The following is a 117,807-nucleotide window of genomic DNA, read 5'->3' as shown; positions in this document are numbered from 1 at the left end:
CTCTGAGGCAGTAAAAGAGTATTGGAAAAAAACAGTTTGCCATTTGGGGGCTTCCTAGCGCTGATATTTGTTCTGACATTTGTTTGGAACTGTCAGCTAAGAGTCCTTTGCTGCTGCTGCTGCTGCTAAGCCACTTCAGTCGTGTCTGACTCTGTGTAACCCCATAGAGTCTGGCAGCCCATCAGTCTCCCCCTTCCCTGGGATTCTCCAGGCAAGAATACTGGAGTGGGTTGGTGAAACGTTAAAATATCCTGAGGCAATATAGGATTAAAGTAATCTATAAGAGTAGGGGGTCTGAAAACTTTTTCTGTAAAGGGCCAGAGAGTAAATATTTTCAATTTACCAGGCCATAGAGTTTGTCTGTATTTAGCTCCGTTGCTGTTGAGGAAAAGCAGCCATGGACAAGACGCAAGTGATGTCATAGGTTACGTAGTAAATTATGTTATAAGACATAAACAGCGTGGTCAGATTCGGCTCAATGCTTGTAGTTTACCAACCCCGACACTTCGCCAGTGGACCACGTTTTGTCAGAGCTCTCCACCATGACCCGTCAATCTTGGGTGGCCCTACACACCATGGCTCATAGTTTCACTGAGTTAGACAAGGCTGTGGTCCATGTGATCGGATTGGTTAGTTTTCTGTGATTGTGGTTTTCAGCCTGTCTGATCTCTGATGGAGAAGGATAAGAGGCTTATGGAAGCTTCCTGATGGGAGAGACTGACTGAGGGGGAAACTGGGTCTTGTTCTGATGGGCGGGGCCATGCTCAGTAAATCTTTAATCCAATTTTCTGTTAATGAGTGGGGCTGTGTTCTCTCCCTGTTATTTACCTGGGGCCAAACTACGGTGGAGGGCTTCCCTAGTGGCTCAGAGGTAAAGCATCTGCCTGCAATGTGGGAGACCAGGGTACAATCCCTGGGTCGGGAAGATCCCCTGCAGAAGGAAATGGCAACCCACTTCAGCACTCTCGCCTGGAAAATTCCATGGACTGAGGAGCCTGGTAGCCTACAGTCCATGCGGTTACAAAGAGTCAGACATGACTGAATGACTTCACTTCAACTTCAAACTATGGTGGAGGTAATGAAGATAATGGCGACCTCCTTCAAAAGATCCCATGCATGTACTGCTATACCCAGTGCCCCCAGCCTGCAGCAGGCCACCACCGATCCACACCTCTGCCAGAGACTCCTGGACCCTCATGGGCGAGTCTGGGTCAGTCTCTTGTGGGGTCACTGCTCCTTTCTCCTGGGTCCTGGTATGCACAAGGTTCTGTTTGTGCCCTCCAAGAGTCTGTTTCCCCAGTCCTGTGTAAGTTCTGGTGGCTCTATGGTGGGGTTAATGGCTACCTCCTCCAAGAGGGCTTATGCCATACCCAAGTCTGCTACACCCAGAGCCCGTGCCCCTGCGGCAGGCCACTGCTGACCCGTACCTCCACAGGAGACACTCAAACACAGTTCTGTCCCAGTCTCTGTGGGTTTCTGGGTCCTGGTCCACAGAAGGTTTGTTTGAGCCCTCTGAGTGTCTCTGGTGGGAATGGGGTTTGATTCTAAATGCCAATTCACCCCTCCTACCATCTTGCTGGGGCTTCTCTGCCCTTGGATGTGGGGTATCTCCTCACAGCTGCTCCAGCACCATGCAGCCACCACTCCAGTGCCTACCGTCTTAGGAGAAAGCAATCTAGAACTTTCCCAATGCAGAGGGTCTAGGTTCAATCCCTGGTCAGGAAACTAGATCCCACTAAAGATCCTGCATGCCACAACCATTACGGAGTCCCAGTGACAAATGGAGTAGTGACCACATCTGTTTCACAGGGAGTCTAGTAGGTTCACAGAAGCATCTGTGGTTATTTCTCCAGCTCACAGTCAGGACGCCTGGTGGCTCACAGGGCACAGCCTGCAGCCATCCAGGACAAAATGTGGTTCACTGGAGAAGGAAATGGCAAACCACTTCAGTATTCTTGCTTTGAGAACCCCATGAACAGTATGAAAAGGCAAAAAGATAGTACACTGAAAAATGAACTCCCCAGGTGAGTGAAGTCAAGTCACTCAGTTGTGTCCAACTCTTTGTGACCCCATGGACTATAACCTACCAGGCTCCTCTGTCCATGGGATTTCCCAGGCAAGAATACTGGAGTGGGTAATATGCTACTGGAGATCAGTGGAGAAATAACAACAAAAAGAATGAAAAGACAGAGCCAAAGCAAAATCAACACCCAGTTGTGGATGTGACTGGTGATAGAAGCAAGGTCCGATGCTGTAAAGAGCAATATTGAATAGGAACCTGGAATGGTAAGTCCATGAATCAAGGCAAATTGGAAGTGGTCAAACAGGAGATGGCAAGAGTGAGCGTCAACATTTTAGGAATCAGCCAACTAAAGTGGACTGGAATAGGTGAATTTAACTCAGATGACCATTATATCTACTACTACTGTGGGCAAGAATCCTTTAGGAGAAATGGAGTAGCCATCATAGTCAACAAAAGAGTCCAAAATGCAGTACTTGGATGCAATCTCAAAAACGACAGAATGATCTCTGCTCATTTCCAAGGCAAACCATTCAATATCACAGTAATTGATAGACTGTGCCCTGACCAGTAATGCTGAAGAAGCTGAAGTTGAAGGGTTCTATGAAGACCTACAAGACCTTCTAGAACTAACACCCCAAAAAGATGTCCTTTTCATTATAGGGGACTGCAATGCAAAAGTAAGAAGTCAAGAAACACCTGGAGTAACAGGCAAATTTGGCCTTAGAGTACATAGTGAAGCAGGGCAAAGGCTAACAGAGTTTTCCCAAGAGAACGCACTGGTCATAGCAAACACTCTCTTCCAACAACAAAAGAAAAGACTCTAGACATGGACATCACCAGATGGTCAACACCAAAATCAGACTGATTATATTCTTTGCAGCCAAAGATGGAGAAGCTCTATACAGTCAGCAAAAACAAGACCGGGAGCTGACTGTGGCTCAGATCATGAACTCCGTATTGCCAAATTCAGACTTAAATTGAAGAAAGTAGGAAAAACCACTAGACTATTCAGGTATGACCGGAATCAAATTCCTTACGATTATGCAGTGAAAGTGACAAACAGATTCAAAGGATTAGATTTGATAGAGTGCCTGATGAACTATGGGTGGAGGTTCGTGACATTGTACAGGAGACAGGGATCAAGATCATCCCCAAGAAAAAGAAATACAAAAAAGCAAAATGGTTGTCTGAGGAAGCCTTATAAATAGCTGTGAAGAGAAGTGAAAGGCAAAGGAGAAAAGGAAAGATATACCCATTTGAACACAGAGTTCCAAAGAATAGCAAGGAGAGATAAGAAAGCCTTCCTCAGTGATCAGTACAAAGAAATAGTGGAAAACAATAGAATGGGAAAGACTAGAGATATCTTCAAAAAATTAGAGATACCAAGGGAACATTTCATGCAAAGATGGGCTCAATAAAGGACAGAAATGGTATGGACCTAACAGAAGCAGAAGATACTCAGAAGAGGAGGCAAAAAAAACACAAACTATATAAAAAATATCTTCACGACCCAGATAATCACAATGGTGTGATCACTCACCCAGAGCCAGACATCCTGAAATGCAGTCAAGTGGGCCTTAGAAAGCATCACTATGAACAAAGCTAGTGGAGGTGATGGAACTCCAGTTGACCTATTTCAAATCCTAAAAGATGATGCTGTGAAAGTGTTGCACTCAATATGACAGCAAATTTGGAAAACTCAGCAGTGGCCACAGGACTGGAAAAGGTCAGTTTTCATTCCAGTCCCAAAGAAAGGCAATGCCAAAGAATGCTCAAACTACCACACAACTACACTCATCTCACATGCTGGTAATGTTCAAAATTCTCCAAGCCAGGCTTCAACAGTATGTGAACTGTGAAATTCCAGATGTTCAAGCTGGATTTAGAAAAGGCAGAGGAACCAGAGATCAAACTGCCAACATCTGTCAGGTCATCAAAAAAGTAAGAGAGTTCCAGGAAAACATCTACTTCTGCTTTATTGACTATGCCAAAGCCTTTTGCTGTGTGGATCACAACAAACTGTGGAAAATTCTGAGAGAGATGGGAATACCAGACCACCTGACCTGCCTCCTGAGAAATCTGTATGCAAGTCAGGAAGCAACAGTTAGAACTAGACATGGAACAACAGACTGATTCCAAATAGGGCAAGGAGTACGTCAAGGCTGTATATTGTCACCCTGCTTAATTAACTTCTATGCAGAGTACATCATGAGAAACACTGGGCTGGAAGAAGCACAAGCTGGAATCAAGATTGCTGGGAGAAATATCAATAACAGATACGCAGATGACACCACCCTTATGGCAGAAAGCGAAGAAGAAACTAGAGCACCTCTTGAAAGTGAAAGAGGAGAGTGAAAAAGTTGGCTCAAAACTCAACATTCAGAAAACTAAGATCATGGCATCCGGTCCCATCACTTCATGGAAAATAGATGGGGAAACAGTGACAGACTTTATTTTGGGGGGCTCCAATGGCACCCCACTCAAGTACTCTTGCCTGTGGAAAATCCCAGGGATGGGGGAGCCGGGTAGGCTGCAGTCCATGGGGTCGCTAAGAGTCGGACATGACTGAGCGACTTCACTTTCACTTTCATGCATTGGAGAAGGAAATGTCAACCCACTACAGTATTCTTGCCTGGAGAATCCCAGGGACGGGGGAGCCTGGTGGGCTGCCGTCTCTGGGGTCGCACAGAGTCGGACACGACTGAAGTGACTTAGCAGCAGCAGCAAAATCACTGCAGATGGTGAGTGCAGCCATGAAGTCAGATGCTTGCTCCTTGGAAGAAAAGTTATGATCAACATATTAAAAAGCAGAGATATTACTTTGCCAACAAAGGTCCATCTAGTCAAAGCTAGGGTTTTTCCAGTAGTTATGTATGGATGGGAGAGTTGGACTATAAAGAAAGCTGAGCACTGAAAAATTGATGCTTTTGAACTGTGGGGTTGGAGAAGACTCTTGAGAGTCCCTAGGACTGCAAGGAGATCCAACCAGTGTATAATAAAGGAAATCAGTCCTAAACATTCATTGTACAGTCCTGAATATTCATTGTACATTCAAAGTACTGAAACTCCAGTACTTTGGCTACCTGGTGTGAAGAACTGACTCATTTGAAAAGACCCTGATGCTGGGAAGGATTGAAGGCAGGAAGAAAAGGGGATGACAGAGGATGAGATGGTTGAATGGCACCACTGACACAATGGACATGAGTTTGAGTAAACTCCAGGAGTTGGTGATGGACAGGGAAGCCTGGCGTGTTACAGTCCATGGGGTCTTAGAGTCAGACCCAAGTAAGAGATTGAACTGAACTGAATCCCCACACAAGAGAAATAGATCTAAGTGCACTGTGACCTTTTCAAATGTGCTCCATCTAAATGCCTTAATAGTTAATACCCAGCTTCATGTCTTTTTAGAAATTTTTCTTCTTTTTTATAAACCCTGTGTCAAGGGCTGAGTTTCAATAGACTGCAACAAGGGAGCTGCTTGTTATGTACAGAAATACCAAAGCTTCATTTCTAATTCAAGTCTCAGCTACTCATTTGTGACAAACAACCGATAGCCAAGACGATTATTAATATTACTGATTTTTCATCAAAAGGACTGGCTAAATAATGAGACATCAAAAAATAAGTGAATGGAAAGTCCCTGTTAAATCTAACTAGATGGTTCGTCTTGGGTAAGTCACAGCACTACACTAGACCCCAGATTTTCTAAGATTAGGGCATTCGATCCCATTTCTTTTAAAAAGCTCTCACTGCTTTTCACTTCTTTACTGAAAGTAATTCACGCTAGCATTTAGAAAACAGGGTTAAGCAGAAAGACAATAAAAATACCCACAACCCCACCACAAAGAGATAAGATTGTTAATATCTTGGCACATGTCCTTTCTGTTGTCTTTCAATTTAGTGACTCCATTTAGTTTTCTATCCATCCTTTAAATAATAGAAGTGGGAGCATACTAAACAGCTTTGTGATTTCAAATTTTCACTTGATGTAATGTGAACATTTTTCCTTGTTATGAAAATTTTCTACAGTATCATATTAGCTGAATATTGTTATGTGGATGTACCATAAATCGTTTAACTAAACCTGCCTTTCATTAGTTTTCCAGTATTTTCTCTAAACTTCATTGCAGTGGACATCTTTGTGGGGAAACTTTTACACACATCTATGAAATATTTCCATATTTCAACTTAAAAACTTTTCTGTACATTCAGCAGTTATTCCATGTTTGACCAACAGAGGGCATTTAGAGCTTTCCATCTCAGGGAAAGGTCATAAAGCCATTTCCACTGGACATAACAAAATAGTGGTTTTATTGTGAAAAATGACTTAATTTTGGATGTCCAGTAATAATCAGCAAACTCCAAAGGGAGAATCAAAGTCATTTATTTTTTTAAAAAACCCTCAAATAGTGTGCTTTATTAGGACTTAAACCCAAAACGAATACAAATTATCTCTTTTGCCCAATTCAGAACAAAAGGAGAGCTCAGCTTTATGCAAAGACCTACATTCTCCACAGAAGACTGTAGGATAATGACAAACAAGCAGGGAAGGGAGCTCAATGCCCCAAATACAGATCCTGCCAGAGAAAAGCCCAGACAGCCCCAGGATCTGGAGGTCCCTAGGAAGACAAATTTGGGGGCAACACTGGAGTCCTGCCTAGACTATCACTTATCCATCACCTACCAGCCAGGTTGTGGTAGGCAATACTATAGGTTTTGTTAGCTAGAGCCTGAAATAATTGTTTTATGTCCATTCTTCTTAATTTTCACCAAGATCATAAATTTACAAGGCAGCACTTCTTGGCACAACAATTATACCCAGCAAATGACTAAGTACAAGGGGGGTATTTAAATAGTTGTCACTCAGTGCTAATGACAAGTTTCTATTCTAGTAAAAAGATGATTACTGAGAGGCAGAGTGCTGGGTAAGGGTGTAGGCTCTAGAGCCAGATTGCCTGTACTTGCATCCTGATTCCATCACTTACTAGCTGGTCTGGAAAGCTAGTACTGCCTCCTGACCCAGTGTCTGTAAAAATGCAGGTAGAAATAATACCTACCTCTGGTGTGATTTTGAGAATTAAACGAGTTTAGACATGTGCACTCAGGCACAGGGCTCGGACCATGAGAAGTTCTTGATAAATGTTTCTAGAGTGATTACTAAGATTTTTTTCCTCTCATTTTGGAATACTATGACTCTTCACAGATGCTGCTCTCACCAAGCTCCTCCTCAGATGCTAAGGACCCCGGCCTCTCCCTGGCTCCACAGGTTCACCTGATGGCTGCAGCCACGGCTTTGTGGGCCGCAGGCAGCTCTCTGACCTTCACAGGTGACACATCTCCCCTGGTCCCTCACCCGGTTACCTCTTTTTAAATTTTACTCCACGTGTCTTTCATTTGTTCAACAGGAGTTCCATTTGATTCCATCGAATCATAACATTTCACAAATAATAGTCATCTTCATAGGGGTGCTCTAAGATGTTCCATGGAACAGAAAATGTGCTCAGATGGGAAAATCAGGCTCTGAGAAGGAAGGAATGTCAATGGGGATGCAGACACCATAGCGTCTGCTTCTCTGGGCCACTTGTGCAGCGGTTCTTCTTTCCTGAGCCAGCTGTTCTGTGCAGTTGTTCCTTTTCCTATTCCAACACAATCCCAATCCTGAAGGTGGAGTCTCCAGAGGTGGGCAGGCATAGGGAATAAAAATCTTTATGTTCACCTGCTGCTGCTGCTGCTAAGTCACTTCAGTCGTGTCCGACTGTGTGTGACCCCATAGACAGCAGCCCACCAGGCTGCCCCGTCCCTGGGATTCTCCAGGCGAGAACACTGGAGTGGGTTGCCATTTCCTTCTCCAATGCATGAAAGTGAAAAGTGAAAGTGAAGTCACTCAGTCATGTCCGACTCTTCGTGACCCCATGGACTGCAGCCCACCAGGCTCCTCCGTCCATGGGATTTTCCAGGCAAGAGTGCTAGAGTGGGGTGCCATCACCTTCTCCATATGTTCACCTAGGGGTGAGTATTGGAGTCAGGCTGGGCTATAGTTTACAAATGTCCTTGCCTCCCATTCTAATAGGCTCTGGAAGGGTGTGTGACCTCCTCCCTACAATGCTGGTAACATAAGACTAATACAGGAAATAAGGAAAAAACGAAAACACGAATTATGTTATGCTAAAGCTGATTTTATTGCTTTCTGGAGGCTGGAGCAGTAACTGGAGCAGTAACAAGCAATGGGACTTAAGACAGCTGAGCCCATAACAGAGCTGGGATTTCCCAGGGAGATGGGAGAGGGACTGGGTTTCTGGGCATCTGGAAGAAGCAGAAAATAGTGTAAGGACCCTGGGAGGAAGTGTGCTGTTCACAAGGGGTGCCAAGGCCACACTGTGGAGGCAGAATAGTTCAGATGTCATGTGTGAGGCATTAGAGAATCAAAGGGTTTTGAACGAAAGAGTGACTTAAGACATAGTGCTGAACAAAGGACTGATCTGGCAGCAGGATTCATTTTCAGTTGAAGGGGACAGGGCTAGGGGAGTGGAGCGGAAAGAAGGATTGTAGGGTCAGGCTTGAAACCATGTCCGTGGCACTAGCTGAGGGGCCTCGTGTAAGTGGCTTGACCAGGCTGGCCTCTGTTTCTTCATCTGAAATGGATACGTTAGAGGCTTCTGGGAAGATTAATCATTTACCAAATATTCTACTAGGTTCTTACAATGTGCCAGACATTTTGCTAGGTGTCAGGAATACAAAAATGAACACAGAAAGACACATCTCTGCCTTCTAGGATCTTACTATCTAATGTAAGAGACAGAGAATTTAAGAAGTTAAGAAACATTAAAAACTGCAAAGTGTGATAAGATATTGTGAATGAGGTTGGCAGAAAGGGCATCAGGGGAAGTCTCTCTGAAATTAGACTTTATGGAGACCAGACAATTGAGAAGGAAACAAAAGAACAGGATTCTGAGACAAAAGGATGGTAGTGGGTCTCTCTGAAATAAATTACAGCAAAAACTCCACTCAGAATATCTGAAATACAGGAACTGAAGAAACTTTGGTTTATTAGATCATCTGATACGTCTTATTGCTTCTCTAAAATCACAGCAATGAAAACATGTAAACTAGCAGAGTGCTTCACATTTAAAGCTTTTATTTTGAAAAATAAAATACAAAAGTCATCAAATTGTAAATGTATGTGGTAATTCCTCAACTTCTCAGAAACAATACAATGAGTTATTTAAATAATTAAGATATGTAACATTATCCACATCAAACATTTCAACAGGCACAAGTGTTCTACAAAACATTAGAACATGTACAGACAACCTAGTCCAAGATGAAACTGCCCAATTTTGCTTACAGGATCCCATTTTTAAACCCTCCCCTTGAAAACAAAGTTTGGAATCTGGTAAGAAAAGATGAGGGCCAGAGCAGTTTTAACAGAAAGCACACATCCCCGCTGGGTTCCTTCTCCACAGGGCTGTGTGTGTAATTAGGATCGAGAGCGCTGTACATGGGAGGCAGGTCACTCAGGAGGGTCCCAACGTGTGCTGATATCCCACTCTCTCAGGGGAAGGAGACTGGCAAATAAGCAGGAGATGTAGGCATGGTACATACACTCCACTGATCTCAGCAGGGGACAGCCAGTCCTGGAGATTTCTCTGTGGCCAAAAAGGCAGCAGTCTTCCCTAGGGCAGACAAACAGAATGCATCAGAGGTGCGTACTCTAACCTCACTTTGTTCTTCTCTGCACGACACCACTTCCTTTCCAGCTGTGAGCCCAGCACAGCAGGGGAGACAAGCAGGGGGATGGACCATTGAGAACAGCTGCTTCAGAAGGACTACTGGAGAGGCACACTCTCCCTCAGTCTGGGATGCTTTTAGATGCCTGCCAGGAGCTTTGATATGCAAAACAAAAGGATGGAAGCCAAAGCAAGGACTGCTCCTGCCCATTTCCAAATGACTGCAACCGTCGTCTGCAATTGAAGCAACTCTGAGGGCATTTGACAGGGATGTCAAATGTCCAGGGGTTGAATGCTGACTGTTTAATATCAAAAGGTGGATACTGAGGTTCTTTAAAGCAAACTTTAGGAAATACAGTGACTGCTGTTCATACACCAAAGGGATCCCAAAGACAAGACAAAAGACTATGATTTGTCTTGAGATACTTTGGTGTCTACCTAGCTTCTCCTGAGTTCTTCTCTCATCGCATGGGGGCCACTACAGGCCTCGACAAGCAAACAAGGATGTATTGCTGCTGTAGTGGCAACTCAAAGCTGGAGTCATCTGTCCTGTAAAACAGCTTGTCAATAATGCATCCCTGTATGAATGTTTCCAGGAAGGAATTCATCGAATACTTTTTTTTTTTTGGCTGTACTGGGTCTTAGTTGTCGCACGTGGGATCTTTAGTTATAGCATTTGAACTTTTGAACTCAGTGGTGGCATGTGGGATCTAGTTCCCTGACCAGGGACTGAACCTGGGCCCCCTGCATCGGGAGCATGGAGTCTTAGCCACTGGACCACCAGAGAAGACTCTCATCTATACTTTTGAAAATATTTTGAATAAACAAAATTACAAGGCCTGATAACTGCTGTTATACCTGTATGCCCACTGAGTTTAAGTCTATACATTTTGCTCCTTAGCAAAAGACAATCATAAATCCTAAGACCTATGAATAGTATTAATTCACTGTCATTGGTAATTTTGACATGGTATAGCAGTGTTCACTTTTTTCTATCTGTAATCTATTAATACACAGCACATCATAAAAGTTTTATTCAGACTGAATTTTCAATCTCAGTTTTCTCATCAGCAGAACAGAAAAAATACCACCTACTTGCCAGATTTGAATGAAATCATTCATATATATGTGTGTGTGTATATATATGAATAATTCATAGATCTTAAAGATATCATTTATCATATATTATTCATATACTATATATATGTGATGCTTGGTATTTCATGCCTGGTATGGAGTACACAGTCAATACATGGCTATTATATAAAGTAAAAATAGAATAGCAAACAAAACTATGATAAAAATCAGATTTTAATGAAAGCTTTTCAAGTTCCAAATGGTTGTAATGGTCCCCAACCTTTTTGGCACCAGGGACCTCAACAAGCAAACAAGGGACCGGTTTCATGGAAGATAATTTATCAATGGACCAGGGGTAGGGGGACGTTCGAGATGATTCAAGCACATTACATTTATTGTGCACTTCATTTCTATTATTATTGCATCAGCTCCATCTCAGAGCATCAGGCATTAGATCCCAGAGGCTGGGGACCCCTGGTCTACAACATAACCACATTATTCAGACCAAAATGGAATCTTAAAATCTGGGAGAGTGGTGTGAGGTCTGAACAGCCACGTCAGGAGGTCTAAGTTCAGAATCAGCTTTGCCACTGGAATCCAAGACATGTACCTGATGATCACTCAGACAGAAAGGGGGCCAAGAAGGCCTGCCCCACACTGTAGCCCTCAACTACAAGACAGCATGGCTTATAAACATATAACACCTTAATGCATTAACATCAGCAAGGACAGACTTGAAAAACCAACCAAGCAAAAGTATTAGCGCAAAAATGTTGGCACATGCCGCACAAAGAGGAAGCAGCATGGGTGGCGAAAGAATCCCTGGCTGGACGTCAGAAGATGGCGCTCATTACTACTGGGTTCTTCCAACCTGTGATGTGACCGTGACCGATAAACTGGTCTCTCCAGGATCAGTTTCCTTATCAGCAAACAGGTGGTTGAGGGTGTTTCTTTCAGCTAAAATATTTTACCATTTAACACCCCTCCTCATACTGAAAATAACAACTGAGTGCTTACCGTGTGTCAGGCTTCTGGCAGACATTATTATGGCTCATTCTACCAATCTCTTATTTACACTGTCCTCACTTTACAGATGAAGAAACTAAGACACAGAGAAGTTAAGTAGTCTGCTCAATGCCAAACACAGTCAAGATTCCAATCCAGGTGAACTGACTCCAGAGCTGTGCTCCCCACCCCACCGCGCTGCCTCCTACAAGAGTGAAACCCAAAGGTCCAGGCCAGCAGTGTCCCCAACCTCACCTCATGTATGTAAGAGGTTCCTGGCTCTGCTACTCCACTTGCTCAGACTGTGGAAGGAAGCAAAAGATGTTTTAAAGTCGGTCAGCATGAGAAGTGACTGCTCTTATTGAAATATCAGATGTAGCCTGCAGGCTCTGATTAGACTTCCTATTGAATTCTGTCTGCTACTGCTGACAGTAAAGAAGACTGGCTTTTGTCTCTGGTTCTTAGTAGGGAGACTAAATCCTAGGAATTTTCTAGGTAACATGAATGTCTTTGTTATTTATGAGCCCCTTAGATTATACCTGAGTATCTGCTAAGAAATAAGATGACTCAGTATGAGGGCTGATCACAAGGAAGACCAACCTGTGATTTGAGGGCTGGGGCCCTGACCCAGCCCAGCTTCTGGGTAGGGGACTTTGGGGATTGAGTTCAATTCTACCACAGTGAGTCAGTCAATCACGCCTATGTAATTAGACTTCAATAAAAACTCTGGATGCTGAAGTTCAGTGGAGCACCCTGGTTGGTGAACACATGGATGTGCTGTGAGGGAGACGTACCCGCCCACCTCGGAGAAGGGCACAGAAGCTCTGAGTTTGAGACTCTCCCAGACCTTGTCTTATGTGTTTCTTCATTGGGTTGGTCTTGACTTGTTTCCTTTATAAACTATAATCTTGCTTTTTGTTGTTGTTGTTTTCCCACACTGCAAGGCTTGTGTAATCTTAGTTCCCAGATCAGGGATCGAACCCAGGTCCCTGGCAGTGGAATCGTTGAGTCCTAACCACTGGACTGCCAGGGAATTCCCAGAACTGTAATCTTAAGTACAGTGCTTTCTTGAGTTCTGTGAGAATTCTAACGAAAGATCAGATGTGAGATTCTGTGGGCTTCAGTTTTCTCTTTATTAGGAGTTAAATCAAAGCCTTTTATAGGCTCTTTTTCTAAGTACCTATGTGATGCATTAAATGAAACTAACCTGAACAGAGGGCTTGAAGTGCCTATATTAAGCCTTTTACTCTATTTTTTGTTATCTTTTCTTTATTACAGAAATTCTCTATATTGATGAATCTTCTGTTTCAAAATTTTCTCCTACTTAAGGTGTACTTTTTTATATGATGCTTTCTAATAAGTAAACATTCTCAATTTTAATGTAATCCAACTTATCCATTTTAAAATTAATGATTAGTATTTTTTATAATGTTTAAGAAATCTTTGCCTCTTAAGGTCATAAAGATATTCTCTATTGCCTCCTAAACACTTTATTATTTTGCCTTTCACATTGAGTTCTATAATAAACCTGGAAAGGATTTTTATGTATGCTGTGAATCAGGGCTGTCCCATTAATTTCAGTCTTAAAGTCCCTTTCTTGACTCCTTCAGATTTATTATGCAAAACAGCCTGTGGATTGGACATTTCTTTAAGACTGCCTCTTGGATTATTCTCCTGCTCCAGCTGCCATAGCCTGTAAGTGACCACTTGTTCATGAATTCATCCAGGTTTCTGGTGCATCTTGCCCAGCCAAGGCTCAGGGCCCCTGTGCCCCCTTGTTTGCAAAAGTTGATCGGAGTCTTGAAGACACATTCCAATTTCTCACACATAAAAGTGATTCAGTAGACAGTTGCTGAATAAATGAATGGATGGATGGATTAAAATTAAATATATGTTAATGAGCATATACCATGAAAGTAGTTTAAAATACTCAAGTAATATGTATCAATTATTAATGGTTGTTTTAAGACAAGGATCTGAGAAGACAGAGTTTTTGACTTTGGTTGAGATACAGCTACTCTTAGAGAAAAGCCTGTTTACTCTAGTCTTGCTTCAGGCAACACAACTTCATACAGTCTGTGAGGTTCCCCTCAACAATCCAGATCTGGAACACTTTTAGCGACTGAATTCAGTGCTGGGTCCTCATTTCCTATTAACAAGCTAATTGCTGTTAGCAGCAACCTGGAAGCGACATGCATTATCACCATGCTGGACAGGGACATCTTCTCTTGGCTCAGGCAATAGTCACTGACTTCTTCCTACGACTACACAGGAACGGCAGGAGATATGCTCTTGCAGGACACTCTGGGCTACTCTACATCTGTTGGCCATTGCATCACCTATTCCTCTTCAACTCAAGGAACAATATTGGAATTCAAGTAAGTGATAGTGGAACATGACAAGGAGACCTCTGGATCTGCTCTAATTTTTAAAAAAAGTAAAAGTTATAAGCTTTAAACTCACATCACCCACTCCCAGCTTGGTGAACTTGGTAGCTGAGGGCCAATGGCTGTGTGTAAAATGTACTCATAAGTCTTCTAGGCTCCAAATGAGGAAAACCAAAAGGCAATGATGTACACATAATATGAACAAAGGGTGGCTGTACATTATTATTTCAAGTAAGGTATCAGAAGCCTGGAGAAGATTCACCAAGGCAGGTTCCTTATTTGTGCGATACTGTGAGGCTTGTGAGTGACCTCAAGCAATCAGATTTTAGTTATCAATAAAGTATTTCCCTAGCTTTGGAAGACACTGAGCACTCTGAAATTGAGACTATGTTAAATGATAAAATCAACAATTACCAGAAGCCAGTCTTTCTACCCCCAGCATATATCATTATCTCATTGAGAGGATGACTTCAATGCAAGAACCCATTTATTATTACACCAAGAGGAGGAAGCAGATACAGTACCTGAGGTTTTTCTTTAAGAAATTCAGGTAGCTGAAATTCTCCTTTATAGACCTAGAAAAAAAATAAAAGCCAAGTATAAATTTAAGGAAATAGGCACTGTCATCATCGCTTTGGGAAGCTTGCATTGCCTGATGGTGGGTGGGTTCACTGCTTCACTCTTGGTGAGTTTTGGAATAGGAAGGAAGTCTGTCAGTTCAAGAGCAGCCAGAGTTGAGGACTGAGTGAAATTTCTATTCACTCTGACCCCACCTGCTCTACTCTTGCCTAGGTGGTCCCAAATGTGGGCTGCCTGGGAGAAGGCTTAGAGTCTCTAAAGAAGAAAGAAAAGCATCCTAATATTCCAAGTTCCAATTATTTTATTAATAGCTGAGAAAGTAAGCCCTTGGCCATCTCTCTCCAGCATCCAGCAAAGAAGTCACACTATTTAGGAACAGGCTCCTCCTGATTTCCTTCTGAAATCTCCAGCTTTACTTTTCTTAACGTACCCAATATTCCCATAGTAATTTGAATATTAGGTGGTTCTTAAAATGATATATACTTTTAACCTCATGAAATCTTATAATTAAAAACTTGCACTTTTCAATATGTAAAGTTATGTTTCTAAAAGCAGCCACAATTAGGGAATAGTTTTTAAAAAGATGTGTAGGATCTTTACATAGGAAACCATAAAATATTATTGAGAGAAATCAAAGACCAGATAGACACACCACTTTCAGGGTTTGTAACATTCAATATAATAAAGCTGTCCATTCTCCTCACAGGATTTCCAATAAAAACTCTAGCATGCTTTTTGGGGGAAGAAAAAGGGGTAATTTCAAGCTGATTATAAAAGTTGTGTGGAAATGCATAGGGCCAAAAATTATCAAGGTAATCTTAAAAAAAACAAGGTGGAAGGACTTATTCCAAAATATATTAAGACATTATTGAAAGTGAAGTTGCTCAGTCGTGTCCAACTCTTTGCAACCTCATGGACTGTAGCCTACCAGGTTCCACCATCCATGGAATTTTCCAGGCAAGAATACTGGAGTGGGTTGCCATTTCCTTCTCCAGATCTTCCCAACCAAGGGATTGAACCCGGGTCTCCTGCATTGTAGGCAGACACTTCACCGTCTGAGCCACCAGGGAAGTTAAGACATTATTATTCAGCTATAATTAAGTTACATTAAACATACAAAAGAAGTGGGGAAAGTAGAAAAAGTAGAAGCAGTAAAAGTTTTTCTTTTCGTGGGCTCCAAAATCACTGCGGATGGTGACTGCAGCCATGAAATTAGAAGACATTTGCTTCTTGGAAGGAAAGCTCTGACAAACCAGACAGCATATTAAAAAGCAAAGACACAGTCAAAGCTATGGTTTTTCTAGTAGTAGTTATGTAGGGATGTGAGAGTTGTACCATAAAAAGGGTGAGTGCTAAAGAATTGATGTTTTTGAATTGTGGTACTAGAGAAGACTCTAGAGAGTCCCTTGGACTGCAAGGAGATCAAACCAGTCAATCATAAAGGAAATCAACTCTGAATCAGTGGAAAGACTAATGCTGGAACTGAAGCTCCAATACACTGGCCACCTGATGCAAAGAGTTGACTCACTGGAAAAGACCCTGATGCTGGGAAAGACTGAAGGCCAAAGAAGAGGGAGGCAGAGGATGAGATGGTTAGATAGCATCGCCAACTCAACAGACATGAACTTGAGCAAACTCCAGGTGATAGTGGAGGACAGGGAAGCCTGGTGTGCTGCAGTTCAGGGGGTTGAAAAGAGTTAGACACAACTTAGCAACTGAACAACAACAAAACATACAAAAAACACATACATACAAAAAACATAGCTATAATCAAGACAGTAAGGTTTTGGCACAAAGACTGACACATATATTAATGAAACAGAATGAAGAGTCCAGAAACAGACCCTCATTTACAGATAATTGGTTTATCACAAAGGTGGCCCTGCAGAGCAGTACAGTTAGAATGAATAAATAAATGTGTTTATGTATATAACGATATGCCATCCTGAAGTTTTATTTATTTATTTTTTCATCCTGAAGTTTTAGAAATGAACTAATGCTATACCAACAACCTAGATGAATCCAAATACATAATGATGAGACTCCAAAAAATAATATAACATATGTTTCCATTAAAATTTTGTTTATATTTATTTATTTGGCTGCACTGAGTCTTAGTTGTGTCATGCGGGATCTTTCAGTTGTGGGGCACGGATTCTCTAGATGTGGCATGCAGGCTTAGTTGCTCCAAGGCATGTGGGATCTTAGTTCCCCAACCAGGGATCAAACTCATGTCCCCTACATTGCAAGGCAGATTCTCAACCACTGAACCACCAGGCAAGTTTCTCCCTTAAAAATTTTTTAAGTTCAAAAATAGGCAAGGGAACTCTGATGTTAGAAACCAGGATAGTGTTTACTGTGGGGAAGAGTGGAGTGGTAGGGCTTGGGAAGAAGGATGAGAGAAGCTTGTAGGGTGCTGGTGAATCTTCTGTCTTGATATGGGTAGTGATTATAAACATGTGTGCATTTTGTGACTATTTACTGAGCTGTGGTTTGTATACTTTTCTATATGTATACTATACTTCAGAAAAAAAAAACAACTGAACAAATTAAGCCAATAGCTTAAGAATTTACTAGGCTTGCTCTTTCACACACACACAATTTATTTAAGTACAAAGATGTCTCTTTCAACACTGTCAACAACAGCAAAAAATTGGGAACTATTCATGTTAATCAAGTGAGGAAGGTTTCCATCAGCAACAGCTTTGATAAATGTTGAGAAACTACAGAAAGAAACTATGGATTGTTACTGAGAAGAGTCAGTGGGTAGCCGCCCCCTCGCCCCCCAAGCACAGAACAATCTTTTAAATGGTGAATACTAAAGCTTACTAACTTAAAGGGTTTCACTTGGGTATAAGCTGGCTTTCACTTCTAAAAGTAGCACTATTCCTTCTGAGACTCAGAGAATGAATGTACTTTTTTCCTGTCTCTTCCTCTGCAATTTCTAAAACCTAGTCTATTCTTTAGGGTCTCTGCTACAGTCCTAGGAAGCCTAAATTAAAGCACCGAGGAGACTTGCTATTTCTTTAGCAACGCATCACACTGGAAACTGAGGTGGGGGTGCAGGATAACAACGGTGCAGCTGTTGGGAAGGTCAAAAGCTGCCCCCACTCCTCCAAACAGCCCCAGGCCGCTGCAGAGCTAGCCTAGCTGCTCTCCAAAGAATCCACAGGTAAGAATCCTATTTGCTTTACCCCAGCCTCAGAGTCCAGAGATTGCTCCAGTTCTGTTCATTTCTCCCTAGTTTTACTGAGATACAACTGACATCTAACACTGTATTACTGCTCCAGCTTTCTGACATAGGAAGTGTCTGTATCACGCTAACTACCACGGTGCTTCTGTCTGCTATCTCTGGGGCAAGCAGACACTATATCAAAACAGAGGGTCAAGCTATCAGAATAGGCTTTTTGTTTTAGCTTTTTACCAGACTCTCAAGTCTTTCCTTCTCCCTCTATTCAGGGACCTGAGTCCGAAGCCCCCTTCTCCAAGCCCTGGGCATAAGCTGCTCAGACCTAGGGTCCTGTACCCTGGCTCCTTTATGAACCAAAACCAGTATCCTTGCCCCAGGACCCCTTCCACTGTTAGCGGGTTTGGTCCCTAACAAACTTCTTATATTCCTCACACCCTTTCAGGAACCGAGTCTTCTCTCTCTCAGCTTCTTCTGCTAGAATTCAAGTGGAAGGTGCAACACAAGCCCACCGCGTCAAACGGCTAGTCAGTGCAGCAGGAGGCTCAGAAGCCCCCAGCTCAGCACTCTCCCTTTATACTATGCTCTGCAGCTATTAGTATTAGAAAATTATTATCGTTAAATTCTTTCTTTTCTTTTTGGTTCGTTGTAAAAACCAGCAAGACATTACAGAAAATATGAGTGGGAACATTAAATATTATAAGTGTCTTCCAGGAATCAATAGTTTCAGAGAGGTAAGGCTTATATGAAGTGGGACAAAAATACACCAAAACCCTAAATATGTGATATCACAAATTTAATAAAAAAAAAAAAACAAAAAGGGGTCAGAAAGTTCCTAACTTCTGTCAGTACCATAGCTCCTAACTTTTGAAGCATTTTTTTCCCTAAAGGATAATGAGAAGAGACAGTTTTCCACTTATTTGTTGACTGAGCCTTTTGTTGTTGTTGTTTTTTTATATCTGTATCTGAACTTTCTATTGACCAAGCAGTTTCTATTTAGTGCAAGAAACCAAGTACAGAATCACTTATAAAAACAGCGAAGTTAGAAATGGAATTTCCTCTGGCTAAAGGAATAGTGTTTCTGGACATCCTACCCTCTGGTACTAATGAACTGAGGATTTTACTAGACAGAAATGAGCTAGGTACTCAGAATCTAAACGTTCCTAGAGAACCCTCCCACCTCAAGCTCTGCAAAACAAGGAAACAAAAGTAGGCTTCTGATTTAGAGGGTGCACTGGAAATAAAAATAATAACAGCAGCTAAATTTTATTTTCTCTGCATCAGGTTGGTGCTGAGCATGCGTTTCATGTTTCCCCTTATCAAATCCCACAGTCCTCTGAGGGAGGTATTATTCTCTTTTTACAGATGAAGTAACTGAGGCACAGAGACATAAATTTGTCCAGTGTAGTAAAATGGAAAGTTACTAAGTACCATGATTGAACTTCCGTTTTAAAAGGGTCACCCTAATTGCTCTGTTTGGTCTGCAGAGGATCAAGGACAGGGTGTGGAGCAACAGCAGTAATCTGGACAGGACAGGGAGGTGGTGGAGGTGGTGCACAGCAGTACCCTTGTGGATTTCTCCCCCCTAATTATATCTAGATTTCCTAATAGACTAGATGTGGAATGTGAAAGAGCAGAGGGACGTCAAGGATGACTCCAAAGTGTTTGGCTTAAGCAATTACCAACTGGAAATATGAAGTTGCCATCAACTCAGTTGGGAAAGGTTCTGGGATATAACAGATTTTGAGGGGTTCAATTTGGAAATGTTAAGCTTGAGCCATCTACTGGACAATACATGAAAATGTCAAGTAGTCAGAAATACAAATCTAGGATTCACGGAAGAGGTCTGTGCTGGGATACAGAAATTTGAGAAACATCAACTTATAGATGGTATTTAAAACTTGACACCTGATGAGATGACCTAGGTGCTCAGGGTAGAGACAGGGAGCAGATGACTTAAGACTGAGTCATGGGGGTATTCCAACATTAAGAGGTTGGGAAGAAGAGGGAGAACCAGCAAAGACTGAGAAGAGGCCACCAATGACAGAGAAGGAAAATTTTTAAAAGTGGTATCTAGAAGTCAGGTGACTCTGACTAACGTCAGATTCAAGTTTGTGGAGTGAGGTATAATCAACTCTATTACAAGCAAAGCCTTCAGTTGTGGATTACCTAGAATACAAAGCTAGAGAAGGGAAGAGAATTTATCTAAGCTGCCTGTGAACCTTCAAAAACCCAAGAAAGAAGAGGTTCTGAATACTGACTGAAGCAAGCAATGCATCTTCTTGTTATTTGTCCTCAGGCCACTTTCCATTTTCTTACAAGATTAATTAGAAGCTGACCAGCCATGCCCAATACCACTTCACCTGCTACCACAGCCTCACCTATAGTAACAGTTTACAATTAAGACGTAAACAAAAGTCTCCATGGAGCTAAAATGGATGTTATTAACATACCTGCAGACTGAAGATTGAGTCTTCTATTTAATCGAGTCTTTTAGGTCCCTTTTCCTTTATACACATTTTTAACCATCACAAGTTATTTGGTTTCAACCTATAGCAATCAGATACAGCGAACAGGAAGGTAATGGGCAAGTACTGATAACTGAGAAGTGACAAATGAAACAAAGGAAGACAAAGAAATTGTAAAAGGCAGACAGGAAGCCTTGAGTTCTTTAAGAAAGGGACCCACAGTTCTATATCCTATATAAAGAGAGGATGGGCATTTTCTAACACATATAGTAATTTCCTTTGGATGAAATAAAAATTCAAATTATGATCAATAATTTACTTAAGAAGGTAAAGAAATACATCATCAAAATGCAGAGGAATTCTACATCAAAATATTAAGGTTTGGTCCTAAACGAGACACATCTACCCAGAAACCTGACTTTCTAAAATGATGGGTTCCCCAAGGATTTCAGACAGTCAAGCGTCTACAATTTACAGGAAAAGGTGGCAGACATGTTATGAGGCCTAATTCTGAATCTGGCTTGATCTTATGGAGAATATGAAACTATTTCTAAATTATTTTCATGCTAAAAGTGTTTGTGGCCACATTCCCTGATGATCCCTGTGTCTGGTATTTAAGACCTGTGTAATTCCTTTCCTTTAAGTGTGAGTTGGATCTAGTGACTAGATTCTAACAACTAGAATATGGCAAAAGTGATGGAATGTTATTTCTGAGATTAGGTCACAAAAGTCTGTTTCTTCTGGCTTGGGTACCCAAGATGAACAATGACTTAATTCAAAACATTCTTTCAAAATAAAAAAATTTTAAACAACGTCCAGAAACACACACTAATGACCATACTACATGCACTGCAGATTTTAAAGTGCTGCTTTTGCTCACTGTTTTCTTCAAAGTGTGTGCATGTATGTACACACATGTGTATACATACACACATTCCAAGGGTTAAAAGATCAGTCTTATAACCTCTGGTTATGAATTCAAATTTCTCTGTAAGCTCAAATCTAATTTATTCCTCCTTTCTGCCTTCTTCCTTCTTTCCATCCTCTTTCCAAGAGCACTCAAGTGCACAGAACTGGATTACTTCTTAGTTTACGACAAACTTTCATCATTGGTCCAGGCATGGCCTGATATTTGTTTTGTTATGCAATTCACTATTTTTAATAATATAAAAAGCATTTCCCCTCGAGAAATAACAATAGTTTCACATGCAGAGAAAACACAACTCCGGCCAGATATGATAATACAGAAAGGAATCTAGATTTTGAAATTTACATCTTTAATCCCGCTGGGCTCTTCTGGCCCACTAGAGACTTATTATCGCTAAAATATAAACATGAAACAGCTGATAGCATGCATGTTTACATGTTCTCATTTGTCTTAAAAGTATTCTGGCAGCTTTGCAAACCTTAGACTGGGTTTCTGCAGCATTCAACAGTCGTGTGTTACAAACAATGGACAAGTGTTATTAATACATTCCCTATATCAAGAAGAAATATATTAATCAGTTCATAAGCATCATCTACCCTCCAAAAATGTTTTTAAGAAAAGGTGTATTGACTTTTGGGTGAAGCTGTACAAGATGGATTGGAATGTAAATTGAATTGGGAATGTGTAATAAATGTGACATAGGAACCTCTACAAGAAAGCAACATAAATACAGCAAACTTAGCATCAGGGTGTTGATTTCCAGGGGAGAAAAGTTTAATATGCAGGATGATTAAGAAACTGTATCAGTTTACTACAGGATACTTACCAGGCAAGAATACATCTCTATTCAAAGGTAAACATGTTGAACATAATTTTCAGTAACACTGAAGGACAGTTAATACACACAGGTACAGTCAATAATAATTTCATCAATTTCCTTTCACTGGGGTGCTTTTTCCTTCTTTTCTCAAACTAGGAACTTTTAACTTATCCTTTAAACATGACAATCCAGTAGAGCCAGTTCTGTGTTCACATAGCATCCCAAATGCCTTAAATTTATGGCAGTTATCATGTTGAACTACAGTTAGTTACACATCTATTTTCAGCATACTTCTTAAGGACAGGGACAGATCCTTAATTATCTGTATATCCTGGATGCAGGGATGAATGGACAGTTGGACAAAAAATAAATAAATGAAGAGATTCCTTCATAATGGTCTCCACTTTTACAGATGATGGACCAAGAATAGTTTCTGAGGCCAATTTACAGTACAGATTAAGCAGAGAAGCAGAAGAAGCAACTTCACTGGGCCCTCCCTGCTTGGAACCTACTGAACCTTGAGGGTTACATATGACATTATGTTATAGAATACTGTTAACTCATTCTATTCAATTCTACTTTTGGAAATAAATGAATTCAAGAATCAACCATTAAAAAGAATGAAATAATGCCACCTGCAGCAACATGGATGGACTGAGAGATTGTCATACTGAGCGAAATAAGTCAGACAGAGAAAGAGAAATATACATGATATACCATGTATAAGCAGAACAGAAAAAGAAATGCTACAAATGAACTTGCTTACAAAACAGAAACAGACTCACAGACTTACAGAATGAGTTTATGTTTATGGGTGGAGGGATAGTTAGGAAGTGTGGGATTGAGATATACACATTGCTGTATTTAAAATTAACCTTCTGTAATATTGCACAGGGAACTCTGTTCATTATTAGGTAACAACCTAAACCACTGGACCACCAGGAAGTCCCAGGAATTTCTATTCTTAAAAAGACAGCCTTAACGGAGAGAAAAGGCAAAGTGGGAGAACATATGTGAGATACATAAAAACATCACACATCAAAATACGCAGAGAATCTCTAAAAATCATTAAGGAAAAAGCAAATGATTTCATAGAAAATTGGGTAAGAGACTTGAAAAAAGCATTTCATAACATAGTTCAGTGGCAAATAGCATGAAAAAGGGTTTGCTCTCTTTAGTTATTAAGGAATACTCATTTTAACCATAATAAAACATCACTATGCTCCTATTAGACTAAAATTTTAAAAGATTGACTCTAATATTGATGATGTAGAACAACTGAAATTCTCATACACCTGCTAGTAAGAAAATCTAGTCACTTAGCATTATCTCCTAAATTTGCACATTCAAATGCCCTCTGACCCATATGTTCATTCATTCTGTGATGGAAAAGATTAACTTAGCAGGGCTATTTTGCTCAAATGTTGCACTCCAAAGAAAGGCCTATTTTCAGGACTACTCTTGGCTGGCTCCAGGGATCTGAGCCTAGAGTGTTCTGTCTATAGGAATGTTTTTGCATGTCTGAGGCCTTGGGCTGGCCTGTCCCAGTTTGAGCAGCTAGTTTATGTTAGTAATTTATTTATGGTGAACATCTGTTTTTTCTCTGGGGGGGTCTACATGCCTACATGACCAATCCCCCAGTAAAAATCCTGGATTCAAAAGCTCTGGTGAGCTCCCTGGCTGGGAACAATTCACATGTGTTGTCACACATGTTGCTGGGTGAATGAAGCAAATCCTATGTGACTCCACTGTGAGGGACATTTGAAAGATAGCACCTGGTTTCCTCCAGAGTTTTTACCCCATGTGCCTTTTCCCTTCGTAGGTTTTACTTTCCATCTTTTTGCTATAATCAGCTACACTTGGAAGCATAAGAATTTTAAGACTACTGTCTTGGAAAATCCTAATGTAACTCTCAGGCATATTCTTAACAAAAGTGCATACTCATTTTCATCAAAAGACATGTACAAGGATATTGTATATCAACATTAAAACATCCCTACAACTATAAACAACTCAAATGTCCAAACAGTTGTGCAACTATTGTATCACATTAAAAAACAAAAATGAATTACTGTGAAATGCAACAACACAAAACTCACGAATGTTAAAGGACAGAAACCAGACACAAAAGAATACTGTCAGTACCCTCCAGCTAAAGACTACCAGCAATATAGCTGTAGTTGAACATGTTGAATTCATTACTCCTTTAAGCAAGGGAACACACACACCATGGAAATGTGGGATATCTCAGGAAAAGAGCATCAGAAAGGACTCTCATGATTTTGGTTAGGTGATTTGGGGAAGAGTCCAAGGAAATAGGGTTTTGCTCTGGACTGGGGGCTGCCAGCAGGCAGGGATTACTCTCTAAATAGGTAACTTAATAAATCTTATCTAAAAGAAAGGAACACTAGAAGTGAGAATAAAGGTATTTTTGGTTAAGAAGCAAGAGGTGGGTATTTGGTATTTCATTGTTACTACAAAGTGGTCTTATCTTTTCTCAGTTCATCGTGGTTAAAGAGGACTTCTGCCTTGTGTTGGTGCTCTGTGAGATCATTGATATCCAGGAGAAGACCATCATATTTTAGTGTTGAGCACAAAAGGTCAGTTTCTAATCAACCATAGGCTAGAGGTTGTCTCAGATCAGTTTTTTGATATCTAAGACTGCTTTTTTCCTTTCTTCAAAATAAACTGTATGATTTCACTTCTATGAAATTTAAGAGCCAGCAAAATTAAATCCATGATGGCAGAATTTAGGATAGAAGTTATCCGTGGAAAGAAGGAAAGAAGAGGAAGAAATAATTCGGAGGGGCAGGCACAGGGCTTCTGAGTACTCCTACTGTCTCCCTGGAAAGCAGCAGCATCTCTGGGTTGAAAAGTGGTGGAAAAATAGAAAGGAACTGGCAGTAGTCTGCACAGTCTTCATTCGGTGATAAAGCATGGTCAACAGGTTTCCACTACAAGATGAGGTCTCTGTATGCTCGCTTGTCTGTCAAGTCACTATTTAGGAGAACGAGTCACTCAGTGGTAAAGAATCCACCTGAGATGCAGGAGACGCAACACGAGCCGCATTTTCAATCCCTGGGTCAAGATCCCCTGCAGAAGGAAATGGCCACCTACTTCAGTATTCTTGTCTGGGAAATCCCACAAACAGAGGAGCCTGGCAGACTACAGACCACAGGGTCGCAAAGAGTTGGATATGACTTAGTGATAAAACAGCAACAGTCACTTGTTGAAATGTAAAATGTATTAAGTGAAAAATACATGAAGAATTCACATGAAGCCCACTGATACTTATTTAAGACTTCAAGTCCCAAAAATGAACATTTGAAAAAAGCAAAGTTGAATGTCTATCAGTGTCACCACATTGATTCAACAACAACAGGAAATAATACAGGCACACCTTGGAGATACTGTGAGTTTGGTTCTAGACAACCACAATGAAGCAAATATTACAACAAAGCTAGTCACACAGATTTTTTTGGTGTCCCAGTGCCTATAAAAGTTATGTTGACACTATCCAGTGAATCATAATTATTTTGCTGGTCTTGCCTCAATGCTAATGACTGCTGACCATCAGGGTGGTGGTGGCTGAAGGTCAGGGTGGCTCTGGCAATTTTTAAGAATAAGACAACAATGATGTCTGCTGCACCGACTCTTCCTTTCATGAACAATTTGTCTGTAGCATACAATACTGTTTGATGGCACTTTACCCACAGAGTAGAACTTCTTTCAAAACTGGAATCAATCCTCTCAAACTCTACTGCTGCTTTATCTACTAAATTTATAATATTCTAAATCCTTTGTTTTCATATCAACAATCTTCATAGCATCTTCACCAGTAGTAGAGTCCATCTCAAGAAACCACTTTTCTTGCTCATCCAGAAGAAGCACCTCCTCATGAATTAAAGTTTTATCATGAGGTTACAGCAATTCAGTCGCATCCTCAGGTTCTATTTCTAATTCTAGTTCTCTTGCTGTTTCCACCACATCTTCTTACTTCTTCTACTGAAGTCTTGAACCCTTTCAAGTCATCTATGACAGTTGGAATCAGCTTCTACTAAACTCCTGTTAATGTTGATATTTTGATCTCTTCCCATGAATCATGAATGTTCTTAACAGCATCTAGAATGATGAATCCTTTCTAGGAGGTTTTTAATTTCCTTTGCTCAGATCCATCAGAGGAATTGCTTTCTATCTAAGATACAGTATTATGAAGGTATTTCTTAAATAAGACTCAAAAGTCAAAATTATTCCTTGACCCATGTGCTTCAGAATGAATGCTGTGTTAGCAGGCATGAAAAAAAACAATCTCACTGTCCATTCCTATCAGATCTCTTGGGTGACCAAGTACATTGTCAATGAGAAGTAATACTTGGAAAGGATTATTTTGGGCTTCCCTTGTAGCTCAGCTGGTAAAGAATCCACCTGCAATGTGGGAGACCTGGGCTGTTTGCTTTCTTAATATTTGTGTGTTCACTGGAGGAGCACTTTTAATTTCCTTCAAGAGCCTTCCCTTTGCATTCACAACCTGGCTAACTGAAGGTGCCAAGAAGTCTGGCTTTTGCTGTGTCTCAGCTTTCTACATGCTCTCTTCACTAAGCTTAATCATCTCCAACTCTGATCTAAGGTAAGAGGTATAAAACTTTTCCTTTCACTTAACACTTAGAGGCCATTGTAGGGTTATAAATTGGCCTAATTTCAATATTGCTATGTCTCAAGAAACAGTGAAGCCCAAGGAGAGGGAGAGAGATGGGGGAATCACCAATCAGTAGAGGAATCAGAACACGCAAAACATTTGTCAGTTAAGTTCATTGTCTTAAATGGGCATGGCTTGAGGTGCCCAGAACAATCACAACAGTAACATCAAATATCATTGATCACTGATCACAAGAAATAAAACAATGCATACACAACAGTGCATTACTATTTCTTCCTGGAGGTTCTGCAGGTACAATGCCCAGTATGAATGAAACTACGTAATGTCATACAGGCTCTGAAAAACACTATCAACAACCCTGATTTAATTTCTAATTGATACTTAAAGGACACCACATTCAACACATGCAGAATACACATTCTTATCACGTGCACATTGTACATTCCCTGAGATAGAACAGATGCACGACTATAAAACAATTATCAACACAAATTTTGATATGTTGTATCTTCTTTGTCATTCAGTTTAAAATATTTTCTAATATCTCTAGTGATTTTTTCCTTTGGCTCATTAATTATTCAGAAGTGTGTTAATTTCCAGATTGTCTGGGCTATGACTTCAAATGTTGCCTACAAGAACTTCACATTAGGACACAGTATTTTTGGTCAAAGAAATATTCTTCTTTCTATGTCTAAGGTTTATTTTTGCTTTTAATAATGATCATTTTACTGAACACCTACTAACTCTCAAGTGCTCAAGATACAAAATTTATATATGGTCCATGCCTCTGAAAAATCCTTAGTATAAAAGAAGTAGCAAATAATATAAACGATACTATAACTGCAAGAGCAAAGGCAGGCACGAAGAATAGTAGAAGAATCTGTGGCACATAAGAGGCGTCATGTGAGCTGAGACGCAAGTTAATCAAGGCAAGAAGAGCAAGTGCCAAGTTACAGGGTTATAAGAATGTGCCAAGAGAATGAAAGGCAGGTAGTGTGGTGTGACTAGAAGGATAAAAAGAGATGAGGTTGAAAAGGAAGACTGAATGCAGCAGACAAAGAATCTTAATGCTGTTCTAAGGAGTTCCGTTATGGCTATGAAACAGAAGATCTCATTGAAACGATAAGAAAACATCGGATAAACTTTTCTTTAGAGCCATCAAAGAGCAGTGGATGCAAAGAAGCAATGAAGTCTAAATGACTTCCTGAGAAGGATGAGTTCTTCAAAGGTGAGCAAAGAGCCTCTTTCTATCTTGAATCAATTGCCTAATCTGCGTACAGACAGGCAGAAAAGCAAGCCTACCAGAGGTGAAAGATTTTGCTGATAAGACAAAAAGAAGCTGAACTTTCAGTGGCAGTGTAAACTGGTATGATGAATTCAAATCTAGAAGAGGCTCAGATGTAAAAATAAATCTCTTGGTGTAATAACTATAACCCAAGGGACTTCTGCTGAGTAGGCAGCAGAGGAAGCAGAGCTAGAAAGGAGAGAGATCTAAACTTGTGTGGTCCTTAGATTCCAGGGCCCTGCTGCAGCTGCAATCCAGAGGTGAAACAAATTAATTTAAGCTTCAACCCACTCCCTGCCAGCTGCTATTTTTAAAAAGCCAAAGAAATCAGCCTTTCATCCTCAGAACACAGGAAACTGCGGGTTGGGCTAAAGATCCAATCTCCATAATTTCATTTAAATCTAGAAGTAAACTGACTAAAATTGCTGCTCAGCCCCAGCTCAGTCTAACTCACTGAAATTTGAATGATCAGCCAAATACCCCAGCTGCCTGAGAGAGGAAAAAATATGCCCTATCTGGGAAAAATAAAGGAAAAATATTATCTAGGTTACTTCTTTTATACAAAAGGTCCAGTATGAAACAAACCATAAAACATGCAAAGAAGTAAATAAGCATAATTTATAATTAAGAAAAAGAGCCAAAAGAAAGACCCATGTATAAGGACTTTAAAATAATTATTAAAATGTTAAAAGAATTCAGAGGAGAAGATGAACATAATGAGTGAAGAGATGGGAGGATTCCAGCAAAGAAACAGAAATTCTAGTTCTGAGAAATATATTATCTGAAATGAAGTCGTTGGATGGGATTAATAGCAGGTTGGACACAGAAGAAGGAAGGATCAATGAATTCAAACGTAAGTTAATTAAAAGCAAATCAAACCTGAAGCGAGAGATGGCAAAAAGAGGATCAGTGAATCTGGCACTTTTTAGTCAAACTGGCAAAAACTGAAGAGAAAAATCTTATAGCAGTCAAAAACAAAAAACAGGGCTTCCCTGGTGGCTCAGCAGTAAAGAATCTGCCAGCCAATGCAAGATATGCGGATTCAATCCCTGGGTTGGAAACATCCCCTGTAGAAGCAAATGGTGACCCACTCCAGTATTCTTGCCTGGGAAATCTACAGACAGAGGAGCCTGGCAGGCTACAGTCTATACCGTCAAAAAGAATTGGACACAACTTAGCAACTAAACAACAGCAAATTCTATCAAGTGAACTATGTGTCAAAGAAGCACAGAACTGCTGAACTTTAGCACTCAAAAACAAAGAACAAACAAAAGAGCTATTACATTCATAAGAATTTTAGTTGACTTCCCATAAAAACAATGACAACCAATAAAATAACATATTCTGAGTGCTGAAAGTAAAACAAGCAAACAAAACTAAAAAACCTGTCAGTCTAGAACTTTACACCAAGCAAAATATTCTCATATAATGAAGAAGAAATAATGACATTTTCAACATGGTTGCATAAAAACAATGAAATGGCTACGCTTACATGAGACAAAGGAGATTTCCAGAGAGAAACATCAGAGATGATGAGACACACTCCATAGTAAGAGCTAATTACTTACAAATATATAAAAAGGTATGCTCCTAATGATACAGATTCAAAGCACAGGAAGCAAAATAGATAGAAATAAAAGAACAAATTCACATCTTTATCCAAAAACTGATAAAATTAGACCCCCCCCCAGCAATAAGAATTAGAAGATCTTCTAAGCAATAAGAATTAGAAGATCTGAGCAACACCAAAACAACAGGACCTAATCAATATTTATAGAATTCTGCAACAATTGCAGAATATACATCCTCTCAAGTGACATGTGAGAACATATGCTGGCCACAAAGCAATTTTCAATATATTTCAAAGGACTGAAACCACACTAGCGTATTCTCTAATTGTAATGGAATTAACTTAGAAACCAACAATAAAAAGCGCATCAGAAAATTTCCAAAGATTAGGTTGAAAAGCACCATTCTAAGAAGTCTGGGCTTTATCCTATAGTACTAGTGGAGCTACTCAAGGTTTACACAAGGGAATAGTGTGTTCAGATACATTCAGATTTGAACTTTTAAAAAAGTAATTGTCACTGAATATTTTTTTAAATGTAGAAGAATGAATACACTCACATACACAAAGGAGAATAAAGCATAATTCATGTGAAAAATGAGGAGAAACTGAAATAAGTAAGGTAGCTAAATAAGAGCTGAGTCAAGATACTTTCAAATATATAATCAAGGGGGCCTGGTGATTAATTAATTACATGTCATCTGCAAAGCTAGGTAATCCTAACTAACTTTGATCACTAGACAAACAAATGCTATGCATGGAGACAGGAAAAACATACAGAAGTTTTTGAAAACACAGGTGTGCATTACAGGCTCTCCTGTTAATGCAAGAACATTGATTCCAACAGCTGTAGCTTCTCTTTTTTTCAGTGTGTCCTTTTTTTAAAAAAAAAATTATTTTAATTAGAGGATAATTACTTTACAATATTGTGATGGTATTTGCCATACATCAATATGAACTGGCCGTAGGTATACACGTGTCCCTTCCATCCTGAAGCCCCCACCCTCTTCCCTCCCTACCCTATCCCTCCACGATGTCACGGAGCACCAGCTTTGGGTGCCCTTCCTGTCTGGTTCAGGAATATAAACCAACTCTCTCTCCCACCTAACTTAATATTCAAGTTCCTTCTTGTTTGCTCTGTCGGTTCTGTACACTGATATGTGCTTTTCTATTTGACTCTTTGTTCTTCCTTAGTACTATCTAATCTGGTTTTCAACTGGATATTCCATTCACACTTGGATTTGCTTTTCAGCTCACTGTTCAGGTTTAGTAACCAAGTCTGTTACCGCTCTGTTTGGGGCTTGACCCATGTGTCCTGAGGACTCTGCTTCCTGGCTCACAGACAGTGCAAATATAGATAAACACAGCCTAATCTCGCCCCTATTCTAGATTCTTGCTCAGTTTAGAGAACAATCTGTCGAGCTTCTATCAGGGAACAGGTATGGACAATAAATTCATTTTGGACATTGAGTTTGAAGTACTTGCGAACAACCAGGTGGAGCGATACAGAAAGCAGCTGAAAAAAATGAGTTTGGGGCTCAAGAAAGAGACCCTAGGAGATACAGATTTATGATAATCAGCAAATAGATTGTAATCAAAGTCACACGAGTGAATGAGCTTTTCAAGGAGACTATAAAACAGAAGTTCTTAATCTGATGGGCTTTAGAGACATCTATGAATCCATTAAAATTATAGAATAAAATTTTCTCTATATATATGTTATCTTATTTCTCAGACAGGGACCCATAGTTTTATCAGATCTCAAAAGTCTATAAATCTAAAAAGATTAAAAACCCAAGGGGAGGGAGATTGCTAGAATGTAACATGGGGAGGGAGATTGCTAGAATGTAACATGGGGAGGGAGATTGCTGGAATGTAACCTAGAGGGCGCTATTTACTGAAATGTGCTACAATTTGGGGATTAGAGACCTCAGTGATGGGAAAGGACATGGAATATTAGTTAGCATTTCATTTCCAGTTTACCATCTGAGTCAGAATAGCCATGAAGCACATGATTTTCTATTTAAAATTGAGCAACATGTCTCCAAAATACACTGACTCAGACACCAATACTTCTAGACTATCCAAAGTTGTATGAAAAACACAATTTTTAGGCCTAGAACTTTGGATTCTATATTCCCAGTCAAAATGTGAATTTTTCCCCTACTCCCAACCCATAAATAAAGGGCACAATCTCCCCAGCCATCTTCTTTCTCTGGAGTCAATCTCATGTCACAGCTGACAAGCGAAGATCAATTTTTAAGCATTACTTTATGAAACTTCACAATCATCAATGCTGGATATATTAGCATCTGAGCTTTTACAGAAAAAAGCCTTGAAAATATGTAGCTTTGAAAAACCACAAAACAAGGATGTCGGCTCTATGTTTTATTACAAAAAGCTCAAAAATGCAACTATGTTTCACACTTTATCTTTTTTCTCCCAAAATTACTTGTTACTTTAGAGATAGACAGGGTTAGGGAGGGAGGCTTTTTCCAGCCTATACTTCGAAACTCTTCAAAAGCCACAAATGTGTATGAAACAAACTCTCTAGTCACAAGGATTCAAACCACAGCATTCTTCCCTACTTAACCACTCAAGCAAGCCAAGAACAGTCTAACCAGCCAACTCACATGCAGGAAAACTATAATGTCTACTGCTTAGGAAACCTCTAAATATAATTTATACATGTACCTTGGTTTATAAAAACCATTTTAGTATGTACACAAGCAAAAGCTACGAATTACCAATCACCAAGAAATTAAAAACGACTATGATAATGGATGCTGGACTGTGTACTGTCTTTAGCAGAACATAACTGACAAAACTTTAACACACATAAAACTTTTTTTAAACTTAGGAAATAGTTTCATAAAAGAATATATAGATGCAGGTAATAACTGGAAATGTTCGATTATATTAATCAATGAAACCTATTGAAATTAGCAAAAATCTAAAAGAAAATCACCTGTATTATGCTGCTAGTTCAAAAGACTAAAAAATCTTTATCAACATATATCATGCACCTCAAAATTTTAGATACTCTGACATAGTTTAATTCCACTCTCATTATTCTAACCTTTAAAAAAAGAACCCACTAAAATGCAGTATGTGCAAAGATGTTCACTGCAGCACTGCTTGCCAAAGAGTAAACTGTAAACAACAAAAGAAAAACAGTGAAATGAATATACAACACATACTAGGGAAACCTCATTCATTCATTCACTTTTCATTCATTCATTCACTTTTCATTCATTCATTCACTTACTGCTGTGTTTCAATTTAAAGTGGTTCATATAATGATTTATTTATACAACCATGAAAATTATGTTAAAAAACATGTGCACAATGAGAAAATGCTCATGAATATTAAGCGGAAAGGGTGGGATACAAGATTTTGTGTGTGCAAAAGTAAGATTAAAAGTTATGTAATCTTACCTTTGTTTAACATGTACAGAAGAAAGGGAAATTCATCAAAACACTAACAATGGTATTTGTCTGGGTGGTAACATTATAGGTGAATTTTTTCCTATCTTTTTAATTTTATAAATTTTATAAACTGAGCTTATAATTTTATAATAATGCTTACATATAGGAAAACTATTAAAAGGATAAAGATAATTTTAAAACCAAAAAGAATCTGCCTCCTTATATGATGGTTTATAAGAAAACAGCTCATTCCAAATAGCCACTAATGACTTGAAAAGAGAAAAGTAATATCTAAGAGTAAAAAATCCACATGGAAATCCATTATGTGAAAAAGTAAATACAGAAAAATGTTAATTGTAGCTAGTGGATATAATTGTTTCAGTTTTTTGTATGTTTGAAATTTTTCATAATAAAATGTTAGGGGGAAAATAGTCAACCACTCACTATCCACTAGCCTCATGAAATATATGTTAGTCAGTTAAAAGTATCAAAAGGAGGACAGAATAAAGAGGTGATATAAGACTATGGGGAGGGGAGAACACTACATAAAAAGAGAATACCAGAAAAAGGCAAGAAATTTTGATCTTGAAAATCAAATAGCCTATCAGTGACTTATGCTAACATGGTTGTCTTATTTAAACTGAAATTTCAAAAAAGACTAAATCTAGAGATTGAAAGTAGAATTGTGGTTGCCAGGGGCTGGAGGAAGCGGGAATGTGTAATGAGTTTGTAGTTTCAAATTGAAAAGATGAAAGAAGTCTTTGAGATGGATGGTGCTGACAGCAGTACAACAATGCAAATGTACTGAACTGTATACTTATAAGTTGTTAAAACAGTAAATTCTGTGATTTGAATTTTACCACAATAAAAAAAGAATACATTAAGATCTGATTTGAAACAGATTATAGAGGTAAGGTATATATTCAGATTTTTTGAGTTTTGAGCTTTTCTCCAATAAGATTATAGAGATATGAACATAACTTATTAAAAGATATAGTTGTAGTCACACTTTACTAGCAACTTTCTCTCGATCAGAGGGTAGTTTATTGTACCTATTTATAATAATTCTTCTCATATGTCAATGCTTAGTTTTCAAATACCAAGAAAGCATGCCTCATCTAACCAAAGTAAAGCAGCCATTAAATTCAGAGAAAAAAGAAACTAGAAGTGAGGTCACTAACAATTCTGGTGTTTAGACTAGTTTATGATAATCAGCTAATAGAATAAATCTCTCCAACAGTAAGCACTATTCTTAGAAAATGGGAAAAAAGAGATTGAAGAATTGTCCCCACAGTCCCTGGAAAGAGCCATAGTTATCCTTAAAATGCAGTGGAAGATTTCTGACGATGAAGCATTTTACAAATAGGATTTTTCTAATTTAAAACAATTTTCTGATCATAAAAAAAGCAAGAAATAAAATGAAAAACTTTCCCAGACCCAGATTCCATACCCAGTTTTCTCAATTCACTTTGAAGTTCCCACTTACCCTTCTGGTGTTTTCAAGGATTTTGGGATCAGGTTTTCCATAGTTAGGTGGATTGGCATACGGGTCATATCCAAGTTTGGCAAGCATGGGTGCAATCACTGCCATGTCTTGTAAAACATCCGGAGGTATCTTCCCAACCCATTTTGATAGAGCACCCACATTGACTGGCTTGATGACTTGGTCTGTAGATCTCTCCACTCTGAAAACAGTATAATGTGAATAAATATGTATTTAGAATACCAAAAACTGTACTGGAAATTATTTTTGATGACTTTAAAAATTACAAGTCTCTGGATTATAAAGCTATTGAAAAAGAGCACATTTTTCAGGCTTAACATTATTTACTAGACTTTTTAAAAATATTCTCAATTTGGCAGCAATTATTGGCAGTCTCAGATTTCTAGAAATAGGAAAAAGGGTCAGCTGAAAACATCTGCACAAAATGTATTACTGACACTTTGATTACAACACTCAGAAAAAAATAACAAGATGCTCAGAAAAACAGCTTATCAACTTACTTGAAATACATCAAAAAAACAGGTAAATAAGATGGCTTGATGAAAGATGAGCAAAGGGACAGAAAGATGTACACATCATGTGAAAAAGTAAATACAGCAAAATGTTAATTGTAGCTAGTGGATATAATTCTTCCAGTTTTTTGTAGGTTTGAAATTTTTCAAAATAAAATGTTAGGGGGGAAATAGTCAACCATTATCCACTAACAATGCAAAAGATTCCTATGTCTTATTTTTCTGTTGATTTCCTAAAGAACTCTATTTTTTAAGGAAGAAAAGTGTTCTTATGACTTTTGCTATTACAAAATAAATGCGTTCTAACTCGACCTAGATATAAACTTTAAGCCTATAGTGATACTATGTTTGAGCAAAAACTCATAATATCAGTGCAAAATATAATATAAAAAGACATCTGTATTTAAATTGGATCTGAACTACCAGATTTTGGCCTAATGACTATCAAACAAAAGTGACAAAAAAATGCCTAAAAGAATTTTATATTAATATCATAATACATAAAAAGTCATTCGAACACAGTATTCTAATTAAAGGTTAAAAAAAACCTTTTCCTTTTTCAATCTCTCACTGAAGATAAACATTATCTAATAAAGAATCCCTCAAAGCGGCTACACTCCTTCAAAATTACACAAGAGAAAATAAAATGACTCTTCCCTGGGATTCTGTGAGGCCACTAGACCCGTTTCCTCCCTGTCTTGATGGCCACCATTCTTCTATCTCAAGAATTTCTCCAGGGCTTCACTGCTCTCTTCACTCTATGCATTTCCCTGTATGGCTTCATCTCTATGATATTTTCTTGATATATTTTTACCTGAGTGAAGAACATCCTAGTATGTCTAGGACAGGTCCAATTTATATCAATTGCTCCCAGCTTAATGATGAACAGCACATCACACTCACACCCGTAAATGTCCAAGTGTGTATGATACATTATATGGTCACCCTACCCATATACCCTGCACACACCCAAAAACTAAGGTGGTCCAAAACTGAACCCCTCATCTTCTGTTCAAAATCTACTCCTCTTCATGTATATCTTATCTTGATAAATGGCACCACCACCTGTCTACAAGGCAAACCCAGAGATCTCAGACGGGACAGGGAGAAAGCAAGATCACTCCCAAATTATTCAAGTGCTGGAGGCTCTATCTTTGAGTAGGAAAAGCTCTCCTGCTAGTCTTACTGCCACTAACCTTAGTTCATGTCACCATCATTTCTCACCCAGATTACTACAAAAGCCTCCTAATTTCCCTGCATTTAAGTAGCTGGCTTCCTTTTCCAACTATCTTATCCTTGCACCAGACTATAAGGCGGGGCAATGTTTTATTAAAAAGGGCTTCCTGGGTGGCTCAGTGGTAAAGAATCCGCCTGCCAGAGAAGAGAAGCAGGAGACGTAGGTTGGATCCCTGGGTAGGGAAGGTCCCCTGAAGAAGGAATTAGCAACCCACTCCAACCCACTCTGGATAATCCCATGGACAGAGAAGCCTGGTGGGCTACAGTCCACTGGGTCACAGAGCTGGACACAACTGAGCGACAATGAACACATATGCATGCAATGGTGTAAATACTCCCACTATTGCTAATTTCAAGCTACCAACATAATGTCATCAACCACAGAGCTGAGAAGAAACGCACAAACAAGGTTTCTCTATGCTGGGAAAGAATTGAAGGCAGGAGAAGGGGACAACAGAGGACGAGATGGTTGGATAGCATCACTGACTCAATGGACATGAGTTTGAGCAAGCTCCAGGACAGAGAAGCCTGGCGTGCTGCAGTCCATGGGGGTCGCAAAGAGGCAGACATGACTCAGCAACTGAACAACAAACAGCTGAGGCAATCCAGTTCCAAGAGACCACTGGGTATATAGGGCCACAGTCTCTTATGCAAAATTCTGAAATCCCAAAAGTTTCCAAAACTAAACATTTTCCTGTAACTCATATGGTAGCAAGATATAACCTGAACTGATAAGAATCTATTTATAGTCTTTATTTTTCTTGGTGTAAACAATCAGTCTTTGATGCAGAAACATGTACTTGATTACAGAGTGTTGACTCAGAATGCACAGAGGATGTTATGTGTTACGTACATCATACGATATGACCTTTCTAGAATCCAAAAATTTCTGAATTCTAAAACACATCTGTGTTAACCAATGAAGTCGTACATAGATAGGGTCTTGTATGTTGTGACTGGGAAGTTGGTTTTATCTTGAAAATGATGGGGAATGATAGAAGGGTTTTTATTACCGAACTGACAAGACAAGATTTTATTACAGAACTGACACGACCAGATCATCCTTATCTGCATTCAATATTGATAACGATGGGAAGAGTAGATTGAAGGAAGAGGTAACTGCAGTCAGAAAACCCAGTGAAGACGTTCAACCATATACTGAAAGAACTGAGAAATAATTAAAGCTTCAACTACTATAAATGACATAGAGATGGATAGAAAAAAATCTGCACCGATTTTTTAAACTGATAAGACAGTGGCTAATTAGATATGGGGAAGAGAGAAAGGAGTCCAGATGAATTCATATTTGACTTGAAGGACTGAATGTACAATGTTACCACTCATTAATAGAATGATCAATAGACAACATAGAGGGAAAGCTTAAGTATTATTGCTTAGTTTCATTTCAGATGCAGGGAACAAAGGAGAAGAGATAAATTTTTTTACTTGTCAGGTTTCCAAAAGTCTAAAGGAAAACTAGAGCTGACTAAGAGACTGAAATGTAGTATGTAGTATGTAAACAGCTATTATTATTTTTGCATCCAGATTGTAGCACTGATTCAGAAGAAAAGTGAAAGTCATTATTTATTATGACTGCATAAATGATTTACAGATAAAGTTTAACCATCTCCTGTCTGACAGACAGAATTCTAAAATGAAAAGGCTTTTTGTTATGTAACCACTGAGTCACAGGCTCCATTAGTAACGAATGCAGTTGCTATGGACTTCTTAAGGGGAAGAACTTGGGAAGGCCTCCTGCACAGTGATAAGGTGTTTCTCTTTAAAGGAGCAGTAATGGCATTTTATGTTGTTGAGCATAAAATCCAAATCAAATATTTTTTGAGCCCAGTACGTGTCAAGTGTTAGATATTAAGGATGCAAATATGACATGACTAGGTCATGGCCCTTCTCTCAAGAAGCTCAGAGTCCCTTAAGAGAGATAAACATATACATGATTAATATGCAGCATGATAAGTGTGATGTCAGAGGTTAGAAATCATATTATGGGAATGTAGATAACAGAACTAGGCCATTCTTCTCCTGGAGTGGGACACGGGTCAGCATAAATTACCAATAGCTAGGGCAAATGTCAGCAATCTATGGGTCACAGCCCAAATCCAATCCTACTGCCTATTTTTATCTGTCCTTCAAGCTAAGAAGGGCTTTATATTTTAAATGCTTTTTTAAAAAATCAAAAGAATATTTTATAACATGTGAAAATCATATGGAATTCAAATTTCTAAAGTTTTACTAGAATATAGCCACACTCATTTGTTTACATACTGTCCACGGCTGCTTCTGTGCCACAACGGCAGAGTTGAGTAGTTGAGGTAAAGACCCTGTGGTTGGACTTCCCTGCGGCGGTCTAGTGGTTCAGAATCTGCCTGCCAATACAGGGGACATGGGTTTGATCCCTGGTCCAATATGATTCTACATGCTGCGAGACAACTGCTGCTACTAATAGTTGTGCCGTGCACCACAAGTACAGAGTCAGTGCTCTAGAGCCCAGGAGTCACAATCACTGCACCTGCGCTATGCAACAAGAGAAGCACCGAAAGGAAAAGCTCGCACACCACAACTACAGAGTAGCTTGTCTCATCTCAACTAGAGAAAGCCTGTGTGTGGTAATGAGGACCCAGCACAGCCAAACATTTTTAAAAAAAGAAAAAAAAGACCAACAATTCCCCAGACTTAAAATATTTATTATCTAGCCCTTCGCAGAAAAAATTCATCAACCCCAATCTAAAACTGTATCTTAAGGGCGTGGAGGGTCTGTGGTGGGTAGTGATCTTAGGTGATAGCCTTTCTCAAGAAGGACCATATCAACTTTCACACACTTGAGAGCCTGGTACATTAGAGAGCGACACATAAGGAGAGCTCAGGGTGTATTTGGAGCAGCTTTTGGGTGGAGAGGGAGAGAGAGGAGGAAAGAAACATACTGCTTACTTTCTACTTATCAGATTCAAGGAAGACATTTGTTGTGTGATGAGTAGGATAGGGGAAAATAAAATAGAAAATAAATTGAAAAACAAGAGAAAGTGTGATCCCAATCCTCCAGGAGGTCACTGCTGGTTGGGGAGCCACACAAACTTTCCACTCTTAAACTCAGAGAATTGCTTTGTAGTTCCAAATCATCCCTTTTGGCTCATTTTTTTTCTTCCCATGGTTTTTAGGTATTTAGTCTGCCTTTTTTTCTAAGAGGCACCAAGATGTAATGGTAAGAATGCGGACCTGGAAGTTGGGCCTGTGTGCTCTAGCTTTGTGATCTATGAAAACTCTGATTCTCAGAGACTGGAGATAATGGCCACTAGCAGGTAGAGACGCAGTTTGTAACACACTGCTCAGCAGCACAGACTGGCGAACTATGACCCAAATCTGGCCTGCTTCTTGTTTTACGAACAAAAGTGTTATTGGGACAAAGCCACATCCACTTGCTTCTATACTATCTATGGCTGCTTTTGTGCTGACATCAAAGCTGAACAGTTACGGGAGAAATTATATGGCCTATAAAGTAAAAAATGTCTGGTCCTTTACAGAAGTTTGTCATTCTCTGTTCAAAAGGATACAGTTAGGACTTCCTTGGTGGTCCAGTGATTAAGAATCTGCCTGCCAGCGTCGGGGACTGGGGTTCAATCCCAGGTTTGGGAAAATTCCAACTAAGCCCGTTGTCTAGACTCTGTGCTCTGTAACAAGAGAAACCACAGCAAGGAGAAGCCCACACACCGCAACCAGAGAGTAGCCCCTGCTTGCTGCAACTAGAGAAAGCCTGCGTACAGCAATGACAGACCCAGAGCAGCCAAGCACAAATAAATAAAAACATAAATAAATATTTGTAAAAAGAAAACAGTTATTTGAGAGCTATAAAATTCCTCCAGAGAATCGAATTTTCTTCTCCAGACAACAATCTGCAGGCAGGATGGAGTTCACCCAATCTCCTTTACTCCTTCAGTTCTTCAAGAAGTTAACTAACACTTAGGCCTGAAGAGTACCTGAGTATAAATTAGTCCTCACTCCCATACCCTCTAGTCTCACAGGGACCATAAAACAGAGCCTGATAGATATATATTTCAACACCCACATCCCAGGCACAGCACTGCAAGGGTAAGGCAAGATATCTATGAATCATATATATTTCAACACCCACATCCCAGGCACAGCACTGCAAGGGCAAGGCAAGATATCTATGAATCATATATATTTCAACACCCATATCCCAGGCACAGCACTGCAAAGCAAGGCAAGATATCTGTGAATCTGCAGGTAAGGAGCTTGACGCAGGAGTCTTAACCATCCAGGCTCCCTTACTCTGCAGCATTCACAGCAGAAGGCACTCTTCCTCGGGGAATGGAGACAGTGCCAAAGTCTTGAACGACTGAGGTGAACATTATTCTCCAAGACACTCATTTTAAAAGCATGGAGCTTCCACGCATCTTAGTTAAACACTACAGCTAGGCGGGCTGCCAAACCACAGGTCTGAATGATATGATATGTAGCAACTACTAGAGGAAACCAAATCCTCTGGACTAAAGCATCAGGGCTGGAATGGACATGCAAAACAGAATGGGTAAAACATAATCCACACAGCTAGACTTATTAGAGTAAAAAGATGAAACACCATTAAAAGTCATGTTTTCAAAGTCTATTTCACTCTTAGAAATTGTTCAGGTTATGTCTCGTGAAAGTGGATTTTTAAATGTGTACACAACAGAAATTCAATTTTGTAAAAATGTGTTAAAATTAATATATGTGTGTTTTACATATATGCATAGAAGCACAGTAAAATGCTCAAAATGAGATATGATTAAGTGTGACTTTTATTAATACATTCTCATCTGACTTCTCAGCATCTTCCCATTTTCTATGATAAACCATCTTTCTTTTTTAAGCCCATGTAATAGTGGGATGCACAGGATCACGAAGATTCACTTCAAAGTCTAATAATTATCTCAAGTTCAACACAGTCCAAACTGAACTCCTACTCTTACCTCCCAAATCTACTATGCCCACAGCCCTCCCCATCTCAGTTAAAAGCAGCTTTATTCTTCTGGCTGTGCAGGATAAAACAAAGTAAAGTGGAATTGTCTTTTGACTACTCTCTTTCTCTCATACTCCACATCCACTTCACCAGAAAAGCTTGTCAACTATCCTTCAAAATGTATCAAATATGATCACTTCTCATTAATGTCACTGCTACTCCCAATTCAAGCCAACACTGTCTCTTGCCTGGATTTCTATCATATTCTTCTAATAGTCTCCCTGCTTCTTCCTTTATGTCTCTGTGGTCTATTCTCATTACACAAGCAGACAGAGCCTTTAAAAATACAAGGCAGATCTTGTCACTCCTCTACTCAAAATCCTGCAAACTTCACCCGTTCCCCCTGCCCAATGTCAAGTATTTCGAATCCATATCCCGAAAATGAGAGGGAATCTGAGAAACCACAGAGTATTGTTTCATCTTGCCAAATATTCCCTAAACACGAAGAAACCAGATAGCAAAACCAAAACCCCATAACCAACATTTAAAACAAAAGTAGATGACAAAGTAGCCCCACAAACGCCCAAATTCAAGTATGGAAACAGCCAGCACAGCCATAATACTTGCACAGAAGGAATGTTTCTGTGGGAGGAAAGAGAGGGACGCAACATGGCATATGAAAGACAGCTGTACTCTGAAAACCAGAACAGACCAGTCTGAAAACACTAAAGTGGAAGGGGTTTCACCCAAACCAAAAGATGAGAGCAAGAGGCTCTCATAAGTTGAGAAAGGGATCAGTAGGATGGGAAAAATGAATTCTTAAAACCAACCAGCCAAAGCTCCTATCCAAGATGGGGCACCACACTGTAGGGAAACTTCTGGAGAAGAATTAGAATAGGGACGGAGACAAAGGAGTGAGCAAGTTCAGATACGTTTGACAGAGGGGTACAGAGCCAGGAATCTCAGTAAATCAACCCATCATATTATTTAATACTTTACCAAAAAATGAGAAGAGGGTGATCTGTGCAATTGATAAAGATATCCTGAACCATTACTCCTTCTAAAAGTTTAAGAAAAGTATTTTTATGTACAAATGAACAATAAGAAAATACAAGACCAAATCTCAAGGTTTTTTTTTATTGTAAGGAAAAAAGGAAATAACATCCCTATGGATAAGGAAAAGCAGTCAGAAAGACAAAGCCACAAAATATTAAAACTGTAACTTACTATTTTATTTTTTAAAAAAGATTTACTTGGTTGTGCCAGGTCTTAGATGCAGCATGTGGGATCTAGTTCCCTGACCAGGGATTGAATCCTGGTCCCCGTGCAATGGGAGTATGGTGTCTTAGCCATTGGACCACCACGGAAGTCTGTAACTTACTAAGTTCTTTCTTAGTGTAAACATGACATTTTTTGCATTTTTAAAAACTTTTTATTTTGTATTGGAGTATAGCTGATTAACAATGTTCTAACAGTTTCAGGTGGACAGCAAAGGGACTCAGCCATTTATATATGTGTGTGTGTATGTGTGCGTGTGTGTGTATACACACCTCATAACATTATTTTTAAACAGCTAAAAGACATTTAAAAAATGATATAAGATAGGAAAGAACAACATAAATCATAAGTATACAAACTAAGAAATGAAGTGATAGAACTCAGGAAAATCAGAAATGAAAAAAGATTATTTCATAACTGAAGACTAATCTTGAAGGAAAAATAAATATAATAGATACTCTTAAAAGATATTACAAGTGAAACAGAATAATGCTTTCAAAAGACTTAAATGTTTTCCAATTTTAAATTAATTTTAAAAACTGGAAATAGAAGAAATACTAAAAAATAAAAAATTAATGAAGAGACAAAATTCAAGACAAAGTGATCAAATTATGAAGGTCAAATAAAGAACAAAATGGAACTCAGCATATGAATAATAGGAAGTAGAAAATGAAAGTTAAGAAATACTAAAAACCAAAATTCAAAGAAGACACTCTTAAAAAAAAATTTAACTACATGATTGACAATGTACATGGTCTATCTGAGAATATCTGTTTTTTAATGATGAGTATCAAGACATGTTCCAGTAAAATTAAAGTTACAAATAAAGAATAAGAATCAAAATTAGATTATCAGATTTTTCAACATCAACACTTGTTACCAGAAGAAAACGGAGCAATCTATTTAACATTCACATAGAAGAAAATTGAGCCAAGAATTTTATATCCAGCAAAACTGACTTTCAGGTATAAAGGGCACAGAGAAGCTGTTATCAAAATTAAGGACTCAGGGAATGTTGTTTCCATGGACAGATTCTTCTTCTGAAGAATCTACTAGAGCATAAGTTGGCAAACCAAACTTTCCCTGTAAAAGACTAGACAGCAAATGTTTTAGACTTTCAAGCCACATTCTCTGTTGTACATCCTCCTTTAAAAAAAAATTACCTTTTAAAACTTAGTAAATATTATTACTGGGGATTCCCAAGTGGTACAGTAGTAAAGAATTCACCTACAAGGGTTCAATCCCTGAGTTGGGAAGATCCTTGGAAGTAGGAAATGGCAATGGGTTTCAGTATTCTTGCCTGGAAAATTCCATGGACAGAAGGAGTTTGTCAGGCTAGAGTCCATAGGGCCACAAAGAATTAGACATGACTGAGTGACTGAACATGAACACAAAATACCATTATTGCTAACAGGTCATTCAAAAACAGGTAGCAAGCCAGTTTGCCAATCTCTGTACTATAAAATGAGTTTCAGATTAAAATAACTAGAGGTATGACAGAGGATTCAAATATCCTGACCAGGCAGAAGTTCTGAAACACCATTTTCTGTCAAAGGAAACTAGGACATATTGAAAAAATGATTCCAGGTCTGAGCTGAGCCTGTAATATCTCATCATGCCAGAGAGCAAGAAGTTATTAGACATTATTATGGTATGGCAAAAGTACACAGACACCAATTTGAAGAAGTTTCTAGTGGCCAGAGATGGGACAATTTGAACTTCAATAAAAATAATAATTGCAATAGATTGAAATCATTAAATTGGTCTCTCGAGAAGATACACCAAGGAACCAAACTCATTACCTTAAAAACTAGCAAATGAAGAATAAGAATTAGGGACTTCCTGGTGGTCCAGTGTTTAAGACTCCATGCTCCAAGTGCAGGGGGCACTGGTTTGATGCCTGATGGGGGAACTAAGTTCCTACATGTCACACAGTGTGACCAAAAAGATAAAAATAAAAAATAGGATGCAAAGAATGTACATTAAACAATCTGTTTTGGGAAAAAAAAAGAGTAAGAATCAAGTATTTACCATGCTTTTTTCCTATGTGAACTGTAACCCTGGAAAACCAAATAAAAGATACAAGAAGGTATCTTGTTATAAAATTTTTCCAATTAATAAATAGAAATCTGAATTGGAATAGAAAAATTTTGCAAGATACAAAAAATTGATGAATCCAGGCACTGAAGACCAATGGTTGCTAAAATTACAAAAAGAAAGAAAACTATACATAATGACGGCCTTGCCAAATCAGATTTCTACAGATCTTGAGCCTTTGGATTCAGCTGCCAATCTGCACAAAGTACAGAATCAGAAGAATATGTTGGGGCTTTCCTGGTAGCTCAGCACTAAAGAATGTGCCGGCCAATGCTGAAGACACAGGTTCTATTCCTGGCCCAGGAAGATCCCACACGCCGTGGAGCAACTAGCCTGTGCACCACAACTATTGAGCCCTCGCGTAGAGCCTGTGCTCTGCAACGAGAAGCCAGCACAGTGAGCAGCCCACGCACTGCAATGAGAGCAAAGCCTGAGCATCAGCGAAGACCCAGCACAGCCAAAAATAAATAAATAAAATGATAAACCACAGTACCATAAAAAAAAATTAGAATATATTGAACAATCAGCAGTTTGACTGAAAAAATGTTGCAATCATCAAAATTCAGATTATTAACTTTACAGGCTAAATGACTCAAGCTCTTCAAAAAATAAAATGTATGGTAAAGAATGTTTTTGGCATGCCACACCACTTGCAGGCTCTTAGTTCCCTGACCAGGGACTGAACCCGGGCCACCGCAGTGAAAGCACAGAGTCCTAACCACTGAACAACCAGAGAACTCCCTGAACCTTTAGATTAAAAGAAACTTAAAAGACACATTAAATTATTTTTAATGAGTGAGACTATAATATATAGAGATGCATATTTGGGTGATAAAACTATAAAGGAACATAAGAAGGTGATTTCTATAAAAGTGCCAGAGTAGTGGATAGTCTGGTGGGGAAAGAGAATATTTGAGTTAGGATACATGGAAAGGCTTCTGGACTAACATAGTCCAATTTCATGATACTGGTGATAGTTATAAGGGTGTCTGCCTTATTAAAATTATTAAACTAACTTTAAAACATATTTATCATTTATTTGGCTGCATGAGGTCTTAGTTGTGGCACGTGGGAACTAGTTCCCTGACCAGGGATATAATCCCAGCTCCCTGCATTGGCAGCATGGAGTCCTAGCTACAGGACCACCAGGAAAGTCTCTCTTAAACTAACTTTTAAATAGTTCTTATGATGGTCTGCAAGGCCCTACAAAAAATAAGCTGACTTTTACATACTCCCGTATCTATCCTGTTTCAGCCCCATTGACCTTTTTGCAATTGCTTGCCTAGGCCACGCATCTCCTCACTGGCATCTTTACAGAGGCTGTTTCCTCTGCCTGGAACACTCCCCAGATATCCACTTAGCTAAGTACCTCACCTTCTTCAAGACTTTCCTCAGATCTCACCTTCTCAATGAGGCATACCCTGACCACTCTATTTAACTACTAATACAACCTGCCCCTCAAAATCTCCTAGGCCACAGTCCCCTTCATTCTTCTGATCTTTCTTTTTTCTGTGTTTGTAACTTCCTATTATACTACTTTTTAAAAAAATTAGTATAGATTTTTGGTGCCTCCTCTCATGAAGGCAGGAATTTCTGTGTTTCGTTCACTTGCTCTTGCTTTCCCACAGGGCTCTGCTCAAATTGTCACCTTACTGATGAAGACTTCCTTCTATTCCTACACCCCAGGTCTTGGCAACTACTTATTTTCTGCTTTCTCTCTTTAGCATTTGTTGTGCTCTGTTTAGTCGCTCAGTCATGTTCGACTCTTTGTGACCCCATGGACTGCAGCCTGCCAGATTCATCTGTGCATGGGGATTCTCCAGGCCAGAATACTGGAGGGAGTTGCCATGCCCTCCTCTAGAGGATCTTCTCCACTCAGGGATCAAATCCAGGTTTCCCACATGGCAGGCGGATTCTTTCCCATCTGAGCCACCAGGGAAGCCCCTCGTACTTATTATTACCTGACAAAAGAGACATTCAACTTGTCTATTTATTTATGGTTAACTCCCAAATGCTAATGTGAGTTCCATGAAAAAGAGGATTTGTTATTTTGTTTTGTTAACTGCTATAACCCCAGCATGTAGAACTTTGGTAGCACTAGTGGTAAAGAACCCGCCTGCCAACACAGGAGACATAAGAGACATGGGTTTGATCCCTGGCTCAGGAAGATCCTCTGGAGAAGGGATAGCAACCCACTCCAGTATTCTTACCTGGAGAATCCCATAGACAGAGAAGCCTGGTGGGCTTCAGTCCATAAGGTAGTACAGTTGGACACGACTGAAGCAGCTTAGCATGCAAATACAATGCCAGCATGTAAAACATTACCTGGTACACGATAGGTGCTCAGTAAAAACATTTAGGTGAAATTTAAGTAGATTTTTCTATTCTTTAAGTTGTTTTTAATGAATGACAACTGAATTTTGCCAAGAGCTTTTTCAGCATTGAATGCTATGATCATATGGTTTTCTCTTTATTGATGTAGTGATTTAATAGATTTTCTGATAGGAACCATTCCTTCATTTTTGAAATGAAAACTATTTGATGATAGTTGCTTATCAGTCTTGATACACTGCTGAATTTTGTTTACTAATATTTATGATTTTGGCATCAATGTGTATAAGATAATTGGTGTCAGGTTTTCTTCTCTGTAACTTCTGTTGGGTTCTGTCATTAAATCATGGTTTCATAAAATGAACTGGGGAGTTTTCCAATTTTTTCTCTATGACCTAAATTAATTTAAACAGGCTTGGGTTCATCTGTTTTCTAAAAGTTAGAAATAATTCAGATCTTGATAATTCACAATGTTTTTATGGTATCTCTTAGTCACATTTTCAATCTCTTTGAAGCTAATCAACCTATTTAAGTTCTCCATCTATCCTGAAAAATCAGCTATTGTCTCTAGGCTTTCAACTTATTACAAAAGTCCATCCATGTAGCATTCTCACACAATTCTTTTCTATCTGTGATTATATCCCCTTTCTCATCCTTTATGTGATATATATTTGCTCTCTTAGGCTTTTATCAATACTGCAAAGGGTTTACCCTTTGATCATCTCAAATACCGACTTTGGTTTTTATTCTTTCTACTATTTTTCCCTCTTTTATTAATTTCAGCTCCTAGCTACATTGACTTTAGGATCCAATACCACTATTCCTTTGTGAAAGATATGCCACTATCCTAAATTCCCATATGATTTGGGTCTATTTCTTATTTATCATTTATCAGGACAGATCAATCTTGATTCATACACAATATTTTACTACTGAAGTACTGAGCAAAGTCTCATTAGAAGGGGTAATGAGGCTTTGATAGCAGCATTAAACCAGAGGCCCCATAACGTATGTTTAGTTGAGGCTAAGCAAGAAACGTAGGTATCTAATGTAAGCTCACGGCAACATGATAATGTGTGTATGCCTTCCTGGGCTATCCTCCACCCAGAGAATACATGTTCCATAAGGACAGGAATTTTTGTCTCTTTTGTTACTATACATAAACTGCCTATGATAGTCCTAGGCACACAATAAGAGGTCAATAAGTATTTACTGAATAAATCCATTTCTGATTCTTCAGATAAAAGCAGCATTTTTAGGTTTAGATGAACAGTTAGCACAAGGTCAAGAAATAAAAAAATCTCTCCCCTCCCCTGATTACCCTTCCTCTCCACTGTTCCTGGTCACATCTCAGGCCTTATTCTTCAGTTCCTTGACATTCTGGGATGAAAGCAGCTCTGTTGTGGTTTTGTCTCAGGTTGTTTTCTCTGTGTAGCAACATCGTGGTGTTTGGCCAGACTTGCATTCTTCAAAACGAACACATTTCATTTCTTTTCTATGGCTCACAAGTAGTTGTAAAAACACTGGCACTTCATTTCTTGAAAGTTCCCTCACTTGTTCATTCTGCTTTGTTCCTCCAGCATGAAATAACAGACCCAAGTTGGTTAAAGGTTGCTAGTAACTGCCCTTAGTCTATTCTGGACTTCAGGAATAAAATATTTAATTACTGCAAGCAAGCATGCTCAGTTGCTAAGTCGTTGCTGATTCTTTATGATCCCGTGGACTCTAGCCTGCCAGGCTCCTCTGTCCAAGGAATTTCCCAGGCAAGATTATTGGGATGGGTTGCCATTTCCTTCTCTAGGAGATCTTCCTGAACCAGAGATGGAACCCATGTCTTCTGCATTGTTAGGTGGATTCTTTACCATTGAGCCACCTGGGAATCCCTTATTTAATTATTACCTAAAAGCAAATAGGGTAATCAGCAGATTCATCATTAGAATTAGGTATATGTTTTATCTCCTAAAGGTAAGTTGTTTTAATATGTTATATTTTAATTTCAGGCTTTTAGCAGTTAGAAGTAATGAAACTGTAGTTGGAATTTTCTTACACAGTGATTGAATTGTATAGTATTATTTATCTCTATTTAAATAACACTGAAGGACAAGAAGGATATATATATTTCTTCAAAGTCTTAAATTATTATCTTTCACAAGTACAAGCAGGACTTCAAGAACAATAACTTTTATAAGGTGTTTAACTTAAATTTTTATGAATATGTCCAAGTAACCACCATCCAGAATAAGATAAAGAACACTTCCAGACTCCAAACTGGTCTTTGTGTTACATCACAGTACTAGCCCTATGATGGGCTTCCCTGGTGGCTCAGAGGTTAAAGCATATGCCTGCAATGCGGGAGACCTGGGTTCGATCCCTGGGTTAGGAAGAGCCCCTGGAGAAGGAAATGGCAACCCACTCCAGTATTCTTGCCTGGAAAATCCCATGGACAGAGGAGCCTGGTGGGCTATACTCTGCAGGGTAGCAAAGAGTCGGACACGACTGAGCAACTTTACAAGCTTCACAAGCCCTATGATAACCATTGTTTTAACTACTACATAGATCAGTTTTATCTACTTTTGAACTTCATATAAATGAAAACACATTATAAATTCATTTGTGTCTGGATTTTTATGAGATTCAACCATGGATTTATGGATTTATGAGATTCAACCATGTTGTATCAGCAATTTGTTCTTTGCTGAATAGTATCTTATCACATGAATATATTACATTATCTAGTCCCCTGATGATGGACATTTGGATTTATTTTCAACTTTGGGCTATCAGTATAAATAGTGCTGCTATGTATATTTTGTAAAGTCTTTTGGTGTGATTTTCTTAAGTTTATAACTTCTACTGTTGTATATGTATCCTGGAGAAATATGATGGGTCATAAGAGAGGCACACATTTTGCTAAACAGCTGTAACAAATAGTTTTCCCAAGTGCATTTACTATTTTACATTAACAATAAGAATTCCAGTTGCTTCACATCCTTGCCAACACTGTATTGCCTACTCATTTAATATTAACTATTCTGGTGGAAATGTAAGGGTATCTCACTATGGTTTTAATTTGTAACTCTTGTTGATTAATATTAACCCTACTAATTCATTCATTCACTATATCTGTTTATTTACTTAAGTAGATTTAGAACAGATCTCACCTCATTAATCTATTCAGAAATTATGTACTGAATGAAAGAAGGGAGCAGTGTGGCTTTATCTTTGCCGTCTTAAAGTAAGTGATTGTCTGAAGATCTCCTTTTTCTAGGGACCAGTTTGGCCATTGCTAAGTCAACCCAGGTAGTGACTTTACCCACGTTCTTTATTATTTTCTAAATACAGATTTGAATCTAGTGTTCCTTCATTTCAGCTTGAAAGACTCCCACTAGCACTTGTTGTAGGCAGTTCTACAGATGACAAATTTATCACTTTTTGTTCTGGGGGATCATCTCATTTCTCCTTCATTTTTGAAGGATAGTTTTGACAGGCATATTGGGTTGGCCCAAGTTCAGTCAGGTTTTTCTGTAACATCAACTTTGAGTCAACCCAATGAAAGGTTTAATTGATTTTTTTTTCCTTTCAGCACTGTGTATATGCCATCCCACTGCCTTTTAGGAATCCATGATTTCTAATGAAAACACAGTTGTTCTTCTTTTTGGGGATCTTTGCATGCAATGAGCCCTTTTCTCACTTTAAAGATTCTCTTTATCTTTCAAAGTTTGACTATGATGTGTCTAGGAATGAATCTCTTTGGTTTTATCCTAGAGTTCACTGAATTTCTTAGATGTTTAGATACATATGTTTCATGAAAATTGGGGTTTTCATTCATTATTTCTTCAAATATTCTTTCTGACAAGGATAATAAATTCTATTAAAAAAAAGAGGGAGAAAGGAAGAAAAAAGAGGAAGGAAGGAAAGGAAGGAAGGAAGAAGAAAAGAGAGAGAGAAGGAGGGAAGGGAGAGGCAGAGAAAGACTATACTTGAGCAGAAAACCAAAGATAAGGAAAAACTCTTGAAAAATGCCAGAGGATTAATTATCCTACCTATAGAAGAGCAAAGATAAGAATCACATGTGACCTCATCAGAAACCATGCAAGCAAGTAGAGAGTGGAGTAAAACATTTTAAGTGCTGAGAGAAAAAAGTCATCAGCCTATAATTGTGTATCTTGTGAAATTATTCCTCAAAAGTGAAGAGGTAAAAGACTTTCACAAACAAATATTGAGGGAATTTGTTGCCAGTAGACCTGCCCTGCAAGAGATGTCAAAAGAAGCTCTTTAGAGAGAAAGATATTGATATGGTTAGAAACCTGATCCATATAAAGGAGGGAAGAGCATTAGAGAAGAGGTAAGAAAAGGTAAAGAAAATTTTTTACTTTTTTTCTTGTTCTTAATTGATCTACCAGATAAGAATTTGCTCAAAATAATAATAGCAACTATGTATTTGATTATATATGCTAACGTATTAGTTCCTGGAGAAGGAAATGGCAACCTGCTCCAGTATTCTTACCTGGAGAATCCCAGGGACAGAGAAGCCTCATGGGCTATAGTCCATGGGATAGCAAAGAGTCAGACATGACTTTGCCACTAAACAGCATATATAAGTGATATTAATGATAGCAATTATACAAGGGACAGAGAGAGGAATCAGGAATACTTTGCTATTAGGTACCTCAACTACCCATGAAGTGGTATAGTGTTATCTGAAGGTGGATTTGCATTAGTTGTAAATGTATATTGCAGACTCTAGGGCAACCACTGAAAAGTATAACTGATATGCTAAGAAAGGAGACAAAATCAAATTATATAAAATGGTCAATTGAAACCACAAATGGCAGAAAAAGAGTGGAAAACAAAAATACAAATAATAAAGAACAAGGGCAGCGAATAGAAAACAGTATCACTACAGTAGACATTAATCCAACTATGATAAAAATCACTTTGAACATCAATGGTCTAAACTCACCAATTAAAAGAAAGTGACTGTGACAGTAGATCAAAAAACAAGCCCCAATTGTTTGTTGTCTACAAGAAACCCAATTTAAATACAAAGACACATATATATTAAAAGTAAACAGATGGAGAAAGATACATCATGTTAAACAATAATCAAAAGAAAGCTAGAGTAGCCATATTCATGACAGAAGCCTCAACTCTGAGAAATATAATAATTCTTAATGAGTAGGTGCCTACAAAAAAAACATGAGACAAGAAAGGATAAAAATATAAGGAGGAAGATGCCCAGAGAGATGTTATGGGGAGGGAGATGGGAGGGAGGTTCATGTTTGGGAACGCATGTAAGAATTAAAGATTTTAAAATTTAAAAATAAAATAAAATAAATAAAATTTAAAAGAAAAAAATATATATAAGGAGGAAGATGAATTCACCATTATTGTTAGAGACTTTAACATGTCTCTATCTGAAATGGACAGATTCTATAGGAAGAAAAATAGCAAGGACAGAGTAGAGTAAAACATTTCAAATGCTGAGAAAAAAAAAATGATCAACCAACTGGATATAATTGACATTTATAAAATACTTCACTCAACAACAGAATACACACATCTTAAGCACAAATGAAACATACAACAAGATCACATTTGGGCTATAAAAAACAAACAGAAGTTACACAAGGTATTCTCACAGACTAAAATGGATTCAAATCAGAAATCAGTAACAAAAAGACAGCTGGAAAATCTCAAAATTCTTGGGAGACTAAACTATACACTGCTCAATAATACACAGATCAAAAAAGAAATCTCAAGAAAAAACATTTTTAATATTTAAAACTAAAGGAAAATGAAAATACAATTTATCAAAATCTGTGGAACCCAGTGAAAACAGTGCTTAGAAGGAAAATTTTACATCACAGAGAATGCATATGTAAGAAAAACAGCAGCAGTCCTCACACAGCCTGGTGGAGTGGACTGCCAGGACTCCAAGATGGCATCAATCATACTACTGAAGGAGAAGAAGCTCCTGAAAGTCTAACTAGGGGAGCTGCCAAGCTGGATACTGATGTAGGATTTCACCCATAAAGGCACTGCTGGAGTGTTTCAAAGAGGCTGTGTGCTTAGTTGGTCAGTTGTGTCCAACTCTTTGTGACCCCATGGACTGTAGCCCACCAGCTCCTCTGTCCATGGGGATTCTACAGGCAAGAATACTAGAATGGGTTGCCAGGCCCTCCTCCTGGGGATCTTCCCAACCCAGGGATAGAACTCAGGTCTTCCGCATTGCAGGCAGATTCTTTACCATCTGAGCCACCAGGGAAACTACTGGTATTAAAACAAGTACATCAGTGTGAATAGAGGGAGCATCACTGGGCTTTCTATGCTGTTTCAAATCCTGAAAGATGATGCTGTGAAAGTGCTGCACTCAAAATGCCAGCAAATTTGGAAAACTCAGCAGTGGCCACAGGACTGGAAAAGGTCAGTTTTCATTCCAATCCCAAACAAAGGCAATGCCAAAGAATGCTCAAACTACTGCACAATTGCACTCATCTCACATGCTAGAAAAGTAATGCTCAAAATTCTCCAAGCCAGGCTTCAGCAATATGTGAACCGTGAACTTTCTGATGTTCAAGCTGGGTTTAGAAAAGGCAGAAGAACCAGAGGTCAAATTGCCAACATCCACTGGATCATCGAAAAAGCAAGAGAGTTCCAGAAAAACATCTATTTCTGCTTTATTGACTATGCCAAAGCCTTTGACTGTGTGGATCACAATAAACTGGAAAATTCTTCAAGAGATGGGAATACCAGACCACCTGACCTGCCTCTTGAGAAATCTGTATGCAGGTCAGGAAGCAACAGTTAGAACTGGACGTGGAACAACAGACTAGTTCCAAATAGGAAAAGGAGTACGTCAAGGCTGTATATTGTCACCCTGCTTATTTAACTTATATGCAGAGTACATCATGAGAAACGCTGGACTGGAAGAAACACAAGCTGGAATCAAGATTGCCGGGAGAAATATCAATAACCTCAGATATGCAGATGACACCACCCTTATGGCAGAAAGTGAAGAGGAACTAAAGAGCCTCTTGATGAAAGTGAAAGAGGACAGTGAAAATGTTGGCCTAAAGCTCAACATTCAGAAAACGAAGATCATGGCATCCGGTCCCATCACTTCATGGGAAATAGATGGGAAGCAGTGGAAACAGTGTCAGACTTTTTTAGGGGGGCTCCAAAATCACTGCAGATGGTGACTGCAGCCATGAAATTAAAAGACACTTACTCCTTGGAAGAAAAGTTATGACCAACCTAGATGGCATATTCAAAAGCAGAGACATTACTTTGCCGACTAAGGTCCGTCTAGTCAAGGCTATGGTTTTTCCTGTGGTCATGTATGGATGTGAGAGTTGGACTGTGAAGAAGGCTGAGTGCTGAAGAATTGATGCTTTTGAACTGTGGTGTTGGAGAAGACTCTTGAGGGTCCCTTGGACTGCAAGGAGATCCAACCAGTCCATTCTGAAGGAGATCAGACCTGGGATTTCTTTGGAGGGAATGATGCTAAAGCTGAAACTCCAGTACTTTGGCCACCTCATGCGAAGTGTTGACTCATTGTAAAAGACTCTGATGCTGGGAGGGATTGGGGGCAGGAGAAGGGGATGACACAGGATGAGATGGCTGGATGGCATCACGGACTCGATGGACATGAGTCTGAGTGAACTCCGGGAGATGGTGACGGACAAGGAGGCCTGGCATGCTGCTATTCATGGGGTCGCAAAGAGTCGAACACGACTGAGTGATTGAACTGAACTGAACTGAACTGAGCTGAACTTTTCAACTAATGCAGTTCCTACAAGGACTCAAACATGAGCAGCTATGCAACTACCACTGAAGAGGGGCACTCTGCATTCCTGACCATAACCTTAGCCCAGCACCCTGAATCCTTTCATACAGTAATGGAGAATTAACACCCAACAAAAGGTGACTGGTTAGGGACTTCCCTGGTGGACCAGAGGTTAAGACTTCAGCCTTGCACTTCAGGGAAGGTAGGTTTCATCCCTGGTTAGGAAATGAGGAGCCTGCATCCCAAGTGGTGCAGCCAAAAAGAAAAAAAAACTTAATTATATTAAAAAAATATTGGTTAAAAAATAGGCAGCAGAGAGAACAAGATGGTGGAGGAGTAGGTGGGCGTGGAGTACATCTCTCTCCACCAATACCTCAGGAACACACCTTCAGACACAGAAGTGCATGCAGTACACCAGCTGAAAGCGGACAGGAGTACCTGACCAGTGGAAAAGAATATATAGAACCAGGAAAAACTCGGTAGGATGAAGGAACTAGGGGAAAAAACAGGACTGTTAGTAAGACTGGACCTGCCCTAGGCGGGTGGGGGAACTGAAGCAGGGGTCTGATCCCCACAGAAGGGCAACTGTCTGAGTCAGAGGAGAAACATTCAGGGCTGAGAGTGAAACAGCTGATCTGTGGCAGCCTAAATGGAGTGAGAATCAGACAGTCCTTGCCGCAGCCATATACACCCTGGGCAGAAACACTGATCTCCTAGAAGGGGCAGCGGCTGGGAGCTGGAGTTTAGGGATTGTGGCGCAATCCCGGGGGAGGGCTGCTGTTGACTGCAGAGGGAAGAGATGTCAGGGAAGAGATCGTGGTGGGAAATTCTGGTAGAGGAAAGCCAGGCAGCCACGGAAGCAAGGCGATACTGCTGAGTGGCGTAGGGGGTGAAGCCATCACTACAGCCTCTCTCTCACCACACACCAGCATTGGTAGCTGAACAATAGAGAGGCTGGCCCATCAAATGTCTGACGCACTGAACTACAGAGTAGGACCCCAGTCAGGCGGTGCCCTCTATGTCCCTGATGCCCTGAACAACAGAGAAGGACCCCAGGCAAGGGAGCCCTCTAAGTGCCTGAATGGGTAGAGCTACGGACAAAGACTGGCCAAAGAGGCCTTCTGATCGCCAGCTACATAGTGGCTCAAAAAAGACTCTGATAGGACCATAACTCCTGCAACGGAGACAGTCCATATCCCTGTATACCTGGTGCGGCCAGGGTTCCCGCCAAGCCAAATAGTTGCACCACCTTCACACTCAACTCTCACTGAGGCAGAACTGTCACGGGCAAAATAGTCACATTTATGCACGCAGGGTCACTTCGGTCATGTCCGACTCTGCGACCCTGTAGACTGTGGCCTGCCAGGCTTCTCTGTCAGAGAGGGGGTTCTCCAGGCAAGAATCCTGGAGCGTATTGGCCAAAACTGGTAGCCATACCCTTCTAGAGCACTGTATTTCCTACTACCCTAGCCGCCAACTCCCCCTGAGTACTGGTGCCGCCCGAACCCATGACCCAAGCAGCTGCACCACCTCCATACCTGGCCCCCAAAGGGGCAAACCCAAGCCCTCCAGGGCAGCCTCAAGAGCTAAACCTCAGTGGATGACCCAAATGTAGAGGTGGAAATAAAACCACAATTGAAACCCAGGGGCATTGTGGCTAAGGAAAAAGATCCAAATCCCAAACATTCCCACCAGCTGTACAAGCTGCAGATTAAATCCACACGATCAACTAAGCAGACTCTGTGTCTATGGAATATATAAAAGGCCATTGAGAGTGCCCACAAAGGAAAACGCACTAGCTCTGAGAGCTGTGGACACTGGAGACAAGAACACACAGGAGTAGAACAGATTAGAATCTGAGCAGCCCCCACAGCAGGTCCAGAGATCAGCAGTATTGGAGGGCATCCTAGGGAGGTAAGGTGGACTGTGATTCCCAGCTCGGGAAAGGACTCTGACAGCAGTGACTCAAGAAAAACATTTATTATTATTTTTTGACTTGTTCTGTAGATTCTTTTGGATTTTTTTTTCCTTCGGTTTCCTTTTTTCCCCCTCTGTTGTAGTTATCGATTATATTGGCACTAAGAACCCCTATTAAGCTTTTGAGCTTTTTTCCTCCTCAGTCATATTTTTAATTGTTGTCATAAACCTTTGCCTCTATGTTGGGCTTTTGCAGTTCTGTGGAGTTTTCCTTTTTTCTTTTTTTAAATTTTTTAAACCTATTACTATTTTTTTCTACATTTATTCCTTTGTTTGCTTTTCCCATTGTTCTTTTCCTCTTGCAGTTAATCTTTAACACATATAGAATCTTCTTTATCTACCTCTATTTAACTCTGCATATCTATTCTTTTCTTTCTCTCCTTCCCTCTCAACACATTTGTTAGTTTTATTCTCATTGCTTTATTCCCCAATTGTTACCTAGTTTTGTTTTCCAGTTTGTGCTTTAATTAGTTTTGTTCTGGTAGATATAATTTTTGGTTCCCTTTGATCAGCTGGTCAATCTATTGTACTTTATTTTTGCTGAGCTGTTTTGATTTTGCCTATGGGTGTATATGCATATGTGTATATTCTGTCACATTTTCTATTGTTGTTATAAACCTCTGCCTCTACATCGGGCTCTTGCAGTTCTGTGGAGTTTTCCTTTTTTTTCCCCTCCTTTTTCCTTTCTTCTTCCATTTTTTTCTCTTTTCTCTTTTTTATAATTTTAATTTCTAATTTTTTAAACCTATTACATTTTTTCAACATTTATTCCATTGTTTGCCTTTCCTACTGTTCTTTTCCCCTTGCAGCTAATCTTTAATGTATACAAATCTTCTTTATCTATTTCTATTTAACTCTGCATATCTACTCTTTCTTTCTTTCCTTTCCTCTCAACATACTTGTTAGTTTTGTTTTCATTGCTTTATTCCCCACTTGGCACCTTGCTTTAGTTTTGTCTTCCAGTTTGTGCTTAAGTTAGTTTTGTTCTTAACTGGTAAATATAATTTTTTATTTCCTTTGTTCACGGATCAATCTACTGTATTTTTGTTGGACTGTTTTCACTATGCTCATGGGTGTATATGACATTACTTTAATTATTATTTGCCTGATTTTGTAACTGCCATTAGTCTGGGGTTCATCTTTGGTTTCTCATTTTTGGATATTTGTTTTAATCTCAGTGCCATAACAAACCACTTGCGGAATCTTCGTTCCTGACCAGAGATCAAGCCCTGAGCCTTTGGAGTGGGAGCACTGACTCCAAGACTCTAGACTACCAGAGAACTAATCCTAGGGAGTATCAATTAGTGAAAATTCACACAAAGGAAACCACTTGAATACAAGACCTGGCATCACCCAACCACCAGTAGCACCCTGTGCAGGATGCCTCATCTAAACAACAAACAAAACAAAAATACAAACCCAGTCATCAGCAGACAGGATTACCACCTCACTCAGCCTTTTCAAGGGAAAAACAAACAAACAAAAATTCAGCACAAATCTCACCTACAGGAAGCTCACACAAACTACTGGACCAACCCTAGGAGGACAGAAATTAAAAGGAAGAAAGAATTCAACCTTCTTCAAGGAAAGAATTCAACTTTCCTTGAAGCCTTGGAAAAGGAGACCTCAAATACAATAACTTAAAAAAAAAAATGAAAAGGACAGAAATATTGCACAAATGAAGGAACAAACTAGAAACACAGAAGTTCAAATCAATGAAGAGGAAACAGGAAAATTATCTGAAAAAGAATTCAGAATAATGATAGTAAAGATGATTAAAAACCTTGAAAAAAAATGGAGAAAATGCAAGAGTCAATTAACAAACACCTAGAAGAATTAAAGAATAAACATACAGAGAAAAACAACACAACTACTGAAATTAAAAATACTCTAGAAGGAATCAATAGCAGAATATCTGAGGCAGAAGAACAAATCAGTAAGCTGGAAGATAAAATGGTGGATATAACTTCTGAAGAGCAGAATAAAGCAAAGAATGAAAAGAGCTGAGGACAGTCTCAGAGACCTCTGGGACCATATCAAACACACCAACATTTGAATTATAGGGGTCCCAGAAGAAGAAGAGGAAAAGAAAGGGTATTAGAAATTTTTTGAAGAGATTCTAGTTGAAAATTTCCCCAACATGGAAAAGGAAATAGTCAATCAAGTCCAAGAGGCACAAAGAGTCCCATACAGGATAAACCCAAGGAGAAACACACCAAGACACATACTAATCAAACTAACAAAGACTAAACACAAAGAAAGAATATTAAAAGCAGCAAGGGAGAAGCAACAAGTAACATACAAGGGAAACCCCATATGCTTAACAGTTGATCTTTCAGCAGAAACTGTGCAGGCCAGAAGGGAATGGCAGGATATATTTAAAGTACTGAAAGGGAAAAATATACAACCAAGATTACTGTACCCAGCAAGGATCTCATTCAAAATTGATGGAGAAATAAAAAGCTTTTCAGACAAACAAAAGTTAAGAGAATTCAGTACCACCAAACCAGCTTTACGACAAATGTTAAACAGACTTATACAGTCAAGAAATACAACAGAAGAAAAAAGATCTACAAAATCAACCCCAAACAATTAGAAAATGGAAACAGGAACATATATGTCAATAATTACTTTTTTTAAGTTAATATGATGTTATTTTTTTTAATTTTTATTTTTACTTTATTTTACTTTATAATACTGTATTGGTTTTGCCATACATTGACATTGATCCAGAGAGATGATATGGGGTGGGAGGTGGGAGGGGGGTTCATGATTGGGAACTCATGTACACCTGTGGTGGATTCATGTCAATAATTACTTTAAATGTAAATAGATTAAATGCTCCAATAAAAAGACACAGACTGGCTGAATGGATACAAAAACAAGACCCACATATATGCTGGCTACAAGAAACCCACTTCAGACCTCAAGACACATATAGACTGAAGTGAGTGGATGGAAAAATATATTCCATGCAAATGCGAAGCAAAAGAAAGCTAGAGTAGCAATCCTCCTATCAGACAAAATAGACCTTAAAATAAAGAAGATCACAAGAGATAAGGAAGGCCACCACATAATGATCAAAGGATCAATCCAAGAGGAACGCATAACAATTGTAAATATCTATGCACCCAACATAGAAGCACCTCAATACATAAGACAAACACTAACAGACATAAAAGGAGGAACTGACAGCAACACAATAATAGTAGGAGACTTTAACACCCCACTGACACCAATGGACAGATCATCAAAACAGAAAATTAATAAGGAAACACAAGTCTTAAATGATACATTAGATGGGATGGATCTCATTGATATCTTCAGGACATTCCATCCAAATGCACAAGACTATACCTTCTTAAGTGCACATGGAACATTCTCCAGGATAGATCACATCATGGGTCACAAATCATACCCCAGTACACTTAAGAAAATTGAAATCATATCAAGCATCTTCTCTGACCACAATGCTATGAGACTAGATATCAATTACAAGAAAAAATCTGTAAGAAACACAAACACATGGATATTAAACAACATGTGTCTAAATAACCAACAGGTTACTGAACAAGTAAAAAAAATTTCTAGAAACAAATGACAATGAAAATGCGACAACTCAAAACCTATGGGATGCAGCAAAAGCAGTCCTAAGAAGGAAGTTTATAGCAATTCAATCCTACCTCAAGAAACAAGAAAAACACAGAATAGACAGCCTAACATTACACCCAAAACAACTAGAAAAAGAACAAAAAACCCCAAAGTTAGTAGAAGGAAAGAAATCATAAAGATCCAAGCAGAAATAAATGAAAAAGAAATGAAAGAAACAGTAGTAAAGATTAATAAAACTAAAAGCTGGTTCTTTGAGAAGATAATAAAAATTGACAAACCCTTAGCCAGACTCATCAAGAAAAAAAGAAAGAAGAACCAAATCAACAAAATAAGAAATGAAAAAGGAGAGGTTAAACAGACAATGAAGAAATACAAAGGATTATAAGAGACTATTATGAACAACTCTATGGCAATAAAATGGATAACCTGGAAGAAATGGACAGATTCTTAGAAAAGTTCCATTTTTCAAGACTGAACCAGGAAGAAATAGAAATTATAAACAACCCAATTACAAGTACTGAAATTGAAGCTGTGATCAAAAATCTCACAGAAAACAGAAGCCCAGGACCAGATGGCTTCACAGGAGAATTCTATCAAACATTTAGAGAAGAGCTTAGGCCTATCCTTCAAAAAACTGCAGAGGAAGGAACACTTCCAAATTCATTCTATGAGGCAACCATCACCCTGATACCAAAACCAGACAAAGACAACACACAAAAAAGAAAATGTAGGCCAATATCACTGATGAACATAGATGCAAAAATCCTCACAAAATTTTAGCAAACAGAATTCAGCAACACATCAAAAAGCTCATACACCATGATCAAGTTGGGTTTATTCCAGGGATGCAAGGATTCTTCAATATATGGAAATCAATCAATGTGATACACCATATTAACAAATTGAAAGATAAAAAACCTATGATCATCTCAACAGATGCAGAAAAAAGCCTTTGACAAAATTCAGCACCCATTTATGATTAAAACTCTTCAAAAAATGGGCACAGAAGGAACCTACCTCAACATAGTAAAGGCCATATATGATAAGCCTACAGCAAACATTATTCTCAACAGCAAAAAACTGAAAGCATTCCCGTTAAGATCAGGAACAAGACAAGGGTGTCCACTTTCACCACTATTATTCAGCATAGTTCTGGAAGTCCAAGCTACAGCAATCAGAGAAGAACAAGAAATAAAATTAATCCAGGTTGGAAAAGAAAAGATAAAGCTCTCACTGTTTGCAGATGATATGATACTGTACATAGAAAACCCTAAAGATAGTATAAGAAAGTTACTAGAGCTAATCAGTGAATTCAGCAAAGTTGCAGGATACAAAATCAATACACAGAAATCACCTGCATTTCTATATACTAACAATGAAAAATCAGAAAGAGAAATTAAGGAATCAATCCCATTCACCATTGCAACAAAAAGAATTAAATATCTAAGAATAAATTTACCTAAGCAGACAAAAGAACTGTACACAGAAAATTATAAGACACTAATGAAAGAAATCAAAGATGACATAAACAGATGGAGAGATATTTCATGTTCCTGGGTAGGAAGAATCAACATTGTGAAAATGACTATACTACCAAATGCAATCTACAGATTTAATTCGATCCCTATCAAATTACCAATGGCATTTTTCACAGAACATTTTTTGTTCAAAAATTTCACAATTCATAAGGAAACACAAAAGACCCCTAATAGCCAAAGCAGTTTTGAGAAAGAAGAATGGAGCTGGGGCAATCAACCTTCCTGCCTTCAGATTATACTACAAAGCTACAGTCATCAAGACAGTATGGTACTGGCACAAAAACAGAAATACAGACCAATGGAACAAGATAGAAAGCCCAGAAATAAACCCATGCACCTATGGGTACCTTTTTGACAAAGGAGGCAAGAATATACAATGGGAGTAAAGACTGCCTCTTCAATAAATGGTGCTGGGAAAACTGGATAGCTACATGTAGAAGAATCTAATTAGAACACTTCCTAACACCACAAAAGATAAACTCAAAATGGATTAAAGACCTAAATGTAAGACCAGAAACTATAAAACATCTTAAGAGGAAAACATAGGCAGAACACTTGGTGACATAAAACAAGATCATCTATGACCCATCTCCTAGAGAAATGGACATAAAAACAAAAGTAAACAAGTGGGACCTGATGAAAGTTAAAAGCTTTTGCACAGCAAAGGAAACTATAAGCAAGGTGAAAAGACAACCCTGAGAATGGGAGAAAATAATAGAAAATGAAACAACTGACAAAGGATTAATTTCCAAAATGTATAAGCAGCTCATACAACTCAATACCAGAAAAACAAACAACCCAATCAAAAAGTGGGAAACTAAACAGACATTTCTCCAAAGAAGACACACAGATGGCTAACAAACACATGAAAAGATGCTCAACATCGCTCATTACTAGAAAAATGCAAATCAAAACGACAATGCGATATCACCTCACACTGGTCAGAATGGCCATCATCAAAAAGTCTACAAACAATAATTACTGGAGAGGGTTTGGAGAAAAGGGGAACACTCTTGCACTATTGGTGGGAATGTAAATTGATACAGCCACTATGGAAGACAGTATGGAGATTCCTTAAAAAACTAGGAATAAAACCACCATATGACCCAGCAATCCCACTCCTAGGCATATACCCTGAGGAAACCAAAACTGAAAGAGACACATGTATGCCACTGATCATTGCAGCACTATTTACAATAGTTAGAACATGGAAGCAACCTAGACGTCCATCGACAGATGATGGATAAAGAAGTTGTGGTATATATACACAATGGAATATTACTCAGCCATAAAAAGGAATACATTTGAGTCAGTTCTAATGAGGTGGATGAACCTAGAACCTATTATACAGAGTGAAGTGACTAAAGAGAAAGATAAATACCATATTCTAAGGCATATATACAGAATCTAGGAAAATGGTACTGAAGAATTCATTTACAGGGCAACAATGGAGAAACAGACATAGAAAATACGGACATGGGGAGAGGGAGGAGAGGGTGAGACGTATGGGAAGAGTAACAAGGACGCTTACAATACCGTATGTAAAATAGATAGCCAACAGGATGGCTATCTGTATGGCTCAGGAAACTGAAACAGGGGCTCTGTGTCACCCTGGAGGGGTGGGATGGGGAGGCAGAAGGGAGGAAGGTTCAAAAAGGAGGGGATATATGTATACCTATGGCTGATTCATGTTGAAGTTTGATAGAAAACAGCAAAATTCTGTAAAGCAATTATCCTTCAATAAAAAATAAATTAATTTTAAAAAATAGGCAGCAGAAGAAAAGAAAAAACAATAATAATTATAGCAGAATTCAACAAAGTTGAAAACAGAAAATCAGTAGGAAAAAATCAACAAAATCAGAGGCTAGTTATTTGGAAAGACCAATAAAATGTTTCACTCAGTACTAAAAAGAAATGAGCTATCAATCTATGAAAAGACTGGGAGGAACTTTAAATGCACACTATTAATACTAAGTGAAAGAAGTAGTATGAAAAGGCTACATACAGTATGATTCTAACAAAATGACATTTTGGAAAAGGCAAAACTATGGCAACAATAAAAATATCAGTAGTTGCCAGGCACTAGGGGCACAAACAAGCAAAGCACAGGGAATTTTTAGGACAGTGAAACTACTCTGTATGATTCTGTAACAGTGGGTATGTGACAGTACACATCTGTCAAAACTTGTAAAATGAACACCACCAAGCATGAACCCTCAGGTATAATATGGACTCCATATGATAATGATGTATCAATGTTGGTTCATCAACTGTAACAAATGGACCAGTCCAGTTTGGGATTTTGATTCCAAAAGGCTGTTCCTGGGGGAGGGGCTGAGACTATATAGGAAATCCCTGTATTTTGCACTCAATTTTACTGTGAAACTGAAACTACTCTTAAAAAAGTCTATTTTAAAAAATTTAAAAAACATAATCTTGGATTAGAAGAATTAATATTGTTAAAATGGCTATACTACCCAAAGCAATCTACAGGGTTAGTGCAATCCCTATCAAATTACCAGTGACATTCTTCACAGAACTAGGACAAACAATCCTAAAATTTAAATGGAACCATAAAAAACCCAGAATTGCCAAAGCAATCTGAGGAAAAAGGATAAAGCAGGAGACATAACCCTCCCAGACTTCAGACAACACTACAAAGCTACAGTAATCAAAACAGCATGGTATTAGCACAAAAACAGACATATGGATCAATGAACAGAATAGACAGCCCAGAAATAAACCACATACCTATGGATAATTAATCTCTGACAAAGGAGGTAAGAATACACAATGGAAAAAAGTCTCTCCAGCAAGTAGTGTTAAGAGAGCTGGACAGCTGCATGTAAACTGATGAAGTCAGAAAACACAAAACAAATTCAAAATGGCTTAAAGACTTAAATGTAAGGCAGGACATCATAAACCTCCTAGAAGAGAACATAGGTAAAACATTCTCAGACATAAATCATATCCATGTTTTTTTAAGTAAGTCTCCCACGGTAACAAAAAGAAAAATAAACAAATGGGACCTAATCAAACTTACAAGCTTTTGCACAGCAAAGGAAGCCATAAACAAAATGAAAATACAGCCTACAGAATGGAAGAAAATAATTGCAAATGATGCAGCTAACAAGGGCTTAATTTCCAAAATATACAAACAGCTCATACAACTCAACAACAACAACAAAAGAACAAATAACCCAATTGAAAAACAGAGGACCTAAATAGACATTTCTCTAAAGAAGACATACAGATGGCCAACAGGCACATGAAAAGATGCTCAATATCACTAATTATTAGAGAAATGCAAATCAAAACTACAATGAGATAACACTTCATACTGGTCAGAATGGCCATCAGTAAAGTCTACAAATAACAAATGCTGGAGAGGGTTTGCAGAAAAGGGAAACCTCCTATACTACTGGCAAGAATGTAAGCTGGTGTAGCCAGTATGGAAAACAGTTACAACGGTTCCTGAAAAAACTAAAACCAGTGGCCGTATGATCCAGCAATTCTACTCCTGGGGGGCTTCCCTGGTGGCTCAGCAGTAAAGAATCCACCGGCAAATATGTAAACACAGGTTCAATCCAGGAAGATCCCACAGGCCATGGAGCACAACTACTGAGCCTGTGTTCTAGAGCTCAGGAGCTGCAACCACTGAGCCCACACACCCTAGAGCCCATGGAATCAAATATGACACAAATGAACCTATATATGAAGAAGAAAGAGAGAGAACAGATTTGCAGTTGCCAAGGGGGAGAAGAAGTGGGGGAGGAACGGAGTGGGAGTCTGAGGTTAGCAGATGCAAACTGCTGACTGGATAAATAACAAGGTCCTACGGTCTGTCTAGTCAAGGCTATGGTTTTCCCTGTGGTCATGTATGGATGTGAGAGTTGGACTGTGAAGAAAGCTGAGTGCCGAAGAATTGATGCTTTTGAACTGTGGTGTTGGAGAAGACTCTTGAGAGTCCCTTGAACTGCAAGGAGATCCAACCAGTCCATCCTAAAGGAGATTAGCCCTGGGATTTCTTTGGAAGGAATGATGCTAAAGCTGAAACTCCAGTACTTTGGGCACCTCATGCGAAGTGCTGACTCAATGGAAAAGACTCTGATGCTGGGAGGGATAGGGGGCAGGAGGAGAAGGGGACGACAGAGGATGAGATGGCTGGATGGCATCACTGACTCAATGGACATGGGTCTGAGTGAACTCCGGGAGTTGGTGATGGACAGGGAGGCCTGGCATGCTGTGATTCATGGGGTCACAAAGAGTTGGACACGACTGAGCAACTGAACTGAACTGAACTGAACTGATTCACTAATAAAGAATCCATCCACTAATGCAGGAGACACAGGTTTGATCCCTGGGTCAGGAAGATCCCCTGGAGAAGAAAATGGCAACCCATTCCAGTATTCTTGCCTGGGAAATCCCATGGACAGAGGACCCTGGCAGTCCATGGGGTCACAAAGAGTCAGATATAACTTAGCGACCGAGCACACATGCACACACTGGATAGCACAGGAAACTATATTCAATACCTTGTGATAAACCATAACAGAAAAGAATATAAAAAAGGAAGTATATTTGAATCCCTGTGCTGTACAGTAGAAATACAACATTATAAATCAACTATACTTCAATTAAATTTTTTTTAATTTTTAAAAGGCATTAGTGAGCTCTGGAACAATTTCAAACAATCTCACATATTTATAGTTGGGGGCCTTCAAAAGAGAAGAGAAAAAAATATACCTGAAGAAATAATGTACAAGTTTTCCCACATTGTATAGTGAAAGTGAAGCCGCTCAGTCGTGTCCAACTCTTTGCGACCCTGTGGACTGTAGCCCACCAGGGTCCTCCGTCCATGGGATTCTCCAGGCAAGAATACTGGAGTGGGTTGTCATTTCCTTCTCCAGGGGTCTTCCTGACCCAGGGATCGAACCCAGGCCTCCCACATTGAAGGCAGATCCTTTAACCTCTGAGCCATCTGGGAAGCCCCACATTGTATAAAAACTCTAAAATCCAGATTCAAAAAGCCCAACAGACTCCAAGTAGAAATTACCAATTTCAGGAATGACAGTTTCCACAGATCATTATAGTTTCTACAGATATAAAAATGACAATAAAGGAATGCTATAAAAAATTTATGCCTATAGATTCAAGAACTGAGAAAAAACAGACAAACTCCTTCTGAAAGATACAAAGCATATTCAAGAAGAAATTATTTAAATAACCTTTATCTTTTAAGGGCTTCCCTCATAGCTCAGTTGGTAAAGAATCTGCCTGCAGTGCAGGAGACTCGAGTTCAATTTCTGGGTCAGGAAGATCCCCTGGAGAAGGGATAGGCTACCCACTCCAGTATTCTTGGGCTTCCCTGGTGGCTCAGCTGGTAAAGAATATGCCTGCAACGTGGGAGACCTGGGTTTGATCCCCGGGTTGGGAAGATCCCTTGGAGAAGGGAAAGGCTACCCACTCCAGTATTCTGGCCTAGAGAATTCCATGGACTATACAGTCCATGAGGTTGCAAGGAGTCAGACACACAACTGAGCAACTTTCACTTTCAATTTCTATATTTTAAAGAAATTGATACCTATTCACAAAATATATTAGTAAAAACACAGAACACAAAAGAAGAGATCTTAAAATGGTCATGGAAATGTCATATAAAAAAAGAACTAGAAAAACAAAACTGACAATTAGACTGACAGCATATTTCTCAAGAGCAACAACTGCAACTAGTGGACAGTGGAATAACACCTTCAAAGTACTAGGAGAAAATTACTGCCAACCCACACTGAATCTGGAGAAGGAAATGGCAACCCACTCCAGTATTCTTGCCTAGAGAATCCCAGGGACAGCAGAGCCTGGTGGGCTGTAGTCTATGGGGTTACACAGAGTCGGATACAACTGATGAGACTTAGCAGTAGCAGCAGCAACAGACTGAATCAAACAAAAATAATCTTCCAAAAATTAAAGACATTCCCAAATAAAACTTAGAAACATTAACATCCTTAGAATAAAAGAAAAATCATTAGTACACCTGATGCACAAATGTAAGCAGCAAAAAACTGAATAAAACCCCATCTTTTAGGCAAAAAATAATGGGAAAAGGGATCACTGGGGTCTGAAGAGTAAAGGAAACATCCTCGTTATTCTTGACAGTTTTCTCTCATCTGTTTCATGGTGACAGCCAGCATGCAGAAATGCACAGTGATGGTGCAAGCAGCTAAAACAGAGAGAAAGCCATACTTCAGGCCAGAATAACAAGAAATGTAGCCCCAGCTAGTATGTTGGGTGGGGGGCTGAAATCAAGGGAAAGAGAGAGCCAGAAAACATGTCCCATAATTTAGTGTATGAATTAACACAACTTCCAACTCATACCTGGGAGAAATGGAAGTAGTACAGCAAAGCCTTTGAGAATTAAACTATGAAATAAATTGCCACCAATGCTCCAAACTCACAAATGATTTGTCAGTGACAAAACCCAAAGCAGTATAGCAAAGTCTGAAAAGTAAAATGATACTGCAAACATTATTCATAGGAGACACAAACTTGAGGTTTAGAAACTAACCAGACTGATTACTCAACAAAACAAATCTTCATTCTCCAGAGGATTTTAGCAGGACTCAGAGACTCAAACCATAACTTCAAAAATTACTCAGATACACAGAACCAAGAAAATGTGATCCAATAATAACGTAAAACACCAAAAGGTGCACAGAACAGGAGGGAACACTCTCTAAGTAATTTGTAAGGCCAGCAGTATGATATAATGAAACTGAAACCTCACATCTCAGATTGAGACTTGAACCCACAGGCTGAGACTTGAACCCAGCCAAACCCCAGACTGGGATGCGAACCCATAGTTTTTAACTAGATTCACTCACCTGGTGTCAGGACTTACTGAGGCTCAGGTTCTATATGTCTCAGGGCAGAAGAAATTCAGTGAGGGGCAAAGTGATAGACAAGGAGTAGATTTATTAATATAGGATGCTTGTGAGAGATATAAGCGGGTAGGCAAGGGGGCTCTGGCCCGAGAATTAAGTGAGTTTACAATCAAACGAAAGTGGGGATGGGAAGAGGACTACCTTCTTCCTCATTCTATGAGTAGACATTAGGCTTGTATCACTAGCTTCTCCTTCACATCAGGCAGGAGACTGATCGTATAAGGTCAAACCAGGACTGTCCTGGTTCTTACTCAAATCAGCAGAAGGGTGGTAACATATACTAAAATACATTAAATCATCTCTGGTTTCATTATAATGAGGGTCTTCTACTTTGGAATGTCATCTTTCCCTTATAGTTCTGTCCTTGGTTCTAAGGATGATTATCTTGCTAGACTTGACTAGCAGGATGCAGGTCTCATTTAACTTAGTGTGAGGCATATCTCATGCTTTCATTGATAAAAGCTTTATAGTTAAAGTGTTAAGCTTCTCAGTCATGTCTGACTCTTTGCAACCCCATGGACTGTAGCCCATCAGGCTCCTCTATCCATGGGATTCTCCAGGCAAGAATACTGGAGTGGGTACCCATTCCTTTCTCCAGGGAATCTTCCCGACCCAGGGATCGAACCCTGGTCTCCTGCATTGCAGGCAGATTCTTTACTGTTTAAGCTAAAGGAAAGTCCTTTATTTTGGACCAGGATCTCCCAAAGTTCCTAAGGCTCCCTCTCTATCTATAATCCCCTAGTGAGATTTCTAAAACTACCTACCTACTCTATCCCTATCAAAACCAGACAAAGAGTGTAAGAATAATAAAAACTACAGGTCAGTATCACTCATGAAATAGATGTAAGAATTCTAAACTAAAAGTTAGCATATCATATGCAGCACTAATTAGATAATTAGTGCTCCACTAAGTTGAAGCTTTACCAGAAATTCAAGGTTAAATCAATATTACAAAATGTATTAATGTAACTTACATAGTAGCTTTAGGGAGGGAAAAAGAAGTCATATAACTGCTTCAATCAAATAACCTCAATGGTAGGTTACTTCTAAATGGCTCTCAATTATTCAGTCACACAGTCATTTAAACAAATTAAAGGTGTGCCTCACAGGTCTTCTCAATTTAACAATAAGGCCTCTAAGAAGCTTAAGCACATTATCCCTTAGGCATCTCAGCAGGAGTCCAAAGCAAAGAATGGTTTATCTCAGAGATTTGTGGGGAAAACTATTATCCAAATGGAACGAACCCCAGTAAGATTTACAGAGGACCCACACAGTTTTTGAGAAGTTTATCACCAGCAACATTACCAACTTGGACTGAAAGAGACAGAAACAGTACAAAATGAAAATACACACTGGATTTCCAGAATTCTTCTGGCAGGAGGCAGTCTGATTAAACCACACAGCTACAAAATATGTGCTATCTTTCATGAAAAAGAAATGATCACTCAAGAGCCCAAAGAGCAGAGCTGAGAGACATGGAAAATAATTCCTAGAATTATTTATATTCAATTGAGACCTAATCAAAGAATGTCTAACATTTTCCCAGATGGATTTCAGAATTGAGTATTGACTATGCCAAAGCCTTTGACTGTGTGGATCACAATAAACTGTGGAAAATTCTTCAAGAGATGGGAATACAGACCACCTGACCTGCCTCTTGAGAAATCTGTATGCAGGTCAGGAAGCAACAGTTAGAACTGGACATGGAACAACAGACTGGTTCCAAATAGGAAAAGGAGTAAGTCAAGGCTGTATATTGTCACCCTGCTTATTTAACTTATATGAAGAGTACATCATGAGAAACACTGGACTGGAAGAAACACAAGCTGGAATCAAGATCACCGGGAGAAATATCAATAACCTCAGATATGCAGATGACACCACCCTTAAGGCAGAAAGTGAAGAGGAACTAAAAAGCCTCTTGATGAAAGTGAAAGTGGAGAGTGAAAAAGTTGGCCTAAAGCTCAACATTCAGAAAACGAAGATCATGGCATCCAGTCCCATCACTTCATGGGAAATAGATGGGGAAACAGTGGAAACAGTGGCAGACTTTATTTTTGGGGGCTCCAAAATCACTGCAGATGGTGACTGCAGCCATGAAATTAAAAGACGTTTACTCCTTGGGAGAAAAGTTATGACCAACCTAGATAGCATATTCAAAAGCAGAGACATTACTTTGCCAACTAAGGTCTGTCTAGTCAAGGCTATGGTTTTTCCCGTGGTCAGGTATGGATGTGAGAGTTGGACTGTGAAGAAGGCTGAGCGCCGAAGAATTGATGCTTTTGAACTGTGGTGTTGGAGAAGACTCTTGAGAGTCCCTTGGACTGCAAGGAGATCCAACCAGACCATTCTGAAGGAGATCAGCCCTGGGATCTCTTTGGAAGGAATGATGCTAAAGCTGAAACTCCAGTACTTTGGCCACCTCATGCGAAGAGTTGACTCATTGTAAAAGACTCTGATGCTGGGAGGGATTAGGGGCAGGAGGAGAAGGGGATGACAGAGGATGAGATGGCTGGATGGCATCATGGACTCGATGGACGTGAGTCTGAGTGAACTCCAGGAGTTGGTGATGGACAGGGAGGCCTGGCGTGCTGCGATTCATGCGGTCCCAAAGAGTCGGACACGACTGAGCGACTGAACTGACTGAACTGAGTGATACCTTGCTTACCCCAATACTTTGGCCACCTGATGCGAAGAAATGACTCATTTGAAAAGACCCTGATGCTGGGAAAGACTGAAGGTGGGAGGAGAAGCGGACAACAGAGGATGAGATGGTTGGATGGCATCACCAACTCAATGGACACGGATTTGAGTAAACTCTGGGAGTTGGTGATGGCAGGGAGACCTGGCATGCTGCAGTCCATGGGGTCACAGAGTCAGACACGACTGAGCAACTGAACAGTGATACCCTGCCCTCTCCCCCATTTACCTTAATTTTAAATAAAAAGGTCTACTATCTTATGCCTGTTTCACCATTTTATACTGGCATTGGGGGTGGGGTGGGGACATAAACTTGTATCTTTAGATGTATCTTCAGATTGAAAACTGTTGTATTCAAGGACCTGTATTTAATAAGGAACTACACCCAAAAGCCTTAACCACAACTAAACCTAATTTATATGGCAAGATGAAGGACTCTGAGCTTGTAACAAGATGAGAATTTTGGCACTTGGCAAGGGAGAAAATATATTCTGCATATGAGTCATTGGCAACCAGAGGGCAGATTGGTTGACTTCTTCTAAAATGATTCCCAACTCCAGGTATTCCTTTGTGTAATCCCCTCCCCTTGATTGGGGCTGGACCTAGAGACTTGCTTCTAATGAATACGGCAAAGATGACAGGATGTTATTTGTGAGATTAGGTTAAGAAGATGTGAATTCTGTCTTGCTCACTCGCCTTGACTCTTTTCATTTGCTTGCTCTGATGAAGTCAGCTGCTGTGTTAGTAACCATAGACAGAAAGCTTCATGGCAAGGAAGCGAGGTCCTCCATCCAACACCCATAAGGAACTGAATCCTGCCCAAAACCACATGAGCTGGGAAACAGTCCCTTACCAGTTAACCTTGACTGCAGCCTGTATGAGATTCTGAGCTATGAGACTCAGCTAAGACAAGCCCATATTATCAACCCACCAAAACTGTGACAAAATACACATTTGCTATTTCAAGCAAACACTAAAGTCACTATATTTTTAGGAACTTCCAGGTTGGTGAACATATCCATATGCAGAGGGCAGAATATCCTTATATCATGGGGCCAGGAGCTTGTTTTGGGACCCTTCCAGACTTCACCCTATGTACTTCTTCATCTGTATCCTTTCTAAGAATAGCACCAGATTTTCTTTCTTAAATGAAACCTTTTAAGTGGGAATAAAAGAGAACTACCAATAACCAATGAAAATATAAGGTACTCAAATTCATTAACAGAGAATTACAAATTGAAATTTCAATGAAGTACCATTTACTCTTACTCAATTAGAAAAATTAAAAAGCCAGGCTGTACTCTATAGTAACATTAAATAAGGTTTGCTGTTTCTTTTTTAAAAAGCCATGTTGATGAGGATATAGATTCCTGGGGATTTTTATATTGACAGTAGCAGTGTAAGCTACTGCAAACTCTTTGGAAAACAATTTGGCATTACCTAATGAAGCTGAATATGAATATCCCCCATGGTCCAGCAATCCTATGCTTAGGTGTGTATCTTAAGAGAAACTCTTGAAGAGAAGAAACTTAAAAAAATGTACATAGCTCTAAACCAAAAACAACTCAAATGGTCATCAATAGTATAAATAATAGTATCTATTATTAGTAATTAATTATATCAGAATAGAACTATGGCCATAAAAACAAATTAAAAATAGCTATACACCTCAGAAAGATAAATCTCAAGATAATGTTAAAAGAAAACAAACAAAAATGGACAGAAGAAACAGACTATAATCCCATTTATCTGAGGTTCACAAATAGGCAAACTAAACAAACAAAAGGGGAAAAACATGACAATAATAACAGATGATCACCATAAAGTAGTTTCAAATATTGCTACTGTAAGGCCAATCTGCCCTGTCAGTGTTCCGAGAAGAGCTGTTCAATCAGGTGCCCATTTTGCTTCGTTCATGAGTTAAGACTAGTGGCTCAGATGGTAAAGCGTCTGTCTACAATATGGGAGACCTGGGTTCGATCCCTGGGTTAGGAAGATCCCCAACCCACTCCAGGACTATTGCCTGGAAAATCCCATGGACAGAGGAGCCTGGTAGGCTACAGTCCACGAGGTCGCAAAGAGTCGGACACAACTGAGTGATTTCACTCACACTCTCTCTCTACACTGAAAAGCTTATAGAAAATGTGTGGCAACAAAAGCTTATGAGGCACTTGGTACTGTACTAGGTACCATGCTAGGTGTTTCATGCGCATGTTTTTGTTTTTTTGACAGAGCATAAGCATTTAATAATAATTTAAAAATATATACTATAACATTTATGCCAGGGCCTGTACTAAAGGCTTTACAGTAATTTTAATTTAATCCTTACAACAAATCTATGAAGTACAAACTATGATCATCATCCACAATGGGTACAGTTATCATCATCTTGACAATAATAATAATAAAGATAACAGGTAACACTTTTTGCCACACTGTGCAGCTTGTGGGATCTTAGTTCCCTGACCAGGGATTGAACTCAAGCTCTTAGCAGCGAAAGAGCAAAGTCCTAGCCACTGGACCACCAGGGAATTCCCAATAGGTAACATGTTTGATCACCTACTAATGCCAGGCACTGGGCTAAGACTTCATAGTCACCTAATTTAGTCTTCAGGATAACCTTAATGGATATTGTGTCTATCTCCATTTCCAGGATAAGAAAACTAAGGGTGAAGATGAGGTAACTAAGAATGAGCAAAATCAAGTAAATCACTCAAGGTCATACAACTAATAAAGGATAGAGCTAGGATTTGGACCTTTGTCTGACTGTTCAGCCACTTTCACAGTCGTAATTTTATTTAATATTCATAAGTTCTGTAATGTAAATATAACACAGAGGTTAAAAGCACAGTTTCTAAAGTTGGAGAGACATGAACCCATATCCTCTTTCTACTGTTTCAACCGTGGAACCGAGAACAAGCTCCTCAACCTCTATGAGAGGGATAGGCCTTTCATCCATTAAATGGAGGTTTTTAAAGTATCCATGGGTAATGGTGAAAGGGTAAATATGAAAACTGAGATAAAGCATATGTAAATAGTGTTATTTGAAATATCACATAGTAATGGAAAAAGAAGGAACTATTGCTATGTAAAATAATATAGGTGAATCTAAATGTTACATGACAAAATCCAGGAACAAGATAGTAAACAGACATGATAGCATTTATATGAAGCTCAAAAACAAGCAAGATTGTCTTTGAACTTCATATGCAACCTCATCACCTCTGGTGAAAGAGACTGAAACAGTGGTTACTTTGGCGATGAGGAGGATATTGACTAGGAAGGAGTAAACAGGAGTCTCCTAAATGCCAGTTATTTTTAAACTAACTTTATATGTATGGTGAGAACACAAGTGTATAGAGATGTAAGCATTCACCAAATTGTACACTGAATATTTGTAATTTACTATATGTGTTAATTAAAAAATAAAAACTCATAGTGGCAAGTCTTGGAATAGGCACTGGAAGTTCTAGTTCTGCCATGTGTGATTCTTGACAAAGCCTAAAACTTCACAGGGTATGCATTCCATATACTACAGCTAAATAAGGTCTCTTCCCCTTCTAAAGTTCACTGATTCAAACTTCCTATGAATTTCCTTGGCCACCCATGAGGCATGCAAGAGTTTAGTTCCCCAACTAGGGATCAAACTCATGCTCCCCTGGAGTAGAAAGTCCAAAGTCTTAACCATTGGACTGCCAGAGAATTCCCTGCAAAATTATTTCCTCCTGATTTCCACGGAAATTTAACTTCAGCTAATCTCTTTACTCCCTACTTGGAGAGATGGGGGGTGTTAATAGGCTTATTTTATATTAATAGATGGAACCAGCATCAGAATTTCTGGGCCAACATATAGGCATACAGAATAAAATGCTTACCTAGAAATACAGATGATTAGAAACAAGTTATGGTCTATTATATGGAAAGAACAATAAACTATGATGACAGGAGCTAAAACTGTAATTTTTTTGAATCAATGTAAATAACCTAGAGCCACTAGAGTGATGATACCTAATAATTTATAGTCAGTAACTGAAAGCTAGCTGCAGAAAAGTAGCTGTTCCTTTCAAATTATCCATATGAGGAAGCAATGTCTACTGCCCAAGTTCTACACTTGAAAAAAGTCAAGAAGACATTCCTTGATAGGGGCAAGTAGGACACACGAGGGAAGTTCGTTGCTTTTTCTTTATTTTACAGGGGATATATATCACTTTTATAAATGGAAAGATAGAGTCAAAGTCAACTTTTCTTCATGAGGAGATGCTACCTGAATTTAAGAGTACTTTTTATATCATTATGTCCTTATTTGATGTGTACGTCATCTTATCAGATCAAGTCAACCCAACCTAGTCATCACTTTATGAGAAAGGAAGAAAAGTGCAATGATTTTAGAAGTATTTTAATTCAAGGAACTTCTAGTATGGATTATGGATTAAACTTCTAAATTTCAGTGATTCTCTAACCTTTTATAAAATTCAAGGGAAGATGTATTCATCAGATGACTAAAGAAAACACTAGATGCAATAAAATGCCATGGACAAAAGTACCAGCTCATTTAGACCAAAGCACAGATTCTAATTCTGGCCCTGCCACCTAAATTTGAGTAAATCATTTTGATCTTTCCGACTCAGACCTCTTCCCTATAAAATGAAGGGACTGAGTTAGATAATTGTACCTTTATTTTTCCTCTCACTAAAATGTTCTATATACTTGGAATTTACTATCTATGGGCTTCTCTGGTGGCTCGGATGGTAAAGAATCTGCCTGCAATGCAGGAGATCCGGGTTCAATCCCAGGGTCAGGAAGATCCCCTGGAGAAGGAAATGGCAACCCAGTGTTCCTGCCTGGAGAATTCCAGGGACAGAAGAGCCTCAAGGACTACAGTCCATGGGGTCACAGAGCAACTAATACTTTCACTTTCAATATGGTAGATGCTTTTCCTCATATTGACCATACTCTACACAAAAGTCAACTATCCTTATTAACAAAAATATCTGGAAATTAAATATCAGAAGCCACTAAATTTGAATGATGGACTTGAAAGTCTGCAGTGCTTTTACTGCTATAAACTGGGTTTGCCTCCATCAAGTACATAAAAAGGATAATTCATCAATTCAAAAATGAATTAAGTAAATGAAAGTGTAATGAACCAGTTAGAGAACTTTTTAAGAACTCACTGATGAAGCTCTCTCTATTCCAGGAAAGGGCTATAGTTTACACACACACACACCCCTTTATTAGCTGAATATAGGGTCAAATAAAAAACATAAAATCTACTCACTTTGACAGAGATACTCCCCCAGCTTTTCCAATCATCTCTTCATGGTGTAATACTGAGTGGTTCCAAGGAATTTGGAGGAACTTTAAGACTGTTCTCATCCACCGTTCTGGATGTAAGACAAGTTGCTCATAGTGAACTAACATGCATTTTTTATAGCCAACCTCCATACACTGGTTATACATGGTCTCAATGGCACGATTCCACTTGGTCAAACAGTCCCTATAGCTGTTCAGGTCAAATCCAGCTATAGTAACTTTTCGAGAAATCATTGAATGCACTGATGCCCGGCCATCTCGGACCATCAGGAGAAATTTGGCATTGGGGAATAACCTAGCAAGGTAAGTTAAGGATTTCAGGGCAAAAGGATCTTTATTACATAAATAAGGGGCTGGCTCCCCATGCTTCACAATGATTTCTAGTAAGAAGGCCTGCATGGCAGAATCCAGCACTTCATCGGTGACACCAGCCTCATCCAAGCGTATTTTCTCCTTACTCGACCGTGACCATATCTGCTTCAGAGCCAGGATTCGAGGAATGACCCTGGTTTCCTCTCCACAGCGAATATCAGGGTGTGCATCTAGCATGGCCCTCATGAGCGTGGTTCCACTCCGTGGCACACCTCCAATAAATATTAAAGGCATATCTTTGTGATAGGCAAAGGTTTTATTGGCTTTGATGTCCAGGGCAGTTCGCACAGTGGTCTTTATGTTCTCCAGTTTGAGGGGCTGGCTACGTTCTTCTATTCGGTGATGGCATTCCATGGCGTGTTGGCCCAAGTAAAATACAGTCACAGAACTAATCACCAGACATGCCAATAGTAAGTTCTGCTTCAGTTTTCCAACCATCTTGATGTGATTATCTTGCTATTAAACAGATATTTTGCTTCAAATGATTTTCAGAAAACATTCAGGCCATTGACAGTGCACTTCAGAAAGATGACCAACATCTAATAGAGAAGGAAAAAGTTATTTTACCATCACACTGAGATTGTTGACAAATTTAATAATCAGTTATCACCATTACATTTGAGCTAGAAAGAAGGTGAAGCAGTCTTAAGTACACTGATATTCTTAGAATACAAACATATATAAATGAAAGCAAAAATAAATCAACATTTCTAATCAGAAACAGCTTTTCTTTATGTAACAATACTGAAGCTACAGACATTGCACAGAATGGAAAAATAAATAAAATTATTTCTAGTTAGTCAAGCAAATATTCAATATTCCCAAGTATGTTTCAAGTCTAACTCAAGGTTCATCTCTGATAATCAGAGCTGCTTCATCCCCAAGAATTCATTATCTCCACATTCTACTTTAAAGATAAATTACAGAAGAAATATACAACTTTCAAAATTTTAACACAGTTTATTCATTCTTTAAAGTATTTATTTAGATACAGTCCAGATACTTGGGCTTGGCTGAGGATAAACTTTGAAAAGGACAGCAGTGCAATGACCCCTGCTCTCAAGAAACATAGTCTCATGGGCAGACAGATACACAATGACAGTAAAATGTGATCAGTGCCTTAATAGAAAGCAAAGGAGACCATGGGAGTATAATGAAAAAGCACACAAAGCATGCCTCAGGAAGCTACAAAAGCCTTATATGAAACAAGAGGAAAGACTACACTAAGCAACAGAAATTTGTGTGCAAAAGCACAATGGCATGACAGAACACAGAGTAATTAGGTGACAAGAAGTAGTTCAGAAGAGCTAGTATAGGGTGCAAAGAAAACTGTGTGTCTGTGATCTAGCCTTCAGAAGAATAAATAAGATCTGGGCACAAAGAATATTCTAAACTGAAGATACACCATGACCAAACACACAGACACATAAGAGCAGAGGCATACATGTTAGACACATATACTAGTGCATGTAAATTTAACCTGAATTTCAGAGAGCAAGCGTGGTGTTTAATTTTATCTGTCAACTTCGCTAGGCTATGGTGCCCAGTGTTTGGTCAAACACCAGTCTAATGTTTCTGTGAAGGTTTTTTTTTTTTTTTTTTTTGAAATGACTAACAAATCAACAGACTGAACTGTGAGTAAAGTAGGTTATCCTACAAAACATAGGTGGGCCTCATCCAACAACTGAAGTCCTTAAGAGAAAAGACACATTTCCTGAAGAAAAGGGAGATTTTCCTCAAGACAACAAACACCAGGGAAACCCTGAGTTTCCAGCCTACTGCCTTGAAGAATTTAGACTCAAGGCTAACATCACCTCTTACCTGCCAGACTGTTGTATGGATTTTAGAAATGCCAGAGCCATAATCACATTCCTTAAAAACTCTCGGTTATATATATACAGATATATATGTATGCATATATATATATATGCTGCACTCAATATGTCAGCAAATTTGGAAAACTCAGCAGGGGCCACAAGACTGGAAAAGGTCAGTTTTCATTCCAATCCCAAAGAAAGGCAATGCCAAAGAATGTTCAAATTACTGTACAACTACACTCATTTCACATGCTGGCAAAATTATGCTCAAAATCCTTCAAGCTAGGCTTCAGCAGTATGTGAACCGAGAACTTCCAGATATATAAGCCGGATTTAGAAAAGGCAGAGGAACCAGAGATCAAATTGCCAATATCCGCTGGATCATAGAAAAAGCAAGCAAATTCTAAAAATACATCTACTTCTGCTTCATTGACTAAGCTAAAGCCTTTGACTGTGTGAATCACAACAAACTATGGAAATTTCTTAAAGAGATGGGAATACCAGACTACCTTACCTGCCTCCTGAGAAACCTGTAAGCAGGACAAGAAACAACAGTTAGAACTCGACACGGAACAACGGACTGGTTTAAAACTGGTAAAGGGGTACATCAAGGCTGTTTGCTGTCACGCTGCTTATTTAGCTTATATGCAGAGCACATCATGAGAAATGCCGGGCTGGATGACTCACAAGCTGGAATCTGCCGAGAGAAATATCAATAGCCTCAAATATGCAATGGTACCCCTTTACTGGTAGAAAGTGAAGAGGAACTAAAGAGCCTTTTGATGAAAGTGAAAGAGGAGAGTGAAAAAGCTAGCTTAAAACTCAACATTCAAAAAATGAAGATCATGACATCCAGTCCTATCACTTCACAGCAAATAGATGGGGACAAAGTGGAAACAGTGACAGATTTTATTTTCTTGGGCTCCAAAATCACTGCGGATGGTGACTACAGCCACAAAGTTCAAAGATGCTTGCTTCTTAGAAGAAAAGCTATGACAAATCTAGACAGCATATTAAAAAGCAGAGACATCACTTTGCTGACAAAGCTCCCTATAGTCAAAGTTATGGTTTTTCCAGTAGTCATGAACAGATGAGAGTTGGACCATAAAGAAAGGTGAGTGCCAAAGAATTGTTGCTTTTGAACTGTGGTGTTGGAGAAGACTCTTGAGAGTCCCTTGGACTACAAGGAGAGCAAACCAGTCAATCCTCAAGGAAATCAACCCTGAATATTCATTGAAAGGACTGATGTCGAAGCTCCAATACTCTGGCCACCTGATGCAAAGAGCTGACTCATGGAAAAGACCCTGATGCTGGGAAAGATTGAGCGCAAGAGAAGGGGGTGACAGAGGATGAGATGGTTGGATGGCATCACCAACTCAACGGACATGAGTTTGAGTAAACTCAGGGAGATAAAGAAGGACAGGGAAGCCTGGCGTGCTGCAGTTCAAGGGGCTGCAAAGAGTCAGACACAACTTGGCGACTGAACAACAACAATCCTGACTGACAGTGAGTACACCTGGGGAAATTACTAACTATACTGGAAAAAGTACATTCTGAGAAGCATGACTTCCAGCAATGAACTAATGAGAAGGTAGGCTAATTCTCGCTCCCTGTTGCCCCCTCCCCTACCCCCAGGCCACAGAAACAAATTATAAAACAGGATGAAACTGACCAAAGAAATACAACAACCCAAGAAGCATTTATGTTTTAAAAACTGCTCAACACTGAGTAAGAACAGTGAGAACCGCCGGTATTTGTGCCTGACTACTCCCACCCCACCATTCATCCACTCAGCAGATGCAGAAGTTCGGCAGAGTAGGGCAAAGCAGAACAAACTACAAGGCCTAGAGCCTTTGAAACTGGAATCAATGGAGATCACTCAGGCTGAATGGGAGCGCAATGCACATGCCCCACTGTGCTGCCAGTGTGACATTTCAGCCAGCACGTGTGCAAGGAGCGAGAAGAGCTCAAGTAGGTTGAGGCTGTAGCTCATACACCTGTTTGCCACAACTACTGAGCCGGCACGCTGCAACCACTGAAGCCTGCACACCTAGAGCAGCCTGTGCTCCACAAGAGAAGTTGCCACAATAAGAAGCCCACACACCATACCAAAGAGTAACCCCTGCTTGCCACAACTAGAGAAAGCCCAAGCAGGGCAATAAAGATCCAGCACAGCCAAAAATAAATAAATAAAGCCTTTTTTTAAAACAGACTGCAAAGAAAAAATTAAGACAATTGGTAGCAATATAGCATTGAAATATCTATGCAGAAAACTGTATCCATAACATAGAAGGCAAACTTCAGATGTTACACCAGTATTTAATTTAAAAGGGAGTAAGTGGGAGGGAAAGAAAATAATGGAGAGAAAAGCTAGCAATATAAAGAATGGAGAATTAAGATTCAACCTGAGGAAAATAACATTTTGGCTGAAGAAACTAAAACTGTATCACAAGCACAAAGGGGAAAAAAATCTTTCTGAAATGAAGAAAAGAGACATTAGTTTAGTTTATACATGTGAGGGCCTACCTTTCAAGCAAAACAAACGACAATAAACTCAATCTGGAAACATCCTGGCAATTTCAAATACGATGATTTCAAATTTCAAATACAGTTCAACTTCAAATGTGAATGAAACAGTTCTGCAGGCTTCCAAACAGAAAAAGAAAATAAAGCCAAAGGACCAAATAACAAAGTAGCATTAGATGTTTCTACAACATTAAATGCTTATTCTCTGGTTTTCTTGTAAGATACCTTTCCTTATTTTTCAAATTTGCTACAGTGAACATGCATTACCTTTCTAAGTGGGAAAAGAAAAACAAGTATTTTAAAAATAATTGGAATAGCCTTTCTTAAAAACTGATAGGTAAAAATCTGAAGAATGAGTAGGAATTAGGTAAAGAATGCTAAGAAGAGCATTCTAAGCAGAAGTAAATGGATACACAAAAGCCCTGCAATGGAAAGGCATTTTTCAAGCTTTCAAGGAGCAGGCTAAGGCTTAAGTAAGCAAGACAGGAAGTGAATGAAAAATGAAGCTGGAAAGATGGGCAAGGGTCAGATCTTATGAGTCAGGGACTTGCCTGGTGGTCCAGTGGTTAAGAATCCACCTTTCATGGGAGGGGGGTTCATGTTTGGGAACGCATGTAAGAATTAAAGATTTTAAAATTAAAAAAATTAAAAAAAATTCATTTAATGAAAAGGAAAAAAAAAAAGAATCCACCTTTCACTGCAAGAGACACAAGATTCAATCCCTGGTCAGGGAACTAAGATCCTACATGCTGTGGGACAACTAACCCCACATGCTGCAGCTAGAAAGCCTACATACCACAACTACAGAGTCCACCTACTCCTGGGTCTGTGTGCCACAGTGAAAGATCCTGCATATCCCAACTAAGACCTCAATAAATAAATACATATTTTTTAAAATAAAAACATCTTGTGGGTCAGGTGAGGGATATAAAATTTTATCATAGACACCATCAGATATGACTCATGTAAAGATTCTAAGCAGGGAGTTACTTAATTCTATTTAGGTTTGGCCAAAACTATTTTAAAAAACAAAGTTATAAGATTCACAATTCCCAATTTCAAAACTTACTACAGGGATTTCCCTGGCAGTCCAGAGTTAAGACTGTGCTTCCAGTGCAGAGGGTGCAGGTTTGACTCCTGGCCAGGGAAACTAGGAGCCCGTATGCTGTGCAGTGAAAAATTAAAACACAAAACTTAAAAAAAAAAAAAAAAAACACAAAACTTACTACAAAATGACAGTAATGAAGTTACTGCAATACTAGCATTATAAAACAGGCATACAGATGACTGCAAGTCCAGAAACAAACCATTAGATTCATGGTCGACTAACTTTTGACAAGGATGCCAAGATAACTAAGTGAGGAAAGAGCACTCCTTTCAACAACTGATGCTAGGACAACTGAATATCCACGTGTAAAGGAATGAAGTTGAATACCTATTCACAAAAATTAGCTCAAAATGAGCTAAAGACCTAAATGGAAGAGCTAAAATGATAAAATTCTTAGACAAAAACAGAAGTGCAATTAGGTCATAGTTTCTTAGATACAATACCAAAAGTACAAGAGAAAAAGAAAGAACAGATAAACTAGACTTCATCAAACTTTAAAACTTTTGTACTTCAAAGGACAATATCCTAAAGGTGAGAGACAAACCAAAAACTGGGAGAAGATATATGGAAATCACATCTTCAGTAAGGGAATTGTATCCAGAAAATATAAAGAGCTCACAATTCATCAATAAGGACAAATAACCCAATAAAAAATAGACAAAAACTCTAAACAGCTCTTCTCCAAAGAAGGTATACAGATAGTTAATTAGCACATGAAAAAATGCTCAACAGTGTTAGTCTTAGGAAAACGCAAATCAATACCAAAATGGGATACCACTTCAAACCCACTAAACAGCAACAATAAAAAACACAGACAGTAACAAATGAAGATGCAGAGAAACTGAAACCCTCATTTATGCCAGTGGGTGGGACTATAAATCGGTGAGGGCATAGTCACTTTAGAAAACAGTAAGGCAGTTGCTCAAAAAATTAAACACAGAGTTACCATACCATTCAGCAATTCCACCCAAGAGAACTGAATACATGTGCCCACAAAAAGAACTTGTACACAAATGTTCGTGGCATCATTATTCATCACCAAAAAGTAGCAACAACCCAAACTGAGTAAATAATAAATGGTACATCCATGCAATAGAGTATTATTCAGTCATAAAAAGGACTACTGATACATGATGAACCTTAAAAACGTTATGCTAATCGACTAAAGAAGCTCATAAAAGATCACATATTGTATGATCTCATTTATACAAAATATGCAGAAAAGGCAAACTTGTAGAGACAAAAATTAGTAGGTTCCTGGGGCTGAGGGGAAAAGGAAGACAGAAGTGACAAACATGTGGTTTCTTTTTGGGGTGATGAAAGTGTTCTAAACCCAGGTTGTGGGAAAATCTATGGTATGTGGATTACATCTTAATCATACCGCTTTTTAAAAAAAGGACTACACACTTATTACGATGGCTCAAATAAAAAATTCTGACAGACAATATCAAGTGCTGACAAAGATAAGGAGTAACTCGTTCTCACACACTGCACAATGGTACATCCACTATAAAAAAGAGTCTGGTGGAGTCAAATGACATATATGGGCAAAGAATCTAAAAAGGAGTGGATATATTGGACTGCAAGGAGATCCAACCAGTCCATTCTGAAGGAGATCAGCCCTGGGATTTCTTTGGAGGGAATGATGTTGAAGCTGAAACTCCAGTACTTTGGCCACCTCATGTGAAGAGTTGACTCACTGGAAAAGACTCTGATGCTGGGAAGGATTGGGGGCAGGAGGAGAAGGGGACAAGAGGATGAGATGGCTGGATAGCATCACTGACTCAATGGACATGAGTCTCAGTGAACTCCGGGAGTTGGTAATGGACAGGGAGGCCTGGTGTGCTGCGATTCATGGGGTCGCAAAGAGCTGGACACGACTGTGCAACAGAACTGAACTGAAGCGTAACTGATTCACTCTTCTGTACAGCAGAAACTAACACAACATTGTAAATCAATAATACTCCAATAAAAATTAAAGAAAAAGAGAGTCTGGTAGAGTCTAATAAATGTATACTTATCATACAACCTAACAAGTGCACTCCTGAGTTCTATAGAAATGAAACCTACACTTCGGCTTGAGGCTCCAGAATGCTCAGTAGTTGTGGAGCCTGGGCTTAGTTGTTCCGTGGCATGTGAGATCTTCCTGGACCAGGGATCGAACCCATCCCCTGCACTGGCAGGTAGATTCTTAACCACTGGACCACCAGGGAAGTTCTTCTACTCTGAATTTTTAAAAAAGAAATTGCTAGGTCAAAGGGTGTAAGATGCACTTGATTTTAAAACTTTTAATACATATTTTATTTACCTCTTTCTCATTACCCTACATTCAAATCTGACAAAATTTCTGCCAGCTCTCCCTTCAAAATATAGTCAGAATCCCACCACTTAACACTTCCACTAGGACCATCCAGATTCTCCACCAGGATTTCTGAAAGGTGCCCTAACTTCTACTCCTGCCCCCACAGTCTGTTCTCAACTCAACAGCCAAAGAGATCTTTCCAAAACTTAAGTCAAAATGTGTCAATCCTCTGCTCAAAGCCTGGTATTATCTTTAAAAATGGTCTTGAAAAGGTTTATTTGAAGACATCCAACACTAAATCTCACGTTAAATTCCTGTCTCATTCTACTCATTCTGTCAATAGTCATCAAAAGCACTGATGGAAGTCAGGCTTATTAACACTATTCCAAAACAGTAATTTGCTGTTCAAAGTGAAAATTAGAGGCTTAATAAGGACTCAAATGAAAGCAACTTCCTCTTCACTAAGGGACAGTCTGGAGTAAAGAAAACCCTGCCATGTATCCCAGCATGTCTCCTCACAACTTGATGGTTGAGTCAATTAACATAATTTGAGGTGATTTTTTTCAAGCCTTCATTACTGTTGTATTTTAAATTGAACACTGTCTTCCCCAACACACTTAGCGGAAAAAAGTATGTTCTATCTCCCCTTCCAAATACTCAAAAGCAAGTCAGACAGTAGTCAAAGGCCTTGTAAGAGATACAGAGAAGGAAAAGAAGAGGATTCTTGGCTTCCCCATAAATATTCCCATTACTTTTCACTGTTCATGAAGCCTAAGGTCCTGTCTTTAGATGTTTCTTAACTTGAAGAATCATAACACATGAGTGCTACTTTACATCATTTGGTCCAAGGCCCAAGTAGCACATTCTTCTCACCACCTCTTTAAATCTTACCTGTTCTTCAAAGGTCACTCTTCATTTATTGGGTATATTTTACTTACTCCAAAAGATTTTAAAGATTTCCTGAAGCTCAGAAACCTTGTCTATGTCCCGTCCCCTACTACAGCATGCTTCACAGAGCTCAAGGTCGCAGTGTACACTGAGCCTTCAAAAAGCATCAGTAAACTACTCAGACTGAGAAGGAAATCTCTACAGAAAAGAGACTCTGCAGAGCCTGAGGCCTCTATTCGTACCTCGATACTGAGTCTTCTCAATCTCCGGAGAAAAGCAGCTCTATAAGAAGGAAGCACAGTGCAAGCTTGTCTGATAATCACCGCTACACATTTGACCGCTGTCCACCTGCACACACACACACATGCACTCTTACACTGGCCTCTTTCCACTTCCTCAAGTCCACATCACTGTGTTTTCAGACAAGGAAGCTCAACATTTTCTCATTTGGGACATTCACAAAGCTGAGGCTGAGCTAGAAGGAAACATGAGAAAGTTGAGTCTCATTTTTATCTCCAGGAGGAAGAAAAAGCACAGCCTCAGACATATTTGAAAAATTACTATTAACAAGACTTCTCTTCCCCAGAAAGCCAAATGAAAGACTCCCAGAAATAAAGTTCTGGAGAAAAAGAAAAGGCTGACATTATACTTCCATACTTGGATCACTAAATTTTACAAAATTTTCTAAGCAAACAGTTTCAGTCAACAAACATAGGGGTGTAAGAGACTGGTAGACCATGCCCAACACTCGGCACATACACACAGGCCCACATGTGCTCATGAGCACATTCTTTACACTCTTCCTTTAAAATCTGGGAAGTAGCCATGTGCTACATACAAAGATATTCTAGGTAGATTTCCAGCAAAAGATAAATTATAGGAATGCAGCAATCCCCTAAAGCTTTCTTTCCTTTGTTAATCATTAGCTTCTTGCTTTCTGTGCTTATTCATGCCAACCAATGTGGCAAACAGAAACAGCCAATGGTACCTTGCCTTCTGTCCAAAGTCCCGTCTAGAGATGGTTTCTCTATTTGCTTCCAGCTTTTTAGCAAAAGGAAAAATTCATGTGTTTGAACTTGACGATTAGTAAGTGTCCAGGGCTTAATTTGAATGAGTTTGGTCATTCAGCAGAAATTTCAAATAAGCCCACTGCTGTAAAACCAATCTTTATGTCCGCTCATGATGAGAGTACCAACACAGGAACATCCATTTCTAGCCACCCCCTGGGGACCGGCACTAAAACAAATGGTGAGAAGATTACAGCATACACAACTGCTGATCTCTGGGAATCTACTGGGACTTTGGGAGTGTACTAGGATTTTGGTTTCAATAAACCTCATGGCCAGAAGGGAAAAAGCTGGACCTAGTGCCTCATAGTCAACAAAAGAGCCCGATTGCAGTACTTGGATGCAATCTCAAAAACGACAGAATGATCTCTGTTCGTTTCCAAGGCAAACCATTCAATATCACGGTAATCCAAGTCTATGCCCTGACCAGTAACGCTGAAGAAGCTGAAGTTGAATGGTTCTATAAAGATCTACAAGACCTTCTAGAACTAACACCCAAAAAAGATGTCCTTTTCATTATAGGGGACTGGAAAGCAAAAGTAGGAAGTCAAGAAACACCTGGAGTAACAGGCAAATTTGGCCTTGAAGTACAGAATGAAGCAGGGCAAAGGCTAACAGAGTTTTGCCAAGAGAACACACTGGTCATAGCAAACACCCTCTTTAAACAACACAAGAGAAGACTCTACACATGGACATCACCAGATGGTCAACACCAAAATTAGACCGATTATAGTCTTTGCAGCCAAAGATGGAGAAGCTCTATACAGTCAGCAAAAACAAGACAGGGAGCTGACTTTAGCTCAGATCATGAACTCCTTATTGCCAAATTCAGACTTAAGTTGAATAAAGTGGGGAAAACCACTAGACCATTCAGGTATGAGCTAAATCAAATCCCTTATGACTATACAGTGGGACTGAGAAATAGATTTAAGAGACTAGATCTGACAGAGTGCCTGATGAACTATGGATGGAGGTTCGTGACACCGTACAGGAGACAGGAATCAAGACCATCCCCAAGAAAAAGAAATGCAAAAAAGCAAAATGGTTGTCTGAAGAGACCTTACAAACAGCTGTGAAAAGAAGAGAAGCAAAAAGCAAAGGAGAATATTAAAATTTAAAAAATAAAAAACTAAAAAAAAAAAAAAAGCAAAGGAGAAAAGGAAAGATATAAGCATCTGAATGCAGAGTTCCAAAGAATAGCAAGGAGAGATAAGAAAGCCTTCCTCAGTGATCAATGCAAAGAAACAGAGGAAAACAATAGAATGGGAACAAATAGAGATCTCTTCAAGAAAATTAGATACCAAGGGAACATTTCATGCAAAGATGGGCTCGATAAAGGACAGAAATGGTATGGACCTAACAGAAGCAGATATTAAGAAGAGGTGGCAAGAATACACAGAAGAACTGTACAAAAAAGATTTTCACAACCCAGATAATCACAAAGCTGTGATCACTCACACTCACCTAGAGCCAGACATCCTGGAATGTGAAGTCAAGTGGGCCTTAGGGAAGCATCACTACGAACAAAGCTAGTGGAGGTGATGGAATTTCAGTTGAGCTATTTCAAATCCTGAAAGATGATGCTGTGAAAGTGCTACACTCAATATGTCAGCAAATTTGGAAAACTCAGCAGTGGCCACAGGACTGGAAAAGGTCAGTTTTCATTCCAATCCCCAAAAAAGGCAATGCCAAAGAATGCTCAAACTACCACACAATTGCACTCATCTCACACGCTAGTAAAGTAATGCTCAAAATTCTCCAAGCCACGCTTCAGCAATATGTGAACCGTGAACTTCCAGATGTTCAAGCTGGTTTTAGAAAAGGCAGAGGAACCAGAGATCAAATTGCCAACATCCGCTGGATCATGGAAAAAGCAAGAGAGTTCCAGAAAAACATCTACTTCTGCTTATGACAAAGCCTTTGACTGTGTGGATCACAATAAACTGGAAAATTCTTCAAGAGATGGGAATACCAGACCACCTGACCTGCCTCTTGAGAAACCTGTATGCAGGTCAGGAAGCAACAGTTAGAACTGGACATGGAACAACAGACTGGTTCCAAATAGGAAAAGGAGTACGTCAAGGCTGTATATTGTCACCCTGCTTATTTAACTTATATGCAGAGTACATCATGAGAAATGCTGGGCTGGATGAAACACAAGCTGAAACCAAGATTGCCGGGAGAAACATCAGTAACTTCAGATATGCAGATGACTCCACCCTTATGGCAGAAAGTGAAGAAGAACTAAAGAGCCTCTTGATGAAAGTGAAAGTGGAGAGTGAAAAAGCTGCCTTAAAGTTCAACATTCAAAAAACTAACATCATGGCATCCAGTCCCATCACTTCATGGTATATAGATGGGGAAACAGTGGAAACAGTGGCTGACTTTATTTTGGGGGGGCTCCAAAATCACTGCAGATGGTGACTGCAGCCATGAAATTGAAAGACGTTACTCCTTGGAAGGAAAGTTATGACCAACCTAGACAGCACATTAAAAAGCAGCACATTACTTTGCCAACAAAGATCCATCTAGTCAAGGCTATGGTTTTTCCTGTGGTCATGTATGGGTGTGAGAGTTGGACTGTGAAGAAAGCTGAGCGGCAAAGAATTCATGCTTTTGAACTGTGGTGTTGGAGGAGATTCTTGAGAGTCCCTTGGACTGCAAGGAGATCCAACCAGTCAATCCTGGGGTGTTCATTGGAAGGACTGATGTTGAAGCTGAAACTCCACCTGATATGAAGAGCTGACTCATCTGAAAAGACCCTGATGCTGGCAAAGATTGGGAGCAGGAGGAGAAGGGAATGACAGAAGATGAGATAGTTGGGTGGCATCACTGACTCAATGGACATGGGTTCGGGTGGACTCCAGGAGTTGGTGATGGACAGGGAGGCCTGGCGTGCTGCAGTTCATGGGGTCGCAAAGAGTCGGACACGACTGAGCAACTGAACTGAATGTCTAGGACACAAATGGAGACAAGAGCACACGTTAAACTCAAGCATGGCATTTCTAAAGTTCAAATCCAATGAAATGATGTCTGGGAATTACTTCAAAAATATCTGAAGGCAGATGTGTGGGAAGGAGAGAAATTAGATGAGTACGAGTTAATGACTGTTGAAGCTGAGCAATGGGTACTTGAGGGCTCAACATAATTTATTTCTGCATATGTTTGAAAATTTTTATAATAAAAGGGTTAAATGAAATAAAACAAAATAAAAAGTTCAAGTTACCAAGTTCTAACCTTCTCAGACTTATAAATCAGAGGGCCATGGCAGGCTAACCATTCCTATCCTAGATTCTTCACTTATGTTTATTGTCTTAGTCACCCATGAGAGACAACCCAAAGAAAAGAAAAAACAAATTTGCTCAAACTATACACTCTTATTCAGTTATTCAATTGGGCAACTTTCCCACCAACCTCTCAAGTTTAGAATATGAAATTATTCAAGTAACTACAATAGGAAAAATAGGAAAGAAGATGCCACTGAAATAATATAAAGGCAGCCTAGTTTATTAGTCAGAAGACTTGGGCTCTAATCTGAAATTGATTTTATCTTAGCCATATGGAACTAGACAAATCACTGAGCATCAAGTTCCTCATTCATAAAACTGGGATAATGATAAACTCTTTTCCAGATGTAATTAGAGTAGAAAGTATAAGAAGTAAGACTGAAGAGACAATGCAAAGATAAAGGAACACCTGCAAGTTCCCTTGTTTCCCACTGCTGCTGTGACCATCAGGTGAGCAACGTGTGACAGGACCTCTGAAGAACACAGGCCTGTGGTACCCCTCATACACGGGCTTTGGCTCGTCCTCTAGCTTCATGTCTTGGCACTCCCCGCACAAAGCCTGCCCCTTTCAGGACCACCCCGCACCCATGCCAGGCCCTCCACACACACCTGGCCTCTGCCCACGCTGCGGCCTCCTGTGTCAAGCCCCATTCTCTTTCATACATGCCTCCTCAGTGCTCTTTACTCATCCCCCTTCCCCTCAAAATCAATTGCTTCCTCTTCTGTAACCTCAAGCCTTGGTAAAAACACTTTGGTTTGCACACTCCTGCACTGTATTGTGGTTAGTTTACCCCCACTAAACTGTAAGCTCCCTTAGAGCACAAATTAAAACCCATTCAGCACTCATGCAGCAGGTGCATTATTATCAAATAAAATATAAAGGAATTTACAGATGAATGAGCACTAGTGAAATCTTCTTTCTTAAATCTCCTTAAAATGCCTTTCTTCATCTGAAAGAAAGCAAATGTTCAACAAATAATGTCAAAAATGAAACCAGGAACTACAAATAAACAAAACCAAAGTAATCTGGAGGCCATGAAACAATTTTGCAATCCAAGTCATTATTCCAACTGAGTTTTTTCAATTGAATCTACAAAATTCATAGCAGATGGGGAAAACAACTTTTCCAAGACTTTGGAAAGAACAATACAGATATTAAGGTGGTAGCAAAAATATTTTAACTGTTATGATACTAATATTAATCAATGGAACAAAATAGAAAGCCTCAAAAAACAGCCCCAATTACATATATAAATTTTTAAACCAGTCACAAAACATTATTTAACTTATGGCATTGGTTTTTCTGGGGCTCCCCTGTAGCTCAGTCAGTAAAGAATCTGCCTGCAATGAAGGAGACCTAGGTTTGACTCCTGGGTAGGGAAGATCCTCTGGAGAAGGAAATGGCAACCCACTCCAGTATTCCTGCCTGGAGAACCCCAAGTCCATGGGGTCACAAGAGCTGGACACGACTTAGTGACTAAACCACCACCACCATTGGTTTTTCAGTAGTCATATACAGATGTGAGAGTGGGACCACAAAGAAGGCCAAGCACCAAAGAACTGATGCTTTCAAACTGGAGAAGTGCTGGAGAAGACTCTTGAGAGTCCCCTGAACTGCAAGGAGAGCAAACCAGTCAATCCTAAAGGAAATCAACCCTGAATATTCATTGGAAGGACTGCTGCTGAAGCTCCAATACTTTGGCCACCTGATGCAAAGAGCCAATTTGTTGGAAAAGACCCTGATGCTTGGAAAGATTGAAGGAGAAGCCGGCAGCAGAGGATGAGATGCATTACCAACTCAATGAACATGAATTTGAGGAAACTCCAGGAGATAGTGGAAGACAGAGGAGCCTGGCATGCTCCAGTCCCTAGAGTCACAAAGAGTCAGAACACAACTTAGCGACTGAACAACAAAGAATAATTGGGTTCCCTCAACCACACTCCTACACTCACCCAGCTTCATCTATGGCAACCCACTATTTATTTTCTGATGCCTCACAAATCTATATGCAGCCGAAACTTCTATGCTAAATCCCAAGAACTGACCATTCAAACCGAAGGGATAAAATCTATCTGGATGTTCCCACTGGGCCTGTCAAATTCAAAGAACACCAAATGGAACATATCTTCTCTAGTAAATCAATCCTCCTCTTCAGTCTTCTCTACTGGTAAATGAACCACTTCCTCCCAAATGCACAAGCTAAAAATCTGGGAGCCTTTCTGTGGCTTCCTCCTTCATCTCTTCATACACAGCAGGTAAAGTCCTGTCAATTCTTCCTCCTTTATAGCTCTTGAATCTTTTCTTCTCCCTTTTCTTCCCTTGCTGGTATGGCTTTAATTTTCACCCTCATCTTATTCTCAAAGATAATCCACATCTACTGACTAGTACTCTCTGACTTCCTTTAATCAGTTCATTCACTATCCTGTTTCAGGAGAGATCTCTCTAAAATGTAAATAAACTTATGACACTTCCCTGCTTAAAACCCTTCAATGGCTTTCTACTTCTTTCAGAAAAAAATCCTTACCATAACATAAGGCCCTTCATGATCTAGTCCTCACCTGCCCCTCAGCCTCTGCTTTTACTACTCCACATCATCAACACCCTCAACACGCACACACACACTCTCACCCAACGCTGCCTTCATCTTAACAACCTGAGCACCACTTACGACTCCTACTCGTCCTTCAATATTCAGTTTCAAGACTATCTCTCCTAGGAAGCTTTCCTCACAGCTCTCTGCTTCATATGACACAGGTATCCTTCCTAGTGCCCTTGTACTTACCCATATCTTATTTCTTCTTATGTAATTCATCTTTTTTCAGTAGATTGTGAACTCCTTGAAAATAGGGACTTTTGAATGAGTTAATGGATTCTTGATTGCCAATAAGTTAATATAACTAGATTCTATGAGTGTAATTAGTTGTAAAGATACTGACTACATCTTTATCCTACCGGCATATTGAGCATCAATAAATAAGTGTTCCGTGAACCCACTAAACTTTTTTTCTCACTAAAACCCCAGACAGCTAACACTTCACTATAATTACACTATAATTAGAATATTGATCAGTCTTTCTTCCTGATTCCAATGTGAAAATACGGTTTGACTATATTCAGAAAGACTAAAGTATAAAGTTCAATTCTTGTTTTTCCCCCTCTGGCCCTTGCTCTTCTAATCCACTTTCTTTATTGATCAGTCTATTTCATCTGCCTCTATCATTTCACTCTCATTGATGAATAGATCAGAATCTTACTTTTTTTGGTACTCTCTTAGTCTCACTGCAACAAACCAGAAGATAAAGTAGCACTTCTGTCCCAGAATCATTTTACATAAAAGGAAACTGAAGCTCAGAAAGAATAAGTAACTCATTTAAGATATCAATACCTGGCAAACCAAGCTGGAACCCAGGTCTGGCTCTAAAACTATGATGACAATTCCATGGTGCTTCCCTAGGCCTGGCATGAACAAAAAGCAACACAGGCAACATGAATATGCAAATGAAGTGAACTTAAAACTCTGGCAGTGTCATTAGCCTATGGTTTAAAAAATGCACCTAGCTTTTGAATTATCCTATTTCAGTCATCTCAGATCTAATTAGAATGATAGAAGAAAACTCTAAATCCATGTATGCATTCTGCTTTATTTGCATAAACAAATACCATGTATTTTTGCACACTTTCTGCAAGTCCCTGATGACTTCATCAAGATGGGATCAAGAATGAAGAGCTAGATCTGATGCTAAGAGATAATAGACATACATGAAAGGCAAAAACTAGCAGGTCAAGTAGCTCTACAATTCCTGTGTTTTTCTGCAGTTTAGTTTTGCTTCAGCACAATCACTCTCAAATGTAAATAAATTCCCACTTCTGTCAAGAGAAATTATGTGTCTGACACAAAGTTACTCAGAGCTGGAATTCTGCGACCTTCTTCATAAAAATTTGGGTATCAAATCTTTGATTAGAAATCACTATTAAAATAATTTATATGAGAAAAATTGAAATTTGCCTTTATACTCTTATATTCCTGTACCTTACTAAAGATTATATAGTATAGGGTGTGGTTGGTATATTTTTCCAGAGTAGACCTCTTCCTTCAGTTCAATAATAAATGGATAAAATGCAATTCCCAGTAACAATACCCAAAATGTGGAGCATTCTTGCTATAAAACCTTACTCTTACATGTGAAATGCCAGGCTGGATGAAGCATAAGCTGGAATCAAGACAGCTGGGAGAAATATCAATAACCTCAGAAATGCAGATGACACCACCCTTATGGCAAAAAGTGAAGAACCAAAGAGCCTCTTGATGAAAGTGAAAGAGGAGAGCAAAAAAGTTGGCTTAAAACTCAACATTAAAAAAACTAAGATCATGGCATCCGGTCCTATCACTTCATTGGAAACAGATGGGGAAACAATGGAAACAGTGAAAGACTTCATTTTCTTGGGCTCAAAAACACTACTGATGGTGACTGCAGCCATGAAATTAAAACATGCTTGCTCCTTGGAAGAAAAGCTATAACCAACCTAGGCAGCATGTTAAAAAGTAGCGACATTACTTTGCTGACAAAGGTCTGTCTAGTCAAAGCTATGATTTCTACAGTAGTCACTTGTGGATGTGAGAGTTGGACCATAAAGAAATCTGAGCACCAAAGAATCGATGCTTTTGAACTGTGGTGTTGGAGAAGACTCTTGAGAGTCCCTTGGACTGCAAGGAGATCCAACCAGTCCATCCTAAAGGAAATCAGTCCTGAATATTCACTGGAAGGACTGATGCTGAAACTCCAATACTCTGGCCACCTGATACAAAAAACCGACTCATTGTAAAAGACGCTGATGCTGGGAAAGATTGAAAGCAAGAGGAGAAGGGGACAACAGAAGATGAGATGGTTGGATGGCATCACCGACTTGATGGACATGCGTTTGAGCAAGTTCCAGGCATTGGTGATGGACAGGGAAACCTGGCGTGCTGCAGTCAGCTAGACATAGAAGGCAGGAGGAGAAGGGGATGACAGAGGACAAGATGGTTGGATGGCATCACCAAAGAGCTGGACACAACTGAGCAACTGAACTAAACTGACAGGATGACAAGTGGGAGTTGGAAGTGACAGGTAAGGAGTGCAGTTTCTTGAAAATGTTCTAAAGTTGACTGTAATAAGGGTTGCACAGGACTTCACTGGTGCCTCAGTGCTAAAGAATCTGCCTGTCAATGCAGGAGATGAAGGTTTGATCCCTGGGTCAGGAAGATCCCCTGGAGAAGGAAATGGCAACCCATTTCAGTATTCTTGCCTGGGAAATCCCATGGACAGAGAAACCTGGCAGGCTATAGTCCATGGGACTGCAAAAGAATCTGGCACAACTATAGCAATTAAACAACTAAAATATACCAGACATACTAAAAAAAATTATACCTTAAATGGGCGAATGTATGAAATGTGAATGATAGCTCAATAAAGCTGCTACCAAAAATAGAAGAAAGTAGGCTGGGCCCTATGCATGAAACTTTTTAGGGCAACTGCTACTAAAACAGAAGACTTTTTCTTTTTATTGAAGGGTAGCTGACTTACATTACTATATTAATTTTAGGTGTACAACACAGTGATTTAATATTTTTAAACATTACAAAATGGTCACTACCATAAGTCTAGTTACCACCTGTCACCATACAAGTTATTACAATATTTAACTACATTCCCTATGCTATATATTACATACCCAAGATTTATTTTATAACTAGAAGTAATTCTTAATATCCCTCACCTATAAAAGATTTAAATAGGATCCAGAGTCTCCTAACAAAATACACAAAGGTCCAGGATACAATCAAAAGTCACTCATCAAAAGCCAGTATAAAAGTATGTATAACCATAAATTTAATCCAGGAAACAATGGAGTCTCAGTTTCCCTGGAACCTCTTAATAGCATATGGAATGGCTCTCAGAATTTTGTTGTTCAGTCGCTCAGCCATGTACAACTCTTTGTGACCCCATGGACTGCAGCATGCCAGGCTTCCCTGTCCTTCACTATCTCCCAGAGTTTGCTCAAACTCATGTCCATCAAGTTGGTGATGCCATCCAACCATCTTGTCCTCTGTCATCCCCTTCTCCTCCTGCCTTCTATCTTTCCCAGCATCAGGGTCTTTTCCAATGAGTCAGTTCTTCGTATCACGTGACCTAAGTATTGGAGCCTCAGCACCAGTTCTTCCAATGAATATTTACGGTTAATTTCCTTTAGGATTGACTGGTTGGATCTCCTTGCAATCCAAGGGACTCTGGAGAGTCTTCTCCAACACCACAGTTCAAAAGTATCAATTCTTCGGTGCTCAGCCTTCTTTATGGTCCAACTCTCACATCTGTCATGACTACTGGGAAAACCATAGCTTTGACTAGACAAAACTTTGTTGGCAAAGTGATGTCTCTGCTTTTTAATACACTGACTAGATTTGTCACAGCTTTTCTTCCAAGGAGCAAGCATCTTTTAAGTTCATGGTTGCAGTCCACAGTAACTTTGGAGCCAAAGAAAATAAAATCTGTTTTCATTGTTTAGTCAATGGGTAAAGGTAAGTAATGAGCTTTCCTGAATTCTGTGAGCCTTTACAGCAAATTACACACCTGAGGACGGAGTTGTTAGAAGCCTCAATTTATTGCCAATTGGCTTCAAGTACCGGTCACAACCTAGGACTTGGGATTGGTCTGAAGTTGAGAGGAGTCTTGTGGGACTGAGTCCTGAATCTATGGAGTGAAGTGACTCAGTCGTGTCCAACTCTTTGCGACCCCATGGATTGTAGCCTACTATGCTCCTCCATCCATGGGGTTTTCCAGGCAAGAATACTGGAATGGGTTGCCATTTCCTTCTCCAGAGGATCTTCCTGACCCAGGGATCGAACCCAGGTCTCCCACACTGTAATCTATGGGGTCTGCACTAAATCCAGGTAGTAACAGTAATAATTAAGTTAAAGTGTAGAATACTCAGTTGCTGTCTGGAGAATTGAGAACTATTTAATGAGGGAAAAACCTACGTATCTGGTATCAGAAATGCCGTGAATAGTGTAAGAAACAATAATTTACCTTTGGGCATAACCACAGACCTCAAGAAAATCCTAGTTATGAGAAAAATGGGCCCATGAGAAATGATTTAAGTAAAATCTGGGGGGTAGGATGAGAGGTGGGAGGAAGGCTCAAGAGGAAAGGGATATATACATACATATATATAAATATAAAATGATGACTGACTCGCATTGTTGTATGGCAGAAACTCACAACATTGTAAAGAAATAACCCTCCAATTAAAAAAAATTTTTTTAATGTGATAAGTACTTTAACAGGTAAATGCACAAAGTCAGGAAAGTAACCATGCCAACAAAAGTGACATTTATGTTGATTTTTAAAGGATGAGTTAAATGCTATATATAGCTCCTCACCATTCTCAGTCCCTCTTAGAGCTCTCAAGCCAGTTCTCAGCCTTTGCTGCCTATTACTGCTGCATGGGAAAGATTTTTTAAATGAAAAGGTCTGGCCCCACAGCAGACCAAGACTCAGAATCTCTATGGAGGCCTTGATCCCCTCATCCTCAACCTTTAAAAGCTCCCAGGTGGTTTTAAAGTAGAGCCTGGGTTGAAATCTGTTCAGGAAAAACATAACCCAGGCCACAAGCAATCTTCTGGCAATGAGGAAAGAAAAGAAAAGGATTTCAGATAGCAACAATAGGATCCATGGCAGATATAATGATAAGAGAGAAGAGGATTCTAAGGTTTCTAGGGTACAGAACTTAAAATAGGAGGTTTGTGGATGTCCTTGAGGCAGCTATGAGTAAGAAGAGAAAGGACAAAATACCCAAGTTTGAAGTACAAGTATCCAAGTATAGTTATCCGACAGACAAACATATGAAATACCTGAAGTTCATGAAAAATGAGGACTGGATATATACCGTTACAAACCAAAAACATACAGGTGCTACTAGAAGCCATGAATGGAAGTGTAATAACACAAACTAGAGGACAGGGGAGAGAACAGAAAACAAAATCCTAAGGAATACCACTAATCTGAGGGAAAGTACATCAAGGCAATGTTTTGTTTTGGTTTGTTTTGGATGGTGAAAACCTGAGCATGTGTGCAAGCTGAGAAAAAAAGAGAATACAGAATATGAAACATGTTAGCCTCAGAAAGTAATACCTTCTTCCTCTGATAAAAGAAAAGGTGATCAGAAATCAGACAGGTACAAGCACACTGAAAAACGACAGACCCTTAAGGGTTCAGGGCTGATGCTCACCAATTTGCGAAATAAGAGGCAAAATAAGCAATGTAAAGAAATCAAGAGTAAGATAAGCCAAGAAGAGGAGAATGGTAAAGATCTAGAAATAGCAATGAGGTCTAGGTACATAAGAGGTACATGGGGAGTGAGTCAAAGGATCTCCAGGCAGCACGACCAAAGTTGAAATCCAAAAGTTTCGAGCAGCACCAGCAGCTCAGTCACACGCTTTCCTCAAGCCTCCAGGAGCAGAAAAAGCCAACTGTTTGATTCATCCAGGCTTGGAAATCATCAGAGCAAATGAGCAAGAATGGCTTGAGGCCAGTAACACGGCTTTTATAATTTTCAAAAGTCAAACTTATTTTATTCTTTTTAAAAATCGACTCTAGTTATTTCCTCTGATAGCCAGAAAGGGGGGCGGGGGTGGCTAATTCCTCTTTCACTCTGAGAGAACTTGTCAGAACTTCCACTCCTAAGCATTTCTGATCCCTTCCACGGTTGATTCCAAGAAATCTAAACCTGATTTCTCCAGGCTCTTAAAGGATGAAAATTCACTGCAGGGCTGGACTATCCAGCTGGGAGGTAAACACGCTAAACCCTTCTTAGACACAATGCAATTTCAACTAGGAGGTGGGGGCTCTTCCTTCCCTAAAAATAAAAGTTCAGCAAACACTGGAAATGGGGTGGTGGGACTAAGCTGCAAACCTCATTAAGAACTCTTTACAAAGCCAATTATTATAAAACAATACATGACCCAAAGATGGCAAAATGCAATTCTTCGGAATGACTGCTGTAAGTAAATAACTGACAATGCAATCTCTTCGTCACACTTGGAGGTGCCTAATTCATCCTGCCACCTCTCATACTACTCTTGAGGTACTGGTTACTGGACGTCTTGCTACCACTATCTGGAGGGCACAAAGGCCTCAAAGGAGGAAGAGGGTAACATGCGTAAGCACCTACCACGTACCAGACCTACTGTGTGCCAAACTCTAAGCAACACACTTTACATGTTATGGGTGTAGCTCATTTAAAGACGACTTATGCTTAAACTATAGACGGGGCACTCAGGAGAGGAGCAGTGTCTGAAGGTTTAAGCGTAGAGGAAAAGATGTGTTAGCGACGGTGGGTGATGAAAACGGAGAGAGAAGGGGCGAGTTGGGAAAGGAAAGCATTTGGGGGCAAAAGGCAAAACCCAGGGACACATGGCGCGGGGTGGGGGTGGGGGGGCGGGAGGGCGCGAGTGAAATGCCTAGAGGACCCAGTATAGGGGGGAAAGAATGGGGTGAGCCTGGGGAAGGGAAGTCCGGGTAGAGATGAGGGCAGAAGTCCGATCTCATCCCCGGAAGGCGCCCCGAAGGACTGCGGAGGCTGGGAAACTGCCGGCCCAGCCTGAGGGACAGGAAGGCGGGGAGGGGGCGGGAGAGAGCGGAGGCCGACCACGGCGGGGCGAGTCGGGCCACGGGGAAGCCCGAGGCAGGGAAACGCGGAAGCCGAGGACAGGGGTGCGGGCTCCGGAGCCGGGCCCGGCCGGGCCGGGACACGGGGCTCCGCGCTGAGGGGGCGGGGCTGGACTAGCCCCGGGGGAGATACGCGGGCCGGCGGCGACTGGGGCCGAGGGATGCCGGGACAGACGCGGCCGGGACTCGGAGCCAGGTGAGCGGCGGCAGGAAGACAGAGGGGCCGGGGCGGCGCGCCGCCACGAGCGCGGCGTCCCCCTTACCTGGAATGAGTGAGGAGCCGCCGCGCCGCCTCCTCAGCATCCTGGGCTCAGCCGCTACTGCCACGGCCCTAGGTGGGGGCCATTCCGCCCACCCCGGGAGCCCGCCCTCACCGCCAGGCGCCAGCTGCTGCCAGCCCGGCCCGGCCCCCAGGAGCTGCGCTGACACGACCCGCGCCCGCGGCCGCCTCAGCAGCGACTCCCGCCGTCGCCGCCTCAGCGCCCGCAGCCGGCCTCCCGGGCAGGCACGGGATCACACACGTGCGGCGATTGGTTGCCCGGCGCCGGGCCGGGCGATGTGTCGGTCTCTCTGATTCGTGGGTTCCACAGGCTGCCCTCCGAGTGGGGCGGGGCTCGGCCTCCCGCCGGGCCCGGCAGGCACTGAGGAGAGGGGTGGGTCTGACGTCGGGGCCGCGCGGGCGGCCCTGAGTCCCGGCGTGTGCGCGCGCTCCCCGCAGGGTTCTGGGGCCGCCACCTGCGTGAGGGGGTGGTTGCCGAGCAACGGTGCGCGCGACCTAGCTGGGGGTAGGGGGGAGGCCGCGGGCAGGTGGCGGTCCACGCAGCCCCAACCCCCACGGTGGGTGGCCTTCATCCTGGAAACCTGGGACCCGACAGGAGAAGGAGCTTTTCCAAGAAATCCTCCCTCTGCCTGTCCCTGCTTCAAATAGCGCCTCAGTGCTTGCTACTAGCAGAGGAGCTTTCACCTCATCAGGGTGATTCGAAAGTGCAAATATCACATTCGCACAAAATTATATTCCACACCAAAGTGTAAATGAGTGAGAGTGGATTCTGTACCCACCGGAGAGGCGGAAACCCCGATACTTGAAAGAAAGTGAAAACTAGGAGAGGAGGAAAAAGGCAAAGAGAAGGGGGACACTGAGAGAGGGCTGAAATTTCACAACTGAAAAATAACCATTCCTGTTCACAGGTCCTTCCTGCGGACATATCCACAGCACGTTCTGTCGAAACAGTCATTTCAGCTCTGTGAACACAGACTGGAAAAAGCATGGGCTCAGAAATCTAACAGCTGCATCAAAAATTCCTGTCTACAGCCTTGGAATGAGTTTTGTTGTCTGTAGAATGAGGTCTGTAAACCTCATGAGAGTTGCTGTAAAGATCAAGTGTACCTATGTGCTTGGTCATATCTGACTGTGACCCCACCATGCTCCTCTGTCCATAGGATTTCCCAGGGAAGAATATTGGAGTGGTTTGCCATTTCTGCCTCCAGGGGACCTTCCCTACCCGGGGATAGAACCGCATCTCTTCCATTGCAGGCAGATTCTTTACCGCTGAGCCACTGGGGATGCCCAAGTTCAAGTGAGGTCCACACAAAAATGTCTAGAGGAATGTTCACAGTACCCTTAACTCATTATAGCCAATAAAGTGGAAAAAACCCAGATGTCCATCAGCTAATTAATGAATAAGTAAAATATGACATAGCCACACAATGGAATATTACTTGACCATAAACAGGAGTGAAGTACTGATAAATGCTACAACAGGGCTGAATCTTGAAAGTGTCCTGCTAAATGAAAGAAGCCAGTCTTGAAAGACCACATACTATATGAGCCCCTTTATATGAAATGTCCAGAACAGGCAAATCCATAGAAAAAAACAAGTATATTAGTGGATGCCTTGGACTGAGGGGGAAGTAATTGCTAATGGCTATGGGGCTTTTTGATGGGAGGGAGTGATTGATGAAAATGTTCAAAAATTGATTGAGGTGATAGTTGTGGAATTCTTTGAATATATTAAAAAAAAAACCCACTGAATTGTTTTCTTGAAGTCGGTGAGTTATATGGTACGTGGATTATATCTGAATAAAGCTGTTATTTAAACGAGCAAATAAGGTAATAAACCTCCAAGAGCCTCAGGCTGTGGCGCCTCTCTAAGAACAAGGGATCAGTATATCTGGTTGTTTTCCCTTTATTTGATTGGCAAAATCTTGTAAGCAATTCGATCTAACGAAATTTAAAGAAATACCCACCTTGATGTTTTCTCTTTGGAACATTTAAATCAAATTAGGAAGCTGATCTGATCTGACCCAAGCTCCTTTGGGGTAGCAGAAATGGACCACTAGGATTAGAAAGCTCATCAAAAGAAAGGGAGCAGGACTCCCCTGGTGGTCCAGTGGCTAAGATTCTTTGTTCCCTATGCAGGGGACCCGGGATTGATCCCTGGTCAGGGAACTAGATCCCACAGGCCACAACTAAAGACCCCACATGCCGCAACAAAGATCAAAGATTCCCTGTGCCATGCAACTAAGACCCGATACAGCCAATTAAATGAATAAAACAAATATTAAAAAGAGAAGAAAATGAGCAACTTTGGCAGGCAGAGAGCAAGAGGAAAGGGAAAGGACACAACATTCTACAAGGTGATTTAGATACACCTGCACCCAAAGTGGTTTGACTAACCAGTCTTTTACCATTAAGAGCTGTGTCCCATTCCACTTCTTGCATTCCAGACTGCGTCAGGGAAACAGCTCACCCTGACCTGAGTAATCTTGAAGCCACAGACAGCACCATGGGGCATTAATCCCTTAAACACAGCCCCTGCCAGCCTCTCTCCATGAGCCAGAAATGCAGCTTCTGAAATGACCTCCACAACACCCAGAAAACACTTCACCCACCTACAAGACCTGGGGGGAAAAAAAAGTTGAGTAGCCAGGTAGGAGCTTGGTGCTGGTATCTCTCATATAAACTCTGAGAACAAATTCCAGATGTAAGGAATTCCATAAGAATGGGGGACGTGAATCCCGGTGAAATCTGGCAGGGATGTCAGCTCCTTGCGTGTCCCATGACAGGATGCTTCCCTGTACAAGACAGCTTCAGGTCACCCAGGGACCACACTGTCTCTAAAAAAAAAAAAAAAAAAAAACAGCTGCAAATAAGGAGCTGCTTGATCTGAAGTAAAGCTCCATGGCTGTAAGGGAACAAGGTTTTTCTGCTTTTGAAAGCTACCCCAACCCATACAGTATATGTAAGAAAAAAGACTCCAAAATATACTCTTAAAAGAACACAGTTAAAAACAGTATATATAGTATGCCCATTTGTATTTTTTCAAGTACACAAAGACACACAAACACACGCATACTTGTGATTTTCAGAGATCAAATCAGTCAATCCTAAATGAAATCAACCCTGAACATTCATTGGAAGGACTGATGCTGAAGCTCCAATACTTTGTTTGGCCACCTGATGTAAAGAACCAACTCATTGGAAAGGATCCAGATGCTGGGAAAGATTGAAATGGTGACAGAGGATGAGCTGGACAGCATCACCAACTCAATGGATATGAGTTTGAGCAAACTCTGGGAGATAGTGAAGGGGAGCCTGACGTGCTGCAATCCATGCCAGGATCGCAAAGAATCAGACACAACTTAGCGACTGAAAAACAATAATAAAAACTGACAATGGTAGTTGTTTCTGCGAAGGAAACTGAAGAACTTGGGCACAGGAGAGGGAAAGACATCTATTTTTTACTATGCATACCTTCTGGCACTTTTTGAAATGTTGTGCCCTGTGCTTGGATTATCTATTTGAAATGAATAAATATGTAATTTTTTAAGACTCTTTTCTGGAAAACTCACTGATCAAGCCTTTATGAACACCCAGTTCACACGGCACATGTATTGCCCTGTGTCATTTAGTGACTCTCGGGTTCAGCACATATACTCTGAATGCCCTGGATCTCTTTTCCCTCCCCAGCTATATACCTCTTCCAGGTGATCAACTCAGATTCAGAGACCTCACCTGAGAGCCTAGACAGCTTCTCCCTCTGACCAATAGGTAGTTCAAAGGACTCAGAGACTGCTTCTTCCAAACAGTCTGGCAGGTCCAAGAAAAGAGACGAAGTGGACGAGTGTTCACTGACACCCTGCTGAGCACCCGGAAGCCACTGCCATCTTCTAGGTCAACCTTTACCCTGCTTCTGCCTCAGAGAGTCATCTCCCAGCAAGCAGCCCAGCCCTCCAGAGCTTTTATTTTCTTCCCCAACTTTCCTTTTCTGAGACCCTCTCCATCTCTTCCTCTCACCTCTGCCACCACTCTTTGGTTTTGCTTTGGTTTCTTTTATTTGGACTGAGCCATGCAGCTTATGGGATCTTAGTTCCCCAACTAGGGATCAAACCTGGGGCCTGGGCAGTAAGAGTTCTGAGTCCTAACCATTGGGCAACCGGGGAGCTCCCTGCTTTGGTTTCTGGAAGGACAAAAGTACAGCAGCTCCCCACAAATGGCACTTCCATTCCAGGATCTGGCATAGAGAGAGGATAGGGGACAGAGAGGGTCTCAGAAAGGGAAAGCTGGGGAAGAAACTCATGCCAAAGGTATTACTTTTTTATTCTCTGTCTCGGACCAAGAGAGCTGGAAATGAGGGTCAGCAGCAAGGGGTTTAGAGAAGGCATCTGGATTTAGAAAAGGCAGAGGAAGCAGAGATCGAATCGCCAACATCCATTGGATCATCAAAAAAAAAGAGAGTTCCAGAAAAAAAACATCTACTTCTGCATTACTGACTAAATGCAGTACTGGCCAAAGCCTTTGACTGTGTGGATCACAACAAACTGTGGAAAATTCTGAAAGAGATGGGAATACCAGACCACCTGACCTGCCTCTTAAGAAACCTATCTGCAGGTCAAGAAGCAACAGTTAGAAGTGGACATGGAACAATAGACTGGTTCCAAATAGGAAAAGGAGTACATCAAGGCTGTATATTGTCACCCTGCTTATTTAACTTTATTATGCAGAGTACATCATGAGAAACGCTGGGCTGGATGAAGCACAAGCTGGAATCAAGATTGTTGGGAGAAATATCAATAACCTCAGATATGCAGATGACACCACCCTTATGGCAGAAAGTGAAGAAGAACTAAAGAGCCTCTTGATGAAAGTGAGAGAGGAGAGTGAAAAAGTTGACTTAAAGCTCAACATTCAGAAAACTGAGATCATGGCATCCGGTCCCATCACTTCATGGTAAATAGATGGAGAAACAGTGGCAGACTTTATTTTTTTGCACTCCAAAATCACTGCAGATGGTGACTGCAGCCATGAAATTAAAAGACGCATGCTTCTTGGAAGAAAAGTTATGACCAAACTAGACAGCATATTAAAAAGCAGAGACATCACTTTGCAAACAAAGGTCCATCTAGTCAAGGCTATGGTTTTCCAGTAGTCATGTATGGATGTGAGAGTTGGACTGTGAAGAAAGCTGAGCGCCGAAGAATTGATGCTTTTGAACTGTGGTGTTGGAGAAGACTCTTGAGAGTTCCTTGGACTGCAAGGAGATCCACCAATCCATCCTAAAGGATATCAGTCCTGAGTGTTCATTGGAAGGACTGATGTTGAAGCTGAAACTCCAATACTTTGGCCACCTCATGTGAAGAGCTGACTCATTGGAAAAGACCCTGATGCTGGGAAAGATTGAAGACAGGAAGAGAAGGGGATGACAGAGGATGAGATGGTTGGATGTTGGATGGCATCACCAACTCAATGGAAATGAGTTTGAGTAAGCTCTGGGAGTTGGTGATGGACAGGAAGGTGTGGTGTGCTGCAGTACATGGGGTCGCAAAGAGTCAGACATGACTGAGCGACTGAACTGAACTGAGCAAGGGGTTTGGACACAGATAATGGGGAGGATAGGCTCCCTTTGCTATGCAAGTGAAGGAGCAGAGGTTCTTCAGAGAGCACAGAAATGGCCTTGGGAGGAAGTAGAGAAGTGGGGACACAGAGTTCTCAAGGGTAAAGGCAAAAATGGTGATGATACAAAGTCGTTTGTCTACCTGATCCTCCATCCTGTTTCTAGGACAGGGCTTGGCACTGGTCAAATGAATGGATGAGTGAGTGAATGGATAGATGATTAGCAAAAACTGCAACTGGGGCTTCCCAGGCGGCTCAGTGGTAAAGAATCTGCCTGTCAATGCAGGAGACGTGGGTTTGATCCCTGATCCGGGAATATCCCACACAAGCAGAACAACCAAGCCTGTGTGCCACAACTATTGAGCCTCAGGAAAGCTCAGGAACTGCAACTACTGAAGCCCACATGCCCTGGAGCCTGTGCTCTGCAACAAGAGAAGCCACTGCAATGAGAAGCCCGCCTACCACAACTGGAAAGTACCCCCGCTCACAGCAACTAGAGAAAAAGCCTGAGCAGCAACAAGACCCAGCACAGCCAATAAATAAATAAATAAAATTATTTTTTAGAAAAACACCTGCAGCTGCTAAATAGACATTTCTCTAAATGGCACATGAGAGTGAAAGTGAAGGTCACTCAGTCGTATTCGACTCTTTGTGACCCCATGGACTATACAGTCCATGGAATTCTCCAGGCAAGAATACTGGAGTGGGTAGCCTTTCCCTTCTCCAAGCGATCTTCCTGACTCAGGAATCGAACTGGGGTCTCCTGCATTGCAGGCGGATTCTTTACCAACTGAGCTATGAGGGTATCCCAAAAGATGGCATATGGATGGCCAATAAGCACATTGAAGATGCTCAACATTGCTAATTATTAGAGAAAAGCAAATCAAAACTCCAGTAAGGTACCACCTCATACCAGTCAAAATGGAGAACTTGTGATACAGTACAGAGAACTCAGCTTATTGCACTTTGATGACCTAGATGGGTGGGATAGGGGTTGGGGAGGGAAGTCCACACGGGAGGGGATATACGTATACATATAGCTGATTCACTTCATTGTACAACAGACACTAACACAACCTCATAAAACAATTATGCTCCAATTAAAAAAAGAGTCTACAAATAAATGATGGAGAGGGTGTACAGAAAAGGGAACCCTCCTACCCTGTTGGTGGGAAGGTAAGTTGGTACAACCAGTATGTAAAACAGTATGGATGATCCTCAGAACACTAAAACTAGAGTTGCCATATGGTCCAGTAAGCCCACTCGTGGGCATATATCCAGGCAAAACTACAGTTCAAAAAGATACATGCGCCTCTATAATAGTGCTCACAGCAGCACTATTCACAATAGCCAAGACAAGAAAACAAATGTCCATCGACAGATGAAAGGATAAAGTAGATGTAGTATATATTTATGGAATACTACACAACCATAAAAAAGAATGAAATAATGCCTTTTCCACAACATGGATGGACCTAGAGATGATCATACTAAGACAGAAAGAGAAAGACAAATAAAATATGATATCACTCACATGCGGAACCTAAAATATGAACCTATCTACAAAACAGAAAGACTCACAGACACAGAGAACAGACTGGTGATTGTCAAGGGGGAGGGGGCTGGGCGAGGGGTGGAGTGGGAGGGTGGGTTAGCAGATGTAAGCTATTGTATAGACACTGTGTGAACGACAAGGTCCGACTGTATAGTACAGGGAACTCTATTCAATATCCTGAGATAAACCATAATAGAAAAAATATGAAAAATACGTACATACGTATATATAACTGAATCACTTTGCTATACAGTAGAGATTAGCTCAACACTGTAAATCAATTACAATTAAAAAAAAAAAAGCTGCAGCTCTCAGTGAGGATGAAGGCAGCGGGGCAAAGCAGAGAGAGACGCAGGGGAGAGAGTAGGAGGGCACTCAGGGTCCTGCCCGGAAGGGCTCCAGAGCCAGAGATCCTTGGTGGAGAACTGAAGGTTAAACTCTCAGTCAACTTAAAGTGACCCCAGAGCCCTGGCTGATTTGAGACAAGATGAAACACTTACCTGCAAACAGCGTCTAGGAGCCAATGAACTGCGGGAGACACTTCACGATTCTCTTGAAGCTTGTGGGTTAGAGGGATTTGAGACAAAAAGAAAATGGTGACACAATTTAAAGAAAAAGGGGGAAAAAATGAGCATGTCTCTTCGCCTTCCCCATCCGTAGATCCAGGAAAACTGGCCAGGTCAGGCCCTTCAGCCACATCATCATTTAAAATGAGAATCCAGCCCAGCCTATGAGCAGGCATTTTCCAAATGGCTACAGAACTCCTGCACCTTCCAAAAATACCTCTTCATGCACCTCCTGCCAGAGAAGGAGGGCCACACGCCCAGGCTGGAACTAACCCACCAGCCTTCCTGAGCCCAGGAGTTGCCCCTCCCGTGTTCTGCAGGCCCCAGATACAGGAAATGCCCACTGCTTCATGGGGAAACCTAGCCAGACAGCTACTGGTGCTGAGCCCAAGACTGGGAATACAGCAGCTTCTGATTCTACTTGCAACAGAGATTATGTGACTTCCAGGAGTAGTTGCCAAACCTCGCTATGCACGTAAACCACCTGTGCAGCTTTGACACCGGGCCTCTGGTCAGTTTCATAAAGCAGAGGCTCTGGAGGAAGGATCCCCCTGACTCCCAAGGGAAAGAGGCGGGGGTAGTGACGGGGAGGTGGCACTTGGGGAACATCAGAAAGGCTGGTGGACGATATTCTGTTTTCTGACTTGAGGACTATTTGGTTTGTTCACTTTGTGAAAAATTCGTCAAACTATACACACATGTGCACATCTCTGTACATTTATTACACTTCATTTTAAAAGAAAAAAAAGCTCCCAGGTCAATCCTGCTCCCCTACCAGGTTTCAGAACTGAGCTACAGGCTCAAGATGAAGGGTTTAGGTTACACAAAAGAGAGAAACTAGGGGGTACTTCCTTTGTGGTCCAGAGGTTATGAAGCCACCTTCCAATGCAGGGGATGCGGGTTCAATTCCTGGTTGGGGAACTAAGATCCCTCATGCCTCAGGATAACTAGAGAGAAACTCACACACTGCAATTACTGAGCCCTTGCACTCTAGAGCCCGTGCTCTGCAACAAGAGAAAAAAATGAGAGAGAGAGAGAGGCTGGATGCTTTTGAGTATTGGCTGGAGTAGGTACAGGATCTGCCTCCCTTCTTAAGCAAGTCTCTGACCCTCAGTGGAAAAAAGCTACAGAGAGGGGCGTTAGGAGGGGCTTTCCAGGTGGTACTAGTGGTGAACAACCCACCTGCCAATGCAGGAGACATAAGAGAGGCAGGTTAAATCCCTGGGTTGGGAAGATCCCCTGGAGGAGGAAATGGCAACCTGCTCCAGTATTCTAGCCTGGAGAATTCCATGGACAGAGGAGCTGGTGAGCTACAGTCCATAGAATCACAAAGAGTTGGACATGACTGAAATGACTTAACACACAGCACATTCTTTCTTGTGACTTTGGTTTTCCCTGCCTGGTTAAAGAGGCTGCAGAGGCTACCAGCTTCTTGCCACCCTCTCAGGTCTCTTACCTGCTACTCCTACAGGATCTGGGGGACTCCAGCACATGTAATTTAACAACGTCCAGCACCAGTCACTCTTCTAAGTGCTGAGCACATAGCAGGGAACAGTCAATCTGCAGTGCCCTTTGGATTACATTTGTTAACAATAAAACAGCCAAGTTACAGAGTCGGACACGACTGAAGCAACAGCATGCATTGGAGAAGGAAACAGCAACCCACTCCAGTATTCTTGCCTGGAGAATCCCAGGGACAGAGGAGCCCGGTGGGCTGCCGTCTATGGGGTTGCACAGAGTCGGACATGACTGAAGTGACTTAGCAGCAGCAGCAGCAACCAAGTTATTTTTACCAGCAAAATGGATTAATCCAGGAGCAGCAAAAATTGCACTTTGGGATGTGCAACTGTTGCGGGAGAATGGGAGACAGAGAATGGTCACATTCCAGGTCTCGGGCAAGTCCCTGGGACCAGCCCCACATGAGGGTCTTTGGCTTTGCATAGGACAGAATTCAAGAGTTAGTCATAGTAAAATGAGAGCAGGTTTATTTAGAGAGATACACATTCCATAGACAGAAAGTGAAGTGTCTCAAAATGCGCATTTTTTTAAGGATAAGACAATGATGAAGTCTGCTGGCTCTTTCATGAACGATTTCTCTGTAGCATACAATCCTGTTTGATAGCACTCTTTCCACAGTGGAACTTCTTTCAGAACTGGAGTCAATTCTCTCAAACTTTCCCACTGCTTTCTCAACTAAATTTATATAACATCCTAAATCATTTATTGTCAGGTCAACAGTCTTCACAGCACCTTCATCAAGAGCAGGTTTCCATCTCAAGAAACCACATTTTTGGCTCATCCAGAAAAAGCACCTCCTCATGCATTAAAGTTTTATATTCATGTTGCAGCAATTCAGTCACATCTTCAGGCTCCACTTCTAATTCTAGTTCTCTTGCTCTTTCCACCACATCTGCAGCTACTTCCTCCACTGAAGTCTTGAACCCTTCAAACTTATCCATGAGGGTTGGAATCAATTTCCTCTAAACTGTTAATGTTGATATTTTAACCTCTTCCCGTGAACCACAAATATTCTTCATGACATCTAGAATGTGAATTCTTTCCAGAGGTTTTCAATTTCTCTTGCCCAGATCCATCAGAGGAATCACTATCTATGGCTGCTACGGCTGTATTTCTTAAATCATAAAACTTGAAAATCGAAATTACTCCTTGGCATGAAAACAATACATCAGTCTCATTGTCCATCTCCATCAGCACTCTTGGGTGACCAGGTGCAGTGTCAGTAAGCAGTAATATTTAGAAGTGAATCCTTTTTTCTGAGCAGTAGGTCTCAACAGTAGGCTTCAGATATTCAATATTTGTAAACAAATGTGCTGTTATTCCAGGTTTTATGGTTCCATTTACAGAGCACAGGCAGAATAGATTTAGCATAATTCTCAAGGGCCCTAGGATTTTCAGAATGGTAAATGAGCATTGGCCTCAACTTCAAGGCACCAGCTGTGTTAACTCCTTACAAGAGAAGCTTTGAAGCCAGGCATTGACTTCTCTCTAGCTATGAAAGTCTCAGATAGCATCTTCTTCCCTGAGAAGGCTGTTTCGTCTACATTGAAAAATCTGTTGTTCAGCGTACCAGCTTCATCAATTATCTCTGGTAGATCTTCTAGATAACTTGCTGCTGCTTCTACATCAGCACTTACTCTTTACCTTGCACTTTTATGTTATGGAGCTGGCTTGCTTCTTAAGACTGCATGAGACAAGCTCATCAAAAGAGCCTCTTGATGAAAGTGAAAGAGGAGAGTGAAAAAGTTGCCTTAAAGCTCAACATTCAGAAAACTAAAATCATGGCATCTGGTTCCATCACTTCATGGCATAAATATATGGGGAAACAATGGAAACAGTGACAGGCTTTATCTTTTTGGGCTCCAAAATCACTGCAGATGGTGACTTCAGCCATGAAATTAAAAGACGCTTGCTCCTTGGAAGAAAAGTTATGACCAACCTAGACAGCATATTAAAAAGCAGAGACATTACTTTGCCAACAAAGGTCCATCTAGTCAAAAGCTATGGTTTTTCCAGTAGTCAGTCATGTATGGATGTGAGAGTTGGACCATGAAAAAAGCTGAGCGCCGAAGAATTGATCCTTTTGAATTGAGGTGTTGGAGAAGACCCTTGAGAGTCCCTTAAACTGCAAGGAGATCCAACCAGGCCATCTTAAAGGATATCAGTCCTGAATAGTCATTGGAAGGACTGATGTTGAAGCTCAAACTCCAATACTTTGGCCACCGGATGTGAAGAGCTGACTCATTGGAAAAGACCCTGATGCTGGGAAAGATTGAAGACAGGAGGAGAAGGGGACGACAGAGGATGAGATGGCTGGATGGCATCACCGACTCAATGGACATGAGTTTGAGTAAACTCTGGGAGTGGTTATGGACAGGGAAGCCTGGCGTGTTGCAGTCCATGGGGTCGCAAAGAGTCGGACACGACTGAGCAACTGAACTGAAGTGAACTGATTCAACTTCTGCTAGTTTCAAATTTTTCTTCTGCAGCTTCCTCACCTCTCAGGCTTGACAGAACTGAAGAGAGTTAGGGTCTTGCTCTGTGTTAGACTTTGGTTTAAGGGAATGTTGTGGTTGATTTGATTTTCTAACCAAACTAGTGAAACTTCTTCCATATTGGCAATAAGGCTGTTTTGCTTTCTCATCATTTATGTATTCACTGGAGTAGCAATTTTTTCTTAATTTATTTATTTTTAATTGAAGGATAACTACAATATTGTGTTGGTTTCTGCCATACATCAACATGAATCAGGCATAGGTATATATATATATATATATATATATATATGCCCCCTCCCTCTTGAACCTCCTTCCCAACTCCTACCTCATCCCACCACCCTAGGGTATCATAGAGCATCGGATTTGAGCTCCATGCATCATACAGCAAATTCCCACTGGCTATCTGTTTTACATGTGGTAATGTATATGCTTCAATGCTTGGAGTAGCAATTTTTAAAATACTAACTCATTTGGCTGTGCTGGATCTTAGTTGTGACCTGCAGGACCTTTTAGTTGCGGGGTGCGAACTCTCAGTCACAGCAAGCGGTATCCGCGCAACATCTTAGCCACTAGACCACCAGGAAAGTCCCTGGAGTAGCCGTTGTAATTTACTTCAAGAATTTTCCCTTTACATTAACAACTTGGCTAACTGTTTGGCTCAGGAGGCTTAGCTTGTAGCCTATCTTGGCTTTCAAAATAACTTCCTCATTAAGTTTAATCATTTCTCGCTTTTTTTTTTTTTCATTTCTAGATTTTGATGTAAAGCAAGAGACATCCCATCTTCCTTTCACTTGAACACTAAGAGACCACGGCAGCGTTATCAGGTGGCCTAATTTCAATATTGCTGTGTCTCAGGGAGTAGGGTGTCCTGAGGAGAGGGAGAGGGATGGGGGAATGGCGGGTTGGTGGAGTAGTCAGAACACACGCATTTGTTAAGTACACCATGATACATGGGTGTGGTTTCTGGTGCCCAGAACGATTACAATAGTCATATCAAAGATATCAAAGATCACAGATTGCCATAAGACACATAATAATGAAAAAGTTTGAAATGTTTTAAAAATGAGCAAAATGTGGCACAGAGAGACAAAGTGAGCAAATGCCATTGGAAAAATGGCACCGGTGGACTTGCTCCTTGCAGGGTAGCCATGCCGTGCCATCTAAGTCGCTTCAGTCATGTCCAGCTGTTTGTGATCCTATGGACTGTAGCCCACCAGGCTTCTCTATCCATGGGATTCTCCAAGCAAGATTACTGTAGTGGGTTGCTGTGGCCACCGGCCTTCAGTTTGTAAAAAAAACACAGTATCTGTGAAGTACAATAAAGCATAGCATAAAAAACAGGGTATGCCTGTAATCTGTTTTCAGTTTAATTCTCAGGCTGCAGACACTGAACTCAAGAGGAGCACAAGACAAGCATTGTCTTGCCTACCTGACTTCACAAAGGTGCTCGAGGTGAAGAAGGCTTGCTCATGGGGCTTCCCTGGTGGTCCAGTGGTTAAGAATTCACCTTCCAATGCATGGGGCAGGGATTCGCACCCTGGTAGGGGAAATAAGATGCTCCATGTGGAGGGGCAACTGAGCCCACAGGACAAAACTACTGAGCCCACGCACCTCAATTAGAGAGAAGCTCTCATGCCACCACTAAAAGCCAGCGTGGCCGAAAATTAATTAATTAAAAAAAAGACTTGCTTACTACTCAGTGTGCCCCTGTCTCCGCCCGGGTCCTGTGCGCATGCATAGCCTCCCACACGCGTCGCACTCCTCCACCCAGCCGGTGGAAAGTCAGTGCAGCTCCACCAGGGCCAATCCTCACATCGCTCTGAAACGCCAGCTCCACTCGGGAGGGTCTCACCTCTGTGACTCTTGGGACCTCTGCCCACTTTACACCCTTCTTAAGGCCCTTCTCCTGTTCCACTTCATATTCTTGTTCTTTATATATTTGTCTGGTTCTCCCCTGTCAGATAGAAAGCTGCTTAGCTGGCAGATGAACTTTTCCCTGAAACACCCAACACTATTTCTGGGCCCTTAAGAGGCCTTAGAATGTTTGTTGGGATGGATTAAATGGAATAATGGGACATTATCTCCCTGAAGAATAAACAGTAGACTTTGTTCTACATCTCTGTGATTCACAGACAAAAAAAATTTTTTTCTCTTTTTTAATTAGAGGATAATCGCTTTACAATGTTGTGGTCTCCACTGTACATCAACGTGAATCAGTCATAATTATATATACTCCCCTCCCTGAAATTCTTTAAACTAGAAACAAATTGGTGAGAACAGTATAATCAACTTCAGTATATGTATCCTTACCAAGTGTCTGTTGAGTCATCATTTTGCTAACATATGTTACATTTGCTTTAATATCTGTCTCTCTAGCTAGCTAACTATAATTATCACTATTTTTAGTTATTGAACCATTTGAGAATAAATTAGACATTGTGTCTTGCATCCCTTTACCCCTATATACTTCACTGGTACCACTTAAAAGCAAGAACATTCTCTTCTTATACAATGATCCAATGAAAGAAATTCAACACTGATAGGATACTATTATCCCCATGCTCAGTTGCTTCAGTGGTGTCCGACTCTTCCCAAGTCCATGGTCTGTAGCCTGCCAGGCTCCTCTGTCCATGGGATTCTCCAGGCAAGAACACTGGGGTTGGTTGCCATTTCCTACTCCATAATTATCTCCATGTAAGACATGAGTCTGAGTGAACTCTGGGAGTTGGTGATGGACAGGGAGGCCTGGCGTGCTGCGATTCATGGGGTCGCAAAGAGTCGGACATGACTGAGCGACTGAACTGAACTGAACTGAACTGAATGGTACCTATTCAAATTTCCCCAGTTGTCCCAATTATGATCTCTAAGCTATTCTTTTTTCATTCTCATTGTCTACTGAACAAAAATGTATAACCTAAAAGTTGAGAATTATGTTTTATTCCAAGGACTTTCTGAACACTCAAGCCCAGAAGGCGGCCTCTCAGATAGCTCCGAGGGACTGCTCTGAAGAGGGAAGAGCCAAGTTATCTAGGAGTTTAGTAACAAAAACCAACAAAATTTGATTTTGTTTACCAACAAAAATCAAAAGATTACTGTTGGCAGACTCCCTCTTGGTCTTGCCAGCAGCCCCCATGCAGTGTAGTTAATAAATCTCACTTTCTAACTTAAAAAAAAAAAAAGATTACTGTTAATTACAGCAAACCAGACATCTCAGTTAATCTAGTGCTCATGTACATATGGGAAGATGCAAGAGTCTGGGCTCACTGTAACCATCCTTTATCTGCACCTTAGCTGTCTAGGGCCAATATCCAGGGCTTTCCCATCCTGAATTCCCTCGGGGCTCACCCTCCGGGGCAGCTGAAGGTTGCAGCCTTCTTTGTTACTGACATGGCAGGTGACGTTTTTCATCATCTACGCATTGCATTTAGTTATTGTATCATTTAGTCTCATAACATAGAACAGTTTCTCTCTCTTTCTTTCATTCTTGAGGCATACTAGCTATTTGTAAAAGAGCCTTCGACTTGACTTTGTCTGCTGTCCCAGGTTATGCCTTTGGGGAACCGGAAGGCTCTGGGAATGAGGTTGTGCCTTTCTCAGAATATCCCACATGAGGTCAGTTTCTCCCCTTATCAGTCACGTTAATTTTTTTGTGGGGGGCTGCAAGGGTTGCCTGTGCCCTGTGTGTCCACGCTCAGTCGTGTTCAACTCTTTGCAATTGCATGGACTGCAGACTTGTCTGTCCATGGGATTTTCCAGGCAAGAATACTGGAGTGGGTTGCCATTTCCTCTAGGGGATCTTCTCAGGTCAGGGATTGAACCCGCATCTCCTGAATCTTCCGCACTGGCAGACGGATTCTTTACCCCTGCACCACCTGTGAAGCCCAGCTGCAAGGCATGTGGTCTCTTAATTCCCCAAGCAGGGATCAAACATGGGCCCTCAGCAGTAGACGTGCAAAGTCTTAACCACTGGTCCGCCAGGGAAGTCTGGGTCAGGTTAACTTCGATGATCTGGTTAAGGTGGTAACTGCCAGGTTTCTCCACTGAGCAGTTACAGTTTTTCCTTTTGTGCTTATAAGAAATCTGTGGAGATGACTTGGTATTTTAGAGACTGTGAAAATACTCTGTTCCCAGTCTAATGATGATTCCTGCCTGATGCGCCAGCCAGTCACTCAAGGAAAGTGGAGTTGGCCGACGGCCTGGAGCTGGGGCTCTGGAGATCACAGAGCCAGGATGCGCAGAGAAGGAAGCACAGCAGGGAAAAGAAGCTGCGGAGAGCAGGGCAGGCAGTCTGAGGGCTACGCTGGGAGCAGCTGCAGCTCACTGCGGTGATGGTGGCAGGCACCTCAGGGCAGCCCCGAGGGTACAGGCCCTTCACCAGAATCAGGACCGGAAAAGGGACCAGTTTGCTGGAAGCAGAAAGACCATGCTATTGTCTCTATTCCCTGGTGGCCCCTGGTGCTCGGTGCAGGAAATGCCTCAGAGGCATTATTTCCAGAATATTTCCAGGGGCTGCCAGTGAATGTGAAGGGATCCAGACCTCTGGGCCTGGCCTGGCCCTTGCAGCCAGGCTCCCCCACACCCCACCCCCGCCCCTGCCTATTTCCTCCACTCCTGACAAATATTTGCTCTGCTGGGTACACAACCCTGGGCTGGCAGTCACAGTGGAATATAGGCAGTGCATACCCAGAGGACACACACAGCCCCTGGACCAAGTGGCCACGAGTTCCTGTGTGCTGGACAGTTCCTTTCCTGTGGCTGCTGTAACAAATGATCACAAATGGGGCAGCTTGACACAACAGGATTTATTCTCTTCCAGTTCCGGAGGTCAGAAGTCTGAAATGGAGGGGTCGGCAGGGCCGGGCTGCTCCTGCAGACGGTAGGGGAGAATCTATCGTTGCCTCTTCCAGCTTCTGGTGGCGGCTGGCAGGCTTCCTGGCTGCATCCTCCGGTTTCTGCCACTGCGGTCAAACTGCCTCCTCTTCCTCTCTCTTCTAAGGAAACTTTTCTTGGTTTGGGGCAGGATCCTAGGGGCCCCTAGATAATCCAGGATGATCTCCTAGTGAGAACCTTAACTTATTTACCTCTGCAAAGATCCTTTTTCCACACAAGCTCCCACTCACGGGTTCTGAGAGTTAGTGCACATCTTTGGAGGGGCCACCAGTCACCTCGCTATGAAAGGAATTCATGTCTGCTCTTCCACTCTGCACAAATATTAGTTTTCCATATGTTTCTCCAACAAATTCTGTACTTTGCTGATGGTCAGGCATCATTAAAGTAGTCCCCGATGGCTGTTTCAGGCCTACCCAAATACTTCTGTCCTCCCCCGCCACACCCATACACACACACACAAAATAACATATCTGCACACAGATGGTTACACACTGTCCCCAGGTCCTTGTACAGAAATGTGCGTGTGTGCTGCAGTCCTTCACTTGACACGTATTTGTTGAGTGTTCACCATATGCTAGGCCCTGTGGAGGCACTGGAAACGCTACAGTGAACGAGGCAGCAAGCCCACGCCTGTTTACATTCTGCTGAAATATTTACACGCACACATGATGATGTATGTAGATGCAGAGCCCGCAAGGTTTTTCCATGCCCGGGGCTCCCGGAAGGACTGAAGTCAGCAATTCTAGGCCACAGGCAGCAAGGGGATGTGAAGGCCTTTAATGCAAATAAACCAAGTCACCAGGAAAGTAATTTTTTAAACAACAAATCCTTGATTAAGTGAAACACTTGTGGGCAAGGGTGAACTCCCCACCC

General features: G+C 40.5%; 1 protein-coding gene and 1 long non-coding RNA gene across 5 annotated transcripts; one reads left to right on the top strand and one right to left on the bottom strand.

The window, feature by feature from the left end:
* Positions 1-9,141: 9,141 nt before the first annotated feature.
* Positions 9,142-100,529, bottom strand: TPST1 (tyrosylprotein sulfotransferase 1). 4 transcript variants are annotated; one of them, XM_015104193.4, is made up of 6 exons: positions 100,278-100,529; positions 76,908-77,853; positions 34,626-34,824; positions 14,744-14,794; positions 12,088-12,134; positions 9,142-9,696 (listed from the first exon to the last, which is right to left on the bottom strand). In XM_015104193.4, exons 2-5 carry the CDS (start codon positions 77,750-77,752, stop codon positions 12,117-12,119), a joined length of 1,113 nt encoding a protein of 370 aa, XP_014959679.1. In that variant the 5' UTR covers positions 77,753-77,853; positions 100,278-100,529; the 3' UTR covers positions 9,142-9,696; positions 12,088-12,116. The 4 variants fall into 4 exon arrangements, with proteins under 4 accessions (XP_014959679.1, XP_060261844.1, XP_060261842.1 ...); XM_060405861.1 differs by lacking the exon at positions 100,278-100,529 and adding an exon at positions 86,198-88,129; XM_060405859.1 differs by having other exon boundaries at positions 9,142-14,794.
* Positions 100,078-102,090, top strand: LOC132658569 (uncharacterized). The gene is made up of 3 exons (XR_009598378.1): positions 100,078-100,210; positions 101,203-101,359; positions 101,455-102,090. It is a non-coding gene; the product is annotated as an uncharacterized LOC132658569 (long non-coding RNA).
* Positions 102,091-117,807: the final 15,717 nt, after the last annotated feature.

The sequence above is a fragment of the Ovis aries genome, chromosome 24 (assembly GCF_016772045.2).
Source record: "Ovis aries strain OAR_USU_Benz2616 breed Rambouillet chromosome 24, ARS-UI_Ramb_v3.0, whole genome shotgun sequence".
NCBI lineage: Eukaryota > Metazoa > Chordata > Mammalia > Artiodactyla > Bovidae > Ovis > Ovis aries.
Note: the sequence above shows the minus strand (reverse complement) of the source record. Positions and strands in the feature narration are given on the sequence as shown.

Coding starts and splice junctions, on each gene's coding strand:
- TPST1 (XM_060405859.1), bottom strand. CDS start 77,752: ATGGTTGGAAAACTGAAGCAGAACTTACTATTGGCATGTCTGGTGATT. Junction 34,825..76,907: donor GGGGGAGTATCTCTGTCAAA/GTGAGTAGATTT, acceptor TACTGTTTTCAG/AGTGGAGAGATCTACAGACC. Junction 14,795..34,625: donor TCCTTGAAAACACCAGAAGG/GTAAGTGGGAAC, acceptor TTTTTTTTCTAG/GTCTATAAAGGAGAATTTCA.